The sequence below is a fragment of the Micropterus salmoides genome, unplaced genomic scaffold (genome assembly GCF_014851395.1).
Source record: "Micropterus salmoides isolate LMB-PRFRI ecotype aquatic unplaced genomic scaffold, ASM1485139v1 Ms_hic_scaffold_13, whole genome shotgun sequence".
Taxonomy (NCBI): domain Eukaryota; kingdom Metazoa; phylum Chordata; class Actinopteri; order Centrarchiformes; family Centrarchidae; genus Micropterus; species Micropterus salmoides.
The window spans coordinates 22,663,048-22,807,226 of record NW_024040374.1 but is presented as its reverse complement, the minus strand read 5'-3'; the positions used below and the strand labels follow the sequence as shown (position 1 = coordinate 22,807,226).

Below are 144,179 nucleotides of genomic sequence, written 5' to 3'. Positions count from 1 at the left end.
TAGCTTTGCTTATCACATGGCCCCCTCAAGTGGACACAAAGACTCATTGCTCAGGGTTGTAGATGGACACTTTATTGCATGGTCAGTATAACTTGAAACAACCGTAAACTTACATCTTTGAAATGCACATTAGCAGTGAAATTGCTCCTTATTCACAAGAAACTTGACAAATTTAAGTGCTATGGCATATTTAGATTTTAGTTAAAGCAATGACAGCATTTGCACCACAAAAGGTAAGCACAGTAAAACAATGAAAACTTAATATGCCCAAAATAGATTTGACCATGTATTTGATTAGCCTCCACTTATTAGATATATTAATACAAGAATCACACCCCAGTGCTGGATGGAGAGTGAGACTGTGCCGTCCTGCTGACTTGATCACCCTTGTACTGTACAATCATTCGCACTGTTAATTTCTATTCCATCTGCAATGGCACCATCACTAAACTAAAGATTTAAACAGAAAAAAATATTGCATTATAACCCATACCCCTGCACAATCAGGCTATTTGAAATGATCAAAAAGAAAACAACTTAATTAAAATGAAATTTCCCTTGTTTCTAATGAGCAATAAAACTCATTAACTCTGTTGATATGGGATCACGCTGAAAGAACATTGTAGGTCAAATAAGTGCAATCTTTTATCTCTCAACACAAACAATGTCCTCCATATCCATCTATCAAAAACAAAACAGTCTTTATTTAATGTTTATCACTTCAGCCATCTTTGATGGTGCCATTATATCAAAACAAAGTTATGTTTGCAACAATTTAAAGACACTTTATTGTTGTCTCCTCACTCTGCTTCAGAGTGAATCCTTACTGAGCATTTACCAAAGTATTAGAGGCTCCATTTCTTTGTGCACAACAGATCTCCTGTCCACTCATCCAATCCTCTGACATCCTGTATGAATGAAAGGGACCGAATGAAGAGATTTATTATTGCCATATGACAGAGTTGCCCGCCTCCCTCGTGTCTGTCTCATCTGTGCTTTTCACTGTCCCTTGGTCACCCCCCACTGATTCAGTGGGTGAAGTAGCTCATCTGATGCAATTTGAGCAGAAGGCTGTGCATGATGTCAAATGTGGTGAAGCTAATTCCCACAGCAACGGGCCCTTTAAGCCAGTTCATGCTCAGGCCTTTGTACAGTCCATGTATAACTCCCTCCTGTGTTACGATCTCACGCATGGTCCCCAGAATTGTGCCGTATGATGAGCCGGTAACGCCGGCTGTCTGCATGCGCCGGCGTACCACATCCAGAGGGTACGAGGCAGATTGTCCAATCAGGCCTGCGCAGGCACCAAAAGCCAGGCGCTCATAGGGGTACGGTTGGGGCCGCTTAGTTTTTTCTAGAACAAGTGAAAGAAAGAAATAAACAAAAAAAGTTCCAACATCTGAATGACACATTTGTTTATTGATCTGAATATTTACAATGTAAACTGAATGCAGACATAAAAAGAAAATAAAAAGTACTAATGATCAGTACCTGTGTGCAGCTTCTTCAGGGTCTCATATGTGAAAAATGTGATCCCTGCATATGGGATGACACCCAGGATAGTGGGGGTGAAGCCTCTGTAAAGCGTCTTCACACCTTCCTCTTGGGAGATCCGCACGAAGACGTGCATGATGTTGCTGTACCTGTTTGAAGGAAAAGTGTCATCATTAACCAATATATGTGGTACGTATGACATCTAGTAATTGATGTGAACTGCAGCGGTCCATTTCACTGTAATGGCAAGACCATAATAGGATTTACACATACAAGGATGAGTCTGTTCACAGAGAGGGACTCATAGGTACACAGTAGTATAGATGTTGTGGGAATGTAACAAACAGGGGATATGTGCTCACATTTCTTTGGCTGTGACTGCCATCCTGGCTCGCACCATGTCCAAAGGGTAGGTGAGCATAGCAGCAGTGGTGCCGGCCAGTGAGCCAGCCAGGAAGCGTGGGAAAGGAGGCAGAGCTCTGGAAAAAAAAAACCAATACAATAGTCTGTATTAGAGAACACCATTTCATTAAAAAACCATGACTAAAGTCAGCATGCTAATATGCTCACAATGACAGAGGTAGCATTTTGATATTTAACCGGTATAATTTTTAGGCCTGCCATGTTCACCATCTTAGTTTAGCGTGTAAGCTTGCTGATTAGCACAAAACAAAGTACAGCTGATGGGAATGTCACTAGTTTTGCAGGTGTTTGGTATAAAAAGAAAGAAAAAATATGTTTGACCTCATGATGGCGCTAGATTAAAGGTAAGGGGATTAAAGCTATTAGGAATCATCCTGTGGGGAACATGAATATCTGTTAAAAATTTCAAAACAATCTATACCAACGGTTGTTAAGAAGATTCAAGTACAATAACATTCATTTTTTAAAATTCTTTCATACTAGACCAAAGTGGTGGACCGACTGACCCGACATTGCCATCCACAGAGCTGTGCTGACGTTTCCATGATGTTTGATTTTAAAATAACTTTACAAAAACATTTCTACTGAAAGACAAACGGTCTACTCACTTTCCCTGGTAGCCGTAGTAGCCCCCCAGTCGTTTTTTGTACTGTTCATGTGAGCAGAACTGGATGGCAGCATAGGGCATGACCCTCACCATGGTGGCAGAGTTCCCCCTCCACAGACTGAGCAGCCCATCCTTCATATAAGTGCAGTAGATGATCCTAAAGGCCTCCTGGGGGTAATTTATATGTTGGGTCAGGAGAAGAGAAAGATGTCCTTCCCATTTACCATATCTAATAATCTTCATATGTTCAAGGTATACATTCACATGTAGTCTCTAGGACTAAATGAGCAAGTGTGTGAGTGTGGCTGTAAAAACAGTACTACAGCAGAGATTTGCCAGATACATTGCAGAGCTCCCACTAAGGCTGTTTTTAGTATTGATAAATATATTTTTAAAATCAACTGTATAAAATACTAAAAAGACAAGCACAAACTCACCTTAGCTGAGAATCTGTTTGAGGAGACTGTAGAACAACAAGAGACACAGTGAACCTCAGGGTTAAAAATTACACTCCCATGTAGGCTGAACATCTACTAAGAGGATTAGCACTTAAAAATAGTTGCAACATTCAGTGAAAACTCTGTTACATACACAAGAACAGTAGTTGCATTTTCCGTGGTGTGAAATACAAATAAACAGAATTTAAGGCACCTATACGTATACAGAGTAGCCTATTGTATGTCTGTAGAGTCTGTCTTTGGAAATGTTTATGTGGAGTGTTGTTCTTGCCTTGGAAAATGATCTTGGTCCGATCCAGAGGGGCAATGACTGTTTTGGCTACGGCTCCAGCAAATGCCCCACACAGCAGGGAGTCCAGCGCAGTCCATCTGGGTCTCAAGTCCTGTTTGGAAACACAGACATTGCATTACTTCAGGAAACATCTTGTCTCAATAAACTGTTACTGATAACAAAACCCTAACACTGGCCCTTAACTCCAGATAACTGTATGACCTTACGCTGGCTCCTTTTTAAAAGTGTTGACAGAGTATTTTTAAAAGTGAGTACACCCTTCACATTTTTGTAAATATTAAATTATATCTTTTCATGCGACAACACTGAAGAAATGACACTTGGCTACAATGTAGAGTAGTGAGTGTACAGCTTGTATAACAGTGTAAATTTGCTGTCTCCTCAAAATAACACATCACACAGCTATTAATGTCTAAACTGCTGGCAACAAAAGTGAGGACACCCCTAAGGGAAAATGTCACAACTACTTTACATTGTATCAAAGTGTAATTTCTTCAGTGTTGTCAGGTGAAAAGATTATCAAATATTTACAGAAATGTGAGGGGTGTACTCACTTTTGTGAGATACTGTAACACATAAACTCCCATATCTATCCCTCAGCAAAGTTACTGTGACAGAAAAACAAAATCTGCACATGGATTAGAGCCAGAGTGACTCAACTGAATCACAAGCGATAATACCAACTGGCACGACACTGAAGCAGCGCTGTTTGTGCATGTGTGTGTTTGTGTCGGTGCACAATCTCACATGAGCATTCATTCAGCTGGAAGGGACAGTTGAACACACTAAACAATCCCACTCACTGATAAGACGAGCAAGTGGCACGAATAACAAACATTTTTCACAACTCGAAGCAGAGTAGGGAAGATACAATTTTTGCATTTAATTCATTTACATGTATAATTAGGTTTTTTATGTATTGTAAATACAACAGCATCATATATATATATATATATCAATAAACTTACCTACCTAGCTATACTGTCTGGGGTCAACTGCTGCCAACCAGTGGGGGAGAGTAGCTAAATTTGGAGTTTTTTCCATTTTCGCTACTTTATACTTCTACTACATACATTTCAGAGACAAATCTTTTTTATTCCCCTACATTGATTGGATAGCTGCAAACTGTGGTGGTTACTTTGCATGTTCAGATTAAAACTACAAAATATCATCAACAAATAACTTATTATGTAATATTAGCACTGTACTTATGTATTGTAATGCATAACCATGAGTATATCTACACTGTGGTATTGCTACTATACAAGTAAGTACAATATCTACGTACCTTTTCCACCTCTGCTGCAAACATTGTTAGCAAAATTAGCTATTATTTGGTAACGTTACACTGATCATATCTTCGAATAAGCTCAGCTTTATAGAAAAGAAAGATTCTCTAAATATTGTCTTGTCTACTGGCACACCCTAAACCTGTGATACTACAGTGAACATCTGTCATGATTCCTCTTATTCAATACAACCTACTGTATTGCTTTGTAAACTAAGGCCAGCTTTAGATTAGCTGGCACCTGCCTGCTATTAACAGCAATGTACCAGTAGAGGCATGCCCCTTCTAAGTATGCATATTACCAGAGCGGCTCTTGTCACAACAACAACCACCACCACTACCCAATAATAACACTGAGCCATGCCTTAGAGTCACGCAGTACGGTTTATATTAGGGTTGATCATAATTAAATCACAGTGGGATAATGGAACAATTTCACAAATGGCGCTTTTAAAAAGGAAGTTATGTTTTTTTTTTTTTTAAATGCACACGGCCTAAAAGTACAAGTCAGTTGTGCAGAGTGCAGTAGCTCTAACGTGTCAAGAGAATAACAAGTGAAATATTTAATCATTTCTACTCAAGCAGAACATGTGACTAAGTAATAAGAAAAACAACACTCACCTTTCCTTGGCTGGACGATGGGAGAGCCAGCACAGTGGTCTGGGCCACTGGCAGACGGCTCGGATGGTTGCTCACAGTGTGGGCCATGTGTGCCCTTCACAGGCTACCAAGGCTGTCCGACACCCGAGTCGCTCATTCAGGAAATCCCACTGCAGAGGAATATTTATGAGAAAATATGTAGGGGCAACTAAAAAAGACACAAAACAACAGCCCGCCGTGTCGCACTGCCTCAGTGTGTTTATTATTAAGCGAGGCCGTGATTGCACGCACGTCCACAAACAGCCTGGTTTGTAAACAGGGCTGCATTACAACAGCTCTGCCGTTCATCTGCTGTTCCACCGTTACTTTTACACACAAAACCAAACACCGTTTTTATGTATCAATCATCGATCTGGACCACTTGTCAACGTCCTAAAACGAATCGGTACCGACAATAAGTTAATGACCACACCTCAAATAAATAAACTGCGAATTATAGTTGTGTATAAGAATGAATAAACAGGCCTAAGCATCGTTAGTGCAGTTACATCTAGACGTTCACTGAATAAATGCTGCATTTTGTTACCTTCGTTTGTGTTTAAAAGGACCCTGCGTTTACAGATATTCGATGTGTTGTATCAGTCACCAGTCTGCCCTGCAGATTCTTGCACACATTCCTTGCTTGATCGCTGGAGGCTGGTCTGTCGATCTTAAAACTTGCAACACGCTTCAGGTTGTCTGCACGTCTCTTCGCGTTGTTGTCGTTTCTGAAGATGACCGTAAAAGACAGGTGTCAAGCTGCGGCAGAGAGGGTTGTCTATTTATAGGCGGCGGCTGCAGGGGAGTTCTGCTACTGCCTGGTTCTACGCACGAGATTATTTGGGCTTTCCAAGGTCTTAAAGAAACTGGGACAGCGTATGCCAATATTTTGGACTACATTACCCATGAGCGAGTCCAAACATTCGGATGAGATCTCGCGAGTTTATGTACAACATTGGGTTGCCAGGTTTAGTGATGTGTTACATAAACTGCATTCGTGCTGTTGCAATGATTAAATACTTGGCAGACAGAACAGAGTATTTTTGACACAAACAACAACTACAAATTACATGAAATAAAAGTAAAACTAATTTATCATGATCTGCATATCAAGAGTAATCGACTAATCAGTTTATACCTAGGTCAAATATAATTATTAATTTCAAGAACGATCCCTTTTGGAGTGTTAAATAACTGACTTTACATTATCTTTAAGAAATACTTTTGATGTTGATATTAAGGGTGACCCATAGTACCCCATTTGATTAGCTCTGCATATATGTTGAATGAAGTGATGTTTTGAATATAAAACCTAATTCTGACAATTATACAAGGAAATGAAAAATTCTATAATTCTCAGTGAAACGTAATAAACTGACAGTATTATGAAAACAAGTTATAACAAGATGTTTTTCCCGTTATAACAAGCTATTTTCACAACATTACGACATAATAACTCCCCGTTAGTACAAGTGATCACATTATAATGTGAAACATTTATGTTAGAATAACAATACGTTATCACGTTATAACATGAAATATCACATTATAACATGATAAATAGTATATCATTGATGTGATACGTTCGCACATCATAATAACGCACGTATCTTGTTATGACATGATAAACATAGTAAAATTTATACGTTATAACATGATACTGATCCACTTTTCTTTTTCTGGTTTTGCAGCAATATACTGCCATAGAGTATAATGTCTCACAAAATGGAAATTTTTCAAAGCACACATGTCTCACAATAAAATAGCTGCTGCCCTTGAGAAAAGTATATAATTTATACATTGTCTTTATTTTTTAATAAATGTACTTTTAATGTAAAATTATTCTAACTGGTACAACGTATGTTAGTCTTTGTTAGTGATACATGGTTAAATGTTTTCTAAAAAGAAGAAGAGCAAACAAAAGCGATGGACTGGGGCTTTGGACGATTTGGTTGTGGGTTCTCCATGACCTAACCTGGCATCCCGGGAGCCTGGCCATAGCGCTGAAAAACTTGTTGTTGTCGGGGAAAATGGCGTCAAATGTAGAGGCCCCCGAGCGCTGGTACCTCGCCCTTCTCGGCTTTGCGGAGCATTTCCGAACCTCCAGTCCGCCCAAAATCCGTCTCTGCGTGCATTGTCTACAGGCAGTGTTTCAGTTTAAGCCCCCACAGAGGATCGAGGCCCGAACACATCTTCAGCTGGGCTCGGTTCTCTACCACCACACTAAGAACAGCGAGCTGGCCCGCAGCCACCTGGAGAAAGCGGTGAGGGACGTTCGATGTAACGTTAGGAAACAACGGGGATGCGGCGGAGAAGGGGAGGGATGTAGGCCACAGGCAGCGAAAACAGAGAACGGCGGAAATCTTTATATAGCTTTTAATTCCGGAAGCCTAACTTCGTCAAGAAGTGTTAGATATGTTCGAGGTTTGTTACATATTCGTCCCGAGTCGGCCGTTTTCATTCTTTATCTGGTGTTAGCCAAATAAGCCGCTGTATGGGGATTATTATTGGTTCATAAAGATAGCAAACACCGACAGTAGGACAACGCTTCTATTTTGTGTCTTTTGTTTTGCAGTGGTTTATATCTCAACAAGTCCCCCAGTTTGAAGATGTCAAATTTGAAGCTGCCAGCATTTTGTCCGAACTCTTCTGCCAACAGGTAAGCTAATTTTTGGGTAACAATTGAAGTAACGTTCATTATTTTCGTGAGACAGAAGTAACATTAGCTTAGCGGCTTACATTCATCACTTCTTACCACCAAATGAAATGGAGACGTTATTTGCAGTCGTGTATGTCACCGTGGTACGTGCAGGGTGGGCTGACATTGCTATTTATTATTGACTATTGATCCCTCTACTTTTTCAGAATTTGGTGGACTCTGCAAAGCCCCTACTGCGCAAAGCTATCCAGATTTCACAACAAACACCATACTGGCACTGCAGATTGTTGTTCCAGTTGGCGGTATGTATTAAATATGTATGCAATAATATGTCCCTGAATGGGTGACACAGTTTCACCCACTCAGCTCATGTTTATGTGCAGGTCCAACTGTGTTTAAGTTGAAGTGAGAAATAATTTACAACTGCCTTAATACAATCCATGTGGTTTGTCTGGGTGCTGTTTGCTCACACTTGCATTTCGTATGTTTCAGTTAGATTTTGCCATACTTTGTGTCCAAATAGTAAAAGAGTCTCCACTGATGACAGGAATGTTCTTGTCTCTATCAGCAACTTCATACTCTGGAAAAAGATTTGGTGTCAGCATGTGACCTGCTGGGGGTTGGAGCTGAGTATGCCCGAGTGGTTGGGTCAGAATATACCAGGTATATGTCACTCACTCCTCTGTTGACTGAATATTTAAGGCTTTTGGTGTTAAGTGACCAAACACTCCACTCCACTCTTCAGTTTGCGTGTTTGTATGGAGGGTTTTCCTGGCACTGTCTTTTCATTGTGTGTGCAAACAAATCACACAATATGTAGTGAATTAAAGACAAAACACCAGAATGTTCCCATTACATTAATGTTTCTCAGATGTTCATCTTAGTGAACAAATTGCACTGGTGCACCCTTGCCACCAATACAACAGTGGAACATCAGTTTATAAATAACGATTGATTGTGAGAGCTTGGTGGTGAAAAAAGCTGACTTGATATTTTTGCTTTTTAGGGCATTGTTTCTCCTCAGTAAAGGAATGGTGAGTCATCTATTCTGCTTCACTTTGTCATGCTGTTTGTGCTGTTACACTGTGGCGATATAAACAGTGATTTATGTCTATACTTCTCTTGCACCTTTTTATATGTTTTTGTGTACATCACGAAACAAATAATACATCACATTCTATATTAATGCATTTTATTTTATTTTAAATCTTGTAGTTGCTGCTAATGGAGAGGAAGCTCGGGGAGGTGCATCCCCTGCTCACACTGTGCGGAACTATTGTGGAAAACTGGCAGGGAAACCCCATCCAGAAGGAGTCCCTGAGGGTCTTCTTCCTGGTCCTACAGGTCACACACTACCTGGATGCTGGACAGGTAGGAAAACCAGTCTGGAAGGGTTAGATAAAGCTAGACAGAGTTGTTCATTGCCACAATCCTTCTTCCAGCGCATGATCATGTTTAGATTCATGTTTAGTGGACGAAGAAGAGGGGCTATTCACAGACGGGTCTATGTCAATAGCCTCTTTCATGTTATAGCCTACAACACCAGCAGAACAGGTGCATTACTCACTTCTGGAAAATATTGCAGTGTGAAAGCGGCTAGTGTGTGTGTGTGTGTGTGTGTGTGTGTGTGTGTGTGTGTGTGTGAGCGAGTGAGAGGAGGGGCTGAGCAGATATATGCGCTGCTTGCAGTGCTACAATGAATTACAATTTTACCCATTTTAAATAGAAAAATGAAATTGAAAATCAGTATGTGGCCATCCGCCACAAATAAATTAATGTATGGGAAACACTGCGGTGTTTATTAACACACATGAAAAGCAGTGTTTCCCTCGGGATTTTAAGAGACTGTGGTGGGTGGGCCTCGGACCCTCTCATCGGGGGTCTGGAGGCATGCCCACCCGGAAGAAAATTTTGTCCATTGTAAAGTTAAATTCATTAATTTGGGCAAAATTAAGATGCATCCATGAAGAACTTTGTACGCTTGTAAACAATTTTGTGCTCTAATAAACTATTTAATCACAAACCCATTGTATAGCTATAAATGATGATGAATTTAAGTCTGACCAGAGCCCGACCCAACTTGATAAATAATGTTGTATGTGGTTCTTGTATGGCGCAACATGAAGACTTAATAGCGGGTAGGACACTTGTCTTTGTAGAGAGAGACAATCAGTGACAGGATAAAGTCGCTAACCTGCCTGTCAGCTTGCTCTGGTCCGTTATAGTGGATTTACCATGAAGGCTTTAATACGTGTGCACTCCAAATGTAGGCGTGGCTAGCTTAATCGCCTTCTCACAAACAAGTGACAGAAACGGACTGTTAACGTTACGGTAGTTACCTCAAAAGAAAAGTGGTCGTCTCGAATCGGATGCCAAAGTGTGTGAGCCTGCGAGCTTACAGCAGAGCGGAGCAGTGCCCACAAAACATGACGTTACAGGATCTGAAATGTTATTATAAGATTAGTAAAAATATTTTCAGTTCATTTTAAAATGGAGCAAATTAGACTATGGTGGGCCGCCATGGTCTTGTTAATTAATGGGAAACACTGAAAAGTGTTCATCAACATGCATTCACAATTTCATAAAGTGATTAGAGATGGTAAACCCAGTTTGATGTCGGGTTGTCTCAAACTGCTTGAAACTGAGGTGCGATGTCGTGCCCATGTGTCCCCAGGTGAAGAGTGTGAAGCCGTGTCTTAAGCAGCTTCAGCAGTGCATCCAGACCATTTCTACGCTTCACGATGACGAGATTCTGCCCAGCAACCCAGCTGACCTCTTCCACTGGCTGCCCAAGGAGCACATGTGTGTCCTTGTGTATTTGGTAATACCACTTCTCGCTTCTCTCTTTTTTTACCTTAAATTCAATACTCTCCCAAAAAAACACCAGGGCTGTCACTGATTAGATGGCAAAACTCCTAAATGTTTTTAGATTAGTAGCAAACTACTGGCTTCTCCAAGTTATCACACCAACCTTTCCTTCCACACCAGAACCAAAATGTATTTTGAAAGGAGAAGAAGAGGGCACAAAGAAAAGAGTCTTTCTGACTGAAGTGTCAACATGCGGTTATTATCCATTTAGGTTGCACAGAAAATGCAACCTAATAATAATAATAATAATAATAGATATTTGGGCTGCAGCTAAGTTGATTTTAGTAATCGAGTATTCTACAGATTATTTCATCAGTTCATTGAGTAATTGTATAAGAAGCACTTTTGCTTGGCGGCGAGCGCGGGATCAACTGTGTAACTCATGACTGAGACGTTGCAACACAAACTCACGGCCCAACCAGGCGGAGAACAATAACAGCAAACGCATGTGTATATATTTACAGCTGAGAATTGTAGCTTACTTTTGCTAGCCTTCAACTCAACAATCAATCATGGCTTTAAGTTAAATGCTAAAGTTACTGCTACCTTGTTTGTGGTCCGCTCCGTGGACTTGATGATAGACCGGGTGCTTTCTGAGCAGATACTGAAGCATTTCTGTCGTGCTGTTGCGGTAGGTGACATTAGTTTTCTTTTACTGTGGACAGACTGTAAAATTACAGAGTTGTTCTTTTCTTTTAGCTTGAAATAATCCCTTACTTTGGACACTTTGTTCTTCGTCATGTTTACTTCATCACAGCGTTAGCGCGATGTGCGACAGTAATAATTGTCCATGCGAAACCGTGCGCAATATCGTTACATGGACTAAACGAAGCATTGATGCAAAGAATTTGTGTCGAAGCCTTTAAGCAATCCATAAATCATTTCAGCCTAAATGGATATTAAAAGTTAACGCAGTTGGTGAGGCTATTTGTATTATCCCCATGGATGGCTTGACACAACTGCAGTGTTGCAGAGATTTGGTTAATGTGGAACTATTTCTAATCATTTAACATGTACATTATTGGGACTCATTTTGCAGGTTACAGTCATGCACTCCATGCAAGCAGGCTATTTGGAGAAAGCCCAGAAGTACACAGACAAGGCTCTTATGCAACTAGAGAAACTAAAAAGTGAGTTACCCAATGTGTTCCTGCGCCTTTCCAAAGAAAATAATTTCATAATGCCGTGGAATTGTACTTTTCGTACTGTATTTTGCACCACCTGTTTGTGTACGCTTTTTAATATTTATCTTCATGTTCCAGTGTTGGACTGCAGCCCAATCCTCTCCACCTTTCAAGTCATTCTGCTTGAGCACATCATCATGTGTAGGCTTGTCACGGGCCACAAGGCCACTGCATTACAAGAGGTAAATTGTTTCTGTATCCATGGTCGTTTCTTGATCTTTGTTGCATGACCAGCAAAGTCCGGCAGCCTTGAGAGATCTATTTTGTAGCATGTCACAGAAATGAATTTGCATTCTTGACCGACCTTGTGGAAGTGAACACTGACTCTCCTGTCTTGTCCATTCAGATCTCACAGGTGTGTCAGCTGTGCCAACAATCCCCCCGGCTGTTCACCAACCACGCTGCTCAGCTTCACACGCTATTAGTGAGTATTTTCAACCTAAACCCTTTTTTAACAGTTGTTGTGTGTACAACTGTGTGTGTGCCTGCAATAACACTCTCAATCACACTTACACACTCTATTCCTCTTTGTCTTTTCCTATCCCAGGGTCTGTACTGCATCTCGGTGAACTGTATGGATAACGCAGAGGCACAGTTTACCACAGCCTTGCGGGTGAGTACATGGTACTTTTGCTGCCTCTCGCCAGATTCTGTCACTAGGGCTGCAACTAACGACTATTTTGAAAGTCGAATAAGCTATTTATTATTGAAATGAATAATCGACTATTCAGATTATGAATGTCAGAATTACTCAATGCCTCTTATTTAGCTATCAGCTTTTAAATTTAGCTTGAGGTTGTTTAAGGCATGTGCTAATTAACAAGACGACAAAGACAATTAAGACAATAATGATAATAATGAATACTGCATTCAAAAAAACATCTTTTAATGAACGTTTCTGCTGCAGCAACAGAATGTTTCTCTGAAATCAAGTCATGTCTAGGACCAAACAGGTCAACGGTGTGCGTTGTGCAGCTCATCTGCTGTTAACAAGTCATTTAATTCATCTATTGACAGAGTAGCTGACACGCCGGTACTGCAGCACTAACACAATATTTAGGAAAGGACTAACTTAAGGTATTGAATTTGCCAAATTTACAAGAGAGAACAAATTTGTTGTAGACGGCGTTTCACAAAGTTTAGAAAGTTTCCCCTTTTTTTTTTTCTTTTTTTTTTTTTTTTGTCTGGGGCGAATTAGCCGCCACCTCAAATTACTCACTTGCAGGTTTGGAGGACAGAGATCTGATCTCAGTGAGGATAACAAGAAAGAATTAAAAATACTAGGTGTAAACACAAGGCAAGATCGGATTGTTAATTGGATAATGTACATTTTAACGTCACATTTTTCCAAGTCATGTTCAAACCAAATCAAACCCACACATAGACAGGAGAATTGTTGGCAATTCAGTATTAAATTCTCTGGTGTAATCTAAACGTGTGCACTGGGCAGTAACACATTCCTCAGCTGTAAATATTGCGAAGAACGATGCGCCGTTCATGACTGTTAAGTCAGGGCACATTTGGAATGTGAACAGGAATTCGGTGTATAATAATTACTTGCTACTCTCATCGCCATTAGAAGTTATCGACCAAGACAAAATGTATAGAAGACCATTACAGCTCATAACGTGAAGTAACATGGCTTTTAACATTAAGCTAGCTAGCTTGCTAACTAGCTTACCAAGATGAGTCTTCATCATCCAGAGAGCCAACGTGCCTCCTCTTCAGATGCTCCAGCATAACTGGTGTGCTCCCATGCCAGGAAAGGTCAGCTTTGCAAATGCTGCAGTTCACAACCTTTTTGGCTGAGTGAAGAGATAAACGATCTCACACTTTAAAGGTTTTAGGTCATGAAAGTGTTAATACCATGAACTAATTGATAACTCAGTTTGTTGGCAACTAACCTACATCCCTTTTTTTTGTTGACTACGTTGATTATTCGTTGCACCCCTAACTGTCACCAATATCTTCTCCTCTTCTCCTCTCTTTTACTCTTTTCTCTTCTTCTACTCCATGCTGCAGCTGCTCTCTCCTCTTGTCTCAAACATGTCGGTATCGTTTCAGCTCACCACACACCAAGAACTGTGGACATACATTGTGACCAACTTGGCCAGTGTCTATATAAGAGAAGGAAACCGACACCAGGAGGTTAGTGAAGTAATAAACGAGTCACGTTTGGAAATCACAACAGTTCGATACAGTGGCACTGATGAAAGTGCAACTTCGTAAAGTCTGATCAGTACATCAGCATTGCCAATGGCTTATCACAGATATGTTGTATTGGCATGTATGTTTGTCACACAATCACAAGAAGTTGCAGCAAGAAAAGCCGAAAATGCTGTTTGTTGTTTAGAAACAGTGTTGCCATTACATAGTTTGTCCACTAGAGAGCAGTGACGAGTTACGTTTTCAACCATAAAATGTCGCACTCAGGACAGTACTTTGATAACCAAATTTAAGTAATCTGTATCCTCTTTTTCTAAGAACACAGTTGGTGGATTGAAGTTGTCTCAGATAAAAGTACACTCTTTTTTTCTTTAAATGAAGGAAACATGAGTAGAGACAAGCCTTTTAATAATAACTAACAGGTGCACTTTTAAACTTGCTTTTTAAAATCTTTTCTTCAGCTGTACAGCCTCCTAGAGAGAATAAACCCAGATCATAACTTCCCAGTAAGGTAAGATTTTTTCTTTGTGTATAAACACAGGACAGTACCTCAAAGCAGTGCATTTAAAGCTGGTTAAGATGATTAAATATACAACCACTGTTTTTGTATTTGATTCAGCTCCCATTGCCTCCGTGCTGCAGCCTTCTACATCAGGGGACTCCTGTCCTTCTTTCAAGGACGCTACAACGAGGCCAAGTATGACAAATTCAATAATTAAATAGTTTCATTCAAACACTCCCACAGATCCACCCTGGCCTATATCTCTCTCTATATCTATAGATATATATCTATCTGATAATGTATGTAATGTGTGTATTTATTGTTGTGTTGCAGACGTTTCCTAAGAGAAACCTTGAAGATGTCTAATGCTGAGGATCTGAACAGACTGACTGCCTGCTCCCTGGTTCTGCTAGGCCACATCTTCTATGTACTGGGCAACCACAGAGTAAGATGACAAATGTGCCTAATGTTTACGCAAAATCCTTACATTATCAATACATTATTTGGGCTATAAATTGGGTTGGACAGCAGGTGTTTGAACAACAACAGAACATTTCATCTGATCTGTTTTATTATGAACTCGGATAAGAATAAAATGTTGTAATTGGTCTTTGATGTGCCACGAGCAGCTCGGGCTTAATTAATAAAACCCTTTCATATATCAGGCATGCAAACTCTTCATCTTTCGGCGAACTTCGCCTTTTTGAAACCCAAATGAGTCACCTACGTGATTTGTGCAGATCCGATGAGAAAATATTTGAGGAGTTTGGGCATACCAGTTATTTCTACCGTGTCCACTCTAGCATGGGCTTTGCAACTTTACAACTGGCTCTGCGTAACCAATAGTCTCTCCTAATGCCTCAACCAAACAGCCAATCAGAGGTAGCGGAAGGTGGGTCTTTTTTCTAGTCCGCTACACTGCGGAGTCTGACAGCTGAACACGTGAGGACGGTAAAAGACTGCTGAAGGAGCTGTTGGTTGGAAAGCAAGCCTGATGTAAGACAGAAGTAAACTAGCTTACAATGTTAACTGTCTTGTCTGCTACAGTAATGTCTCCAATTTTTATATTTTAGCTCAATTTTATTAACCCATAATTTTAGCTAAGCTAATTGTTCATTTATGGAGACCAGTGGCAGCAACCTGGATGTAATGTAGTCTAACGTCAACAGGATGAAACGTGTCATTTACACTGGGGACATCACTTTTTAAAGCATTTGTTAAAAATCTTTGAAAAATAACTTGCAAAAGAAATGTTAATGACAGTGCTTTGAGAGAGGTTTATTTGAACTTGTTTATATATTTAACGTAAGACAACGTAAAACAAGCTACTGATTCTAAAATGACCCCAAAACGGGCATTCACCAGTCAGTAACTTTAACAACTTTTTGTCACAGTTTCTTTTTGGCCAGGTTTTCCGTTCTCTCCCTGTGAATATGACAAAAGAGGAGGGAAGACTCAATCATGCCTGCATGTGTGTTGCCTCAGTAGGGAAGATATTACATGAGAAAAGTTGATCTATAGGTGAAACAGATCTGAAAGCAACACAGAATAAGATCCTCACTGCATTATATTCTGTAATTAATTAAATTAGATTATTAATAAAATTACTCCTGCCATCTGAATTGCTTGACAAGATGTTTCCGTATCCAGGCCTCATATTCTGCCTTGTTAGCGTCTACAATTAACCATATATGATTGAGGCGTCTGTTGGGTTGTTATGTAGGTTGAGGCCAGATGAGCTCTAGTCTTGTTGTTGTTGTGGCATGACCAAATGGAGGGGAAAAAAATGACTGGCAGCAATAAATGAAGCCAACTCCAGGGAGCTGAATCATCTAGAAATTAAGACTTGTCCAGACATCACGGTTGAGGCAAGGAAGCTAGTGGGTACCATTTACACCCCGTGTGATTCTTGTTAGGTGTTTCGGAGAGCAAAATGCACAGCAGGTAAACTGGCCCTTGCATTCTTGAGCTCACGTTAGATGACAAAGCAAAAAGAACAAGTTCGTACATATAGGTCTAACATCAGCTGACAGAGGAACACTGAGAGTCTATAGGAATATTTTAAAAATATTGAATCAATAATTTAATACCTCCTTACCAAAACATAGCTTTTAGTCTGCTGCTAGCAGTCTTTATTGCTCCTCCCTAGCTGACCAGAGTAGCCACAACAACTCTAAACTTCACTTCCTTTTGCCTCAATAACTAATTGAAGCATGAATTAATTTGTTCACACAGATCACGTAACTTCAGGGTTCAAAATAACGTGGAAATTATTTATTATATTGTGTGCTCAAATTATTAACTGGGGAGGTAACGTGTGTCCACAAATGATCCAAAAATGGCCCCTGTTGTGTAGGATGTTCTGGTATGCACATATTTCAAAAACCTTTTTAATGCTTACAGTGTTTATAAATGCAAATGTTAATGCTCCGTATTTGTATAGTGCCTTTCTAGTCTTTTCAACCACTCAAACCGCTTGTACGCTAAATCACATTCACCAGTCACACACATTCACACACTGGTGGAATAACCACTGGAGGCAATTTGGGGTTCAGTATCTTGCCCAAGCACACTTGGATATGCAGCCTGGAGGAGCCGGGGTTTGGACCGCTGACCTTCTGATTAACAGGCAACCCTCTACCTCCTGCTCAGAAGGTAGAGCGGGTTGAGGATCGTCGTCTGATAGTTTCTACCCATTCTGTTTTATAAAACGTTGCCCTTTTCTCTTTAGGAAAGCAACAACATGGTTGTACCTGCCATGCAGCTGGCCAGCAAGATCCCTGACATGTCTGTTCAGCTCTGGTCCTCAGCACTGTTGAAAGGTAAGTAATTGCCTTTCCCCATATCTCATCTCATCATCATCATCTCAACATTGTTTATGTTCTTAGATTTGTTCGTTGTTAACACTTTTAATCAAAGCACAGGCTTTGTAGACCTTTTTGCTGTGAGAATCACATTTGAAGCACAAAATCTCTTTTCTCAAGAAACAAGCTGTGTTTGAAGGGAGATGTTGACCATGTGTTGTGCTTGCAGACTTGAACAAGGCCCTTGGGAACACCATGGATGCCCATGAAGCAGCCCAGATGCACCAGAACTTCTCCCAGCAGCTGCTGCAGGACCACATCGCTGCCTGCAGCCTCCCTGAGCATAACCTCATCAGTGTATGTGAAACAGATTAGTGTCGTTCAGTTTTATCATTGCTTTTCAGTATCACTTTTAACTCTAATGCCATATTGTAATTACATATTTACACATGTTCACTGTGGCGTATCTATTTTCTGTTTCTACGTTTTGTAGTGCTGACATTACAGTGTTTATCTCTGATTTTCAGTGGACTGATGGCCCCCCTCCTGTCCAGATTCAAGCCCAGAACGGCCCAACAACCAGCCTTGCAAGCCTGCTATGAGAAACCACCTGTCTGGCATATGACGGTAGCTGGTACTATATCACAAGCAACAGACTGATGCCTAACAACCTGCTGTCAGACTACTGTAGCTGAAATTTGAGAGATTTTTAACAGGTCACACTAGAGTTCAGGCCTTCACTTTATTAGCTTCTCAAGGTTGCTTCCTGATTGTCTGCTATCACACTTTTAATTGTTTTAAAACAATTACAACTACTGTTGTACATGTATTTCTCATAAGCGCATAAGGGCAGGGTTGGACTGTTGATTAGAGTAGTGAAGGACACATAGCGACGTATAAAAGGGCTTCTTTACCTCAGATATAGAGAAGCCTTCTGTACGTTTGCCAGGTTTCTTTTCCATTTGTTGGAAAAACCAGGGGGTAGATAGGAAGGCAGTAAAGAAATGTAGGGGAAATTAATTTATTCATGTTGATATTTTTGTACCTGTTGGTAAATATTTTACATTTTGCCTTTTTTGTATGGATCCTGTTTTTTTTTGTTTTTTTTCATGCATGGAAGTTACTGATGTAAACTTCCTGTATAATAGTTTCTGACTTGCATTGCTAATAAAAACATTCTTGGTAGATCATTTTTTTGCACAAAATCCATAATAGAAGAAAATAAACATCTTGTAATATATTTTCACAAAGTAATCAGTTGAGAAGTTTCATAATTTGGCATTAAATCGGGGCAGTGCAAAATCCACTGTATGCAGTTCCTCTTTGGACCAGAATATGCCTCTGTTAATGAGCAACATTTAAAAACTTCTGCATTTTATATCAACAACACATAATATAAAAATTCCCTGTTGATATTAATTTTTTCAGATCATGTTTAGACTTTTGGAGCTTACGTTCAGATATTCAAAAAAGTGTTATTTTTTTTGTTTTTTTTGTCTTGATAGTTCTACTAAATGGTTTCTTTACAGTATGTTTGTATAGATCTGCAACTTGTTGAACCTTTTATTGTACAGTGACATTTTATAAAGTCAATTTAGTAAAGTGTGATATGTATTTTTAGCTATCCTCTGTAGAAATCTCAATGCTTGGTATTTAAGGCACTCTGTAAGGACACAGTTTAAGCTTGAGTACTAGCCATATTCTATCCAATGCCTATGTTTTTAATGCTTACATTGTTTTCAATAATTTTCCAATAAAAATATGATTGAAATTTAATAATTTACTCATTCACACTTCTGTTTATAGACATTATTCTAATGGATTGAGTGTTTCATGCTTGTTTTTAGAGCTGGTTCAATGCGTGGGTGCATTGGGCACCTGATCGCATAATAATCATGTTTAGTGGAGCCAAACTGGGCCGCTGCTGAAGTGGTAGCAAAACAATAGGAAGGAAACTGAGTGAATATGGGCAGCTGTATGACGCACAGTACTTGGCTAATTTAACTGCTACAGTAGTAAAAGTGTGAGTTAGTGATGAGCATATTTTTTTAAGTTGCCTTTAGGTGGTGTAAGAGTTTACGTGCATGTAATTGTACATTTTAAGGCTTTTCTTATAGACAAAATATGCACAGATCTCAATTTTAGGACAAAATATTGTAATATAGTTCCATTGTGTACTTTTACGCTAAACAAAAGCCAGAATTTCTTTCTAGAAGAAAATATATTTTAAAGCCACCACTATGTAAACATCTACGTGGCTAAAATGTACCGCCTAAACAATCACATGCTGTTTTCTGGTTAATCAAATCAATCAACTGATGCTTTGGAAAAAATAATTTTTAATGTCATTCGTTTCTGTTTTTAAAAGATTTGACAATTTAGCTCACAATAGTGTAGTTCTCTTTCATTGTCTTGTGACTAATTCTCGATTCACTCTCTCTCTCAATCAAAGAACTATTCCACAAACCTTTGTCATATAGGACAAGACAGTGAGCAGGGTTGCTTCATTATCGCAACAAAAGCATGCAGAAGTGCATTTAACAAGGTATTTGTGTGTGGAACAGTAAACTAAGCACTAAAACACTGCACAGATATAAAGTGAAACCTGGACTTTGTGCTTGCAAGTGTTCAGCTATCCCAGTGGCATGGACTTTTGTGTCCACCTCCATTCCTGCACTTGTTAAATGATTAGTGTGGAGAGGTGAGACATGAGAATAGAGCTGCTGCTCCCAAGCTTCCTTTGCAACATAGAGCAGCTTGAATAAGGATAAACCCGAGAACACTTTCACCACGTTGTAGCTATGGATACCCTGATAGTCTGCACCATTATTTCCTTGGCTTGAACCTCTACAAGGCTGTCTGTCTGCAGGTGGTAAATTGAGATTCAGGGGTGATTATTGACAAGGCATTCTGAACAGATATGCAGTTAGCCAGGAAACACGGGGGGGCTCTCAGTGAGCATAACTGCAGGAATTCCCACACCAGCACCAAATCACAAGCTGTGGCTCAATGTGGTTACACGAGTTGTGTTGTCCAGCTATGCGCTTGTGTTTATGGGTAAACTTCAGGGGCACGCTGACCAGGTACAACTGTGTACCTCAGAAATGCACAGATGCTCTTGGGAAGGTGTGCAGGTGCTAGTTTAGCAAAAGTTTAGAACCCTTTCTCCGATGATCTTTGAGCTGTTACAGGGTCCTGTGTGGTCACAAGAAGAACAGGGAGTAGCAGCAGACTCGATCCACTCTAATGTCTACTCTGCAAGCAATAGTTGTGTTCTACCTCAACTGCCGTCCCATTTAATGCAGAATTATTAAACTGTTAAATATCCAACATAAACAAATGTACTAAGTCAAGCAATATAATGTTTAATAGACTCATTTACATTCAATTGATATCTGGTTATACTTTATGTTAAGTATGATTAATTAACAAAAATCTTTTTATTTACTCTTTCTGTTATGTTGTCATTGAAAACCCCAGACACTCATATACAGTATTCAGATTCAGCATAAACCTGATGGTATTTTTTCTCCCCATAAAAACAAAGGTTGTAAAACAAGGATCATATGGACTGTATAGCACCAAATGTAGGGACACACGTGACTAACTACGTGATAACAGAAAATAAAACGTCTAAAATGAAAGAGATGGATACATTGCCCATTTATTTATGTTTGCCTATTTTTCTATGTAGAAAATTGCAGTTTCTCAAGTAAAGACTGCAAGAAGTGTGTGTGGGAGAAGCTTATCAAACGTATGTATTCTTCAGCAAAAAGTGGTTCATTATTTTAGTTCATCATGTTATGTGCTTGGAGTAGCACACAAACAGAGGAACTGGGAAGTTTCTGTCTGACAAGCAGGCACACCGTTGTCACACAAGCATGTAATAAAATCAAATTTAGTCAGTGCAATAACAGGTTGCCATACATTATTTTTTAAATTCAGTTTATATACTCTTTAAATTTGGTCCACGCAGGATTTTAGGTTCCCATTCAGTATTGTCCCGTTCTTGTTTTTACTGTCCCCACATCTACTGTACTTCCGTGTAGTAGTTCCAAATGCAGCATTTTCTGTCTGTCTCAGCAGTTGGAAACTTAGCATTTCCGAGGTGTGTATGAACGCAGCATGACGCCGCCTGTGGTGGCTCATTACATTATCTGGCAACCGGAGTGGCAGCGGACAGAAGAGAGGGGATCCCCGGGATTTTTACGCCGAAGCCAGCTAAATACTAACACCAAACATCTGAAAATTACGGGGTAACTCGGTCAGGCTCCTCCTAGACTTCGTAAGTCCATGTATTTAATTATCTTATCAACTAATCCATTATTTAAATTTTTGAATTAAATTATGACGACGAAGGGAAGTTTCTCTGTCTGTGTTAGCTCAGCTAACGTAAGTTAAGCTAGCTAGCATAGCTTGATCTCAGCTAACATGCAAGGTAACAGTTTGTGTGTCGCTCTGCTACACACATACACCTACCGAGCACGGACTGCCAAGAACATACCGCCTCAAAAAGTCGAGGAATAATAAAACTAACTTCCCCGGCAAACTTGTATTAAGGTGCACCAATAGTATAATGTAATGTAAACTATTCATTTTTTCTACCCACAATGAAGCTTCAAAACTCCGAGGAAAAAACCTGCCATTTTCTGTGTGTAATTAGCGCTTGATAATTTGTGAATACATTTAGCCACTGTCTGTCTGGGCAGGCGAGTGTCCAGGGAGTTAGCGTTAGCAGGCTAACTTAGCTCGCTAGCTAGCCTTTTAACACTGGCAGCTCACCGAGATGTGGTCGGTTTCATTGTCTGTCGTGTATCGCTATTTGGACGCGTACAGACATCCAAACTAAACGCCACAATCTCTATCATTGTATTTAAAGGAGTATGTGCTACAGTGTTAAGCAACTTTGATACAGTCTCTGTAACCGCTAATAACCACAATTGGCTGTTAGCTCCCGTTAGTTAGCCGCTGGTTTTGTAGCCGGACAGATGGACAGGTTGTTATTGGCAAGCCAAGTTAACGTTAGCATGAGATAGCTTGTTGTTGTTGATGGGTTAGTTGGAAATAGGTAGCTATTCTTGTGGACAAAGTTGGGTCACTGAAGTTTCTGAACATCATAACCAGTATTGTCACCGATTATTGTTAAGCCGACTGTTCATCTTAGCCGTGGATGGGTATGATTATGGGTTTATGAGCCATTGATCTCAGAACTTTGTCAGATTAGCTCAACCGTGAAAAGCCTTTTTATGGAGGCGTAATGGTGGACGGTGGTGCCTCCGTCTGGGTGTGTGTGTCTGTCTGTCTGTCCACGACTGGTTAGTAGCTATCACCTAAGCAAGACTAAAGACAACTGTTTAGCAGAATATCAATGTTATTGTAACTGAGGTCTAATTCACCTCTTATAGGATGTCCTCCTGCTAAGTCTAAAGGCTGGCTCCATAACTGCTAATTATACTGTTCATTTCCAGCTGGAGTCAAGTATCTGAAAACATTCCTGTGATATTAATCATATTATGTTAATTGTGTGGTATCTTGTTTATGATATATATGTGTGTGTGTGTGTGTGTGTGTGTGTGTGTGTATATATATATATATGTGTGTGTGTGTATATATATATATATATATATATATATATATATATATATATATATATATATATATATATATATATATAAAAATTAAGTCTTGTGTGGGCTCTATTAGGCCTCAGCGTTATGCTTTTTAAAAAAAGGCAGTCTCTGCATCTACAGCAAGCTATGAACGATGGGTCATGTTGTTTGAGTGGACACTTCAAGTTAGTTTTGTATTCACCTGTCCTTGAGGTGTGTTTAATCTGAACAACGGTGTGTGTGTATTCCTACCTCTACTGAACAAGTGCCTTCCTTTCAGAGCAAGCAGAAAGTTGGCACCCTTGGCTGGTGATGGGGGACACATGTCTCTTTACATTTTATGATGGGACTTGGATTTGCCAGAGGAAGGGTGCCTCTTAAGAAAAACCCTCCTGAGTGATGTGACCAGACAGGCATGATTTGAGATCCACTCTTATTCTGCCGCACCAGGACTAAAATGGTTTAAAGATACATGTATTTTCCACTAACCACTAGGTTTTTTCGCTTTTTGTCTTGGGCTCAGAGGTACCTTGCTCATTTTAGCTGTTGTGTAGTTTATTATGGGTGTATTAGTTTTAGTATTTTCAAGTCCTTCTTTGAGGAATTTAATCTTGCTGTAAGTGTTTTTTGTGCTAAATTACAATTTGTGCAGTTTAATCCTGATTTTGGGCAATGGGGATGAACGTGAAGGATCGGATGGAATTGTTACACTGCACTCTTAAGTGTTTACATCTGCTTCATGGCTAAGTTGCATTCAATGTATCTAAACTAAAAAACAGATTCACTTGCACTATTGTGTTATTACTTCTTAAAACCAGTTTATTAATGTGAGACATTTTAAAATGGAAGTCACATCTGTTTCACACAACCATGACCAGACACAGTGAGTGGTGGTGTACCCCTTTTACAGGGAAATGTGAAATTCCCTGCATTATTCTTTGTTTCTTACTTGTTCTATTGAGTAACAACAGCACATAGACCTAATACTGACCTAAACATTTTGCAGAATAGTATGGCATAGCTCTTACTGTTCCTGTCCATCCACATCTGGCTGTGGTGTTATTATAATAGTATCTGTGTGGCTTACTGTAGGGTGCAGTTTAACACAGCAGTTAGTCTGGTCGAGTGTGAGCCCCGTCATTGTGAAAAGGTTAACAGGAAATGCTGGTGAAACCAGAAAGTCTCTTCAAAAATCGACTATCAGTGTCGATGTGGATGAGAGATGAGGGACCTTGTTCTAGTTTAGTTTTTAAGATCAGTATAAAGCCACCGTCATCAGGAAAAGACGGACTGTAGGATTCTTTCAGACAGTGGTAATCCCTTGTTCTTTGTCAAATAAGATGCAAAAGTGAAAGAGGCTTCTGCAAGTGAAAATTGACGACCTGTTCTGCTGTGGTAGTTCACTTTGTAGCTTTGCTTTAATGTCACATGACAGTGTCAACGCCACAGTTGTGCTACATAGTGCTTGCTACATTGAGCTAAGTACTTCACCCTGTGTGCCATTGTTAAAATACTTTTTCAAAAGGGCTGAAAGTGATTGGGTGCTTTGACTGACTTTGTTTCTGAACATGTAGTCAATTCAAATCACAAATTTGCCTCAAGGGGCTTTAGGAGAGAGAGAGTGAGAGACGACAACTCCCCCACCCCTCCCCCAGGATGTCAACATTTAAGGCATCCTCCAAGGCTGAGCTGTAATGTTCGCTAGCTTAGTGGTGCTAGGTGAGCTAGCAGTATCAAGCTGTTAGAATATATATTTTTTTTTTATTGCGCACTCTTCCTTCTGCTCTGTGATACGGTTAGCAGCACCATAAATTATATTTATGTAACCACAATAACAAAAAATCTATTTCGGCTCTAGTAGTTTGTGTCATTGCTACTTGTCACAGCCCCTGTCCTTGGCACAACTAGTGAGTGTCAGTCACACTGAACTTCTGAACTGAACTGTTGAGATTTTAGGATTAGCCTGCTGCCTACATGTATTTATGTAGCTGTAACTTTTCATTAAAAAGGTTAATTTTAATTAAAAAACAAATCTTATGAATTAATTTTTTTAGGGCGATGACGTCATAAAATATGATGAAAGCCATTTTAAAAGCCCAATAGAAGCTTTGAACAAAAAAAAATGACATTGGGGGTACAGTCCTGCACATCTACATAGTATTTTTAAGATCTGAATGTTTTCTTGTCCTTTAAGGACTGTCCTGTCCGTTCCCCTGTTTGTTTGAGAAGAAACCGCCGATGTTTGACAGACTGAAATGTTTTTCTGTTTACCCTGTTGGACTTTATATTGACTCAAGCATGTGTGTTAACAGTGTGACCAACCTGTCTTAGACAGTTGGATGCATGTGTTAAGTTATAAGTTGTGCATTGTGTTTAAAGAAGCTAACCTCAAATTCCTTTGACTTCAGACTAATTCATAGCCTCCACCTTTCTTCACCATACTTCCCAGACTTGGTACTTTACCCCGTGACAGGAAGCTTTATAGTTCTAGCTCTCACTGCTATTTGTGTGGCCACTGCCCAAAGAAATACTGCTTACTGGTTCAGACTGGACATGCATTCGTACATTTCGGTATTCCTTCAATAAATGGACACCTGTTGACCAGGTGGGCCATATGGCTTACAATAAAGTGGTGCTTAAGATTGCCCTCCATACCCATAGAGGCACTACTTTCATGAGGAGGTAGAGAAGTGAACAAATTAGTTCTTGCTCAGTTAAAAGTTTGTGTTTGGTTAGAAACATATTCCCATCCTTGACATATTTAAAACAACACTTTTTAATGCATGAAAGCTATGTAGTATATTGGAAGAGAGTGTCCACTTCTGCTTTGTATTCACTTCAGTGTGTAGCTGTATAGCGCAGCAGCATTTCCTAAACAATCTAATTCATTCAACGCATATAGTAATATGTGTTCACAGGGGCTTTCCTAAGTGCTGGATTCTGGCTGAACAGCCGTCTGCTTGCCTCTGACTGACAGGCCACTTCTGCCACTAAACGGCTTTAAAGTTTAGAAGTTCAGGGTACTGGTTACATTGATTTCTGCAGCCAAGCAAGCCCTCATATTTTCAGAGCTATAGCCAGCACTTGGTACTGTGATGGTAAGAAACTTACTGTTTACTTGAATAATGTTAATGCCAATCCTGCTTCTATTTGGTTCAACTAGCATTTTTGCTCACAAGTGACAACCCACATGACCAGTATTGCCTGAAATCACATCTGATCTGATGTAAACCAGACTAATTGTACATTCTCAGCTAGGTTATGGAATACACATTTCAAAGTTGTTTTTTCAGTCTGCCTGTAACAAGTGCTTCCATTGTGTGGCCAGTGCTGACATGGCAACTCTCGAACACTCAGTGCAGCAAACAGGCAGACAGGCAACTTGGATACATGCAGCATCAAGGCATGTGTCCAAGAGGGGACAGCCTGCCCTGCCTGACTCCCTGCCACATGGCTGTTTTGTGCAGATTGTGTGTACATGTATTTCACTACCGTGCCTGGACTAGAAGTCATCAAAACAAGGGTTAACTACACTGACGTTGGAAGCTTGAGCCCACTGGTCACTTACCCCATTTATAATTGTCAAAGTAATCTGTTTCTCTAGTAGAAAGTGTATATTAGTAGACGCAGAACAAGGCTTTAAAGTCACAGCTGTGGAAGGGGGTTTGGAAAGGGACAAGATGAAGAATCGGGTGAAATTTATAGTGTCACGCTAGATAAAAATAGGGATAAATAGTTCATATGCTAGTCTTTGTGCCAGAGTGCTGTGGGGTGTTCCACACATTGCTTTTATTCTCTTCTACCACATCATACTACATAGGAAAGAAATGACCTGATTATCATTCCTGAAGCTCACTGTCCTTCCTACTGTCCCATTTTTTTTTCTTGTATATTATCAGGCTGATATCATGTAGGCTTTGGGTAAAAATGACAGTGGTTACAAATCTTATTTCACATAACCATAATGACTCCATAACTGAATGTGGGTCTTTTTCTATTTTATTTTATTATTTTATACCTGAAGGTCCCTCCAGAAATCCTATGTATGATGGTATAGTATCATTGGAAAACAGCACTCGCAAACAGTAGCATGTGTTTAGCCGTGTGCGGGGCTCAGACTACACAATATTTTTACTGGAGTCAGATTACGTGATTAGATGTCACATTGTTGCCTACATGTTGGCGGACCAATCATAGCGTGTCACCTTCATCATCCCAACAATTGTAGTCCGCTCAAGTAACCATAAATAGAGACACAAGGCAACATGAAAAGTCCTATCTATAATGATTCGGCGGTCATAAGCTATTAGAATTTGCATCATCTGCTCATTAACACAACAGCACTGCTGCTGACACAAATTGTATTAGGGTTTTATATTCAAACACACAGCAGGCACCGCACTATGCACCCATTTTTTTCACTTCACCTCTGCTGCTACAACTCCATCCTAGGGGGAAACACTATTATGATATTTCTTTGCATCATAAAGGTGGGGTTACTTATGCGATTCTGGAGAAATCCAACACCTCGACAAATACCATGATATAGAGTGAACAACTAAACAGCAAGGCCAAGTTCGGACTTCTGTCCGTTAAAGCTCGGATTTGACAAGTTCGGCTCCGGAGTACAAACTCCCAGGAACGGGAGCACGCAGGCTGTCATTCAGCAATTGGAACAGCAGCGGACTTGATGACGGCTGGACCCGTTAGCAGGCGGGACCTCACATCTCCAAAAAACGGCACGCAATTTTTTTTAAAATAAGCTCTGTCTTGAGAAATCAACCACATATTTGGAGTTTAAACAACTATATTCCTGCTTAAAAAAAACTCTTAAAACTACTATATGAGACACAAGAACAGCAGTATCCGACATTTCCGCTTTTTGGCTGCGAAATGCATTCTGGGTTATCTGGCTATCCGAAGTCCAGACAAGTCCACCGATGCAGGCTCGGTAAAATGGGCGGAGCGAGAACACATGCGGACTTTTGAATTGGAACAGTACTTTGGCTGCGACTGATGATGTTCCACAAGTCCACAAGTACAGACAAGAACGCAGATTGAGAAACAACCCACTTAAAGTAACTAACTTAGCTAGTTAGCTAGGTTGTGGGTTAGCAGCGAACTGTTGTTCGCTAACCTGCTGCTGCAAAGCTAGCAAAGCATGAAAGGACACGACAGTCCCAGAGTAGTCCAGCATTTCCAGACTGTGGAGAAGTTTTTCTACTCACAGCTCTCTGCTGCTATAGCTAACATCACAACAACGGTAAGTCTTGGTGGACTAGACACACACATCAGTTCTGGAATTGCTGGAATAGTGTTGTGTGGCTCAACAGACTTCTCTCTTTGCTATGAACTCCTCGTTTTGGCTTGCATTGTCTGATTCCTCCTCTTCAGTATTACCCAGTTCTGAGTAAACTTCACTCTCATCTACGTTTGTTTATTCTGAATGCAAAGTTCTTCTCAGCAACGCCGGGATGTGTGGCAGGACGGACCACAGTGAAGTTACTTTCAAGTTAGATATTAGTTTTACATTGGATATTTGGCAGACTAGCTATACCGCGGTGCAAACAGTGCCTCGTGAAAATATTACGGGAAAGTGTGGCATTTGCGACACAATGAAATAAATGATAGAGCGTACCTGTAAACCATATACGTTTTGATATCGTCAAGCGATAGATTGTAACTGAGTAAATTTATCTTTTGACATCCACCTTTCAACTCTACAGAGGGGAGGTGTTTGGTAATTCAAAGATCATATTTTGGGCCGAGTATCGTTTGAAGGCGACACATTGTGTTAATGAGAATATTCATGTGGGACAATGAAAACAAATGTGAATGATGATGATACAGTTTGAGGTTCAGCCTACCCAGGTTACATCCACGTTTGGGCACTACTTTGAACTACTGGCACTACTTTTTTTTTTTTTATTATTATTATTTTTTTTACTGAAGCTGGTCATAAACACTGTTAAGGCAAAGTCAGCACCAACATTGTCTCTGCATATGAAAGCACCAAATCATACTCCAGTGCCATATTGTTCTTTTATTTAATTCTCTTTCCACCTGAAACATTGCCAAGACATAGCATAATTAAACAAGAAAGAATCTGACCAAATATTTGGGGTTAGAGAACTCAGCAACTGGATTTTTGGGGCAGACACAATCCAGTCGATGCCAGAGACTGTAGCCACCGTGATGTCACCCATTGGTTTTTGGACTACCATTTTGGATCCTCGAGTTTGGCATTTTGTCTGTCGCCATCTTGTGTTTTATTGGAACGAGATGGTCATGAGAGGGTGGAGCTAGGTAGCTTGGTGCATCTGTATTTTACTTTTAATATGATGTTATCTGGGATGCTAATTTTTGCGAGAGAAAAACTGGTTTAAAACAAAAAGTACTTACTGTGAAAAAATGAACAGCTGACTCCTTAGTGTCTTTAAGGACAACTACTACATTTTTAGGCGACCAAAATGTTTTTTCAATGGTGCTAGTTAAATGTATAAGGTCCAGTGGCTATGATTCACCTCTGTGCTGATTGACAGGTGATCATGGTAGCAACTTGTCAATCTCAAGGTAGCTATGCCCTAAAGCATACCCTGCTTTATTGTCTATTTTACTCTAGAAGATTTGAAAACTAGCAACCATTTTTATTCCTCACCTGCAGCTCACGTTAGACTACCAAGTCGGCAAAAGTCAGCCGCTGTCATCTCAAACTCACCTATTGTCATTGACTACAATGCAATCAGACATCTCTTTGCAACTGGTGTAGTTGCCCCCTGCTGCTCATTAAAAATAATACTTATTCAAGTTTCTTCCACATTGGCTTCACTTTTCAGACCCAGAGGTTGCCGCTTGGTTGATACTCAAAGTACTACCCTGTCATGACATCACTGTTGGGTGTGGTAACCAGTGTCATAGGAACCACTTATGGCCACACCCAATGGTGGTGTTGTGTGTAGCCATTAAAAACAGACCTTGTGACAGAGGTGTTGCTGTCCTTGAATAGGTGTAGCCCAACATTCAAACTTTAAGCAGGCGCAACCGAATGCTCAAATGTTCATGCCAGTTGTGATGCTGAAAAGGAAGGCATGCTGAACTGAAACTGGTAAAATGTTGACCAGTTGGTAGGCATTGATCTTCTCAAACGAACACTTGTCTACTGACTAAATACACTGACTTCACATTGTCTTGATGTGTTTTTTGTAAATTTTGATTTTGTAACTATTTTCAACATCTAATTGCTGGCTAAACTGGTGATAGCTTTTCTTGAATGAACTGTTGATTGGCCTGTAGATTCAGAACTTCAGAAGGTAAATTCCTCATTTTCATTCTTCCAGGAAAATGCTTGGTAATTAACAATCCTGCAAGGCAAGTTTTTCTGCATGCACAATTGAATGAGGTTTGTAATAACTTCTGCTGTTTGCTTATGCCAACAGGTATTTTATTTACAGTATTATCATTCAAATCACCTAATTTGCAACCACTTCATATTTATTAATACTCCAGTCTGCACATCTGAAATCTCTCTTTTTGATGATTTTTCATCTCTGGTGTCTTTTGGATGTCTGTTCTGTACTACATAATGTTTTATTTCCCATGGTCTAACCCAGATTAATCTCTACTGATAGACTGAAGGATCTCCTGAAAGTTATGATTGCCGACTTGACTCAAAAGTATGAAGCAACTGACCTACTTTACCCGGTTGTGTTCTTCAGCTATGTGCACTGGTGGCGATGTGCTCAGCTCCTAGTTGTCTTGTCTGGTATGCTGTATTTCTTTACACCCTTTAAGCTTTTTTTCCTCCTTCTCCTCTGGTCACTTCCTTCTACCATCCATTTCTGAGAAATGTAATTTGATAGTTGCCTGCGTGTGTCCTGGCCCTGCAGTCTGTATGTGGGTATGGGCTTCTGGTTTTACAGGATTATGAAGTAACCATTTGGAAGCAATTTAGCTGAAATTGGAGATGATCCGTGTCCAGGGTTTTTGAAAACATTTAGCTGTTCCTTTTTATTATAGCTAGTAAACATTTGTGGTTGATAATGTATCCAGTGATTTTGTCGTTTGAGGCTGAAGTAAACTACTGGAGAAGGTTGACTTGAGATGTTATGGTGCTTTAGAGCTTGATAATATAGATGTTCCTTACATCATTTGATGGTCAGTAAATAATGTTCTGTTAATGGTGTGAATCAGTTTCTCAAAAGACTTCATAGACTGTTTTAATGCATTGCACAAGACTTGTCTGTGCGTACGTGCCAAAATCTCAAAGCGATATGGGCTATGAGAATGATGTGTGCTTTTTATTTATGTTAGTTCTGTTATAAGTTAACGTTTTAAAGTACAGGCATTAGTGTGTGTCTGTGCTATAAAACCAACCTCGGCTATACATGTATTAATGACCCTGTATGTTGATGCAATCTTTTTGCTCATGTGCAAAAGTCTGATATGCATTTCCTTGGCTTACTGCTGTTGTCGTCACGTTGCTGAGGGAGAATCCAGGTGGAGACATGCGCACACATACATACACTCTGTGTGGCTCTGGCTCTCACTTGCGCGCACACACACACACACACACACACACACACACACACACACACACACACACACACACACACACACACACAGGCAGTCTGGCAGATTCAGGGTTAAAGGCTTCCATTTTGTTAGGTAACACCCTAATGGTCTGATCTGTCAGTGGCGTTAAAATGGCAGGGGCTTAACCCTTGGCGTTCGGGACACAACCAGTAGGGGCACACGCATACACTCTGGTCTGGCCGAGCCTACAACTGAGCAACGGAGGGGAGGGGGAGGGGGAGGGGGGGAGGAAGAGGGAAGGACGAAGAGTGAGCGAGAGAGAGAAGACAAGAGTATTTTTCACTTGGGTACAGTCAGATTATGGCACAGCTAATCACATGCGCTCTGCACCCTTCTCCCTCCACCAACCAGGGCACCACCTCAGCTGGATCCCTGCCCCCACTCCTAAGCTGGTGAGCGCAGATAGCATAGGTACCGGTAGTCCTGATCTTTTTTTCTATTTAGGTGATATCCCAAAGGAAGATTACCTAACTATGTGATGGTGCGAAATGTAAACTGAAAAGAAATTTAATAAATGGCATAAAGAAAGCAGTAGGAGTAACACTTTAAAGAGTAGTAAGCGATCAACCTGAATTTAAGATAATCATCACCTGGCCATATCTGCTAGTAAAACAATTGGCAGTTTGAGCGATTAATTCAGTATTACAAGGGCCAGGGCCCTTTAGCCACACAAGAAAGAGTCATTGCTCTGCTGTCTTTTATTGAGCAATAATAATTCATACGTGTATTGCTTTTATTGGTCAGTATAATTGTTGTTTTCCCTCTCGGTGAACCCTAAGGACACTGTTGAAAATACTTCTTTTTTTTAAAGAATGGCTGTTAATGTGTTGCCTGGCTGAGTCCAGTCCCAGTGGGGGAGATCATTACAGTGCTGGAGATGAGGGGCTAGCGCGCTACCTGAGGGGATGAGGCTTAGTTATTGAGCTGTTCTCTATGAACTACTGGACACAATAGGAGACCTATTGACAATAAAACCAGTCCAGGTCACAAGATTTCCATTTGCTTTCAGGCAAGTGCATGTTATCCTGCCGCACTCCACACAGGGATGATAGATTTTCTTCATAAACACATTATTTTAATGACAAGATGACTGTTGTTGGCCTATACAACTAACAAATGCAAATTTGTTAAATGTATTGATTTGAGCAAGCCTGCTCTGAGGTAGTTACTGTGTAGGATATCAAACAGCTCGGTACAAACCTTTTCATACGTGTGTGTGCGTTTTTGTTTTTTTCTATCAAAGATCTGCTCTGCCCTTTGGCCTTATTATTCTGAGGAAAACAAGGAACCACATTTGTGGAGAATTTTCAATTTTTGGTATAGTGTGGAAGACAAAGAAATGCAGAAGATAAAATGCATTGTAAACAGTAAAGAGTGACTCATGGGCCCTGGGTCTAGCTGTAAAAATTAAGACATGGACACTTTTTCATATAGTCGATAAGTGATCTTAAACAGCTTCTAACAACATCTTAGTATTGTTCCAACTTTGTAACAGAAGTATGAGCACATAGCGATATCTGTACTGGCCTTGAAAGTCAAGTCTCAGTAGGACTCTACTGTCAAGGTCAGGTGCAGATGACATGTATATAAGTTTATTAAATTGTATTACATTTAAATAATTTATGAATTTTTATATGTCAGTAATATGCACAACAGTTGCAGGTATGACTCGATGTTCTGCAATCACAATGGATCTCTAACCATGTTTTTTTCCCCCGTGCGTCTTTAATCCTGGTTACAAAGTGTTCTTTATCAGTGAGAGGCTTCTTTATGTGTGTGGGCAGCACAGTACATCTGATAACTCAACAGATAACGTACCTTAAACTACATAAAACTTACCATTCTTCCGTTTTTGGTATTGATGGTTCAGTTTGGCAGGTCTATTCCTGCGTCCAGCTTAGCGGACAGCAGAGAAAGGGCTGTGGTGACGTAGTAGTAAAGCGTTTGCTCAAAGTTGAACTGTATTCAACTCAATCTGCTTGAATTGCTTCTCCAAAAACGGATAAAATGTTAGGCATTTTCGAAACCTACAAAATCAACAGCAATATGATCTTGCTAGTAATTTGTTCCAAATGATTTAGTGTTTTTATCTTATACTTTGTTGTGCGTGTGTGTGTTCTTGTTTTGGGAGCAGGTCATACGAACCTGATTTTCAAAATCAGTCAGCATTTTTTAATTCCTGTTATCGAGAGCACAGGGCTACCTGTGTAGTGTAAATGGAAGAGCTGTGATATGACAGGCATATACTGTATAAAACTTATATGCCTTAATGTCTACAACTTCACCCATACGTTTCTATAGAGCCCTCGTGAAGGTCAATATGAGTCGCTCCCGGAAGCTCAGGCCGTCGCCATCTTGGCGATGCCTGACTCTGGCTAATCCGGTGGCTTAGAGATGGGATGAGGAGCTCTGAGATACGGAGGGAGCTCAGAGTAGAGCCTCTGCTTCTTCACATCGAAAGGAGACGGTTTATACTGGAGGTGGAGTTCTGAACAAGGATTGTGCCCAGTAAAAGGCAGAGCTGATCCTTGAACAGAACTGCTGTTCTGGCAGCAAGGTTTGGGGTAGCAGTTCCCTCCAGAAATCTCCTGATAGACAAGCCAGAATTGTTTTGTGAGATTGTTGTCAGTTTCATTTGGTTTTACTCTCTGGATGGATGTAGCTGTGGGAGCATCAGAACTGCCAGGAATGCTACCGGCACTGGATCTTTTCTCAGTTGATTGCCTGGCCATAGAATACAAATTCCTGATGTCTTTTTTTCAAACCAAATTATTGTTGTTTAAGCAAAGGATGCTCTAAAAAAGATATGCTCCTCTGAAATTCATTTTAAACACATACTCATTTCCAAACCTGGAGATTGACTTTTACATTGTCCTGGCTCGACTTGGACAGAGAAAGAGCTTTGTGTCATAATGATTTTTAATTTGGGTCATGTACTTGTGTTATACCCGTTTTTTCCCTGTCGTCACAAGTACTCTGAGCAGTGTCTCCTTGCAACACTATCTTAGCTTCTGGCATCTTGAAGTACTGATGCCATGTTTTTCGTTCTTCCGAACTTCTCAGGTGACACTGTGAATGGCTAGGCATAGATAGACTCTTGCATTTGATGGCAAGGCTCATATAGGCTTTCTAGATAGTTAAGATGCCTTCTCTAGATGAATGGCGATAGTTATTTTTTTGTTTTTCTTTTCAGTTCAGGTTTTCTTCTTCACATGTTTGATAGCTCATAGTGTGAGTGCTGAAAACCCGGAGGCTGTGAATGACCTCTTATCACGCAGCAGGCCCTCAGAGCTCATATAGAAATCAAGGCGCTCAATAGAAAATGGGCTCCAGTGAGAGCGTACATAACACTCATAATCACAGTATATGCATTGTTGCTTAGCAGCAGTGCATCCACTATATGAAACATTGCATTCATGATGCCATCCATCTCTACTGGGACAAAAGTAGCCATGTGTCTCTAGACCTGAAACTAGCAACCCCAGCCGTCTTGGTAACATGCAGGTCTGATACAGCACAGTCCCAAAGGGTTACAGCCATTTTGTACATGACACGGTTCACTGCAACACCGTTACTGCCAAAGCAATGTGCACCCTCCACTTCTACAGTCTTACAATATATGGTTTCTGAAGCACTGTGTGGTATATGGGTGTGTGTGCGCACACACACACAAGCAAGCTGTCATCTCTGGCAGATAGATAGCCTTTGTGTCCTGGGATGGTACAGCAGGGCACATCTGTCCTTGTTGTGTACTAGAGCAGGGTGCATTTTAGGCTCCACACACTCAACAAACACAGACCTGAATGTTTTAGCTGTATTGCAGTTGCTTTATTTTGGATGCGTTTGTTGGTTTAGTTATTTCTAGCGTCTCTTAGCTCAACATCTTACAAAGTGTCAAGGACGCATGTGTTTTCTCTCCAGTACAGACTTGGCTGAATCAAGGTTATTATAGTTTTGGATTTTTCATTAGTTTTTTTTGACTTTTTAATTAGTATTTAACGTGGGTTTTCTAGTTTTTACTATTTTTAACACGTTGTCGAAATATACAGAAAACTGAAAACCCTAAGAGCAAACTACACTAATCCTACTACCCAGTATGAACAGCAGACACGTTAACCAAGCGCAAGGGGAGCTCGCAATCAACGGATAAGGGGCAAGTTCATCACACATGCAGGATGAGCTCTAAGCCAGACCAACAGAACAAAACAAGGAAAAGAAAACCACCAAGGTGGTGTACTAACGTTACCTGCAACCCAACCTAAACAACACAACTCTATACAGTTGTTGCATTCATATTTTTTGTACACATGTAAAAGATAATATGTTCAAATCCTAACAGCTACGTAGCCGATCCCTACCTGGGTTTCCCCAACTAAAGGCCCATTTATACTCCTGCGTACCCATGCATTTAAACTTGTGCATAGGTGTGTCCGCCGTTCTGCAATTGCACCCCCAAATGCTGGTCGGCAATAGCGCTACAGCGTCCACTGTGTTGACTTTTGCCGGCCGAGCAGGCTGACTTCCGGTTTAGCGCTCCGCTAACGTAAATGGGGGTAAAATTGTATACATGCGGCTGGTGTAGCCTTTTCAAATGTTACCGACCGAATGGATCACATTTTGATAGCGAAACGAGTCATTTTGCTGGGGTTGCGACGGTCAAATATATTGATTCACTGTTGATTTACAGCCGCTGTTTTGCCTGCTAGTAAATGTTACTTCAAAGCGCAGGGTACTTCCGGTCGGCTCGGAGGCATTGCGAGGCCAGGGCCGTTGTTCAAGGCTACCCAGGCGACCAATCACAGAGCTTACGGTCCACGTCAGGCGACGGCGTAGCCTCTGTGTAGCCCTGTAGCGTGCGCCGTCGATTTGACGCAGAAGTATTAAGGTAACCTACCCCTAACATTACATGGGCTCTCCTCGTAACAGTGCTACAGTGAAGCCAGACGCCACCCTGACCCCGGGCTCTCTTGATGGATAAAGCAATTGTGGCAGGACAGCCACACAACACGCAGTGTGCCAGCTCTTGACACGGAGGACAAAAGCATAACACACCCGCAGCTCACCAACAGGTGCCTATCGGCTAATCACAGCGCGCACCGCTAAACTGCCTGTCGGGCCAGACCAACTGCCTAGCAACATCAGTCCCACTGGCTTCATATATACTCAAAATATAAGCTTAGGTCCTATAAAATAAATAAACAAAAACTAAGGACATAGTTAGTTAGTTAGTTTTAGTTAGTTTTGAAAACCAAAAATACAGTTTTAGTTATCGTTTTTTTTTTTTTTTTGTAAAGCCTCGTTTTTATTTTTATTTCAGTTTACGACAATGTTTCTTTAGATCTAGTTTTTGTTATTTCATTCGTCTTCGTTAATGATAATAACCTTGGGCTGAATTCACAGATGTGAATTGTTAAAACAAACAGCAGCCTTACCGCAGACTAGGGCTGCAAGTCAACATTATTTTCATTGTCGATTTATTTTCTCAAATAATGGATTAGTTGTTGTGGTCTGTGAAACATATATTTCCCAGATCCCAAGATGACGTCCTCAAATGTTTTGTTTTTGTCCACAACCCAAAGGTAGAATTCAGTTTTACTGTCATGCAGGAGTAAAGAAACCAGAAATATTCACATTTAAGGAGCTGGAATCAGATTGTTTTACTTATTTTTCCAAAAGAACTACTCAAACTGATTAATCGATTTATCAAAATAGTTGACAATTGATCGTTGCAGTTCTACATTGTCGACAAAACAAACCTGGAAAGAGATTCCACCCCAGTTTTTTGAGGGAAATGGTCATCTTTAAAAATTTATTGATTATACCCTTTGTTGTTGAGTCATGTACATCAACATGTACAATATTTGATTTAGCTGATATTTCCAGCTGTATAATAAAGGGGAAACCCTGAGGTGTACAGGCGTCTCTGGTCCTACTGCCAGTGTCCCAGATGCTGACCCAAATCTCACTCACTAAGATTTCTGGGAAAACCCATTACACAGCAGAAAAATAGCAACAACACTGTGCAACATTCACACCAAGTGGACCAATGTAGGCCAGGCACTCATTATGGAACAGGTATTCCCAGACTGTCTTGAATAAACATTTTATAATAATGGTTATAAAAATGCGATGCTTATAAACACAAGGATGAGCTCATGTCTATCATTGTGCATTTAAAAATTGCAATTTGATAGTCTAATTCAATATTTGGACTGATCCCAAGTGCACGTGTCCATGTACACCATTTTGCATATCTGATTCAGAAAGCTGACTTGGTGTCTTCCTAGTCCAACGTGCCATCATCACAGCTCCACATGACTCTATCCCAAGATTCCATGAGACAAAAAGCGCTTCCCTGAAAACCGGTTCAAACTGGTCTGCGACTGAGAGGAAGGCGCAGGTTTAACCCCTGGAGAGACGGGGGTGGCAGAAGGGAGGGGGAGAGGGAGATGGGGAGGCCACAGGCACGGCCCATACGGGGAAGGAAGGAGGAGGCTAATATGATGTCGTGTTTTCGGACATTCCAGAACGTGTCTACCAGACAACAGGAGGGCAGATGCATCACGGATGACTAACTTCTGTCAACAGCTGCTGACAGACATCAAAACCCACCTTTCATGATATTTGACACTCTTAAAATTATTCTTAAAACACTATTTCAATATTGTTGTGGTAACATATAAATAAAAATGTTAATGCTCTGCTACCTCCTAAGGCTTAAAGATAAAAAGCAAAGGTTATCATTGATCACAGGAAAATGTGTACAAAAACTCCCTCTATGAGCCTGTCATCTGTAAAGCAAAACACTGAAAGAACCGCAAAGTAAGGTGGGAAAATTAAATGGCTTTTCAGATATTTCAACATATCGCTGTCTGCACTTAGAGCTACAACAATAAATCAATTAGTTGTCAACTATTAAAATAATCGCCAACTATTTTCATAATTCATTAATCAATAAAGAAAATGATCTGATTCCAGCTTCTTAAATGTGAATATTTTCTGGTTTCATTCCTCCAATACAAGACATTTGAGGATGTCTTCTTGGGCTTGGGGAAACGGTGATCGACATTTCTGACAATTTTCTGACACTCTGTAGACCAAACCACTAATCAATTAATTGAGAAAATAATCCACAGATTAATCGACAATGAAGATAATTGTTTGTTGCAGCCCTAGTCGACATCTGGGTTCAGGGCGAAACACACATTTTGGGGTTCTTTGTTTTTGTTTTGTGTTGCTGCTACTTTATATTTCACATAATTACACTGGTGCAGCTTCGTTTGCACAATCTGAATCCCTTGTTTCATGTAATGGCAATGCTTGGAATAAAATGTGATTAAAAGTACTTGAAATAAGATGACACTGATATTCACAACAATAGGTGGGATTGATTGGGAGCTTTTGTTTCTAGTAGGCTGTCTGCCATTTAAACCTATTTGGTTTAACTTCCTCAGTCACTCCTGTCAGACCTGTCAGGTCAGTTATCACTAGCGCTTACACCTGCAATGCTGTCGTCCAGTTTTATTGTCTCAATTTAAATTAAATTCAGGCAGTTACAACTTTCTGTGTTCCCTCCCTGTAGTGGATGCTGCATTGTTTACTGCACACACTGATCAGACCTCAGCTAGGGTAACTCCACCAACAGTTTATTTCACAAGCTGTGAAATAAACAGCTTATAAAAGACTTCTTCTTTCTTGCTGGAGAAATAAATATACTCTTATTTCTAAATCAGATTGGACTGGGAATCCTCTGCTGGCTATAGCTGTACTGACCATTGAAGATGATGGCTTATTTTCCTAAAAAAAACAAAAAAAAACTCATCAGAGCGCTTGATATAAAAAATGTATCTCATTTAGTGCCCTCCCGTATTTTGAGATGTGGTTATGGTAACGTACTTCAGTGACAAAAGGCACTTCTACAAGGGGATAACTCAGACTCATAGGAGCCTGCAAAATAGTGTAAAGAAGAAGTGTGCAGTATAATATGATTAAATCATGAAAAGTAATATTCATTTTGAGAGTTGCTCTGATGAAACTAGCACTAACACTCATGAAAGTTAAACTTCTACTACAGTGGTGCTGTTATTCTACAGTAACAGTGCGCCTTTATCTAAATGTTCATCTACTGTCCAAACCTGTACCCTCCCGTACCCGTCTATTGTGAATCCATGCATTAGCCACAAGTTGAATTATTTTGTTTGTCTGTTATTGTTTTGTAAATGTATTTCCACTGTCACCGTTTCCAACGGTTTCAATCTTCTCTTTCTCCAGGGTGAGAGCAGCCATGTCAGAGGAGGCAGTGCGTCAAACGCGCAGCCAGAAGCGGGCTCTGGAGAGGGACCATGCAGCTCTTGTAGAGTCCCCAGGGGACATGGACAGTAAACGGGTTAAGCTGGAGAAAGGTGATGAAGCTGGAGCTCCCTTGGCCCTGCTGGGATCTGGAGCTGAGGGTGTCAAGCTGAAGAGTGAGCAGGCTGCAAAGGTAGCAGCCAGCATCCTAAAAGCTGGGGAAGTAAAGGCCACCATCAAGGTGGAGGTGCAGACCGGAGACGAGCCTGTTGACATGAGCACATCCAAAAGGTGAGACAAGGCCAAATATCACCTGCGACTAGCTGTTTGGTGTGTTGAACTCTTGAAGTAGTACTAGCAATGCTTCAGTGTTCATGCCAACATATTAGTGTTCAGGTTACATGATTGTGTCATAGTCGTTAGTCTGTGCATAACAATGAAAGGATGAATATAAACACTTTAACATTTAGATCTGTTCCTGCACACTGGGCCTCAAGATTGCATAGTCAGCCAGTCAAGATTACCCACAATAAAACCTTTAGTATTTCCAGCTGGATAAAATGCAACATAATCTCCTACAAAGCAGTTTGTGTGTGTGATGGTATGAAATGCAAAGAAAAGTTTGCTGCTATTTGGTTATGTTTATCTGATGTTGAATCACCATATGGGTTAGGGTGGAGGGGTGAATGGCAAGACTTCACACAAGCTGACGACTGAGGCACAGTATGTGTCTGCGTTTTTTGTTTAAACAATTCTAAATTAGTTTTCATATACTGTAGGCCTGAGATTTCATGCTTGCATGCACAAAGCGTGGTTGTGCGTGTGATTGTGTCTATTGGAGTTTCGGGTTTCTCTCTTAACTTTGCACTAGCTAGTGGTCTGACAGGAGTCATACAGGAAGTCGCTGTGTGGTTGTCGAGAGCCTGCCCCCATTTTGAAAAGTTTGAGGCTCCTGAGGCCCGGGCTCCATTTTCTCCCACAGCAGCACCTGAACTCTGCCTCACACTTCACACAAAATGAAGGCTATGTGTCACAAACTGGTTCCAACTGGCCGTTGCCATGGTTTCCACATTGGAAGGAGCCGTTGGAGGAAGGAGGGGCCAGCAGGGGTGGTGGGTGTGTCACATGACCACAGAGAAATGCCTGATGTCATGTGACGTGTTTGGTAGAGCGATAAATACACACACACTGATGTGATGGCAGTTCAAGTGGGACAGAAAGAGGGGATTAAGCTGGAAGTGTGTTGGCTCTGTTTGGGGTATATCACAAGTTCACAGAAGTGTCACCTTTGGCCCCGGTTTAACCCTCACCATTGGTTTGTGTGCTTACTCACTACAAGGTGATTACCCTTTAGGTACAAAAGACTTGATCTATGTAGGCCAACTTTTTAAAACTATCGCTGAAATGTAAATCGCGCCAAATTGCCCCATGCCTTTAATGGGTTCATGAATAAGAAGTGTCACTGAGAAGAAACAGTTCTCCTCTTAAGTAGTTTGCATATTGAGAATGTCAGTATTTGAACACATCTTTGCTAACTATTTCCCTTACATAAAGAGCCTTACGTAGCTTAAAATGGCATTTTGATCAGAAGCCTACTGCAATAATGACTGATTCAGCAATCCTAGTGGGGTTAGCGCAGAGCCATGATCGGAGAAGCCGAGGCATGCAGAAGCACTGGACCTTACATAACCAAGCTGCTGTGTGTTGTGATGCTTGTGTAAGCTGTTCTCAATAGAGTAGCAGCAGCCATCGCAAGCTAGTCTGTGTCATTTTGTCAGGGAGGCCAAGTCAGTCAAGGCACTGGGTCACCATTTGGATTTTGTTTGTGGAAGATGATGAAGCTCTTGATTCCTCTGTAATGCTTCTTGTGTCTGACAGTTTATCATCTTATGTGCAGAATGTAAACAGAGCTGGGGAGGACACTGCTGCCGGTTCGTTCTTCAGCTGTGCTTCAGGAGAGTAATCTTTCTCAGGCCAGCAGTTTTCTGAAAGTGTCGGGGTGTTGGGCATCTTTCTAGATTTAAATGAAACACATCACGGAAGTGCTTTCCAGGAAGTAGCAGTATAATGTATTGACAAGGTTTGATCGTGTACTAAGCAGCCGGGCGGTATGACTGATATAAATGTTTGTGGTAGCTTGTGTTGTGATTGCTTAGTCTGCTGAAATTCTCATCCTAAAATTTAAGTATAAACAACATGGTTATTTGTTATATAGTTGACCTTGTTGAACTGTGCATGCAGTGTCTGTTGAGGGGAGCTGTTAGACCGAGGTTTTGAGGAAGGAGAGGATCGCAGATAGACGTATCTGAAGACAGGAGAGTGCAAAAAGAAGAAAAAGTGTGAAGAACTGAGTCAGTGAGTTGCGAGTATAAAAGATGAACAAGTAAGGATGGGGGATGGGCATGTGAAGTAGTGACTGAGTGATTGAGTGAGAGAGAGTGTACACAATAGGTTGGCTCCTGGCCATGTATTCCCCTCCCCCTCACTGTCACCCTCACTGTCTCCAGCGGACCTCCGCTCTGCTCAGCTTGTGACTCTGGTGTCGGCAGCTGGGAGGGAGGAGAGAGCTGAGGCCCAGGCTGTGCCGATCCGGCTAGGCCACAGGCCTCGCCACGGAGGTAGGGGAGGGGTGAGGCCCTGTATGGGTGGTAAACTGGGCCTAAGCTTGAAGTCCTGAAGCCTCTGAACAAATTATATAACTTCACTCTATTTATGCATGCATAACTCCACATTATGACCCAAACCTCTACCTCTCCCACACTGTTACACAGTCCCTGCCTTACCTCACCTCCACCAGTTCTCCTTAACACTCAGACTTATTTTTTTTAACGCACGACCCTCAGGAGCTGACAGGATCCCCACTGTGACAGAAGCAGATTTTTTCTTCTACCGTGGTCCACGCGTTGTAAAAATTACAACCACCCCCCTCCAGACTGATGCATATGTAGCGTCCCATTAGTCGCCTTTGTTCTCCTTAGTCTTCAGGAAAAGCCTCTTAACATTTTATCAAAGGCTTTAGGCCTTTTCTTTCTATAAAAGCAATAATGTAGTTAATTTGCCCTTTTGCACGGTTTTTGTGACGGACTTTGCTGTTTCTGATGGAAGGGAGAGCGCAGGAGGTCTATCTGATGTAACCTTTTGCTGGAGATAATGGGTTGTTGCGATCTTCCCCTGCCGCCATTACTCCATTATTGATCTCTTGGTTCTTGTCGTCTTGTGTGTCCCAGTGCACATTTGCACTACAACAGGGAAGATGAAATTATAATTATATACTGCCATCTACTGGATGTAAGACAGAACTACAAGTTAGTTGCGGTATTTCTAGGCTGAAGGAATTGGAGTTGAATGTTGATTGAACTATGAAACACATTCTCAGTATTATTGTTTTCCGCCTTTTTGTGTTTCTCCTCAGTGACATTAAGAAAGAGCGGCAGCCACCATCGCCAGATGATGTGATTGTGTTATCGGACAATGAGCCATCCAGCCCTCTCATGAATGGCCACTGCTTCACCAAGACTGACACGGATAAACTCATGGTAGGAAAGCAGTGTTTAAACTGCATAAAACACTGCGCACTGACTTAGAAGTCTTCATTCTCACTTAGTGATGGCCGTACCAACTATTTTTGGGTTAGTCACTAGTGACAAAGCTTTAAATTGTACATTTATCTCTGCTGAGTCTTCTTTTTATCTGATTTGGTGTGTACATATAGAAGAGTTCTCCTGAGGAGAGGGAACGCATCATCAAACAGCTGAAGGAGGAGCTGCGACTCCAAGAGGCCAAGCTGGTGCTGCTTAAGAAACTACGACAGAGCCAGATTCAGAAGGAGAGCACTGTGCAGAAGGTACAAACCCCAGGAGATGAAAGAGTGTTGATTGTTAATTTGTTAGAGCTGATCGAGGCATCAGGAATGGGAATTTTTGTCAAGTTTTTTTTAAAGATTTTATGAAAACACAACTGCTCTTTATGAAAAGGGTCCTAGTTTTCCTAAAATGTTGTTGTTTTCCAATTTACATCAACAATGAAGATTTTTTTGCTTATTCATGCCTTTAGGTAAACACAACTTTATGGTCTAATACTATACCCTGTTAATTTCTAGGCGACTGGCTCTGTAGCCACCCCTCCTCCTCTGGTGAGAGGTAGCATCACATCAAGCAAAGGACCCCTCCAGGTAGTTACAACATTTTGTTAGTGCCACCTGCCACAATTTGTAGTGTAGATCCTGGATTGATGTATGATAAAGTAAATTATACGTCTTACAAAGAGGATACTGAGCAACACAAGTGTGTCATTTACTGTATATTTGCATTTTTGTGTTTACAGGTGACAGGTCGAAGCTCAGGCACAGTGATCCCTCCTCCCTTGGTGCGGGGTGGGCAACACGTCCCGTCCAAACACAACTCTCAGATTGTCATGCCACCCCTGGTCAGAGGGGCCCAGGTTAGTGTGAGGGGCGACGACACTGTTGAGATGAAATTTCTAATCACCTTGGCCCACATTTTGAAGTGTTCTCATTTAAAGAAGTTAAGATATAAAGAGCTGTTTTTTAATTTCTTTCTTTGTCTTGCTTGCTCTCTTCATGAATCTGTGATTGCTGCTTCTGCGTGTGTGCTGCTATCAGCCTATTGCAATGACTCCCCAGCAGATAGCCAGTCTACGTCAGCAACAGCAGCAGCACAGCGGTTCAGGCCCCCCTCCACTCTTACTGGCTCCCCGGGCTTCTGTGCCCAATGTCCAGGTCCAGGGCCAGAGGATCATTCAGCAGGGACTCATTCGGGTGGCTAATGTGGCCAACAGTAATGTCATGGTCAACATCCCTCAGGTGAGGACACAGTATACAAGCACACTCGTCCTTTTCATAGGAAGTGTTACGCTGCATAGCTCTCATGCATATGGTCAGCCTTAACAATGACATCCTCATGTGTAGTTGCTGAAGTGGTTTCTCTTGTGTTTGTGTCCGTGTCCAGGCCTCTCCAACCAGCCTAAAGGGCTCTTCAGCATCACCCAACTCGAGTGTCAACGATTCCCCAGCCAGCCGACAGGCGGCTGCTAAGCTTGCACTGCGTAAGCAGTTGGAGAAGACGCTGCTGGAGATCCCTCCACCTAAACCTCCTGCCCCTGAGTTCAACTTCCTGCCTTCAGCAGCCAATAATGAGTTTATCTACTTGTTGGGGTTGGAAGAGGTGGTGCAAAAACTTCTGGAGATGCACGGCAGGGGTGGGTAGATCTTTGCACTCTGCTAGCTAATTTAGGGATGTTGTTGTAAAATGGTCGATTAAATATACTTGTTGACTTGTAGTCTAAAGAAGCTTTGTTTTTTTGTTTTTTTTATATAGGTAATATGGGCCCAGCTGCTGCCATGGCCAGCACTATTCTCAAAGAGCCATACACCTGTGCGCAGTGTAAGACAGACTTTACCTCCCGCTGGAGGAAGGAGAAGGCTGGTACCATCCTCTGCGACCAATGCATGTCGTCCAATCAGAAGAAGGCTCTGAAGGCTGAGCACACCAATCGACTGAAGGCAGCCTTTGTTAAGGCACTCCAACAGGAGCAGGAGATTGAGCAGCGTATCCTCCAGCAGGCAGCCTCGTCTTCATCTTCCTCCTCTGTCTCTAAAACCACCTCGTCCTCCTCTCCCTCAATGTCGAAGAGTGAGATGCTGATGTCCCAGCAGTACAAGCAGGTCAGGGCTGCCATGCAGCACAGATCTGTGGCTGCCCACCACTCCACTGTTAAGCCGGTTAGTAGTGTGATGGACCAACACTGTTGTTTAAAATGTTTTTTTCTTAGATTAGTAGCCAAAACATTTGCGTGTTAAGTAACACCTTCGCCAACACACAGCACGCCTCCCATTGTTTTGTCTTTCTGCAGAGTCAGCTGTCACACAGCATCCAGTCTGCAATGAGCTCTCGTGGTGTGGCCCACTCGTTCACTTCTTCCTCTCAGCTGCAGAGCGCAGTGACAGCAGCAGCGCTGGGCAGCAGGCCAGGTAAGCATGCTGCTGCACGCCTGCTGCAGCAGGGGTCAAAGGTCAGCGCCGGCAGCAGCAGCAGTAACCAGGGCAACGTGGCTACCTGGAGGAAGCAGAGCAGCGGCAACACAGGTAGATAAACGTGAGACGAGGTTAGACAGGGGAACACGACTCACCCGTTCTCGCTTTCTGCTCCCCTTTGGGGTAATCACACTCTTCTAAGGTGGATTCCTCACTGGTATTGTTACTTCTCCGTCTTTTAGAATTATTTTGTAGTGTCATGATACTCAAATAAATCATCACTCATGTTTTGACATCTTGGTTAATGCCATCCTCTTACTTCATCTTTGAAAATACTGTGTAATATGCATTCATAGAATAAATGTACAAAAGTTCAGTCTCCAGTACATTGACCACTGATGTGTTTGTTTCCTGACAGGTGTGACTATGGCCTATGTGAACCCCAGCTTGTCTGCCCATAAGACCACCTCTGCTGTCGAGCGTCAGCGAGAGTACCTCCTGGACATGATTCCCTCCCGTTCTATCTCCCAAGCAGCCAACACATGGAAATAATGCAATCTTCCTCCCTACTGACATCATAACTATTACCCCTCTTAATATCAATAACAGCCATTCTCATTATCATTCTAATCCCTTCTATGGACTCTGCCTCTGGCTAAAATGGTGCAGGGGAGAATCAGCCTAGTCTGTTGGATACAGGCGTTCCTTCACCTCTTCCTCAGATATTTCTGCTACCATCTTCCTTACCTGAATCCTTCATCCCAAATTGGAGTTGTGCTGTGACAACTTGGGCTTCTGGGATACAAGGAACATGTCAAATAGAATTTGTTTTTTGTTTTTTTGAGGGTTTACATGGACGTGTACAATTTTACAAACGTCTCCAGCGGTGTTGCCTCTCCCTCCCTGTATATTGGCTGAACCTCCCAGTTTGCACCAAGAGGAAACAATCCCTGAGCTCCCCTGCTTCTGGATTAGGCAGGGAAAAAAATAATAATCACTCTTATACATAATAGAATATTCGCCTTATGTCCTACCCTACTCCATTCTGATCCAATCAGACTCAGGCCCATGTGGTGGCTGAACCGAACTTGACTGAAGACCTCATCACAGGGATTGTGGTTGAGCTTCAAGGACCATCCACGAAATGATAACTGCTTCAGCTTTGCAAAAATGAATAACAAAAAAAGACTGTAAAAAATGATCTGTATCTGCACACAGACTGCCTCTTCTCTCTAACCCACAGCAGTGTATAGTTGAGAAGTTGATGTGTGTCAGATTATTTTGTATGGCTGAATGTTAGGATTTCGTCTTTTCTTCTATAAGTCATATACTGTGTTTCGAATATTGTGCTCCCTGATACTTTGGAAGTGGCCTGTTGTCGAGGTCTGAATTTACAGGCTCATGTTACTGTTGAGGTGGTTTTACATCTGCTGGGTTCCATGTTGTGGCCTACTTTTAAATACTTTGTTTTTTCTAAGATGAAGAGGAAGAATAAAGATTAAGGTTTCACTTACTCAAGTAAAGACATGGAGCATATGTTTGGAGGACTATTCTTCTTGAATATTGTACAAAAAAAAAAACCTTCCAAAGAACTAGTGGAGCCCAAATGGAATCCCTTCTGCTAGAAGGTTTCTAGTTTATTTGAACCCTCTCTGGATATAAACATGAATTCATGCTAAACTGAGGGGGTGTAAGGAATGTCATATTTTTGACATTGTTTTGCTTTTAGTCATAGGTTGTGGTGCATTATTTTTCTTCTATAGACACACTGTCTCTGGGTTTATTTATAGGGTCATGTTAGTAAAGATATATGCTAATGCCCTACGTTTGAATGGGCCTCCACTTAAAATGATTTGTTTTCTCTTGTGTGTCCGGTGACTCCCCACTCACCTTACGATTGGTCTGTGAGAAGCTGGACAGCTTTCAGAATGTAGTTATGCAAAAACCCCTATAGCAACAAATGACATGAACTTCTTAGTCTTTAACATTAAGGGTGTGTATGATTTCTGTCAGGTCCTTAAATTGAGCTAACTATGCCTTTCACATGAGTTCTAGCGCATTTTTATCAGGTTGCAGCAGCACAGGATAAGCTAGTGAATTCCAATATGTCCTACATTAAACAGGGGAGTTCCCATTGCTCATGGCGTTGAATTTGTTTATAAACCATGTGCTGTTGTCTTTAATTTCAGTCACTGGGGTGGTCCCAATATATTTAGCCCGACCGCTCAGCAATGGCTTTACTCAGACATTTCTGTAGCCTATTGGAAAAATGTTAAAAATTAAAAAATATTTCAACAGTTGTGTTGGTTTTTAAGCAGTAAAAAATAAAATGTTCATGCATATTTCAAAGTCTGAATGTTTTACGAGCAATATGTTTAAAAACGCAAACCCAACTGTCAGGAGGCTGACCACCCCAGCAGTCATTTTCTCTGTGTAATGCATCTGTCCCATATTTGTTATAACCTTTACATTTAAGCAATAGTGATGGCTATCTCATCGCTATGCATTTACAAACCTGGAGTCTTGCTGCCCTGTTGCCTCACTTTTAATTTCACAATTCATCCATGATGTGATCATCTAATGCGACATTGTAAGGATTTGTGTCCTGTATCCAGAGTGCACTCTTCAGCTCACTGCTTATCGGGCATGCATACAGAGAGATGGTGCACTGCATTAGGTAACTGGGCATCAGTTGAAGTTTATCCCTCTCTATTGGGGTATCATCACTGTACATTTGGGTTTCATTTAGGATGGCGCAACAATGCAGTATGTGTATTGCTGATGGAAATACAAGCGTACAAAGTTTAATTTAAATTTCTCAAGGTTTTGTATTTCTGTCTCAGCGTAGCATCGGGAAATCTTCCAGGTTGTCTGTACATTCCTGAAAGGCAGAAGGTAGCAGCCCGCGTCTTGTGGATGCAAAATAAGCAATCTGGAATGAGCCCGTCATTTTGTGCCCTGCTAAGTGTAACCCTGTGCTGTCCTGACTACTGCCTGTTGCTGCTGTTTGACAACAAAATCACCATTCCGTTTGTTTGGGGTTGTAAGCTCTGCTAAACGCAGTGCAGCCCAGATGGAAAAGAAAATTATGTATGAGAAATGTTTGTTTGTTTTTTTTGGATTTTTTTCCTGCTCTATCAAATAATAAAACTAATTTTAACCCCTCTTTCATGGCTGGTTTGCCTGTTCGTTCATGACAGCAGAGTTGCAACTATGGTCAAATAGTTGATTGGGAGAAAACTAATCTGTAACTCTTAAAATAATCGATTTATCATAATGTACAGCCAAACATTGTCTTGTTCCAGCTTCTCCAAGGGTTTTTTGTTTTTCTTTGTTTTATATCATTGAGAACTGAATGTATTTGGGTTTTGGACTTGGCCCGATAGAACATTTGATAATGTCACACAGGACTTTGAATAATTAATTGTTAGTTTTAGCCCTAAATCATAGTTACATTTATTCACTTGCCTTTGGGACACTGGAGGTGAATACACACATTTAAAGTTCAGTATATCTGTTCATTTAGGCTGAAATCATGCTTTACTTGTACACAGTAAATGTAGGCTACCAGTGTAATGCAGTATGTTACAACAAGCTCAAGTTCATGTCTAAAGCTCGTAGTGTGTCATTACATAACAATAGTTACAGTGGTTTCTTTTTCTTTTGCTTACGTTGTCTACTGTATCTCAAGTCGGTGTACACAGAAAGTGGGATCCTTTCTAGTCATTACATCATCACCAGTCTGAAGCAAAAAGAAATTATGAAAGACATTGCGTTCACACTGATTCACTGTTATTCTGACAGTTATCTGAATAAAATAAAATATCTAGCTATTAAAGCTAAAGTTCAAAGTGTGCCAAATATTTTAAGTTTCACATTCTGCCGCCGGGGTTTGGATCAAGCTTCTGGATTCAAACCATTAAACCAAGTTGAAATTGCTATTCTATCTCTAAACAGCAAGAATGGACTGGAGTAACAATTAAAGCAACCAGTAGTGCTTTGAAGTTACAAAGGGTCATGTGAGTATTAAAGACAGACTTCAGAAAAAAAGGGTAAGCCTATCCTTTTATTTGATCACACATTGAGCAAGACACCATAGCCGTTGTTCTCAGCTGTTAATGGCAAAGGTACATAATTGTAGATTTAACGTGTTTGTCAAGCCTGGGTTTATACTGAGCATTTTCCACCAACAAAACCACATTCAGTTTTCTCATCATCTAGTGCAGTAGTTCTCAAACTTTTTTTTACACCTCAAGGACCCCTAAGCTGACACAAATTAGACCATGCACCCCTATTTGATAAGAATTTTGCTTTTGGATGTTACATATACATATTACAGAAAGTGTATGAATCCCACAACTCAAGCAGTCATACATTCTGTTATTGTCTTACTTATGGTTGGAAAATCAATGAAAATAAATTCTGTTTTTGCTGGGGCCTTCCCTCAAGGACCCCTCTTTCTTTTCTGCCCTTATGAGTAGTTGTCAGGCCCCTCTTTTTCTACAATGACTTATTTGCTTCAAACTGCACTCGCAGTTTAGAACCCACAGGTGGCAGAGTAAACCCACATTCCATTATTGGTATTCAGTCGTCCTTACAGAAATTTAATCTCCCTAACAGGTATATTTGTGCAATGCCACAGAAAGAACAAAGACTTGCACCCTAATCTGTAATACAAGATCTACAGACTTAACTAAGTTAACTGTTAGTTGAGCTGTAAAGTGTAGTCATGGACTCTGAAGTCCGAGCAGACTGGAGGGAGGGAGAGAAAAAGAGAGAGAGACCTTTATAGAAGAAAGTGAGCTATTGTTTATCACCATGACCCACTTATAAGCTTCATTCCTTGGCAGCCTGCAGGTTCTCCCCGTGATCCCACCATACATATCCTTCCTCTGTGTGCTTGCGCTTGTGTGTGTGTTTTTTTACTGTATATTTATATTACATTATCATTACATTTTGACTCAATGATGAGTTGTTTTTCTCCTCTCAAGTTTGCCCTAAATCCATATGATCAGTCTGCATGCATCACGGGGTCACTGTGGTACTGTTCATATCACCCATCCATTTGCACTGGAGCTACAAACTGCTGCTATGTACCCACTAAAGTGTTATTATCTCAGTTGTGGTACTGGGCTTCATTTATCTCCCACTCTCATATGAAAGGTGTTATTGTTTGTGATTCAGTGATCAGTCAAGTGCTTCCTCACTCTGATGCTTGCTCTAGATTCTACATCAAGGCATCATTTTGCCACCAAGGACTGTGATTGAAAGTGTGTATGTGTGTGTGTGTGTATGGGGGGGGTTACACCCTGGATGACTGAGCAGCTATGGTCGCGGCAGCCTGAGCCAATCGGCCAGCGAGCACCATGCCTCCTGATTCTTAATTGGCTGGCTTTCCCGGTGAGCGCAGCTGATATACAGAGCCAGCTGGTTTTATTGGGGAATGAGCCGGCTCCATAGTGGCAGACAGAGACAGAGAGGAGAGGCAGAGATACAGAGGCAAGATTCAGACTGTGTGTGTAGCAGCCAGTAATTACCTTCCAGCGTCTGAACCAATCACCAGCCGTAGAGAGAGAGACACAGAGGGAGGAAGCCCGTTTAGATTGCCAGTCTATTCCCAGGCAGAGAGGTAGACAGTGTGTATTGAATCAGAGTCACAGAGAGGGAACGGAAGTGTTTTCTTTGGAGCGGCACAGCTCATCCTTTCTCACATTTGTTGAGTCGTCCTGGGTGAAAACAGATGGAGAAGATGAACCACAGCTTAGCAGAGGGTGAAACCATAGAACCACTGCGTTACCTCAGGTAGGCATCTGCTCATATCTGTTGCATGTTGCGCTCATTCTATTCTCACTTCTATTCTATTGCCCTTCTGGTTCTTCTTTCTCTTTGTTTCTGTCCTTTTTCTGTGCCGCTGTGCCATTCTGTTTGGTTTTACTGTCTCACCAGTTTCACAGGACTGCTCTAGAAGAGATAGACAGTGGCGGGCAGACTTTAGAGAGGAGAGGCAGCGAGGAACATCCAAATCTTCTTATAAGGGCCAAGTCTTCACATGAGACTTTTAGTGTACATTCAGCTCACAGTCTGTTTAAGTCAGATCAAGCTTCTAAAAAGGAAAACGGAGGGGAGGGAATAATAAGAGATATCAATTAATTATGCTGACTTGGTTGCCAAATGCCACATGAATTCCAGTACTGATGATGATGATGATTCCTCGCAGAAATAATTTGCTCTACCCCAAGAAACTCCTACTCTGCTTTGCCAGTCTTTACTTTTCGTCGTCATTTCTCCCCCACTCCGCTGAAGCCTCAAATTGAATTACACATATGAGCTGTTATTGAATTAGGGGGCCAATGTTTAATTTGGGATTATCAGGCCACATATTACCAACCAAGCCAAGCATCTTATTATCCAGTGTCTTTGTGGATGAGATGTGTAATCAGTGTGTTATGCAACTGAAGGTTAGCGTGCTGTGTTTGTGCCCCTGGCTGGGCTGGAGCACCACTTTTACTTTCGGAGTGACAGAAAGAAGAAGAATTTACCATCTGTAATCCTTCTGGGGTGCACACTAAGTAGCAGCCCAGTAACAGCCTTTGGTCATCAAGAGTGAACATGTGACACAAAAAAATGCAGTTTAAATAAGAAAATGGAGAGAGTTACCCCGAAGCAAAAACTGCACAGACGACAACAAAAACCAACCTAATGGGAGACACAAACAATCTACTGACCATTTAGTTTTTTGTTTCAGCAATTAAGAATAAGGTTTTAATAGCTTTATACAGGTAGGTAGCTAATTTAAGGCAGAGCAGGCTCTGTCGATGAGAGATTTTCTTTTCTCACAGAATTAGAATTTATTGAAAGTCAACTGGCAAACCCATACTGTGTTTCACATCTATGACAAAAACATTGTGTAAACTTGAAAACGTCTGTTATAGTACAAAAACAAATAACATTTATCATGCCAATTTGGCCACCACAGTTAAACAGGAACCCAAAGCCTGTTTATAGGCTGAGCTAGCTCAGCTAAATGAATAAATGTAAATGTAAATGTATAGTAGTACCTTAGCTGCAGAAAGTTGCATTGTGGGTAATATAGGTTTTGACAAGGAAGAAGAATATATGGAATAAATCTGTGGTTCTGCAGCATCGATCCAAATGGTGTATCACCTACATTGGCTTTCATTTTTGGGCAACACTTGACCAAATGCCTTTGCAACACTAATGATATGAAGCCATGCGCAGGCACACACACACACGCACACACACAGACAGCGGGACATGCTGTCACAAACCATATAAAAAGCAAGGAATGGTGCTGAATTCTATAGTGTGGTGAAAATATTAGAGTGTGAATGCCTGAACAAATTGTGGCCTTGATGGTTTTGTTTCTGGTTAACCTGCTGTAAACTGTGTGTGTCACTCAAGAGGGAAACATCACTGTTGCCTTTCTTTCTTCCATGCACTTCAAATGGGATGATGCGCCTAATTTAACCTAAACAGATGGTTTATTCCACATCACTCTGTGAGTCTGTGATTCATTTTACAATGTGGGTGTGTGTACGGTGCTTAAAGATATCTTTATTTGGTATACTGTATCTCTTCTGTGACTTAATTGTGTGTATACAGTAACAATCACATCATCATTGTCATGATTCAACTGCTCCAAACTCCTGAACCATGTTTAATCACTGTCTCCATGTTATTGCCACGTCTGTCAATGCATGCACCTACATATTAAATCTATTCTAGGAGCTTTTTAAAAATTCTTCTTGATAACATATGTAATTACGCTCCTTACATTTACATTCTTCTCTGTGTATGTCAAAATATGAGCAGCACAGCCTGGCTGATTAACTATCACCCGAGAGGCTTCGCCCCAGCACTCAGCCTCTCAGATCTCTGCAGCTTGAGTGAGGATGGCTTCCAGTGATTTAGGACAGGCAATTAAAGCAACATGTAGTATTTTTATCATAAAATAACAGCTTCAAAATGGGGGTGAACGATTTTGAAACAATATCTAATAGCAATTATTTTGACTGATATTGCAATTGATGTGATGTAGGAGGGACTGATCATTTTTACATGATTATTCTCGTTTACATTGAAAAACATTATGGTGTGGTTTTTGCAAGGATCTGTACCAAACTAATATGTTTTCTTAAGTATGATTAGAATTTTGACAGACATTTTGCCTTCAACAATTACAGCACCTCCTGTCAGTTGAAAAATGCAGAAGGCCATATTGAGATTTCGATAAGATTATGATTAATTGTTCAGCCCTTCTTCAAAATCATTTTCACTGACCTGTAATGGGGATAATGGTGTCTCTGTCGTTGCCACTTGGCCTGCAGGGCCTGGTTACTATGTAACATTGATCTCCCAGGCAGGAAATATATATTGCGAGAATGGTGTAATGCTTTACGGCACCACATCACACTAACAAAATTCTTCAGCAAGCTATAAGAAGCAAAAGTACATAATTTACGATGTAAGTTCTTTGAAGGAAGCTAGCTCAGTATGGATATCATGGCAGAGGCTGTGAAGAGGCTAAAGAAGATGTTGGAAGTAACAAGGAAGAGAAAAAGAGAGAGTGACTGGCAAGAGACCAGACAAGAGTATAACGTTTACTCGCTGACATGAGCTAAAACTACTGAATAGAAGCAAGAAAGATGCCTAGCTGGCCTTCTTGCTGTTGGACTAGTAAGTAATAATTTATTAGCTCTCTTGCTACATCTTGTGTTGTTGCTCTTGCTTGATGTCTGCCATTGTTAGCAAAGTTGTCAACTCAATCGAAATCAGCCAGATGTTTCACAGACGCAATGTTAGCTAATGGCAGAGGTGAAGAGACCGAAGAGGATGCTGACAGAGGAAGCTAAGAAAAGAAAAAGAGAGTAACCAAGCAGGAGGCTCCCGGACATTGGTGAGAGCTTTGTGAAGTAAAAGGCTGCAAGACAGACGCTGAGCTGATATTCTTTCTGTTGGACTAGCAAGTAAAATATCTGGTTTGCTGTGTCTTGTGTCGTCACCCTTGCTTGATGTTGGCTGTGTTAGCAAAGTTGTTGCTAGATTTTGATCGTAATGTAAGGAGTAGGAGTGCCCAATTGCACAATTATTTTTTTTTTTTACATAATGTTGCTTTAAAACCCTCAAACTATCACATCAGGGTCGATGAATGTGCATGTGTACATATGCGCAGGCATGTAAACATACATGTGTGAACTTGTATGTCCTTCATGCTTTTAATTTATTCACTTTTTAAATTAACCTGTGGTTCATAATGCATTCTAAAATGATAATGAATATAGATATTTATTGTTGTTGCCAACTACATTAATAGCTGACTAGCAGCTGTTATAGCAACCTGTTTAAGCAAAAGCTTGGTGGGGTTAATGTGAGCAAAAAAAATTACATGGGAGACAATGACTAGTAACTGTAAGCTCTATGATTTATGTAAAAACACGCATCCACAGGAGATAATATTAGCTCAGAGACACCCTTGTGATAAAGCTGTTGTGATCTGATATGATTATATAGAAATTGTAAGTAATGTATTTGCCAGAGGCAGAAACCTATTAAGTTAATGCATGAAATTCTCGATATGTGACAACCCTGCTGCTTCAGAGCAGCCTCTGTACCCATTGGCTATTGTCTGAAGACGATTTTGTCATTTTGGAAATTCATTCCAAGCACAAATCGTCTCGTACGCCGCTGTTTTTCCAGAGAAACAGATTAAACCAACTACACACACACACACACACACACACATATTGGAATATAGAAAATGTATCACTATTTTTTAAAAATGTAAAACTAATCCACTCCTGGAATCAAAATGAATTACCACAGCCTTGCATAATCTTCGGCAGCAAGTAGGAGTAGCCCTACATTAAAGCACAGGTATCACTGGGGTGCTTCAGCTGATGAAATGCCTGAGGAGGTGGATAACCTGTAAATGTTGGCATCGGTTCTGAGCTGGTGATGACTCGGTCTTGCATCTGGCTTAGACCCTGGTTTCTGCCTATTGCTTTTGAAAGTTCAGATGGGTAAAATGCAGAGGGCAAATTGTGGGCTTGCGTGCACAACATATTTTGGCAAATAAAGTTATTCTTCTTATTTCTAAAAAGTCAGTGCTCCTTCTTGTCTGCATTATTAGTTGTTCTGTTGCGTCTATTCTTTACTGCCATACAACAGCAAATAATGTCCCCCAACCAGCAGGAGATAACTCAAAATATCGAAGTACAAAAATGTTTTTTAAGAATAACTAAACACCAACACTCGCTCACAAAGTCACTTGTTTTTCAAATCAAAGCATTTAAACTTGATTATTTCTAATGATGCTCTGTGGAGAAAAATTTGGTATTTTTCTCCCTCTGCATCTTGCTGATGTTGTTTTCTCTCTTATTCTCTCTCTACTGAGAGTGATGAATATTCTGGTTCACTGGTCCACCTTTCCCCTTTTACCTACTATACCTGAGGCCTGGGGCCAGTCGCACAGAGAAATGTCTGACTGTTCTGAGAAATGTTTGACTATCTTTCTGTTTGCTGGTCTGCCTACCTGTCTATCTGAGCTGCTGTCAGTGTGTCAAGCTGTCTGACTTTACCTGCTTTGCCTTCATTGTTTCTCCTACCTTGGCAACAATTGCTTATTGCTATTCCTTTGGCTTGCCTCCCTCCTTTCAGCTCCCTGCCACCAGTTCCCATGTTGGCAGCTCCATTTGCCTGTGTGACAGCTCAGGCATTTATTTATAGGCCAGATCTAATAATTGGGGCAGAGAGGTGGAAATGCTGAGAGGAGGAATGGGGGGTGGGGGGTGGGGGGGTGATTTGCCACCAGTGCAATGTTTGGCCATAATTTCTCTCCTCCATTAAAGTCAGATTAGCTGTAAGAGTTCTCCTTTTACCATGTCTGAAAGAAGGTCATGTGGGGAGAGTGGGTTTGAGGAGGAGACTAAGCAGGATGAGGACTGATGGTTGGTTTCAAGTGAATTATAGGATCTATAAGATCTCTGTAGCTGCCTATTTTTGATCTTTTGCTTCATAAGTAGTATTGCATGAGTGTGAGATAAAATGATTAAAGATGTAACTAGAATGCTGTAAGTGCATTTGCACAAAATGATTCCATTACTGTGAGTACCTAGATTGAGGTAAAAGTAAGATTATGGCATTTTTATGGTTTACTGCAGCCACAATTTTCTGGTAATAACAAAGAGTCTTTAGACATGCTAGCACTTCTGTGAGGCTAAATGCTAAAGTCAGTGTGCTGCTGACATGCTCCAAGTGACAATACTAATGCTGATGGTTAGCGGATATAATGTTTGACATACTCACCATCCTATTTTAGTATGTTATCATATTTGTTGCTGACATATTTCAGTCTGGACCAAAATGCTCGACCGACAGACCCACATTGCTGTTCCCTTGAGCCCAAACTTGACGTCTAGAAAAGTCTTGAAAGTCTAGAGCCATGCTAGCGGCTGTGTGAGGCTGTGCGTTGGCATTGCGGTGCTTTGAGCTAAATGCTAACGTCGCTGTACATGTTAGTGTTTAATAGGTATAATGTTTACCATGTTGCATGCATGTCGTACAAAATTTCATGGCAATCCCTTCAATATTTCAGTCTGGTACGGGGTGTTGACTGACCAACCAACCAACCAACCAACATTGCCATCTAGGGTACAGCACAGCATACACATGCTAGTGTGGCTAAAAAAAAAAAAATTTGTTGTTTGATGCAGGAGCTATGAAAGGATAGCAGTATGAAAGGATGTACAGCAGCTCACAGGCTAATGGGAATTTTGAAAATGAAAGACAAATGCAGGGACTTTGTGTTTATCGTTTTTCATGTTGATGAACCAGTTCTCTGGCGAGGTTGAGCTCTCTTTCCTTCACCTTTCTCGTTTACGTTCTTGTTCTCGTTCTTGTTTGACAGCCCTTGCTTTCATTTGCCTGACCAGCAGAAAAGCAGAAAACCCTGTTGATTCAGGTTTAAATTAGTCTCCAGGCAGCAGCCTTTGTTAATGAAGAACACAAGAGAGCCATTTGAGGACAGCTGAGCCAAGACTGTGTCCTCCTCATTAGGTCCATATTGTGAATCATTTAAGGGATTTCAGTGAGTATTGGGGGATACGAGAGTGACGACAATATTCTCCCCAAGGTGCCCTGATTTGTTTTACATAACTTTCAAAAATGACAGATTCAGAAAAAAAATAATATCTCCAAACCAATCCATAAACACAAGTTGACTTGAGGAGAGATGAGAGCAGTGTGAAAGGTCAAATACTTAACTGCAGATTGAAATGGTGGGGTGAGTTGGTTTGTTTATCTTCACTCAGGGTTTGCTCTGACAAGCTGTATTCAATAAGTTGTCCTTCAAACAGCAACGTTTGCAGATGTGGCTGTGTGCGTGTGCATATACATACATCAGGGCAAATGACAGCGACCACCTGCGATTCCTTTTTTGCAGAGGTAATTGCAAGTCATTTGTGCTTTCAATTGGCAAGGCATAATGGGGTCAGAATATGTCACCTATACATGAACTTCACACTGTGAAGATGCTGTGTGTCAGGTGTGTGCGTGTGTGTGTGTGTGTGTGTGCTACTATAATAGGGGAAGATAACAAGGACAGAACAAGAAGAGAGTGTAGTCTCTGTGGACAATTTTAATGGTTAGTGTCTCTCTCTCTTTACTAAAAAGTGGGCAGGTTAAGACACTATACCTTGTCCTTGAAAAATTTACCTTCCAAAAACTATTCCCTGCACTCCTTATCCCTCTTCTTCATGCTCTTTTTCCCCACTCCTCCTCCCACCCTCCATCTCTCCCCTCTGAAACACTGGGCTCTGTCACAAGGCTACTACTCCAATTGTATGTGCACACACAAAAAATGGAGGTGGTTAGAGTGGCTGCTCAGAGGAATCCACAGCCCTTAGAGGTAACAGAAACTCATGCTCATGTATTATTACACCGTCATGATTAAGCACACACTGCAATTAAGACAGAATGAATTACACACTATAATCCACAAAATCTTGTGTTTAAAAGGTTTCTGTAAAGGGTGCTTGTGAGCATCTGTGTGTGTTTACGCATTAATGTGTGTAAGATTGATTTGACAGAACTGAAGAGAGCAATGGTGTTTCCTTGGTGGCAGTTAGACGTACTTAAGCTTAGCGTCTGTCGAGAACCTTTAATTTAAATGCCTTGAGGTCTCTCACTGCTAAATTCTCATCAAATACACACACACAGACACACACACACACATTCAGAATGCTAGAAGAAAAGGAAACCAATGGCTGCCTGGAAGACCGGAAAACATATTTATAAATGTAAAAAAGGTATACAATGGTTTAGGCCTGCAATACCAACACACTGCTATGATTATTCAGTGGTGTTTTGTGTGTTTCACCCTGAGCTAAACAGTTTGCAAACCCACTGCTCTGTGCTGTTTGGTGTGTTAACTGAGCACCAAATGATGCTATTGTTCCCTATCTGCACTTCTTTCTGCTTTGTTGAGCGTCCACACAAAAAAGACATGATGAAAATGACAGAAATTAAACATCCTTGCTCTGCAGTGCAGGAATCTGAGTTTGCTGCCTTTCTTATATGTAGAATTGTGACTGCAATGTGTGACTGGCCCATTGTACTCCATGTGGAAGGTGATTTTAGTTCTACTTTTAGATCACTTTGCCTTTTCAAAGGTATAAAAGTACTCAAAACTTAATAATATGACAGGGGCTTTCATTTGACTCAGTGAAACAGAGCACCAGGTTATTATTAGAGACAGGTCATTATTTCATTCGACAGGTACACAGAGTGCCTCAATTAACTGCCGTTAATTAAACTATTATGCTGCTTCAATGTGATCTTTTTATATGATATTTGAGTAATTTTTCTTGATAATGAAGGTAATACACACCGCTGGCCTGTCTCTGTGCTTTTCTCTGCTCTGCATATTTTTCATCTGACTTTTATTTTTGACAACCCTTCACATCCACCACTTCCACGTACATAATTACCTTCTGTGATTCAGTAATGACTTTAGGCTACATGCATTGTTGTTACGGCTGAAATGTTGTCAAACTGCCTGATCGTCTAGCTGCTTGCATTTCGGGCTGCTCCCAAGATATAAGCAATGAAATTAGTGAAGGAAATGAACGATGATGAGCAATAGAAATGATCAATACTATAACAATAAGATCTGTGTTGAAATTTTTTTTATAAGTTCTAGAAGAATTCATCATCATCTTTAAACTGTTGTATATATTAATTTATTCCACAAAAGATCTGATTAACCAGCCTGTGTAAGTGTGTGAGCTTTTGTGGGATGATAAACTTGTGTGTTTGTTTATATGCCTGGATGATATTTATGCAGACTTTAATGTGTGTAGACAGGAAGCATTGTCATCGTGGGTGAGCATTTGTTGGATATTTTGACAGAGCGCTGAAAAGAGAGAGGGATTATGGGAGTGTGTATCCCTGTGTATGTGTGCAGGTGCGGATGCTTTAGGTAGTCTGGTTTTTAAAAAAAGAAAAAGTATTGTCGCCTGTGCTCTTGGGACAGATCTCAACAAGAACACTTGAGCTTGCTCCACTGTTATTTCTCTTCAGAGTCTCTAATACGGGCTCACATCCAAGCTAAGTCAGCCTTTTGTTTCTACTGCTGTTGTTGTTTTTCCAGCTGGTGCTATTGTCATTCTGTCACTGTGTGTGCATGTGTATGTTTGTCCTTTTGTCCCTGTGTAATAATAAAAAGAGAGCTCTGCTGCAAATAAAGAAAAAGATCTCGAACATCTAGCTGATTTATTGTGTAGCTCGAAGAAAGAATAATCTCTATTGTCATGCCTCTGACAAAGTCATTAACGCCCTATATCCAGCTCCAGTCTTGTTTTGCATTGTTGAGTTCAAGTGTGGGATGATGTGAGAAAATTGATTAGTATAATTGCCTATTGACGTTGTTGTCAAACCCTGGCTGAGCTGTGTACCCATGTGCCCAAGCATTTGTTTTTGAGTGGCTTCAGCACCCATGAATAATCCATCAAGTGAGTACGGACAAAATAGTCAATTGGAGAGACTTACAGTATGTAGCTTGAAGATTCATTTATTCAAGAGTCCCCGCAGTGGTGTCTGTATGGAATCTTAAATAATAATTTCCCCAGTGACAATTTCTTTCTTCAGGTCCTTGAAATAGGTCATGAGTAGACTTTAGGAGTTTCAGAAAATTTTAGTCTCCATCTATCTTGAGCTAACGTTTGCCACAAATCCATGATCACATGGTGTCAGGGCATCAGCCAGTTCTTATTAGTTTGCATTTCCTCCCCAGTTAATTTTGCCTGCCAGTCACTATTCATCACTTACTCATTCCTCATTCTGTCATTCCTAGACATGCTAGCAGCAGTTGCTCCCAGTCTGCCCAGTCAGTTGCAGTCACCGGATCCCCACACAAACTCATGCACCTGCTCCTTATTACCCAGTTACCCTTTGAGTAGAAAAATCTTCCGGGAAACTTTTGACGGGCCGCTCTGACCTGCAAGGCGAGGCTTTCATGACAGACGGAAACAGCTGGAAGCGTCAGTATAGGATACCTTTTCAGTAGCTGTGCTAGCTAGTGAACTTGTTCTGGAGAAGAAGGAACAGGTCACAGTGAAGACGTGTGGAACACAGCTGTGCTTGGAAAATTAGTAAAACTTTGTAGCCACACCAAAGGGAAAAACAGTAATTGACCTGCAGTGTTTCTTTATTGTTATACCACTACTTAGTTATGACAAACTGTGATTCAATCAATGCAAAAATAAAATGGTGATTATGTGAGAAACAAACTAAACTTACTAAATATGATGTTATATCCATTGTGCATATTAATAATTATAATATAATTATATTGAATAATAATAAGAATATTAATCATAACTTTAATTAGATTTTGTAAGCCATCAATATAACGTATCTGTAGGCCTATTACTAGCTCGCAAGCCAAAGCGCAGATTAGCCTGTTTGGCCTCTGAGTACAGTAAAAAAAAGTGTATGTGAATGGTAAAATCTTACTCCTCTCTCCTGTCCCTCTCCAGTGCACTTCTGAAATTGGTAAGGCGTCATTTTGTAAACACCACATCTTCACTATTGGCATGCATCTGGCTTTAAAGAATACAGTGATCTGCGTTCTGCTGAAAAATTACATATAATGAAATGTTAGCCCCACACACAAGAATCTGGCCCACTAGACTGTTGGTCAATGGTCTATTGGTGTATTGGTCACGTGACCCTTGCCTTTCAGATGATAGCAGTCCATTGACATCATCTATGGAGCCACCCAAGCCCAAGCGTTTCAGCCTGTTTACCTGTTTCTGCCGGCTTTTTAAAAAAAAAATTCTCTCCCTGTTTGTGTCCCTTCAGACTAGTCTGAGATGCTCTTTCACTGCATCTCCAGTGGAGTCTGATACTTTTTTCTTTAAATTCCACTTATCATTTTAATGCAGTGCAATCTGTTCTTCAACAATATACATCATTTTTTCTCAAACGGCACTCTTTCATCCCCTTCAGCGTTTTTTCCTCTGATCCCTGTGGGCGACTTGCTGACAGGGGTCAGGGCTATTCTGAGGAATGCGAATAGAAAGAAAAGTGTTCTCATGGTGACAGAATGGGAGCGATGCCCACTAGCAACATGCCTTATGTCGTCTCTACTGGAGAATCAATGTGGGGGAGACGGAGAAAGCTGCAGATAGACAAAAACAGAGAGAGGACACAAGGTGAGAGGAGTGGTGAGGACAGGAAGAAGAAAAGAGAGTGGGTGAGGACCAGTAAACTGATAATAAGATCCAGAGGGGGCATGGTTTCTCAGTCAGCTATTACCACTTGTCCCTCACATCGGTTTCGTGCCAGTTGCCATAGAAACCAACCCCAGCAACACCCCAGTGAGGGATGTAGCCTGGCTGATCGAGACATGCAAAGGTGGTCTGTTTGTTAAAGACCTTTGCAGGGATGCAGCACCAACGTTGAATCTGCTGGATTATTGACCAGATTTCCATCATGGGATGCAGTTGCTTTCTTTCTGTTCAGCACTTCCAGTACAGTGCATGAAATTAAATTGGCAGAAAGAGAGGGAGCGACAGAAGAGGCCGACTGTGCATGAGGTCGACCCGTTATATAAATTCTCAGTTGCTGATGTGTAATGCATTTGTGTCCCTGTGAATTTAAGAAAGGAACCTTCTGTTTTTGTCAGGTATTGTGTCTCCAACTGTGCATGGCTTCGTGTGTGTGTGTGTATATGTGAGTCTGTGCCACTGCCTGCAGCCAGGAAGGCTTTCCCAATTTTCAGTAATTGGGTTCACCGTGTTGCTCCGCTGAGTCCTGATTGTGGTTCTGTTTTTGTTTCCCATCGGAGGAACAGTCGCTGAATTCTGATTATGTAAATGACTTGTCTTGTCTTTTATATAGCTCTCTGTTGTTGTTATTGTTGTTGTTGTTTACCATACCCTCCCCATTCTCCCATCCCTGATGGATTATATAAAGAGAAATTAAAGTTGGCTTTTGAAAGTCAAAATAATACCCAGAGTGGACTCATTTAATTAGCTCCATGGGAGCTTTGCTTGTTTGTAGATTATATAAGGTAAATTAGTAGTATATCATAAAACAGAAACTTCTGGCTGCTTATCATTCACAGCAGCTCTAAAACTCACCCCAAACACTGTTTTTAAAGCATAAGAAGTAAGATGATATTGTTTGTAATGAGATAATATTTGATCATTATTTTATTCACCTGAAAACATGGCATAAACATCTTGCCTTCTTTGCCTAACAACTAACAATGCCTCTAATGAGATGTAATGAGATCTTTTTTCAGTCTTTTTCTGGTGAGGCAATCAGTGGAGGTGCAGGGGAATTCTTGCCTCCTGGATACTATTATGGACAGACTCTCTGGCGGCCTGTGAGCCAGCAGGTTAATGGTGATGCTGAGAGAGACATGCAGTGAGAAAGACAGCCACCTGGAGAGCCAGACAGAGGAATCAACAGACAATCAACTAAATGTTTACACAGAGTGAGCTGTGTCGAGGGAAGAGGAATGGGTGTGAGAGAAATTGAGAATGCAGGCATTTAAAGACGGACAGATTTTTTTAAAATCGAATTGCTGTTTGCGTTATGCGATCACTGCTGTAGTGATAGCTAGGCAGACAGAAGGGGAGGCACATGAGTTTCTATCGTTTTTTTAGGGGGGTTCTGTCAGCTCATTGTAATTATTAAATATAAAGCCCAAAGGTCTGCCATAGTTGGAAGAGACAAATGGAGGGGGTGGGACTAAATTTGTCAAAAATAATTTCTCAAGATGCTTTTTATGTAACACAGCCAAGAAGCAAATAAAGATGAAGGGATAAGAGGAATGAGAAAGTTTGTGATATTTCAACTTTCAACGTTTTCCAATTCTTCTGCTTTTTCACTCTGTTTTTTTATTTGCAAATTAAAATTATGCATAAAAACAGGTGGATGGAGACACACTCATAATAATAGTCTTATGAGATGGCAGGCAAGCAGAGCCCAGTAAAATTTATGTTTAATTTGCTTCATGCTGTTCAAGACAAGCTCTACAGCACTTTCTATATATAGTTTGTCCGTTAAGTCAGTATTTTGAAGAGCGCAACATTCAAAGTCTGGGCCTTTGCTCAGAGAACTGGAGTTACAACATGTGACTTTCTTTCTATTTCAAATCCTCTAACAGGCTCTAGTGACTTAAAGAGAGCAAAGTCAAAGATGCATCCATGCTGTGAGACCAAGTTGACACAAAGCTGTGAGTCTGTATAAAATGCAGCACTCTAGCACACTTCCAAGGGAGTTAGAGCTGGGCAAATGGCCACACTAACCAAAATCTAATGCTGCAGCGCCTCCCTTCCCGTCTCAGCAGAGCTACGCAAATACACACACAGAGCAAAGTAAGCAGAGATCACTGTAGATTAGTGATGGGAAAAGTCACTCTTTTGAAAGACTCCAGTCACCAAATCTCATTCATTAAAAAGAACTAATGTTTTTTTGTGTCATTTCGTTCATTTTGACTAGCCTGGTAATTGCGGCGCTGCAGCCCTGTAGTGGGCGATTTAAAAAAAACAAACAAACAGCGCAGTTCTCAACCACAGAAGGCTGCCTGGCTTGCTCTAATTGACAAAGTATAATGCACAAATTCACCTCTCGATCTTTCTCTATCATGGTTCTATAAAACCCCATGGAGCCACAACCAAATACAAACCATGTAAAAACCACAGAAATATGTTGTCAATATTCGATTAAGCCACTACTCCAGCTAAATCCGTCCATTTTCACAATCTTTCCTGAGTATACTAACAGACCAGCCCTATATATATAATTATAATTACTATCACTATATCTAACGCCTATCCATGAGTAAAATCTATATATTAACATCAGATTTACAGGGAATATATTGACGTAATACGCTTGACACATACACAGATGAATAAAACAGGGCTAACGCTAACGTTGCTATGTGGCTGTGTTTTAATGGTTTAATGTCCGGGTCCGTTTGTTTTGGAGAGGAGACGACCTCTGTGGTAATTCAGCTCCCGGTAGAACCCTGTCAGGGCTCTGAAGTGGACCCAGAACAACTCTCATCAGCTGTTGGCTGTAAACACTAGCAGGACTAAAGTTACATAACTGGGCTGTAATAACATTATGCTTTATTAAATGTCACAAAATTATCAAAATAGATATTAGAAATATGTCAGTCCAGTGACTGTTACCTGACTGCCGACCTGCCTCTCATTCCCCGGTGTTGGCAGTAAGTCAGCCTGCCGAGTGAAGACAGACTCCGAGGAGGACCCATGTGAGCGGTGAACCACAGTTGAGAGTCGTGAACTAATCAATTCTGTTTCCTGTGCTGACGGAGCCCATGCACCTGCTGTGTAACATGTGAACGTAAGAGTCCTAGACTATTCACGCATGCGTGAAAATGAACAAATTACTCACTGAGACAACCCGTTCCTCCTCACATACAAGATTAGGTCAAATGAACAAAACGTTCTTTGAATGACACAACACTACTGTGGATTACAGAAGCTGACCATAACTACGCCCGTTACTGTAAGTAAGTGCAGCAAAAACAGCAGAAAAAGTAAAAAGTACTAGTAAAAGGCTGATACTGCATCAGTACAACAAGCAGGAACATACACCAAGCGATATTTAATCTGCTCTGTCTCATCCACCACAGCTGTGTATTCATTTTACACAAGCACATGTGCTAGCTCGGATTATAGCTAGTTATAAACAAGCTAAATCTTTCTGGCTGTAGCCTGTTTAGCTGAGATACTACATATCTTAAAATTTAGCAACTCCTTGCAAACCCAGCTGCTTGTTAAGAGACAAGCGCTGAGTGCTTTTTTCTAGTCACCGAGAATTGAAAAATGTTCAACTTGGGGCGAAACGCAGCGCTCGTCAATGTCACTTCTTACCCAGCCGTCCAATCACAGTGCAGTACAAACACCACACCGAGCCATCTCAGCTCTTGAACCGCAAAATCTCGTGAACCCACATGCGGCGAGTCCGTCCCCTCACTCTAAATGTTTCAGCCTTCTCTTCATGCAGAGCAAGGGCCAGAGCAAGTAGGCCTACCCTACCTTGTGGTGATATTTTTACATTTAATAAAATTAAGTACCCTACTTGCAGCACATCACCTCCACGGATATTATGTATCATACCATCCAAAGCATCTCAGACGAAAAAAACGCTGAGCCTCCAAAGCACCCTAGCACTCACAGCTAGGCATTTTCAGAAGAGCAGGTGGTGTTTTCGGCTGGTAAAAAACGTTTTGGTGGACACAAACCCTTACTCAGTATTTTGATGTCAGGAATATAGTGTTCCATTTGTTTCCAGTGAGTTATTGATTTTATATTGTTACTTTGCTGCTGTAAACTTTACTTTTGTTGCTGCTCTGAAAACAGTTAGTTATAATAAAATATTAAATATGATACCAGTTCTGAATTTATTCTTTTTTAAATAACATATTTTTAAAAGGTAATTATTTAGTAATGAAAAACCAGTAAGAGTATAGATAAAGAACAGAACCAATAAATAGTAACAATAAATATTATCAATAAAATCCTAACAATATAAAACAAATACAATATAAATGGCAGCCGGTAAAGACAATCATAGTTCTATGTCTGGGATGGATCTCTTTTTAAAGATTAAACATGACAATTAACTTTAATCTTGTTATTTTCAAAAGAGTTTTGTGTTGGAGTTTGTTATTCAAAATTTTGACACCAAGATTAAAAATTTTACAGCAAATGTATATCGGTTCCACATATCGGCCTAATTGGTTACTAATAATCGCTATCGGGGTCGGCCCGAAAAAACCCATATCGTTCGATCCCTAATCTGTGTTGCTTGTTTAAGTGTCTTTGTTTTGACCAATTTAATGTTCAATCTAAGTCATTTTGGCTACTGTGTCTTCTTCATTGGCTTTGCACACGTTTGGCACAAGCTGTAATAATCCAGCTGGGTTTGTCAGCTGTTCCAAATGTAGGATCCTTTTGATGTAGACTCATTTTTCTGTTTCATTTCAACTGGCATGTTTGTGTGAATAAACACCACAAGCCTTAAACAAACCAGGTCTGTTACCTATTGCCACACTTGGTCTTAATTGTCATTCAGCTGGTAGATAAAGGCAGAATTATCTCTGTGCTTCGATGATTTATCAACTGTCATTTGTAAGTTGTGTGTCTAAATTTCCTTGTGGCCTTTGTATACAAATTCTATCCTACCTCAAACTTACATTTCACAGGGAAGTAGGAAAGAGGTAGTTCTTGAAGGACTAACAGTTAAAAATAGTTCCTCTGTCAATTTAATTTCCCTCCTCAGCACACTCAAGGACGAGGTAATGAGATTAGCCAGCGTACAGGAGATTTAATAATGATCATCCATTTAGTTTTGCATTATAATATAATAATAAAATAATAAAAATACTGCTGTTCTTGATAGCACTGAAAGGGTCAGCCACTTTAGACTGTGCCTAATTGCCTTGACCAGAAGTGAATGTTGGCAGGAGATAAAGGTTCTGTTAGTGGGGCTGTGTTATACCTGGCCTATTTTAGTCCCATAATACAACCTGCAATCAAGGTATGAAAAGATTAGTGCATTACGAATTGCATCAGTGGATGTAATGACGATATAATAACTTTGACAGCAGTAAAAGCTGTCATGGTGTTCACTTTGGTGAGCCTCCTAGTCCATGCAAGTTTCCATCTCTGCAGATGTTTGTATTATGTAGTGACATTTATGGAAGTCTATGAATAAAAAACGAATGGCAAAACTCTAATAGCTGCCAGTTGGCTTTACTGATACAAAAAGCCTGTGAAGTAAAACTGAACTGATGAAGGTGTTTGTGCAGAAGTGACAGAAGCAGGCTCTGCATGACGGCTCCTCCTCCACATCACACCTCTGCAGCGTGCGACTCACAAATCTGCATCTCCTTGCCCTGCTGCTGTTGCTCTTTCGCCTCCTAATTATTTTACAGGGAAGTGAGGAAGATTGACTGTATATGGCGCATCTACACGCTCACATACGCACCATGTGTTTGTCCCAAGACTGACACAGAAATGCACACACATGCTCACAGAAAATCCAACAATTCTCATATGCGACACCCTGCCAGGCTCCCCAGGCTGCACAGCTTGTGTGACATTCTGTTCCTAATGTATGGGAAATGCCACATGTACAGCTAAGCTTGTCAGTGCAAAAGCCGTTGGTAGCCTGAGGTTACAGCTGCACACATGGACCTTTAACAGACAAACTCCTGTCAGTGAGGGGTGACGCCAAGGGGCGAAATTTTGAGCAGCAGTGGGAATTTAAATTTCTGAAGTTGTGAGGCTTTTACATGTGTAAGGAGATTGTGTGTCAATAACACACCACCATGCCATGCTATGGGCTGGCTCCTTGACTGCAAGGAGAGTTTCATGTTGGTGTGATTGACTCACATCAGCCTCATCGTCTCAAGCTGAGCAAGAGTTCAGTCTCTCCTCTTTTGTCCAGGTTTAACGTAACGCGTAGCTGCTCTGCTCTCATTAGAGCCAACTCACTGGAGTGTGCCTCTCTTGCTCCTCAGCCTTATTTTCAAGTCTCTCATCATCATCATCATCGTCATCAACAACATCAAACATCAACATCATCATCATTGTTTTGATTCAAACCGTCTCTGAAGAATACTGAACCATCAGCCTTGGTCTCTTCGCACTTCTCACACATTTCTCACCACCACCTGCCACCCAGGCATCGTAAACACACCCACACAAGTGCCCACGCACACGCACACGCACACGCACATATGCATGCATGCATACACACATGCCAGCGTAGCCGCGAAAGGTCGGTTGAATGCCAGTTTTGGCTTTCTGGTCCCTCTCATGGTTCCCCCTACTGCTGTGCTCATCAATTATACACATCCTGCACATTGTGTTTGTGTGTATGTGTGTACGCATGCAGGTGCTTTTGTACGAGGATGTTGGGCATTTGTGTCAGAAACAAAACCTCGCTTGATGTGAAGGCTTATGACCAATCCATGAGGGTGGGAGATGCTGAGAGACAGTGGCAGTGTGGCTTTGAGGCTGTAATGTGCTCTCAGCTGCTTATGTGCTTAACATGTTCTGTATCTAATTCCATTTGGCTGACCCTCCTGCCTTTTTCTTGTGAAACAGTCTTATCTGGCCTTATATTGCCACTGCTACCAAACAAGCTTGAGGGGGGGGGGGGGGGGCACTGCTGAAAAACGTTAGATGACATTACCCTGCCAAGTTTTCATCTTGAGCATCCCCCCATGCTGCACACCAAACTGTTCATCCTCCTCACAAGCCAATTTTTGATATGTTGTTGTGGGTTTCTGGAGAACAACAGATGACCTCTTGGTGGGCCTTCTGGGCGTCCCTCATTTGACATCTGAACCTGCCCTGCTGCACCGCTGAGGGAGAATCTGGCAGGGGATAAGATGCAGAGAGGGAGAACAGGGAGCACACATGCCCTGCAGGTTCATAACAACTCCACCTCACCCCTGGTGCTCTATTTTTGCCTCAGTACAAAACAACCTTGCATGTACAGTAGATGTGATCTCTTTCTTGCTGCTGACATTGGTGTCCTGGTTTAAACTGAGCTGAGCTCTGCTTCTGATATGGCTGATCACAAGATCATCTCTCAAGTTGTTTATTTCAGATCTTTCCAAGTCTAAATCTCTAAGAATGAAAGTGACGATGCTCTTGCTGTCAGACCTTCATAACTCCCCAACAGCTTCTCTGAAGAAATCCGATTTGCCACCCCAGAGAATTCTTTTGGACCTCTACTTGTGTACAGAAAAGTTTTTTGCCACTTGGAGCCGGCGGAACAAATATTATCTGTCTTTAAGTTTATATGGTGAATTTGTTAGCAAACTGTCACCAGTTTAACACGTTTATCACAGAGCAACACTAGCAATTATTTGGAGTCATGTTAGTTGTAATGTCATGTTAGTCCAACTTATGTTAGCACTGGTTTGGTCTACACCAACTCCTTAGGGAAAGATTTGTCTCTTTAGCAGCTAAATGCTACTCTATGTTTACTGAGTCGTTTGATGCTGGGCACGTAGCATCCAACGGGTTTAGCAGAGCTTTTTTTGCAAAAAATAGCTGCTTGCTGCAGCCAAAGACTATGCTGATGAGAGCGGCGAGAGTGAACCAGAACAGTGAAGGTGTGGGCTGTAAAACCAAAACAGCTAACTGAGAGATACTTCAACCCTGTAGAGCTGAGGGAAACGGATGATGATTACCTATGAGTTCATCACTACAAGTAACTCTTTCACATGACAGTAGTCATGTGACCCCTTGTTAATGTTAGAAATACTGATTATATTAATATTTTGTCATAAAGACATTTGTGTCATAAATTATTATTCTCTTTTTTTTTAAACGGGCAGTTTCATTATGCAGGTATGTTGATTACTTATATTGTGGAGTCTATCACATGATAGCATATGTGACAGCAGATACATTTGGATAACCGGAATATATCCCCTCCAATTGATTCTTGTGGTATGTAGTTGCTGATAACAGTTAGATTGGGGATAAAATGCAATGCTAATACATTTTATGGTTCTATTAAAAACAATGATAAAATCCTCAAAATGTTCTTCCCTGGAGAAGCCATGGTTTTGGACTGATCAGCAGGATATTAAATGTTTCTACATGGCACATTTTAAAATTGCAGGACCAAGCATTTCTCCTTTTATAATGTGACCATTTTGCAGAATTATATATCTATATCTATCTATATATATATGTAAGGATTACAATTGTTGACAAATATATCCTACAGTATGTAAACAGTAAATTCATGTATATTCTGTGTCCTGCTCTTATTTTTAATGTCCATCTGATATCCCCCCCTTTCCCTGTGTCCTGTAACTAAGCAGCCATGACATCTGGAGCTAAACGGGTGTAAAAACTGTAGACAGAGGCCTCATGGGCGTATACACTGACCTGAAATACAGCAAACATCATGTCACTTCTAGCTGCATGATTTCAGTGGCCCAATGAATTCCCAATATTAGCCACATGCTGACAGATCACTGACAGTGATTAAATACTGTCTCATGCTGCCACGGCAAAACATTGTGGTCTGAGTTTACAGCCTGGGAGAAACGTATTAATTTAGCCACATACAGCGGAGAGGGCTGTAGGAAGATTGTCCTCTTCATGGCAGGGTTTTATTACTCTGACTTGTGCCTTTGTATCTCAGTATGGCCGTTGGCAGCGGTTCTAATTATGCAGTTTCACTTTCTCCTCCTCTGTTCCCCTTGTCCGCTGCCTCTTTACCTTCCCCACGTATACTTCACTTATTTTTATGTCGCCATAATAGTTTAGACCACTTTCTTACGGCTGCTTTTCTAATTTATCACTTTTATTATGGTCTATACTGCATCACTCTGTGTTCCAAAAATTCAAGACCCATTCTTCCACCATTATTTTGAATGCTTTGAGCTCCCAATTTTTTATCATGAATCCCATGGTTATGAAAAAGCAATTTTCGCAGTCAGTACTCATGATGATTGCTGCATGTTGAGGTCTCGTTTCTCCACACCATGATGCCACTCAGCTACACAACTCCAGATGGAAGATTATCCATGACTCTTTGTGATTAATGTATTAGTATTCTAACATTTGTTAGCATTTTCCAACATTTATTGTACTGTGTGCCTTGCTCATGCTATGTAAAACATTTGTCCAGTTAGTGTGGGCGTGGTAACTGACAGGCTCCTGTTTGCAAAGTGTTCATCCCCAGTGGTTAAAATGAAACAGATGTTTAATACGCGCACTTCACTTCCTACTTGTACTTTTGAGTTTTTAGTAAAGACAGTGGGTGTAACTATAAAGAGAAACAGGGAGGGGTGCAAAGGTTCAAAGGGAAGCCAGTGAGGGACTGTACCCTTGTCACTGTACTTGTATGTGGTGTTGCAGACAGAGCATGAGCCCTTCCTGTGAAACTTGTCACTATCAGGTGAAAAAGAGAGGTGCAACAGTGGATTAACATAGCGCTAACAGTGACAATGACCACTGTGCTGGAAAACTGGGTGTTAGACTGGTTTAGATTGGATTAAAAGGGGAAATTTAGAGTAAAGGGAAGGCGGCAAGTCAAAGGCCCTGTTGAGACCTGGCACTAAAATCCATCTCAGATCGATCAATCATACCCAGACAGGCACAGTGAATAAAAAATTATTCCAACCAACCAAACCTGATGCCTACATGGACTTATTTTGGGTCAGCTATAATATCAAAGTATTATTTTCTTGGCAATAAAGTGGCATAATGAACTCTTTTTCTAGCATGCTCTTTATGTTTGGTCACACAACTGTGGGAACGTTGTTGCTATGGCACCTGGGCTGTTCATAAGGTGTACACTAGAGAGGAAAATGAGGTCACGTTTTTCTTGTATAAGTTGAACCACCATCTGCTAGCTGCAAAGAAGCACAGTGGAATTTATATGAGAAGAAAAGAAACCTCTCATTATGAGTCATAATGGGTCACCTGAGGCAGACTTTGACAGTGATGCTACTGTGTGTGAATGCAGTCAGTCTCAGGTGTAATATGTATGTATCTGGATATGCAGTTCAGGTCTATACAGGGTCAGAGAGACAGATGGATTCATATATAGCCACAGCTAGGCCAAATCTATCTCCAAAGACCAGCTGTTCCTCCTAAAGCACAGGACAGCTGATACATTGTTGTTATTAAATGTAATGTCACATACAGGTCATCAGTCTGTCGTGTCCTGACCAGCGGCCTTATAAATTGCGTTAGCCATTCTGCTAGGCTTCCGGTACCCGGAGGAGCCTGCCTCAGTAGAAAAGAATCAAATGTGACAACACACGCCTCGTAATTTGTGACTCTTATGGCTCCTGGCCTTCAAACTGGGGGGGGGGGGGGGTAAGCAGAGGTTATACATGGCCATTCTGGATAACTAGGTGAAAGGATGAAAGACTGCTGGGAGGGGCATCGTATGATGTAACCTATGGGCATGTGGGTGTGCCCTCGCTCATGTGTGTCTTCTTCTTGTGTACCTAATGTGCTTTGATGTATCTGTGTGTGTGTGGGTGGGTGGCTTCTCCTCCATCTATATAAAAGTCCTTCTTCTTTTCTGATCACGACAGCTTAAAATGAGAGATAAGTAGACCTGACTCAGGGATGGACCGTTTTAGCTCACAAGAACACACACTCACAGGAAGTATAACACAGAAATGAACTCGCCAACACCTGTGGCTTTAGGAAAATATGATCCATGTTCATCTTTTGTTATCTCTGCAGGAGTTTGGTTGCTGGGGGATACAATGAGTTATGAGGGCAAAATGTAGGAGCCACTGTTTGGGATTATCTAAAGAATGTCTGTCTTGTCGTACCGGATATGAGGAACATGAGCGGACGGCTAAACTGATTAAGCTTGATTTGAAAGAATGATGCTACGGGAGGCGTTGAGGTGTATTGATGTGACTCTCCCTCTCCCTCTCTCTCTCTCTCTCTCTCTCTCTCTCTCTCACACACACACACACACACACACACACACACACACACACACACACACACACAAAAACAGTACATACAGCTAGTCCTAAATTATTGCCCAAGGAGATAAGTGAAACTAAGTGAATCATGCCATCCTGATTTGATAAGAATTGAGCAGCATGAAGGGGCTCATGCTGGGCAGTTTGAATGGTACCATATGGAGGCACAAGGCGATCTCCTATTTTCCAGCTGAGGATGTTTATCAGACACTCCCACCACTGCGGCACCTGATCCTCATGTCCATCATCGATTTATGCAGAAGGAAACACAATACTTATCTTTATGCTTCCAGCAATCTACAAATGCAAATTTTAGCGCAGTCAGACACTGTAAACATCTCGTAATGACTCATGCTCGCTCGTGCTTTTGGCTAGCTATGATATGATTATACTAATTATTTCAGGATTGTAGTAACTTCAGCTAGAAAATGTGGCTGACGCGTATCTAGCCAGGTCAAAATAACACTTCCCCCAATCTGCCCATGCTAAATATTCTGGGCAAACACTTACACACATACCCACCTACACACTCATACATTCAGACATAAACACATACACTGTGGCGCACTGTTTTTTCATTTGAGATATGCTTATGTATTGAAATCGTGCTTTGTTTTGTTTGAGTTATTGCAGCATTTTTCTTTTGAAGATCCTCTCCTTTCATGCATTTCTTAGCAGAAATGATGCGTCATTCCCCGTGTGAATTCCCATTGATGCCGTTATTTACCCAACAAAGACCTCTGTCCTCTAAACTTAGAGCAATTTGCATCTGAACCATCATGCATTTCCTCCCCCCTTGACTTTTCCCCTTTACATTGTCTCTTAGCGGGATGCTGCAGGACTTCCAGGAGGCACACTCCAGGAGTCGTGACTGATGATGAAAGGTGTCCTGAGATGACACATAAATTAGATGCACACATACACACAAACCTGGGAAAGCCCACTGATAATCTCTGTATAATGGCAGGGGAGCCATCCCTCAGAAACATAGTACAAGCTGTACGAGCTTTGTAGGACATAAGCATAGCTGTCCATCAGCATGATGACAAAATCATGACCAAACCCTTTTAGATGGAACAAGGCCATAAATGTGTAAGTTTCCATAATTATATTATCTTCAGGGTAATGATGAAAGTGAGGCCTAAAATGAGTAATGCTAGGTCTACAGCCTCACCTCCCTGCCTATGTAGTGGTGTAAAGCTACACTGACCTTCTGTTCAGTTTCCTCTAAATGCATTTCTCAGGTCAAAAACTTGCATGTTAAAAAAAAAGAAAAACACACACAACAAATTAAATCACCCAGGATGAGTCATCTCCCATGTGTTCTCTCAGTCTGTTTTCTCTCTCTCTCTCTCTCTGTGCATTTTATTGTCACCCCTCCATCTGCTATCACTCTGGTTCAGCAAAGTGCAAACCTTCATCAGAGCAGCTGTGATAGGGCGAGACGGATGGTGTCGGAGGAAGATAGAGAAAGAAAATGAAGAAGGTTAAACAGGGATGAATGATAAAGCAACATCAGTAACGTTGAAGATCTAACGACAGGGCAGTCGAGGGAAAGCACTAGAGAGGTGGGTGTTAGAATGGAGGAATAAAGCAGAGTGGAGAATGCTCTCCACTGAATGCTTGCTGCACTTTTGTGGCACAGAATGTGATGCACATGTCAAAGAGCTCAGTCGAGGTGTCACGATCTAAAAAGCTTCTTTGGATATTTATCATGGTTATATGAAAGATCCTGTTTCCTGGGTACATTTGTGGCCAGCTGCTTTTTAAAACCGTTTGATTCGTTTTAAACTGAACTGCAGAATATTAATAAAACTGACCAGAGATAATAGCAGGAAGAAAATACAGGAACCCCCCCCCCCAAAATACATTTCATTCACCCACACAGTCAAACCCTTCTCTGTCTCATTTCATAGAAACTTCACAGTACATACATCAACAGTCACATTCTATCTTATACTTTACATAATTTAACAAAATCAGAATCAAAATATTAAGAACAACAGTTGCCTCATCCTCAAGAGTGTTATTATGTATTGTATGTGCCGGTTCCTTTTATTTACATATACATCACTTACTGCATGCTGGAGGATTTTCCCCCCTGCTGTTTACAACAATGGCTACGTACTAGAGCAGCAATTTCAGCAACCACAAAAGCTTTTTACTGTATTTGATGAATCATCCCTGTGTTCTATAAACCATCATAGACTGCAAAATAGATGTTAATATGTATGGAAATGTTATAGATCAGTACAGTAAAGAGGACAGAAACGGAATTGTTTTCGTCTTATGAACATGTAAATTTAATGTAGTACTTTATTAAGGCTTAAAAGGCCTGAAGTATCATTAACAACTGTCGAGTGTTAGATAGAGCGGGACAGATAATGGTGGAGGACAGGCAGAGAGGAGGCTAGAGAAGAGAGCTGTGAACCTAATGAACACTGTGCTTTTATTCTCTCTGCCCTCTCCAAGGCTGGAATCTGACTAATTACTACCTCTTTAACAGACCAAAACAGTCCCCTTCACGAACATGGCCTTCTTCTATAGTGGAGACAGCTTAGTTTTTTTACACAACATTTAATCTGTAGCACGTAGCACAAAATTCTGTGAAAAACACAACGAGACCATAAGAAAGAGGTTTCATTGTTCATGAGAATTATTGCATTAAAATAATATGAATTTGAAACATTCTTGAAAATTTAATTTTTTTGAAATTGTTCTAATGAAAACATATAATACCAGTCAATTATAAATGCACTAATTAATGTTTCTTGAAAATGTCTGTTTAGGTTTCCTTCTTTTTGTCCTCATGAAAGTAAAAAGACTAATTCTACAGCAATGCTAGCAGCTCTGTGAGGCTGTAGCCTACTTAGACACAGTGCAGTGCTGCTATGAGCTAATGTTAATGTTAGCATGCTAACATGCTCACAATGATAATGCTAACATGCTTTTATCAGGTATAACATTAATATGTTCACCCTCTCAGTTTAGCTTAATTGTTAACTATTTGTTTTGCTTTGTATGCTGCTAGCATAGCTAAAACATGGCTGGAAGTCATTTTTATGTGCGACAGTGTCACACCACAGTGTGTTAAGATAGTTGTTAGAAATGTGGGGTTTCTTTAGTTAAAATATACTCTTAATCTTATATGTCTTATGAGTTCTTTGGTAGTTTTGTAAAACCAAACGGACAGTATTTTAATTGAATTTATTTCAGGATAACCCCTTGAGATGTATCATATCATTTTTGAGGGGGTCCTGCAGCACACGTACAAAGTTAACCACACGGTACATATACATAAACATAAACACAATACATACATATCTGTTTCTCTCTTGTTACATACATTGAGAGGTTGAAAAGATCATAATGAACAATTTTTCACTTTCAGGTATTTTAACCACACTGGAAAGGTGGAAATTAGACAAACTGAGAGGGAGGGGGTGGGAAATGTAGCTATTTCAGTCTTCCAATAATAGAAATATGGAGAACCTATTCAGCTTTCATATGATCCAAGGATGCTTCACAGCTGCAGGCTATACAGAAACACATTGTTTATGAGCGTTACAGGATTTAGCATGTTTGTGAACTACTTTACTTTCATGTATTATATTTGTTGCAAGCTGTTTCATTATTTAAGTAGCCTATATTTTGTTCACCCACTGTATCCATAATATGGTATACTGCTATATTTTCTGCATGTGAGTCAAACATGTACCTCTAAACTCTTTATGTATTGAATTATTTCTTTTAACAAATATGCTGGTGCAGTGATAATTGATGATGGAGGGCTTGTATTGCTCAAATTTTGTATACTCTGTGATTGTAAACTTATGTCCTCAGATATTTCTGTTGACATTAACATTTTAACATTTTATGAACCCAAACTTCTCCGTTATTATTTATTGTTTTTTTAATCTTTGAGGTATATGTTCCCACTATTTGCTACAGCAGTGTACCCACAGGGACCATTAAAGTTTCATTTGACCTTATCTCATGTGTAAGGTAAACAGACTCATTAAGCAGGTTGCAATCACAGTTGAGGGTGACACACTGCAGAAGCACATCATGCGCATCATGGGGAATCAGCTCATCTCTGGGGAAAGGCTGCTGCCTGGCTGTGGCTACAGGTGCAACAGAAGCTAACACTCACAGCTGCACCACACATGCTCGCACACACACACCTAAATATATTTTTGTAACTCAAGGACTACCTGCTTTCTTATAGAGGCAATTTGGTGTTGAAGCTTTCAGCAGGGTCCTTCAATTTACATTGAGTTTTTCTGATGTTCTTCAGTAGTTCAGGTAAATAAATGCTTGATTAAGAATCATAAAAAGCATTATAAGAGCTGGTAATTGAAAAGACATGCAGCATGTGGCATGAAACAGCCATCTGTCTTTGATCTGTCCTGAACGCTGTGTGCTGCTCCCTTGTGGTAGAGCCTCCTGGCTAACACTAGCAGCTGCTGAGAGCTGTACACCCACAACACTTTGTTCTGTCAGTGATTTTAAGGATCAATAGTAACTGCCTGTTCAGCAGCAGCATTGCTATTGTGATGGTATCAGTCCTGAGCTCAGAGTTCCTCACCAACCAACAACAGCACCACATATTTGGGATTTTGACACAAATAGGATGCCCCTTGTTTGAAAGGCAACAAATAAAACAGTCCCCCCTTCTGCAGAAGCAATTAGGCTCACTAAAAACTGTGGGTGATGCGAACACAGAGTGAACCCTGTGTATTGAAGTGAACTTTCCAAAGATCGACTTGTCACAGTTGCTCAGGAAACATCCCTGAGGTGAGCCGTGGGTGACAGCTGCTGCCGCTCCACTGGCACAGGTAAATGCCAGAAACCCCACTTGGATACACTGCCTTGCTGACACACACACACACACACACACACACACACACACACACACTTTTGGGGACATCACATAGACTTTCATTTCCTGGAGACTTACTCTAAGCCCAACCATAACCAGAACACCACGGCATTTGTTCCCAACTGGACAAGTTGCCCTCAACTGGTCTTTTGCCTTAAATTTGTCCCCAAAGGTACTATAAGTCATACTCACACACACACACACTCACCGTGTCTCACCCTAATAGGAACACAAGCAGGCTTAGCTATTGTCATACTGTCAGCACATAGAATAGAGATGGATGACATGCATGTGCACACTTCTTTTCAGTTAAACAAACAGAGTCTCTCTGACACACACACTGTAATTGTTCAGCATAAACAGAACAATAACAGAAGTGGTACTGATGTTTCTTCCTGGAAAATGGATAGAGCTGAAGAGAACAATTCTGCGACAGTGGCACAATACAGCATTATTACTACATAAAAGAGTAGTAAAAATGATGATTGAGTGTTTAAATATTCCAAACATGCTCTTTTATGTGGACGGTCTTATCATCTGTATGTCTGAATGTCGAATATTATGAATCCATTGTATATGATGGTCGGATATCCAGTAGATCAGATGTCAGTAATGTCTGGTTCGGTATATTTGATGTTTTTTAATGTCGACACATGATGTAACAAAAAAAAGCACAAACAATGTAGCTCAAAGAAAAGCACACATAGGCCTACACTCGCACTCGCACAAAAACATTTAAGGCATAATGCGTAATGGGTGTAATATTGATTTTGTGCAGCGATCCTTCTCTCATCTGCTCTTATTGCTCTGCAGTGGTGTGATAATCAATCTTCCCATAATTCTTAGCATGAATAACTCTTTAATCTTCATTGAGCTGCTGCATTATTCCTCCCGCTGTAGAGTTTTCTCTCATCTCTCTGAGAGGTTAGCCAGGAAATGAATAGTATGCAGTACTGAGGAGGACCACCAGGTGTCGGTAGAGTAAAAGGAATGTATTTCAAATTTTACAGAATCAGATCCCAAATGGGGAAAGCAGACTTTCCTGCTCTTCACTTGGCCTGTTCCTTTTCCTGCTTCTCATACCCTTAATGACAGGAGACAGCACTGCGCCTGTGGCCATGTCACCTGTCCTAACAATGCATTTGTCACATACACACACACACACACACACACACAGAGCAAACAGAAGAAGCGAAAAGACAATCACCTCAGAATGAATATGATTACAAATATAATAACTCATGCAGAAAACTCATCCATGTGAGGTTTACACAGGCACAACCTTGCACCTGTGAGCTGTAGAGGCCACAGGTCAATTTATCATGCACATGTTCTGCTTTGAGTTTTATGGCCGTTAAGGTTTGTTATAAGTGGACATTGACATATAGAAATTCTTAAAAACCTACCTGAGACTCACAGCAACCCTTTCCGCTTCAGCAGACATGTGACAGCCACTTAAACGTGCGCACGTAAGCAGATCAATTTAGCTGTGTTGTAAATACCTTTTTAGTATATTATGGGTCACTGTGTTGTTCATGCAACTACCCAGTTATGTGTCATTTCTGTCACTTCATCTTGTAGTGTTGGCCTGCTGTCAGCACTGTATTAGTACAGTACACTCAGAAAGAAATGACATTTTGATTCACACTGCAGATACTTTTAATTACACGACATTTCTGCTGCTGGGCTAAATTATGAGCTATGAAGGTATTTCTTGGAGCACACCATTGGAGACTCTCTCTGAACAGCTCCACTTATTATTCTGATGATGTTTTTTTTAATTGATGAGGATGATGATGATGAAAATGAACAAACATGATACCCCTCTCATTAGCCATGTGTTGTTCTCTTTCTGACAGTAAAGGGGAGGCGGCATCTATCGAGACAGAGCTACTGAGGGACTACAGGTTTGGACAACAGCAGCTGATAGAGATTTGGGGACAAGCATGCGCCCTCGCCATCACTAAGGTCTGCACGCTTTCTATTTTCCACATTTATGTTGTTGTTTGTGTGCATGTGTTAGTTTCTATCTTTCTATTATTCTTTCTTGATTGCTTACTATCCCTACCTTACAGTAATGAAGCAGAACTCTTTTTCCTGTTTTTAATAGATTCAAAATCTCCATCCATCCAACCATCTAAATGTGTGTGGTCATGCTATTAGTATAACCAAAAGCAGAGACAAATTACATCATTCCAGTATGTTTTCATGGCAGTTTTTGTTTTTATTGTGAAATGGACCTTTGTTTTAACGTGCTGTTGTGCTTTCAGAGCTCTTTTCTTTTGACCATTAAACCAATGGCACCAAATACTGAACATTGGTAACCATTTACTGTGATGTGTATGTGTGTATGTTGGGTCTGTATTTCAGTGTGTGTTTAGCAGTAAAGCTAGCTACAGTGCTTTTTCCATTTTTAATTTTTAATAAATTTACACAGATTTTAAAGAAACTTCTTTCATGTTGTCATTATGGGGTATTGTTTGTAGAATTTTGAGGAAAATAATAAATTTTATCCATGTTGGAATAAGGTTGTCGCATAACAAAATGTGGAAAAAGTGAAGTGCTGTAAATACTTTCTGGATGCACTATATATTGTAAAACAAGTATTTCTGTTTTTGAATTTTCATATATTTTGTGACGTGTTTTCAATGAATTTAATAGTTTTATCTTCTCTTCTGCTCTGTCTTTTTATTGAAAAGAAATTGAAAAGTTTAACTCTACAAACATTTAGTCATTGTTTGAAAATGTCACACAAAGCATTCTTTTCGATCAGTCCTTTCCCTAGTCATGTGGCTGTAAAGATTACCACAATTTCAGTCAACTCCTTACATTGAGAGAGCTAGCTTTTTCTTTTAAATCCACATGCTTTTGGATGGATTGGTCAAATTAAAGTCATGCAAAACCTTTAAAAATTACTGTACTTTTCTGTATAAAGGCAACCAACCCAGAACCATTCTTATAAGCTCAAGTAAAAAAAAAAAATCCACTCCTGTGCAAATCCGTTTAATAGCGCACACTGTATATCACTCATCAACCATTTCTAAAGGTCACAAATTTTATCCCCAAATTGTTTTAGAAAAGCTGTTGCACATTCTGTCACTCTGAGCCTCAGTAATCACCACAAAACCTCTGGTGTGACCGTTCGATTGTACAAGAGGGCAAGTCACAGCTGCTGCTACTTACACCTTCCTAATTTGCATTAACTTCCATACAAAAAGCCTGACTGTTATATGGAGGAAATGTAACTTTCTGTGACATTTACTTCCAAACATTAGAGCGGCTCACCTCAGGGCAGAACACCTGAGCTCACTCTGTGGCAGCACTCCGAAACCACACTGGTCCTGAACCACAGCTCTTCTTCTCTGTGATCTGGACTATGTCAAGCTGAGTGTGTGTGTGTGTGTCCATGGAGGACTGTTAGGAACACATGTGGTTCCCTTTGACCATACCACTGGCTTGGTTTAATGCCACACTGGTTTTCTCAGTGGACTCTTCAACAGTAAGTGATGAATAAGAGTCTGAGCAACAAGACACATGAAACCTTGAGTTGCTGTCAGAAGGAGGGATGAAGAGAAAGAGAAGGAAAAAAGACAAAGGCAGAAGCCGAAACACAAATGAGTGCTTTACAAGAAAAATTTACAAAAAACACATTGATAAAAGTGATAACAGCAGCGTTCAATGAGACGTCTGTGATATCTGGCACAGAGAAAGCAAAGAAGACAGATATGTAGAGACATAATAGTAAGGAAGACAACAACATTGTTTTTGACAAACAAAATGAGACAAGTGAAGCAGTAACACTACCCTAAGCATCACCCTAATTTCATAGATTCTTGATTTATCAAAAATCAGGATTAAAGGAGACCTATTATGCTTTTTCATATTTACTGGCATATCTACAATGTTACAATGTCAGATGTTCTTGTTAAACATGGCCAAATTTTCAAATAAGGGTTATAAGGTTAAATAAGTTTTAAGCTCACAGTAAGCTCACGCACTCTACGGGAGGTAGAATGTGTCCGACTTGACGGTAGTGTTTTTATTGCCCGCCCCTGCAGTCGCCTGCAGCTCACGTTTGACTATCAAGTTGGTGAAAGTCAGCCGCAGTCATCTCGAACGCAGCTATTGACATTTCATCACCTTTTAAGTTGATGTGATAAATTTGACAGTTGCCTAATTACACTTCCTGCAGTTACAGAGCAACATCATCATTTAGAGCTGTGTTTCTGGCCACCTGGCGTATGTGAATAACTCTTGTTTAACTCTCTTTTTGGTCTCTATAAACTTCTGAGGGAATATCTGCCAAATGATTTAGCTGCTGAATGCTCCACTGGGTTCACCAGCTAGTTGCTAACTTTGCCTGTCCACTGTTTGGTAGCGTACAGTGGGTGTTTAGGACTTTTGTTAGTGAAAACAGCTTCCGGGCCAAAAATGACGCTGTGAGCAGTGACAGTGAACCAAAACAGTTAAGTCTTGAGCTGAATGGCTAAACAATGAGCTGAAACTTGCTCTAATGTCCCATTTAGCTGAGGAGAGGTTAATGTTTATCCGCTCATTGATTTGGTTCAGTCTCACCGCTCTCACCAAACTAATTTCCAGCCAGGAAGCTTTCTGTGGAAAATGCTCTAAAAGCAGACTGCACACTGAAATGGCAGACATGGCTGCGTTCCATTTACCTCGGAAGTCGGAAATCGCTGCTGGAAATGCCATCACGCCCGAGTGTGTGCTTGGCCAGCCATTGTTTACAACTAGGGAGGTTAGCCATTGTTACCAACACCAGTTGATAAAAATGCATTAGATGGTATGTATGCATACCACAGCAGCAACATGTCCACAGACAGTACTTTGCTAATGCTAATAAACAGTATAAACTACAGCTTTGATACTTTTGATACACGGACTAGCCATCTTGGATCACAAAGTCGAGGGTCGAGTGATTCTCTTGGCTTTCTGAGTCAGAAATCCGACTTAAGGGGGCATTCCAGTTGAAATTTCCGACTGGGAAATTGGAATTTTGGAGTTCCCAGTCAACTGGAAAGCACAAACAGACACAGTTAGTAACTAGCTAGTGAACATTGTGAAGTGTTTAGCAGCTCAAGAGCCAGATATTTATCTCAGGAGTTGGTAGAGACCAAAAAGAGAGCTAAAAGGAAAGTCAATATTTACATTCATCAGATGGAACAAAACACTACAAACACAGACAGACACAACAGCAACAGTTTTAAAAAAGTGAAATGGAAAATGGAACATGAGAAAGAGAAAAGTAAAAGCTGAGACAGGCAGAGTGGCAGCATCAGTCAGAAGCAGAGACTTTCACTGTTCTCCCCTCAGAGTGTGTGATTAAACCGACCACATCCACTTCCCCTCTATTATTATCAGCCACCGCTGGTCCCATGCCTGGCCCTCCACCAGCAGCCCCAACAGCATAGCCTTACTAGACAAACATGGCCAGGACGCTGTGGATCACTGCTGCCCACAGCCGCCAGCAGCGTGCTACTGCTTACATGACATCACTGCTATTTAAGGAAAATTACAGTAGAAAGCGATGCAGACAGTCTGATTTCACTGATGTCAATGCTGGCCTACTGCTGTTGGCTTCCAAGTATACCACACAAACAAGCTTGTGCTCAGTCACAGTCACACACACACACGCACACACACACACACACGCACACACACACGCACACACACACACACACACACACACACACACACACACACACACACACACACACACACACACACACACACCTACGCCTCAGGTTGCCAGATAGATTATAGGTTTTCTGTAAGTAATCCCTTTACTGTTCCAACAGCAGCAGCCGCAGCCACCAGGTCCAGACTGTGTGTGTGTGTGTTTCTATATCAGTCTGAGGCTTTTCAACACCTGAGTGGAGACAGGAGAGGTTTTTGTTACCACACAGCAATAAAAGAGTCTACAGTTTACAGGAGCCCCTGGACTTTAGCTTGGCCTTCTAGTGCAAATATTGATGGCGCTGTTATTCTACACAGTGTATTTGTGTTTTTAGGACCCTGATAATGTTTTCTCAGGCTCAGTGTGTGTTCAGGTTGATTGGAGGTGAAAGAACATGTGTGTCTTTAACATTTATTTCAAAGAGGTAATCCCTTGGAGACATTATTACAATCAAGACAGACATATTTGTGTGTGTGTGTGTGTGTTTGTGAGTGTGAGGGGGTCCTAGCAGTGCTTTTAACAAACCCCTGAACTCTCCTAACCTTTCTTAATTTGGGCCCTTCCTAAAGCTCATGTCCTAAAAGTGTCTGTTATTAATAAGCGTTATTGCAAAATTACAACCTATTTTCTTCGATGTAATTTTTTTTTGCTTGCGCTACAGGTCCATATGTAAAACTTTGCTGTGGGCCTTAAATGTCATGTCCACAGCAAACTAAGAAAATGTCAAGTTCTACAGAAGAACAGAAAAACTGAAGCAACCAGGTCCCAAACCTGCCAAACAGATGCAACAAACCATCTGGCCACACTCCTACAATCAAAAATATCATAAATATCTCAAACACTGGAAAACATTTGAACAGGTTTATTAGCATAATGGAGTCATAAAACCTTGTTTTTTTCTAAAACAACAATGAGATGACATATAATTTGATGCCAAGGGAGTTTAAACTGTTTGAGAGTTTTATTGAAAAACAAGATCTTTTTGGAATAAAGTGTATCACAGACTTGTATGAAGACATTTAATCAAATCTAAGATAGAATTAAAGCTATCACCACTACCGGGTATAAATCCATACGACTTTCGTGTGTTTTGGCTTTTATTGTGTGTACAATTAATCAAATAGCTCATAAATTAGTTTATAATTGCAAGCTATTTTAATATGATTAAATTAAAGTACCTATGGAATTCATTGCCTTTGACATCCCTCTTTTTTCCCCATTACAAAACAAACACACAAACAAAAGGGCACTTCCAACACCAACACAACAAACCTATTAACAGTTCTCTCCATCTACTCTTTTGCTAATTGCTTGCACTTATTCAGTGATCCATTTGAAGGCTCAATATCAGAACAAGTGACTGGATAGGATAGATATGTGTTAGAGTGAATCAAGCTTCAAAACACATTAGAGTGCTGCCTGAATTGATCCAGCCTGCTCCCTTTATAGCTGCTTATCCTCAACAGTGTATGGCTTTAATGGTTTCTGCAGCAGCATGAAATGGCTCCAGCAATGATATCACTGACGTATTTTGTATTAGAACCATTCCTCCACCTTTAATCTGTAGATGTTTTATTTTAGTCTAGTAACACCTATATGGGTTCACAGTCGGGGTCAGGACTATCTGAGACAATAGCTGCTTTAAAAGCTGGTCGCAGTAATTATGGTTAGCATTTCCGTCTTGGGAAGTCAGTAAAGAAAGCTTGACATTAAGCCACACACACCTACGCCTCAGGTCCACAGACGGTGCCTCTGTAAATGAACTCAGTGAGATGTGTCATTAACATCAGGTCAAGCAGTGTGAAGCTGTCCTATTTTACTGTCGTCTACTTTTAGTCTCTACTATTTCATATCCACCTGCTCCTCTTTCCTCATGTAACACTTATCACATCACATCTCACTGAGCCTGGGTGATAATTTCTCAGCTGAGCCGTTATAATGGAGATAACGGCTGCTGTCTCCTCCTGGATTCATGCTCTAATGTACTCTGAGTCTTCTTATGTCCAATTATAAAAAGAGGAGAATGGCCTATTTCTGACACTGTACGCAGGATAAGCAGTTTACGATGGATGGATGGAGGGATAGATGGAAGCAATGGATTTTATGTGCAGTGAAATTTCGTCCTATTTCAAGCTCAGTTTCAAAATTTGGAGGCAAAGGATCAACAATGTATGATTTTATCTTTTTTAAACAACCAAATGGCGGACAAGTATCTTAATTTGAATTTTGGAACATTTTAAATTGCAGCCTGCATATTATAGTATAATTAGGTTGTAAGTATGGTTACCTTTTATAATAATTTTAAATAGTTACAGGACACAATAAAACATTTATGGGGGACCAAAAGTCTTGTTATAAAGGGGTAACAAATAAATTATGGTGTAACTTAGAGGATACCACCTGAAAAAACTGCTAGCTAGCAAGCTTTCTCACTGAGGTGACACGAGTGAATGAAACAGACACAAACAACAGCCCCTATGACAGTGTTAGGGCGGACCAATAGGCTAGATGGTGATATTTCCCCAGTAATAGAACTTGCTCCATTGATTTGCTGGTTCAGTCTGAGGGGAAATGAAACAAAGTTGAAGTTATTTAAAAAAACTAAAAGATACAGGGCTTTTAAGAAAGAGCCCAAAGAAGCCCTACTAGCCCGGTCCGCCGCTGGGCTAACTGGTCTTATGACTTGTGCTCGCACAGATATATCATTTATTGGGAACTAATTGGATAGGATTTGGAAGTCTGCATAAAACTGCCTCCCTCAGTTCAAGTTATTTTTCTAGTTTATACAATTACTGTAACCTTTACAATGATGAACAATCATTCTTGTTTAAGGTAATAAGGCAGAAGCTCTCAGTTTAAATGAACAAAAAATCCCTTAAAAGCAAAAACAATTTTTCTTTCTACCTTTTAGTCAGGGTGCTATGGGGAGCCAGGGGGAACTTAGCGCCCCTTAATAAGATATCAGCTCCCCTAAAAGCATGATTTGTGATATTTTGGGGGGGTCTATTGACAGCATGCTTTATTGTCGTTAATTTCTACATTTTTCTATCATGCCTAAAATCAGGAGTGTCAGAGTTCATCCAGGCAGAGGAAACGATCACCGACCGGGCCAGTCGCTCCTTGATCTCCTGTCCCTGGCCCTGTATGCTCCACTCCCTTTCCGGTGCGGATTGTGTCGCTAGTTCGACCGACACGCTGTGAACGGTTCGTGATCGTTCCCTCTGGCTGGATGAACTTTACCTATGATCCATTTAGGCCTACTACTGCAGCCCCTCAGTGCCACGCAACTTTCTAAATTCTTCCCTCTCACGGGATAAAGAAAGGTCAGGTCGGAAACATAGCCTGCTGTTGTGTGAAGCATAATTGTAGCAAAATGGCTACATATGATAATAATATAATAAGACAAACATGCCTGACACTTTCACAGTCAGCCCCCAGCCTACATATGATTCAGCAGTGAGAATCACAGTGCGTCTGCCCCCCCGGCAAAAAAAACAGTGAGCTCCCCCAAAAGTTATGGTATAGTTGGCACACTGCTTTTAGTAAGGATCGCACACAAGCACAAACACACAGCCCTTCTGTTTAGGTGGTGGAGATGGAAGATTGGGCACTCAGGTTGACGGTTCAACAGGCGAATACTTGTCTCGATTAAGAGGGTGCAGAGTGATTTACAAGGAAATGTGCGGCCAGTAAATGAGGAAGATGCCAGCAGCCCGCTGCAGCCGGCCCGAGACCGGCTGCAGCGTATACACGGAAGCATCCCATGGTGAAGACACTGGTATTTTTTTCCACTGCTGCCAGGGTTATTTTAATGAGACTGGACCACTTCTCGTGCCATTTCCACCCTCGTCCGGTATGCTTGGCATGCTGCAGTCAGGAGTATGATGACATGAAGGCAGACACAGATCGGTTGACCTGCCCTGAATAACAGATATATACTCAATACTGAGGAGCATCCATCTTTCTCTTGCTTTTGTCTCACTATTATTCTCTATCAATGCTTCTATTTTCTCATTTGTACATGTGTCTTATGCTTTTTTCCCCATCACTCATCGGCTCCTGTTTCTAACAGCCTACCTATGTCTCTCCACCAGGCCTACCCTCTCAGCTCTCTAGCAAAGAAGCAGCCAACAGTGCTGGTGATCTGTGGTCCGGATCAAAATGGCTCCATTGGCCTGGTGTGTGCCCGACACCTGCGCATGTTTGTAAGTAAACTACTGTACAATGTATGTGAGGGTAGCCAACAACACAGTGCAGTACAATAACTTTACAGAAGAGTAAATCCCTATTATTATATTCAGCAACACGAAAATGATCCATCATAAAACACAGTCTGGTGCTTACTGAGTCATTTAGATGTTATCACAATTGGATCCCTTATACAGGCCCTCTGCACTTCAGCTCCTGTAAACGGCTCAGAGCAGTTATCCCATTACCCTCCCTGCATGGGCACTCAGACAGTCATGATATCATGCTATTGTTACTCTTGTTAAAGCCGTCTGTGTCTTACACTCAGCAGCCATGATATGATGTCATGACCATGAGGTCTGCCCCTCAGGCCACATACTGACGGACATTTCAAGACTAATTGTTTTTGAGGCAGGATTTGTCCTCTCCAAACACACATCACAGATCATGACCCCCAGACTATGACTTTATTGGAAGAGAAATATTGGATTTGAATGCATCTATACACTTTACCATATGTGTCTGACACACTAGATTTACAGTGCATTGATTGTTGTTATTAAAACCATGTTGGATGGACTGTGTTTAAGCAGCCTGATGGCTCTCTGCGGAGTCTCTCTCTCTTCCCTTGCCTTACACTCTCTGTCTTGTTTTTCCTCTTAAGACCAAGGTCAGTGGTCAGCTCAGAGGGACATATATATTTTACCCTGGTATTTCCACAAATGAAAGCTTCTCCATAGAAACAATTAGGCACCAATTCCCTCTTTTAAATATATATTTTGTGTGCTATTTTAACCATTTTTTTGTCGCTTTCTTTGTAATGTTTTTACCTTTGGTTTCTGTTTTTTTTTCTGTGTAATAGTCCAATATTGTGAAAACTCTTACTGCTTCTTGAAATGTGCTATATCAATAAAGTTTTGTTATTATTATTGTCAAAGTGAGTGCACACTATCAGTATTGGGACCACACTTGCCTGAGTTTGTTCTAACTTGAGAAACTTGAGTACTTACTTTGAATTGTGAATCACCCTCCTGGTGAAAGAGTGTATGTTTTTCATGGTGCGATGTGATCCCTGTCAGCAGGAAGACATGCAAACATACACGTGAGACACACACACACAGACACACACAGCCCTGAGCTGCTGATGGAGAGCTGTGAATGTGATTAGACAGAGCATAGAAATGAATGATCAGCTGCAGGAAAACAGGCCAACTTGCTTGTCACGTCACTCAAAGGCGTCCGTGTTCACAAAAGCAGGTTTTGTGTGAGTCTGTCATGCATCTTTGATTATTTCCACTGAATGGGCAAAAGCACAATGCTGCATACCGGAAGACACACTTATTTTTTGATCAAAGCAAATGTTGGATGAGAGTAAAAAACAAGTCTTATGCCCATTAGTTCCGGTGTATTGTTCGTATTAAAATAAGTGGACATGATGTTTTGTTTGGCTCACCACTTTGTGCTGTATAGACAATCACTGCACGGAAAGTTCACATTTCTGATGTCAGTCACATTACAACTGGCAAAAATGAAATACAAAAATTCTTTGTCATAGTCATATATAATAATTAAAAAAAACTTTCAAACTTACTGGACAATACAGTTGAATAGTTGCAACAATATGTTGTTTCACGAGATAAAGATTTTGGTGTGCTGAAGACCTCAAAACATCCTAATGGGATATGTACAAAAACAAAATACTACAAGACACCATCGGACCCTCAGGGAGAGGAACTGTGTTAAATCTGAGCATTAATTGGAAACACACCTTGTCTGTACCCTCTGCTTGTTTATGTCTCACGGCTCATTTCTGTTTATGCTCAGTGACACACACACACATACACACACACACGCACACACACACGCACACACACACACTGTGGATTGTATTTGGCTCATTTGCTCGCTCTGTGCTCTGCGGAGATCAGGCTGGAGATGACGTCAGGTGATGGTTTGCTTTGGTAGTTTGATTGGTTTAGGATCCCCAAGGAAGCAGCAGTCTGTCTGACCTGACATATCACTTCCTTTGTGAAGCAGCCTCAGCTCAGCCAGATTTGAAAGTACCGTTTCTATTTATTTATTTATTCGTTCATGTCTGTGAAACAGGTCTTTGGCTTGAGCTGCTAAAGATTCGAGAAGGATTTACTGGCCAGATGTTAAGACTCAATATGCAATCTATTTTAAATCAGTGATGAAAGAGATGAATGACAACAAGAAGTACATTTATGTTGCATGTTCCAAGCGCAATAACAATAACGTAGGCTAATCAAATATACCAAAATGATCACCCTACATCTGTCAAAAATGTCACAATGGCAATGCTAACAGACTGATGTTTAGCAGGTATAAAGTTTATCATATTCACCATTTTAATGCTAAGGTTTGCTAATTAGCACAAAACACAAATCGCAGCTAAAGCAGAGGTATTTAGTCATAAACTAAAGCACTGGACAAACAAAAAAAATTACCGATATTATGGTGATGCTACATGAGATACTATGGGGTCACCTTATTTCTTTTTCATCCTATGTGGGACAGGAATGTGTGTAGCAAATTTCATGACAATCCATCAAATTGATGGTGAGATATTCCAGTCTGGACCAAAGTGGTGGATCAACCATCAAACCAAGTAAAAAATAGACCAACATTGCCACCCCTATTGCCATGCTGCTAGAATGGCTATGTTTATTTCCAGAAACGATGACCCAGTTACCCTGCACACACCTCACTGTCAACAGATTTTTTGCTACTTACTTTCTATTTAAGAAACCTGTCTGCAATGTGTTCTGTGGATTTTCCAGACTAATGGCACATTTTTCTGGATAGATCTTACTGTTGATTTTTTTTGACTGTAACTTTTAAATGCTGGTAACACTACAAATGAAATTCCTTTTACCTCCACTGTATTCAGATGGATGATATCTCATAGCCTGAGAATATAAAACAAAACTGCATGGCTTGATACCAATAGGGATAAGTGAGATCTGGCCCTTTGAAAGAAATTATGTAGATACTTATCTATAGGACTATGTTTTTTAAGAAAAATAACCTTTTACATTATCAAACATGCAAACAAGCACAAAGACTCAGTGCTGACAGTGTTTCTTAGGTTTGAAGATTTATCTTTGGGACTGTGTAAAGGTCACGGATCACAGACGCTTCCTGCTGAGCATCACAGACCTTTCAGACTGCGAGAGTCTGGATTTCTACTCCACTCAGCTTCCAGTATTCACTGAGAAAGCAGGCTGTACAAAAAACAACTTCTGATCACTTGCCAAATATACATGAATCATGTCAGTACTGGCTGAAATTTAAGGCTATAGTGTTGCAAGGACTTAACATTTTCTTTATTTTTGTGTGTTTCTCTTCTCTGTTGTTTGTCTCTGTTGCCTCATTTCACGCAGGAATATGAGCCCACTATCTACCACCCTAAACGCTCCCCACAAAGTCTACACCAAGACTTTACAGTTCAGTGTGAGAAGATGGACATCCCTTTCCTCTCCTACCTTCCCACAGAGGTCAGCAGCATTGTTGGAGCATAACACATTTGAAGAGCTTCAGTGGTGTTGTTGCTAGCTGTGCAGTTTAAATGACACTTAATTAAATATATATTAATATTATATAATAAAATCACTTAATTTAGAGTATGCATTGTTGATTCATTTTTAACAGTGAAAACTGCTTTGATTAAAAGAGTTAAATGCCACTCCCCCGTCTGTACTACAAATATGTAGCTGGATCCAACAGCTGTCTAGCTAAGCTCAGCATAAAGAATGACCAAAGGCAACAAATTCTGCCTACCAGCACCTCTAAAACTCAGCAATTAGCATGTTATATGTCATTTTTTAAATCTGTACAAAAAATAAAGAGTGTGCTATACTATTTCTTGACCGGGCGGGACGTAGAGTAAATGACATGATACAACATGTTAATTAGTGAGCTTTAGAGGTGGCAGCATTTTGTTTTGTTTTTGTTAAGCCAGCTGTTCCCACTGGTTTCCAGTCTTTAAGCTAAGTTGAGCTAATCGGTTGCTGGCTGTAGCTTGAACGGGTAGATGATAGAGTGATATCAATCACCTGATCTAACTTTTGGCAAGAGAGCATTATTGTGGCCGCGAACTCTAGTGGCTGTATAAATAGGCAGAAAGTCCACATAAGGATGTAGGATGGGGTGGTTGGACGGGTCAAACCCCAGACTTAACGCTCAGTCGAACAGTGTTCAAGTACCATGTCATGCCCTTTTCACAGCTTTTCAGATAGTTTGATTTGCTTTCCTATGCTGTTCATTCATTCATCATGCAACAATTCAAATTTGTCTTATGAACCATTGGAGGGATCCCTACGTCCCAGGTTGGGAATCACAGATTTAGGAGAATCATGTACAGGACGTTAATTCTTAATTTATTCATGCTGAGGTCTGTTCTGTTCAGGTGCAGCTCATAAACGATGCCTATAACCTAGTGATTGATGCCATGCTGGGGCCAGAGGCAGACTGTTCCAACATTAAGGAGCCCTACTCTGGTATTCTGGTCACCCTGAAGCAAGTCAAGACCCCCATTGCCAGTGTGGATGTGCCCTCAGGTAAATGTTCATACAAAGTGTAGGCATCAGGCTGGAGGCTCAGAAACACAACATGAAAAATGGGCCTCCAGGCAGCTTCCTAGGGGTCATGGCTCCCAGGCAGGAGTTTTCCACGTCTGGAGGCACACATGGAGGATAAATCTTATGCTACAGTGAGCTCAATGTGATCTCATCATACCCTGCTGCATACCTGCTCAGTGTGAGCACAACAGGCAGAAAATGATTACAATCCTGCCGTACCATAAATACCTCTTTTTCTCTCCCTCTGTTCTGTCTTCCTCAGGTTGGGACGTAGAAGAACCAAGTCAGGATGGGATTAACCCAGATGTTCTCATCTCCCTTACAGCACCAAAGAAGTGCGCCATGAGTTTCTCAGGGAAGCATTTCTTGGCCGGACGCTTCCTGCCCTATGACATCCAGAAAAAATACGAGCTTAACCTCCCAGACTACCCTGGCACAGACTGTCTCATAGAATTGTAACACATGGCAAACATAAGAGCCAGTGTGACCACACCTCATTTTCAACAATGTACGGTTAATCTTTTCTCTTGTTTTATATTTTATAGATTGTTAATGTGATTTAATGTTAACATCTCAGTTGTGTAGATCAGGCTACACCTTATAGCCATATGTGCTGTTGAGCTACAGTAGAAGGATATTTAGAAACTGTGGTTTGAGTCGTGTCTGTTTAGGGAATGGCATGAGGAGTTTTTGTGTCAGTCTACTTGTAAAAGCTGTAGCATTACACTGTTTTCTGATTACTTCGCAAAAAAATGAAATTTCTTTTTCCACAGTCAGCAAAGAGAGGTGAATTTTCTATGACACCAACCACAGGAATGTGTTTTTTTTCTTCAAATCTTTTTTGATGTTCATGACCTGATGCTCTTATGTTTGACTTTCTACTGAAGTGTGCTGCTGAGATGAGTTAGTGTAGGTTGGCAATTTTGAATTTTCTTTTTATGTGTTTTTGGTTTGTTTGGTCAGCCTGCACTTCTGCATTACTTTTATTTCAGTGACTTTATTAGCTGTTACAAAAGGCCCAGAAGGTCCTCGTCCAATAAAAAAGTTCCTTTTAAAGGATGGTTCAGTCTCTGGTGTTTTGTTTTCCTTCAACTAAAGCGGCACTGATCAATATATTTTATATCAACAATGAATAATAAATTGACTACATTTGATGATGGGAAAGGGGGTCGCTCGATGTGACAAACCCACCAAGAATTACAGACCAACTCTGCAGTTTTCATGGAGGCTTTTAGCCTGTTTTGGATCATTGTTTTGGTTTTATGGCCTGCATCTCTGCTCTCATAAACCATGTGTACAGTTGCAGCAGTCGAGTTATCGACTAGTGTGTGTATACAAAAACACGACTTCAAATGAATGCTAATGTTGCTCAGTGTCTTTTGGATGTATAATTAGGCAACTACTTGCTTACATGTTCACCAACACCTTTATTAGGTGTTAGTTATGTTTCCATCTTGTTCCACTGCCCCCAAGTTGACATTTCTCTCACATTATTTTAGCTGATATAGTGCTACCATACATGTCAACAATATTATTTTATTGTTAATTTTTTTTTATATTCAAAGCTAGAGTTAAAATCCTCTGGAGCTGGTATTGGCAGTTTTTCTTGGGTGCCCGTTTTAGCAGCAGGGTGCAGCTGCTTGCTAATTCAGGCCTTGAACACAGCTCAGTCTGTTAAATGACGGTCAGTAATCACAAGGCCGCCTTGTGTTGCACATCACATGAAATTGGCGTTGTGCTCCTTAAATGAGCACACACTGTTACTTCTGCTTATTGGTTCCCAACTGGATTTGATTTGGTAATGAGAGCCATAAACAGGTGTGATCGGGCTATAATCGGCTGTAGAGGAAGGTCTCTCATTATTGAGCTCAGGGTTTCAGGCTTCAATGAGAATGACTAAGTGAGACTGCTGTGTTTATGGATGAGGTAATGCGTATTTATATGAAGCACAGGAGCTTCTTCTGAATCCTAATGCACTAATGCCCGGTGTGGGCGCACATGTGTGAGTGGGTGTAGAAAGTCAGTGAAAAGGAATGTCGATCCGTTTTTTCACTTGGTGGTATTAAATCTGTCAGAGGCACACTGACGAGAGATGTAGAAATATGTCTGAGCGCTCAGCAGTCCTGTCTTTCATGCCTGTCTAATCCCTGTCCAATCCCTGTCAGGAAACAACGACTTGTCACCACTCTGTCGTTTGTGCTTTTCATGAGAGCAGTTGAGTAATGAGCTTTGGAGTTACGGTGGCCTGGACAATTGAACAATCATAAGTGACAGTGGTACTTGTTGTAAAATCCAGTGAGAGATAGACTTAGGAAGAAAGATTAATCCAGTGCTCACACTTACCTTTTTACTGTGATGAATATTGGTTTTAAAAATAAACAATCATTGTATGTTTAATCTTCGAGAACTGTTTTGTAAACCAAATGTTTAGGTTATCTACTTTCCATACTTAAGAGTTGACATTTGTTCATTCATCATCAACACAAGGCTGCACAATGAAATTAAAATTGTAGCCCCTTTCATGCTACACACACAGAACACACACACAAATATTTAAAATTTGAATAGAATAAAAATAAAATAATGCTATCATTTTATTTTTATAATTGATTTATTGTTTATCGGGACAAGTAAATCCTGATAGCATACCGGTGGGCCCGGGTTTGTTAGGAGTCATTCCTAAATTACCTGTTGCTAGATGGGCCTTTAAACAAGAACACACTATGGGGAAACATAGATAAACACAAAACACAAACATTAATGCAATAAAACACAGTGAAAACATCATGAACAGATAATCACACAATGTCTGAAAGCTATTTCAACATGAGTTTAAAATGATTCTATTTATAATCAGGAGTTCTGTGAGTCTGCATATTGATCCTCTTAAGAGAGAAAGAAAGTCTGTCCAAAGAAGGTTTTACCTTCTTTAGGCAGACACTAAGCACCTCACAGGAGCCTGGTTATGTAGGCATGTATGAATAAAGTATTATTAATTTTGACAGTCCTCCGCTTAAGTAAAAGTACCAGTACAACAGTCTAAAAATTCTACATTACAAGTACAAATCCTGCATTTAAGTGAAAGTACAGAAATATTATCCCCTGCTGACACATACTAAAAATTAATCAACTTTATTGGCCACATACAATTTATACACAGTACAATGCATGCAGAATTTTTTCTCTGCAATTAATCCATCTTAATTGGGAGCAGTGGGCAGCCATCATGCAGCGCCTGGGGAGCAGCTGAGCGTTCTGAGCTAATGTCGCCCACTAAATGCTGAGGTAATGTTACTGACTAAATAGTATGTGTTGTCTGTATATCTTGTCAAATAAACACAGAAAACACAACAATGCGTTGACATCATAAATGTACTTCTGAATACTTAAGTATTTTTAAAAGCACGTACCCCAGCACTTTTACTTAAGTAAAAATGTGACTGAACAACTTGTATATGAGTAATATTTGACAAGGAGTATCTATACTTTCACTCAAGTCTAGAGTTGTGTACTTCCATCTCTGTATATTATTAGATATGACATTTTTATATTTTTAATACTGATGCATTAATGTTAGAGCAGCATTTACTATTTACTGTAGCTGCTTGAGGTAGAGCTAGTTTAGTAGTTTAGTCATCAGATAAATCAGATGAGACAGGAAAAAAGAAAGAAAAGTTCTGCAACATAAATTTATATCTATATTTTTGACTTTTCACAAATATTTTTCTTCTGAAATAATGGATAATTTTATCACTTCGGGCTGGAAATGTTTTGATGTGCTGTGTAGGTATAGTAGTCAACGTTAATTGGAAAAATAACCAGTAACTATAAATTACTAATAATGTAGTGGAGTCAAAATTACAGTATTTCCCTCTGAAATGTAGTAGTAGAAGTACAACACAACATAAAATGGATATACTCAAGTACACCTTAATTAATAAGTATTAAGTAAATGTTCTTAGTTACTTTCCACCACTGAATTGTAAACTCATTGTCAGGGATTGAGTGATAAAATCCTGGACTTATTTTCATCCTTGTCCCACCAACCTTTATCAAGATGGAGACAGGCATTCAGTGTGGGACTTATGTAAATGTACTTGAATATGTGATTTTTTTTCAAGAGGGGCATTTATTTTGAAAAGAAATTCTTTCAAAATTTGTTGTACACCTTGTAAAAGAGTTAAATGAACGTTCTTAATTTTCTTTTACAAGTGTTGTTGCTGAATTGCAACAAGTGACCTGCTGCAAATGACCCAGAGTACATTGCACCTCATAAGCACGTCTCATGTCTGCGTCCTGAGGAGTTTTTCCTGAATGGCATGCTATATGACGCCACTTCCACTATTTGGCAGTGCATCACCCCGCAATCAGCAACTGTTAAAAAGTTACAAAACTGAACCAGAAGTTGAACCAGAGGCAGAGCAGCATCTGGCACTGTCCTGTATCTGGAGAGACAGATAAAAAAAGAGTGAGGCAGAGAAAAACAGACGGGGGGCAAATGAAGGACATGACATTTTACAGAACACGACTAAAACGGCTTCTCTTAATTAACACAGAATAAAACAAGAGATTTTTCCAACCAGTTTCCTACATATTACATGTTAAAAGTGCAAATGAAATATAATAAGTTTTGTTATAAGAAACAAAAATAAAATAGGTTTCTCAAGCACACCAATATGCTATTCTGTACTTGCAGGCACACACCTGCTCTGTGTATAAACTACACTGGAGAAACGGAGGTCTACAAATCAAAGAAAAATGAAAATATTGTTGCAAAAAAGTCTGAACTTATGAGATCGTGGTTAGACAAACAGGTTAACACCTTTTTATTTTTAGTAATAGCAACCTCCCCCTCCCACACACACTCCCTACCTCTCTTGTTTTCTGTGACCGTCTCTCTCTCTCTCTACCCCCACCATACCCCTCACCTTTTTTTGGAAGATGATATGGGGGACCCAGATGTTACATTTCACTGGCCAATGGTGAGCAGAGAGGGGCTGGATTGGTGTGCACTCCCAATGCCCCTTCTTTTTAAAAACGCCTGAGCTCCTGTCTCCAGCTCAGCAACTCAACTCACATGAGAGAAAGAGCAGCAGCGAGGCTCTGCTCGACCAGCGGCATCACACACACCTGAGAAACTGAAGCAGCAACTCTCAGCTGCATCTGCAAGCTGAAGAACCAAACTTTTCCCCCTATGTCTGTAGAGGATCAGAGAAAAACAAAAATCCCCTGTAACTGAAGTTGTGGTACCATGTTGGAATTAAATAAGGTGGCACTCCTGCTGTCGTTCCTGGCTTCACTGGCTCTGGGCCAAGGTAAGTGAAGACTGAAAATTCAACTGTTATTATTTCAATTGTCCAAAACAGGAAATTCATGGGATATTACTGTAGATGCAGAGTTTCCAGCTAAATGAAAGACATAGATTTTAAGATAAATTTAGTTTTGAATTGAACTATTTTTCATCTCCCTTGTCATTATTAGTAATCACATACTCTAAGAGCAGAGGGCCAGTGCATGACTACTCACACATTGCACTACAACTGACATAACTGTGGTGTTTTCTAAGTTGGCGACTTTTCCCTGAAGATGTCAGAGCAGGAGACATTTCTGGTGAAATGTCTGGTGGTGAGCTCATGTGATAAGGGTGTGTCTGTGTGTGTTATTTTATACACCACCTCAGTAGTTCTTAATCTCTAATGTTAAGTCCCCAGCATGCTTCACAACCGGGCTAATCAACAACACGTGGTGATAGAAGAGGAGGTTAAGAGGAGACGTGAACACACAGTGGAAACTCCAGTTTAATCACAGTAAAAAAGCTCTGTTGATGACTGTAAATGTGCTGCTGGTGACACAAAAGGTTCTGGTGGCACACGCTTTGTATTCATAATGACAAACTGTACTACAGTAACTGCCAATCAGAGGCCTGCTTTTGAGAAAAATGCAACGCAGCCATAGTGCTCCACTGTATTTTTATGATCTCTCAAAAAGCCAATTGAAGCATACTTTGTTAATACCAGCTGCTCAGTTGAATTCACTTTCTTTACCGTAGTGAACAGTTAGCTACATACACGTATAATGTTCTGCCTTTTCCAGATCACAAGGTTATCCCACAAAAGTCTTACTCTTATCATCCTTTGAACGCTCGCCGCTCTTTTCTGAATGACACCAGTAGCAGCGCTTTTTTCCAAAGCTGTCATTTTCTGTCCAGCTTACAGCTGCTCCCCATTAACGGGACTTGGCGTTTCATAAAAGCAAACGACACCTTAATAGTCTCCATATCTTGTTGGACTTGGAGGCCTTTAGCATTGTAAATGTCTTGCATCGGCTTTGCGCCTTTGACTGATGAGTATATCGGAGACAGTTAGGCGAGGGAAAAAGGTAAATGTATAAACGGTGATTCAGATTGACTCTCAGTGAACTGAACGCTGTGTTATAGCTGTGAGTGAATGCCGACCTTAAAACGGATTGTAAAATTTTACATTCTGTGCCACGCTCCTTTAGTAGTACATCCACATGTTGCAGTAAGGTGGGGCAGTTTTGTCCTTATTTCACCCTCAAGCGCAGTGCCAGCGCTCCCTAATGATATAAACCCAGTCACCTTGGAAACAAGAAGGAATAATCACAAACCAAGTGACCCACTTTTCCACCTGCTGGGTTGGAGCTGGGCTGCATGACAGAATGGAAAAAAAGGAGGGATAAAGAGCACAGGTAAAATGACTTTATTGTCCTATTTTCCTGTCAGATTGGCCAAACTCTCAAGCCCCCCTCGATGCGTTCAGTCCACCAATAAAGAAATTACTTTATGTCTCCATCTGTCCATTTGTCTTCATCTGCTCACCTTTTGTTTCAAACGTGTCTCCCTCAGGTATTTCTTCATAAATACTTTCCCCACCTTTCTCCCATCTGTCTCTCCCTCGCTCCATCACACTCCCTCCTTCGCCTTTCTCCACCTATTTCTCTCTGCCCTGCTCCATCAAACGCTCCCTCCTCGCCTCGCTCTCTGTCACTCTCTCCACAGGCCTTAGAGCTTACAGGTTTTATGAGCTGTTCTCCTATTTGAAGGCGTCAGCTGTTGCTGAATGCCCACTGTAACTCAGAGGGGGACACTGTGGCATTACCACCTCTAAGTCTTGCTTTCAGCTCCAAGGATTTTTTCATCTTACTGTAATCTGTCCTGTCTAACCATACCAGAGGAGTTCCAATCTTCTCCAATTGTCAGTCAAAGCTAGTTCTCATTAAAGTCAGCTGGGCAGGCTGACCACTGTCAGCATCTGGAGCTGACAGTGATTCAAATGGATGAAAGGAAAAGGCGTAAATTCCCATTAATGAAAACCTCTAAGCCATATCACATCTTTCTTTTCTTCTGTGTACATGGTCGCGTGGATGTGCCAAGATGTTATTTATTGCAGGACTAATCAGCTGCTTTCTACTGAGCTATTTCCAGCTCTTCCTGGCTCTGTACCTGTACACAGGTGCAGAGGTTCCTGCAAGCAGAAATTCTACACTGCCCAATTGTGTTTTTAATGGTATCGGGGAGAAAAGTAAATCCTAAAATCATATGTTCATGATTTATGGTTTATGTCAGGGACATAATTGCTGATTTTAATGAGCTACAGATGTTTGAGGAATCAGATGAGGATTTTTGCGAAGAAGGAACATCGGGGTAAAGAGAGAGATAGATGCAGAGACAAAAAGCAGACTCCTCTGCAGCCGCACACACCTCAGCTAGCCAAACACATAAACAGCTTCCATATGACAAACAGATCACATACACAGGCCCCCCCCCCCACACACCTACTCACACACTCACATCACTGAATTCATATACCTCTATATAAGACTAGACTTCTTCGACAAATACACTACAACCTCGTTCTCTTAGTGAGCTTAACTTTGTCCAATAGGTTACATAACGTGGGAGGTTCACGTCTTCTCCTTCTTGTAAGGATCTGGAATATTATTATTAACAGGATCCAGACCTTCTATTTAAGCCCTGTTTCTCTGCCAACATACATCTGGCACAACCACACCTCTCTAATCCGACTGAAACCATTCTGGGTGCAACATCATAAAGTCCTGCATTTTCCCCACTCTCGGACTCTTCAGCAGCTTTTTTATTAGATCCTGGCGAAGGCAGAAAGCTCCCACTCAGAGAGTGAAGCAGAGTGAGGCGGTCCTTTTCAAAGCCACTGGTGATGATTAATAGAGGATTTGCCTTTGTGTAGCCTGGCTGCAAGTACACCGGCTGTATTTCAGAACAAACCCCTGTGACGTAAATCATTAAATCCAAAGATAGTCCTCTAAAATAGGAATTGCAGTTGTCACAGCAGAGTCAGAGAGGGGAAGATGACAATGGCTGCAGCGTGAGATAAAAAATAATCCAGTAGCTATGTTTCCGACATGTTTCCGACATAGTCTGGCATTCAGGTGCTTGGCATACGGCTATATGTGGAACTGAGATGCAAAGCAACCCACAGATGCAGGTCTCCTCTAATATACTGGTCACACTATAACGTATCTTGTTACCTTGTTGAGGGTTTACAAGGGTTACGCCGAGGCTGGCTGAGGTTTATAATAACTGTCACATGGCAGGGCTCATGTCAAAGGAGAAACTGCAAGATACATCATTACTACACCATTAATTTAACGGAACACAAAACCTAGCAAACAAAGGCGAGACCATCCTGCTGCGAAACAGCATCAGTCGTGTTAGCAAGTGTCCCAAAACATCTGTTTATGTTCAAGTGACAAAGCCCTCTAGTGGCTGTAGTAATTGTGACAGAAGAAGACGAGGAAATCTTTGTTTGTCCATGCCCTCTAGAACGACACATTGAAACATTTTGTAATCTGACACCCCTGTCGGCAAGACAGCATCATATCTTTGTTCTCTCAAAAACTGTCAGTCACTGGTGCACAATAAATACATTTTGTGACGTGACGATGCCAAGTATTTATTTTAATGAATTCAAAAATCAAACAAAATAAGACCCACACAGAGCACAAGATCAAGGACAAACAAAAAAAAATTTTTTGCACTAAAGAGGAAATCATAACTTCTAACCTTGCTCCCTCTGGCTTGAAAGATGTGTGTTACTTGCTTCTTGATGAAGGCAATTCCCTCACATACCAGCCGTATGAAGCAGTGCCCCAATAAAATCTCCCGGCTTTTAAAATTCATAAAGTGTTAACATGACTCTCAAAAGCACAATAAGCTCTGTGAGTCTGCCATGGAAACCGGGCCAGTTCATACCTGCCATAACTGAGGTCGCCACACTATCATTTGGCTTCCTGCTGCTGAAGCTAATCTGTGTTTCTTCTTTTAACTTTCTAAAACCATTAGTCACCTCATAAAACTCCAAGAACTGTTTGCTATTTTGTTTTCATTATCAAACATCTTGAAATGATAATCAGGAGCCAAATGGTTCTACTGTGAATTTCCTTTGTTTTGGTGAGAGCCAGGAAGAAATGTTACGTAACAAGAGCAGGAAACCTGCTTTATAATTTATTGGAAATAAATGGATGCACTTCAGAGTGGGGAGGGTAATTAATTATCCACAAGTTTGGATGTCACTGTTAATAAAGGGGAATGAAAGGGTTGTTTGTGACCCCTCAACATATACTTTCCCAAGAAAATGTTTTAAAAGTTCTCGGACTGAACCTTAGTGTACGCTAACCAAAACACTAACAGTGATATTCTGCCCAGTGGAAGAAACACAGTCTTTTAAATGCTTTTAAAATGTAATCAGGACAGACAATGAATTCAGGAGAAAAAGGAGAAGGGTGGAAAAACTATTTGATTTACTAAACTAAACCTGTGAGCGCAACCACATCTGCCCTGCAGATCAGTGTGAAAGCATTTGCTTCTGTTTATTCAGCAGTTCCAGTGTTCAGAGAGACAAAGCCATATGGAAACCTATCAATGGTTTCTAAAGCCAGGGGGCATAAAAAATACACCAACCCTCCACATCAGCTGACTGTCTATGTTACCCTAAAACTTATGTAATACATTTCTGGACAGATGATCTTTGTTCTGTTGAGCTAATATCCGTCTTTGCTAAATGTATCAAAAAACGTTAAGGGTTGAAAAGAAATGTTCTGGCATGGCAATAAAGACTTGAAGTGAGCTGTAAAACCAGTGGGGACTGGGATCGATACTGGCCTCTGTGCTGGGAGGCTTTGCCCGTAAACTCAGCAGTGTCTCTCCCAAAGTGCTAAGTAGTTGCACATATTGCACACCCACACAGATTGTATAATTTCTTAAGCTACTTTTTGTTTCTGTCACGCACTGTGACATTTATGTTTTTTTCCGCCCAGCTGAAATGTCAAGCAAACAACTGACGTTTTTGCAAACATAAAGAATTAGTTCAGTAGGAAAATGAGGCATTACACTTCAAAGCGGAGAGGGGAAAGAGGGGAAAACGTGCCATGGTGCATGTTTAATAAATCAAAGAGCCAAATGTACAATGAATGCCAAGTTGAATATCTTTCTCTTTCTAATAAGGCAACATTTGGTTTCATCCTATCCTCACTGTTGTGCTGTTGTGAGTGTGAGCACATTTGTGAAAAATGATGATGATGTAAGAATGACTCAGTGATGCAGGCTATATGTGTCTGCATGCTATATGTTTGCATTATAATCATATATCATTAAGTTAAACAAAAAATGCTGCTTAAAAGTTGTGTGTTTGTGTGTGTGTGTGTGCGAGGTGATGAAGCAGGTTAAAGTGACGTTTTCTGGCTCGGCCACCGGTTAACAGATGACTCCGAACGCACTGATTTGTCACAGCTAGAGCTTGATTAGCATCCTTAACAGGATCGAGAGGAGTAAGGAGGACTGGAGGAGGACAAGCAGAGGAGGGGTGGGGCAACAAGCTGACAAATGAAAAGATGTATGACAAAAGAGCATGGGGGAGATGATGGATAGACAGGATGCTCCACAGTTTGGATGTCGACGAAGCAGGAGGAGCAGCAGTGACAAACATCTACAGAAAAGAGGAGGAGAGGGCAAGTAGAAAGACAAGCAGATGGAAGTACAGAAATTAGACAGACAAAAGCTTTGTAGTAGGCCCAGAAGCCTAGTCATTGTTTCAGCACATAAAAAGGACAGAAGGCCTGTGGCTCGAATGAGTGAAGTGGCAGAGGGAAGGTGTGCAATCAGAAGAGCGTGCCCAGACTGCATCACACATCAATGTGTGTGTGAGAGTGTGTGTGCACATGACTGTGTGGATGTGCACACAAATATTGGAATAATTTGCTGTGAAACATAATGCACTGTACAGCAGAGCTACATGTTTTCTAAAGTACATGTTTTCGTGACTTGATGGACTTTATTTTGCTGCATGTGCTTTTGTTTTCAGTTTTGGTGCTAACAAGAACCTCACTCACATACACACCGGACATATGTATTATTAGCATCATGTTGAACCAACCAAACCAAAAACTTCTGAGGGAAATGCATAACTATAAGTATATAAGCTGTTGCACTGAATAGTCTATGACCTTGTTGCTTTATATCCAGATGTTTTTCTCGCTGTTTGCAGGATCTGTGAGGACCAGGAGTCTGTCAGACCGAAGCAGGAGAGTGGCCCTCAACACGTTCACTGACGCACAGACAACAGGTACTGAATCCATCTGCAGTGATATTCACGGCTGATTGTATGGCAGGGGTTTTGAAGCTGTGAGTTGAAGGGGAGGCGCTAAGGGAGAGACGTGAGGCGAAGATACACTGTGTCAGATGAAAGGGACTGGTGTATGCTGGTGTTCTAAAAACAACAATAGAAAACACATAACTGCAGATCTAGTGTCAAATGGTTATACTATCACACTTACTTGGTGATATAGTATTTGTGTTACTGACACATAGCTGAAATGTGTGTGGTTGTTGTTGGTATTTTTTATTTTTTTTAGCATACTAAGTTCTGAATTCTGTCTGGCAGCATCTTGTGTGCTTTGATAGGACAACCACAGACAACGGAAATTAGAATTAAGTGTCTTGTCAACTTGAAAAGCTGAGGTTTGGATGACTTAACATCCATCTTTTAACTAAGCAAAAGAGCTCCAGTATTAGTCTGTATCCAGGGTGTTGCAACACAGATGCCTCTTATCACCTCAGTACACCCCGCAGCCAACCAAAGACCGACCAAACCATTATTTACTATAGCAGTGCTTTACTTTGGGAACGAAATAAATCATCAGTTTGTTGCTAATTCATTCTTTTGTTTTTAATCCATCATATTTCTCCTGAGGAAATGCTCAGGTTTCAGAACATGCAGCAGACTAAAAAACTAGACAATATGCCTCATCAGCCAAGCCAGGGGGCTTGGAAAGAGCCTGGACAATGCAAAGCTCCCTGGGGGGTATGAAGTCAGTTTCAAATGGCAGTAGCAGACCTCTAAAAATTATTAACCCCTCCCTGCAGATTTCCTCTTGCTTTTTCTTGGTTCTGACCCATGTCTCCCCTCCACGTAAAATCAGCTCCAACCCCCTCAACCCCCCCCCTTCCTTATTTCTGGATCATGAGCTGAATTGTTTTCTTTCTTTCTGACTTTGTTTTTCCAGTCTAACCCTCTATTCTTTTGGTTTTCTTACACTCCCCTCCATGTGCCTCCAGGCGTGACAGAGTGGACTTCTTGGTTCAATATTGACCATCCTGGAGGGAATGGAGACTATGAGCGCCTGGAAGCAATCCGTTTCTATTACAGGGAAAGAGTTTGTGCACGGCCCATGGCCATGGAGGCTCGCACTACAGACTGGGTGGCAGCGGCAGACACCGGAGAAGTTGTCCACTCCAGTCTGGAGAAGGGCTTCTGGTGCATCAACAAGGAACAGCCCCAAGGCCGCATCTGCTCCAACTACCATGTCCGCTTTCAGTGTCCCCCAGGTAGCTCAGGGCAGTACAAGCTGTCACTTCACAGATATGAACATTCACCCAAACACATAAATGAATACACATTTTCACATGCATGCATGTGAGCACTGCTTTGGGGAGGAATTATCCATGCTCTTACTCCTGTCTGCCATGTTAAATAAAGTGTTATTTCCTGTTCCTGATTCAGCTTGCCAACAGCAGCACGTAATGCCAGCTTTGCTCAGGATGTCACACTCTGTTCTTCAATGTGTGTGTTCAGTGCAGAGCTACTGGACTGACTGGAGTGAGTGGGGTCCCTGTTCCACCACGGCTTGTGATGACGTAGGCATCCAGGTCCGCCAGAGGAAATGTGTGAATACCCAGCCACTGCCTCTCCTGTTGGTGCCAGCGTGTCAGGGGCACCATTCAGAAAGGAGGGAATGTTCCACCCCTCCATGTACAGGTGAGAATCACAAGATTTACCAGCACCTAACGTGTGCTAGTACCTTAACTTAAAATAACAACCAGTTAGGTGCAATGGTGGGTAAGGTAGTCATCCTTCAAACAAAGGGCATGGTTCAAGGTCCCATGTGAGCAAGCATCTTTGCAGCTGGAGCAAATCTTCAGAGTTAACTGACTGTACTGAACCATCATTGTCACTGCTGTAATCAGTAGCTTTCAGCAGTGGAGCTCCTCAGCACCGTTGTCCGCTCAGCTGTGATACACAGTATGTTCCTTGTTTAAAGCCTATTAAAACACCACAAAACCAACAGATACATGTCACAGAAACAAAAGCGATAACTCTGGTGCAAATAGTATGCCTACTTGTGTGAAATACAGAGATGAATTTACTATGGCTGAGATTGTTCTATGACAATTTGTCTATTTGACAAAAGAGCTTTTAAACCTGTATTTTTTAAACCTGAGCCCTATTTTCACATATTTTGGGGTCGAAAAGACTTTTTGGGAGTAAATGGCTTCAGTCAGCAGCTATGAAGTGGCTGCACTGGCTGCAATATATTCCTTTGGGGCAATTGTTGACAAGACCTTATTTCTGTTACTCCAACACAACAAACTCCTATCTCCAACTCTGACAGCAACAACTCGCCTCTCACAAGATTACAGAGCGAGAACTGTCCTTGAGCAAGACTTCTCCAGGAGTCACTCGTAGGGATCCTTTAAATGACGTTGTCAGACACCTGATATAACTGTCTGAGTCTGTCGGGGGAAAAAAGAAGCACTTTTTGGGGACATCATTTGCCCCAAAAGAATATGCTGCAGCCGCTACTGCATAGATTCCAAAACTATTTGTACCTACTAGTCATTTTGATCCCAAAATATGTGAAAATAGGGCCCAGGTTTAAAAATACTGAAATGATCCTTTAACAATCTATCTCTAACTAACTCTATATAAATTTTGAATGACCAATGTAACCGAAAATATTATTATATATTACTCACATAATTCCTTCTGTCTTTCTGTGTGATCAGCCAAGTGGAGTCAATGGGGTCGGTGGGGGACTTGTTCGGTGACCTGTGGTGGAGGTCGCAGGATTAGGAGGAGGACCTGTGTGAGGACCTCTGTGACAGTTCAGTGTACTGGACGGCCTGTTGAAATACAGAAGTGTGGGAAAAGTTCATGCCCAGGTATGCTGAGTCTATGTTGCAAAAGTCATACTGTCTTTCTTTAAAGGTTAAGTGTGTAAGTTTTAGTGACATCTAGTGGTGAGGGTAACAAATTGCAACAAATTACAACAAACTCCTCACTAACCCCCACCCCCCTTTCCAAGCGCGTAGGATAGCTACAGTGGCCAACACAGGACAAAAGTTGTCGTAGTCTGAGACAGCAGAGAGTAGCCAGTTAAGAAATTAGGTTTCTTTAGATAAATATATTAAGAAATTATATTTACTTAATTATTCAGTAAAATAATATGTTATTGCAAATATTATTACTTTTCTTGTTACTTCAATAACAATATTTTAGGTGTTACATGATGTCGCATACTCCTGTAATAGATTATTTTACAGTAAACATACATTTTGTTACATCTTGGGAGGGTTGGCTCAGCTGGACTAAGATTAGTTTACAAAGGCATTGTCAGGTGAGGATCATGGCTCCTCTCCACTTTGTTCAATAAGATAGGCAATCAGCAAATCTTACCAAAAAATTTCTTTTTTCAAAATACAACAAAAACACAAAGTATATACTAATAGAAAAAAAAAAAAGGAAACTATCCATAATTTTAGCTTGTGGTAAAACAGTGCAACGTTTTTAATGGGCATTTACCCTGTGATTGATCAAATTACATCTTTGTGTGCACAGAAGCTAAGCATTGCCTACAAACAAATACGTTTTGTTTTTTTGTTGCAAATTCTGAAAGTAAGCATTATTGTCCACTTGATAGGCACACTGTCTAATTATCGTAACATTGTTAGTAGTAAAAATAAATACAGTTTTTCTACCAGGGGAGTAAAATGTGAGCCTCCATGCTGTACAGTTTTATTGCCAATTGATTGAATGATTGTCTTACAAACATAACTGACACATTTCTGTCCATGTAGCAAAGCCAAAACAGAGCGCTGGAGAATAACGTTACATGAAATTACAATCCAACTACGTATTTTACACCACTGACAAGAGAAACACGTTACTTCTCTCTGTGATTATGCCCATCTTAGCTAAAGATTTCAAACAACAGTTTTCATTTCGACTAACTTAATTGCCTGTCCAGCAGAAAACAGGCAAATTCAGCGCCACTTTGAAAACATCTGGATTACATCAGTGCCTTCTATCTGTGAAAATCCACAATGATTATATCCTTGATTTCTGCAGTCATTTGTCCACACCTGTCCCGACTTCGTCTGGCTTCATCATGTTTTCATTTCTTTGACGACAAAAATTCACGCTCCGCTCGTGCTAAATGTGGTCCTCCATTTGTCCAAATTTCACTTCACTTCTTACTTCTAATATATCAGTAAATTATTATTATTATTTTCTTCTTCTTCTTCTTCTTTGTATTCATTTAACTTAGTGACAAGCTTCTCCACTGCTGGAATAATACATGAAGAAGAAGAAAAACGTAGTGACGAAACACACTCTGTAGAGTAGTTTGTCCATTTTTGGCTACTGTAGAAACATGGCGGCGCAACATGGCGACCTCCATTCTATCTACATATGTAGATAGAAATGGCTCATTCTAAGGTAATAGAAACATTAATGGTTCATTATGTAAGGTCTTTATACACTGAAAACATAGTTATGGATCTTACTGTATATTGCATTTCTGTCAATAGATCATCTGAAATATTACATACTGAAACTTTAAATTGGTGTCTTTATTGGTATGTGCTCGTGTCTCTTTCTCCAAACAGCCAAATGCCAGCGTGTGTGCACCGAGGGTCATCCCAGTGAGGACTGCAGCCGCTGTGTGTGTGACAGCCACGTGCTGCATGGAGAAGTCCACACTGTGACTGGTGTGCCGGTGGCAGGAGCCTGGATGGCACTAGCCAGCCAGCCTAAGATGATTCGTGCCCGTACAGATGCCAAAGGTCAGTTCAGGCTCATAGGAGTCTGCTCCTCCAGCTCGACCTTGATCTCCATTAGGAAGGAGAAGTTCACCCCAATCAATGTCTCCACCTCCAGTAACACCACAGGGTTATCTTGGGTACGCGCTGTCCTCAAATCAGCCGGTGAGTGCTAATACAAAAAGTTCTTAATAAAAAAGTTCAAGCATTCAAGTGTTTGTTGCTTTCAATCCAACCAAACACAAAGCAAGTTCATGGTATAATTTAGTATTAATTGAACATATCATTGGTTATTAAAATAGCTAGTTTCATAAGTAAGAGTTTCCTGATTCTCATTATAATCATTCCACAGAGGCAGTAAATCCTCCAATCATATTCTCAGCTTTAAAAAAAATGGAAATTGACAAAACTACAACATAAACAGTTTGACCTATTGTAAGACTAAACATCGACTGGAAAAGTTACTTGGTTGCATGGAAACCAAATAAAAATAGGGCTATGCTGCTTTTGAAAGAGTAATTCCCTCAACAATAATTTTTCATAAGCACAGAGACCAATGCGATAATAAAGTGTAATGTTTGACTGAGTTTTATGAGCTCTCAAAGCTCTGAGCACCATTTACAACAGTCAGAGTAAGGTCTTGAGGGTTTGCTCCTTTCTGCTTTCCACAGAAAAGCCATACATTGTGAAACACCCGGAGGACAAAGTGCGTTATGAAGGAGGACGGGTGCTGTTTTGCTGCAAGGCAACAGGATCACCAGCACCTGACAAATACTACTGGTGAGACGACTACCAGGGCGGGAACATTACAACACACAGAAACAGCTAGCATCAGAGTGATTACTTTTACATATTAGGAAAATTATATTTGGAGGTCCCTAAATGTTAAATTTCCCTTGTACCAAGATATATACTTATTTTTATTATTAAAGCAGCATTAATCACTTACTTTTCACACTATTTTGGTTTCCAACCGGTCCTGAGAAAATATCTGTCTCTTTAGCTGCTAATTACTCCACTTTATAAACCAGTTAGTAGCTTACTTCCCTCTACTGTTTGGTGCCGGGCAGGTAGTATACAGTGGGTTTATTAGAACTTTATTTGCTGAAAACATCTGCCTGCTGCGGCTGAAAAACAACGCTGATGAGAGTGGTGAGACTGAGACAAAACTGTATAGTTGCGGCCTGGAAAACCAAATCAATGTTCGAGAATGATGCTAAAGCACTCTGTACAACTTCTTCTCAGTGGGTTCATCACTACACGCAACCCCTTTCACATTACACAGTGCTGCTTCAAAAATCAAAACTAAATTTTTAAAAGAAAGCACATAGTTATAAATAGTAAACTATTTTTTTTACCTTTCATTATACATTTTAATAAATTGTATATTGCTACCAACATTTAAAATTTTCATTTAAAAAATAATTCTATTTATTATATTATCTCTGAAACTATTTTTAAAGGTACCACAATGGGACTCTGCTGGACAGGAAGGTGTACAAGTATGAAGAGGACCTTATACTGCAGAACCTGAAACCGAAGCAGTCAGGACAGTACTATTGCAAAACCAGCAGCCCAGCAGGCAGCATCAAGTCCTCTCCAGCCTTACTCACTGTGATTGGTATGTGTAATCTCTTACTGAAAGCCACTATATATCAACATCAGTGTAAGATGTTTTCACATTCGCATAAACCCAGTCACATAAATAAAGATGCGGTTTGTATGACATTTATCTGCTGGTGCGACAGCAGCTTTGACGATACTAATGCTGTTCTCACCATCAAAAAGAAACAAAAACTCCCTTCTAGTTGATGACACAGTCATGTAAACTGTAATTCATCATCATCAGTCTGGAGAAAAAATAATTTACTATGATGATAGCAAGAGGCACACAGGGATTATAGCCCTGGATGGCTGCTATCCCAGTGCATTTGACAATGACGTATTTAGTTCTACACAGGTTTAAGAAAAACCACTGACAAAAAGCAAACAACCGCAATTCGGTTGACTGTATAAATAGCAGCTGCCTCAGAGATTGAATACACACTTTAAGAGGAATGTCAGTGCTAAGCTCCAACCAAGTCATCCATGAACCATGTCCATGCATTAACAGGATTCAAACAAAACCGCACTGTCCAATAACTGAAGGAGAGAGAAAAGTTAGACTATCTGTCATTGGAAAAAACTAATACATGAAAAGAAAATAGGAAAATAAAAATATCAGGGCTCGCACAATCTGGCTTCACTTGGAGCAGTATGTTTTTATTATGTTTACATTGGTTGAAGCTACGGTTTTTCAAAACTGGGATCCTTTATTGTGCGAGATGGCTCTGGACACTGTAAAACCTCAAACCCAATTCCTCCAGAACACCCAGTGTTGAAGTGAAATCCAACACTGTCAATAAATCCTGTCTCTTTTGTCTCTCAGACTCAACTATGTTTCCACATCCACATGGAAGAACTACACATTGCTTATATCCTTCAGGTGCTTGTTAGCTAAAACACAGATTAATGAACAGGGTTCAGGGTTTTCATGGAAGAGTGCAATAGCAGTCTGTCTCAGGCCACAGACAAATCCCCGCACTCCAAAAATAATTATGACACGAGAGACTCCTTCATCTCCTTCACCTCGACACAGTTTCTTCTCACATTTTACATTATGCAGAAGTTTAATTTAATTTCCAATTAAATGCATTCACCACAGGTCATACAAGTGACTAGAAGTAACTTAATTTATTATCAAAGGAAACTCAAAGCCCTCTTGGTAAAGCCATCAGCAGGACAGTAATGATATTTCTTATGCATCGCAGTTCTCCATGTCTCCATGTGTCTGCAATTTTCGACTTACTTGGGAGATGGGAGCTTAACAAGGACGCTTGACTTGACTATAAGCTCAACCATGATATCATGCACATTAACTATTCTGCCAATGTCTGGGTGAACAATAATTCTTTCTTTCCAACTCCCATCTGGATGGTTGGTAAATAAATGTTCTCTTCAATTCAATGTCTAATTACCCTTTCGTGCACATTTCATCGTCCAACTTGGCCACTCACATGTACTTTCAGACCATGAAAACGTGTGTGTGTGTGTGTGTGTGTGTGTGTGTGTGTGTGTGTATGAGCATAAATACGTACATTCTGTGTGTTTGTGTGCATCTATGTGTGAAAAAGGAAAGCAGAAATAATATATCTGAATACTTCACTTGCAAGTTCAAATTTATTCTCCATACACTTTGTCCTATTCCATTCATGCACTGATATACAATTACGCAGTACCTGACGTTTTTAAAATTAAAATCTAAAAGATCTGGCAGACTTTCAAGAGCAGGTAGGGTATTTTAGAGAAAGTAGAACTCCAACAGTAACGTTTTCAACATGGCAAGTCTGTGTTCATTTTAAAAACCAAAGCAGTGTCAAAATAACACTTCACAGCAGTCATTTTTGTACTTAATATTTTATGCACTATTTTTTGCACTGAGAAAAAGCCTTTCATGTGTCATGTACATAAGGTACCTTAATGTATCTTTTAAATGTGTCATATCACCACTAGTTTAATGTAATGTGTCATCTAATTCACAGCAAAAGGAACACCAGCATGCAATTCCACCCCTGAGGCGCACCTCATCAGACTGCCGATGGACTGTGTTCAACCCGGGACTGACTCCAAGTACTACAATGCTGGCCGCTGCACTCAAAATAAATGTGCTGGCTCCCTAGACTTTGATATGCGCTGCAGAGATGGAGCTGGGTTCTGCTGTGGTGTCCAAAATATGGAAAGTCGAATCATTGACTGTGGGACCTACAGTCTCCCTATCCGGGCTGTGACGCAGTGCAGCTGTCAGAGGTGTGTGCAGCCTACTGTGCTGGTTCGTGGCAGAGTGGTCACAGCTGACAATAATGAGCCTCTGCGTTTTGGGCACATCTACATTGGGAAAGAGAGAGTGGGCACCACTGGATACCAAGGAAGTTTCACATTACAAATTGCTCCTGATACACAGAGATTGGTGGTAAATTTTGTTGACCCCACTCAGAAGTTTCTTGACACTCCAAAGGTGTTCATCTTTGATAAGAAAAGTGGCTCCATCTACCATGATGTGAAGGTGATGAGAAAGCAGAAACCAATCGATATCAACGCAGGAGAGACCAATTCTATTAACCTAGGGGAGATTAAAGGGGAAGATCCCATTGGTCAGTTGGTTATTCCTCCCAACTCTTTCCACAAGGACAATGGAGAAATCTACGAGGGAACTGTGAAAGCCAGCGTCACATTTATTGACCCAAGAAATATCACCATGGCGGCTGCAACCCCAGGTGATCTCAACTTTGTAGACGATGAGGGTGACATGCTCCCTTTGAGGACCTATGGCATGTTCTCTGTGGACTTCAGAGATGAGACAAACAAGGAGGTACTTGGAGCTGGAGCTGTTCAAGTCCTTCTTGACACACAGCATGTCAAAATGCAAGAGCACATTCCCAAAATGAAACTGTGGTCTTTAAACCCAGACACAGGAGTTTGGGAAGAGGAGAGTGACTTCTCCTACACCACAACTACTGGTGGTCATGGGCGGAGCAAACGAGAGGAGCGCACATTCCTCATAGGCAACATGGAGATTAGAGAACGTAGGCTCTTCAATTTAGACGTGCCTGAAAACAGACGCTGCTACGTCAAGGTCCGTGCCTACATGAGTGACAAGTTCCTACCTAGTGAACAGCTGGAGGGTGTTGTGATCAGCTTGATAAACTTGGAACCCAAACCTGGTTATTCCTCTAATCCTAGGGCATGGGGGCGCTTTGACAGTGTCATAACTGGACCCAACGGAGCTTGTTTACCAGCTTTCTGTGATGCCCAAAGGCCTGATGCTTACACAGCTTATGTCACAGCAATGATGGGTGGGGAAGAACTGGAGGCAGCTCCCTCCTCCCCCAAAATGAATCCAAATATTATTGGAGTGTCTCAGCCATATCTAGATAAAATAGACTACCAGCGCTCAGACCATGAGGATCCAGCTCTGAAGAAAACAGCCTTCAGAATCAACTTGGCAAAGCCTAACCAAAATAATCTTGATGAGACCAATGGGCCGATATATCCGTATCAAAGTTTAATAGGTTGTGAAAATGCCCCTATCGATGCAAATCATTTTAGATTCTTCAGAGTAGAAAAAGACAAGTATGAATACAATGTTGTTCCCTTTGAGGAAAACGATTTGACCACCTGGACAGGAGACTACCTCTCCTGGTGGCCTAATCCCCAGGAGTTCAGAGCATGCTTTATTAAGGTCAAGATCCATGGACAGAAGGAAGTGATGGTCAGGTCAAGGAATCTGGGAGGAACACACAGAGAAACAAAAGGCAAATTATATGGCATAAGAGACATTCGCAGTACCCGGGACATGCGAGAGGCCAACACCTCAGCAGCCTGTGTAGAGTTCAAATGCAGTGGCATGTTGTTTGATCAAGCCGAGGTGGACAGATCCCTCATATCAGTCCTTCCACAGGGAAACTGTCGCAGGATTGGCACCAACAGTCTTCTACACGAGTATCTCATTAAACATCCACCAGTCGCTCAAAACAACGAGTCCTTTGCATTCACCATGCTAGCCCCTGTTGATCCTTTGGGACACAACTACGGCATCTATACAGTCACAGACCAGAATCCCAGGGTCGCCAAGGAAATTGCTATAGGGCGCTGCTTTGATGGCACCTCAGATGGTTTCTCCAGGGAGATGAAGTCAGACTCTGGAGTGGCGCTGACCTTCAGCTGTCCAGAGAGGAAAATTAACAGAGAAAGCCTGTTCCAGCGTCTACAGACCAACCCGGGTCAGGCTCTGTCTCAGATGGCGAGGGACATGAGAGAGTCGGAAGGTCTGCAGGTGCAGAGATTATCCACAGAGATAGTGGCCTATCCTTCAGAGCAGCGGGGCAGGCCCCAGAGTCGCAGAGTCAGCTCTACAACCAGGAGGAGAATGTCCACACGCACAGAGAAACGCCAATAGATGTGCCAAGAAGTAGGTTAAGATCAGATCATTTGAGGCGTCTTTACATTGATAGTAATATCAGAATTATTCAGATGTTCTCTGCTTTTCATTTCTAGATCTTCGGTCAAGACCGATATGATGGCCTCAAGGCGAGGAAGTAAAAATGGCCCGTCTGTTGTTGAGTATTAACTCCCTCCTGACTATGGCAACCACAAAACGAGGCAGACAGCAATTCATCAAAATCAGTGTGATTGAAGATATTCATTAGACTTATACTTACTTGAAGGGTTTGGTATATAAATGTCTTCCTTCCCTCCTTGAAAGGCATCATTTGTCTATATGTAACGCAGTGGCTTGCATTTATTTAATTAGCTTTGGTCTAATTGTATGTATGAATAGACTAAACTGACGTTTAAGAATGTAACTTTTATAATTTGTGGCATTCCACATGTGGATGTTTTTGCTGATGTCACTCAATGCTTGAGTTGACACCAAACCTTCAAAAGCTGTAAATACTATGCCAGGCCTCCAACACTTCATAATTTGCCGTTGCTTTCCACTGAACTTCTTTTCGAGATCAGAAAGAAACCAACTTGAGACCTTGTTGTCTGCCACAGACCCTGAGACATTTTTCTACAATCTTGGGAACTCACTCCACCAAGGCAAGGCACACTCTGAAGAGACCTGTTGGATGCAGTGGGGTGAGGCATGCCACCCAGGGAGGATGTTTTCAGTCATGCTTCTTAATGTTTTTCCTTAGCATGCCACATTGCCAACTGTGTCTCAGCCAAATGTCCTTCCACACTTACTTAGAACGTGTAAGACCAAGGCCTTCGCCAAGACAAGCATGGATCTCACTAGTGGCAGGCAGTCTAAAATGAGATAAGTTGACTGTGAGGTGTGCCATAATTTCTTTTTGTCCTCTGCACATTCCAAATTAGCATCACCAAACAAAACGTTACTGAAAACTTTATATTCACAAATATCTCACTTTCTCAGAAACCATTACAGAGACTCATTCAGGGTCTAAATTGACTTTGTTTTTATTGTTGGGTAATGTGATTGTCAGCTGCCTTTATATCTTGAAGTGCAATAACTATATGAAGCAAATAATTTAACAGCTATGCGTAGAATCTATTAACCTTTTCATACTTTGCTGCATGACTGAGTTGAATTTACAATTTGTACAACACAGTAATCTTTTCAGCTTCAGAGAGCAACCTGGGTAGCAGAGGTTAAAACTCTACAGGGAGCCCTCTCTTCATTAACAGTACCCACTGTATAATTATTACACATGGGAGTAATAATTAAAAAGTGACACAAAAATTAATTTACTGGCAAGGTTCTACCATTCTGACAGTATGTGTGGCAAAATAAGTCATCAATCGATTTAAAGTATCCATCTTGATATGTCTTAAGACGAATAGAAAATAGATGTAAATTCAAATGTTAAGGCTATTTTAGTTGAGGTTGATATGAGAAAGAAGCTTCACTTAGTGATAAAAGCTCCAAACTTGTTTATCTCCAAAATGGGCACTTGCAGACTCATGGGAGAAGCTCCTCAAGCTGAACTAATCCAACAGCAAATAAAAGTTGGCATGGAGAAAGCTGACAAGCAAATAAGCCTTCTGTTAATTAGAAAATAAATAGCTCACTCTCTTGAGAGCTATTAAAACAGTTTGACCCTGACTTCCACAACAGCCAAACAAGTTAATTTACAGGAAAGAAAGGATGATGTTAAATAATCAACAATATACTGGGCTCAAGAGGATCATGGTCAAGCATATTTACCATCAAAATGGTACCCTCCCCACTGTACAGTTAACTTGAAGTTTTCAGCTCGATCCATTTAAGCCTGATTACATTTTTATTGCTATTGTGCAACAGATTCATTGTTTAATGTGTGCTAAAAATGTACCAATGGGAAGTTGAATGTATCCATGAAAATCCAATATTTTAACCCTATACTTGTACTTGGACCCACATTGAACAACAATCTCTTTACATTATGCACAATGAGTGGCACACTCCAGAAAAACACTCAAAACAAAGTAATATAGGGTGACAACATGTGGTACCTTTGCCATTATTGCTGAACTCTTTAATCACAGGCCTGTGGGTCTATGACTGTAAAGTTCAGATCTCCAGATGACAACAAACATCTCCCTGCAGCAGATGTAGCATCCACCAGAAAGATGATTGAGTCCAGGTGTGGGAAGAGATAAGTCCTATAAAATGCAATGGTGTGTGAGGTTAGCTGAGGAGGCCCAACAGCTGTAGAGCAACTGGAGGAAATGTTAGACCAAAGACATCAATAGAAATTGGAGCAAGATTATCCAGTGATGGATTTAATCATTTTGGGGTACTGTTTGGTAAATGGAAAAAAGAAAGGGAAAATATTAGTGGTCTTTGGCCTTACAGTCTATCACTTACAGAATATCAGACCTCGGAAGTGGTTGCACATGGAAGAATGCAGGATTTTGGAGGAGAATGCCTTGACAGGAGAATTGGCTTATTCATGAGGAGAACTTATCAGGGGAGTTTGAAGGACAAGGTAACGATAATAGACTGAGTAAACCATTATGTAAGGCTTTGCATGGGAAAGTAAGCTGGCTTCTCCAAACAGTTGCTTTGTCTTCTGGGGAACTTCAAAGGAGATTAAAGAACCTCAGCAATGTTTGGTTTGATAACTTAAGAAAAAGTTTCCAAAGACTTTAGAATCAAATAATGGGAGTTTGAGCCTGAATCCAACAGATATAGCACATAGCAAAGGAAATGTTTATCTTACTGAATCTCAACGGGAATGGCTGTTGTAGCAACCTTTTCATTTTACAGGGATTCAATGTTAATTTCATAAATATGATTTAATGGAGATTTATGTATTTTTGTTTAACCCCTTTAGAGGAATAGTTCAACATTTCTGTCTGTTCAATATGAGGCTTGTGTTGTGGCCTGTTATCTTAGCTTAGCATAACTGGAAACAGGAAAAAAACATCTAGCCTGGGTATCCTTGAAACCCCAATGGTAGCATGGCAACTGTACGATAAAGTGAGGACTCCAGGACATTTGTCACATAACCCCCAACCACATGTCTTTTTACACTTCCCTGTTCACATAGATAAAACAAACAAGATATTACTTATTCATTAGTGAGCTATAAAGGTGCTGGTAGGCGACCTGTACCTTTGGACAGAGCAAGGTTTGCTGTTTTCAACTGTCTTTACTAAGCTAAGCTAACTGGCTGCTAGCTGTGGCTTCATAAATGGGCTACAGTACAGACATGAGAGTGGTATCGATCTTTTCATCTAAATTTCTGCAAGACAACAAAAAAAGTACATTTCCAAAAATGCCTAACTAATCCTTTAATAAATACTCCACACTATTTTATACTGAAGAATTGAATGCTTGACAATTGGCATTTTCATCCCCTTAGACTTACTGCCTAAACTTGGCATGTTACTGTTACAATTAAAATTTGAAAGAAGAATATGTGAAGTTAACTGCTTTGGAAATACTTGACCTGATTGACCTGATTTTGCCTCTTTGTCACAGAATTTCTGTGGGTGCATGTAATGCTAAGCCACACTATTTAAAGCAACATTATGTAAGATTGTTTTTTTGTGAGATTTGGTACCCCTACCATTTCTGAATGTAATTCATCTGTCATAAATAAGGAGAGCTGTACATGTGTATCACTTACTTACTAGCCTAACTGTGTACACAGAAGGAAAGCATCTGCATCTTGCAGCCTTTTCATAAAACTCTCTCCAACGTGCAGGAGCATCTTGCTGGGTCACTCTCCTTTTCTCCTTTTCTCTTTGTTTCCTTCATCAACGTCCTCTTTGGTCTCTTCAGCTCTGCCATTAGCTAACGATATGTCCATAGAGGCTGCTGAGCCCGTATCGCCCGACTACAGCGCGACACCTGCAACACCCTAGTGGCAAGCTAGCCAACAAAGCTAGACGCGAAACGTTGTTTATGCACAGGACTCCAATGTTACATAGTGCCAATAACCAGCGCTACCCGGCAGGGAGCGGCAATGACAGATAATGCCATTCACCCTTTCACAAGTCAGTGTAACATGAAAATAATTTTGAAGCTGTTATATTAAGATACAATTACTACATAATGTTGCTTTAACTTTGTGATATTCCACTTTTGTGCAGAAAAGCACAAGACTCTCAGTGAATTCTCGGACTCTCTCTTCTGTACAGTCCAGCTGATCTTAAGGAGATCATCATTCATTCAGGAGGTCATCTTTGAACCTTTCCAACACTTTCTGGCATATATGAAGAGAGTTGTATATTTTTCAGTGCTCCAGGAAGCCACCCTGAGCTCAAGTAAAATAATTACATAAATGAACTCCTGATAATACTCTGTAAATGCATAACTATTGCATGGTGATGCCAATCTCGTTTCTCTCTGATTTAAGTTTTTATGTGTAAATTGTGTATTGTATGAAATCTACTATAATTGTAAGACCAAGAAACTGTAAATAAATGATTTTTTGTTAGTGTTTCATTAACATTATTGTGTATTTTTTTATTAAGGACACATGAAAAAACATAAACGTTCAACAATTTCATATTTCTGAAGGAAAATGGGTTTTGGTCTATTTTCTATCAAATATATAACATTGATGCTAATATTTAATTTGTCAAATACACTATACGGAGCCCTGCGATGGACTGGCGACCTGTCCAGGGTGTACCCCGCCTTTTGCCCGATGGCAGCTGGGATTGGCTCCAGCCCCAATCAACCCTGTATGCAGGACGATGGATGGATGGATGGACACTATACAGATACAATTGTACGCTTTGCATAATAACAACAATAAATACAGTACAAAAAACACAACAGTGGAAGCCTACAACAAATAGGTAGTAAATTAAATATGCCTAAAATTACAGTGTATGCAGATATTTCATACAGGCGTGATGCATAATTCACATAACAACAAATAAAATGCATTACAATTAGCTATATATAGTATATGCAATATATTTAAAGAAACAGAGCAAAAGGCTGACATGAATGCTGGATGTAATGTAAAGAAACAGCTCCTGACCTGTGCAGAATCCTGAATAATGTTTACTTTTGACTTTTCCACCAACACAAATAGCTGCATCTCCATTGTGTACGCCCATTACCCTCCAGGTGATGAGTTATAATGCACAAAGCGATACTTCTGGTGCACATAAACAGACAGTTTTAGCCAGTGGAATTATTATTGTAATAAAGTTGCACAACAGGGAGCACAGCAGGGAGGAAAATGAGAGTGTTGAGCCACACTGTCACTGACACCTTCATGACTGGGCTCTCTGTGTCTTCCAGAAAATGGAGCTGACCGAAAATATAGTGAGTGTCTGCTCTCACCGCTAAGGAATAAAGAAAACACACTCAGTGCACACACACATAAAGCTAGAAAAACACATTTTTCTTGAGTCAGTGGCGGTCAGGTCGTGAACCTTCCTCCGGCGCCTTACTAACAGTTTCTTTTTAGTCCCATTGCGTCAGTAACAGACAAACCTGTCTGTGCACAGGCCAGAAATGGAGAAAAATGGTGATGGAGACGTCTTAATGCCGGGACTGCCACCAATCTTAATTGCAGTGCCCTTCATGTGTGTTCTACTTGCTGGAACTCTATTTGGGTAAAAAAAAACAAAACAAGGACAGAACTACAAAATCTGACAGAAAGTTTCTGTTGTGTTGACATCACTGGATTATGTGTCTAAATATATCCAAAGCCACAACTCAGCAAGTGTGACTGCTTGCCTGTGGGTTGAACCGTGCCTTTGGTAACACTTGGAAAGACATGAAAGAGGATTATTGGTAGTAATGAACTTGAGGTTGTTTAGTTTAGTTAGATATCAGCCTCTGAAAGAAACTGACAAAAAACTTCCACAATTACATGATTACAGATTCTTCCACTGAAAATGACTGGAAGCTTTATGCTCATAAAAGGTGGCCTGTACTGCTCAGTCCAATACAGTTGCTGTCGGCTGGCACCTTAAAAGTATAAACTTATCACAACTGATAATTTGTTTTAATAATACATGTTTTATAAAAAAAAATCATTTGTACTTTTCATTCTGAGCATGTTGTCCATTTGAACTAGATTAGCACTGCATTTTGAGTATATTGTAATGACTCCTGTTACCTCTCACATGACTGTGAAACACAAAGGCTCTAGCTGTGTGTGAATTCATTCCCTCATACCAATTATGGTTAGAGTTTTTGCAAATGATCGTGTTGTATTTAAATTTGAAATAACATAGTATAACAAGACTTGTAATAGTTTGGGCAGGTAGAGAGATCCACTTTGCATATTTGACTGATAAAAAAGTAAAGAAAAAACATATTCCACTCTGTAGTTTTATAAATAATATTGCCTTCTTCAGGAATTCACTTTTATACTGCCAATAATAAAATATGCTGCTTAGTTGTTTAATATCTGAGTTAAATTTTGTGTTTTTATATTATATATTCACTACTGTCTGGTGTGTAAGCAGTGAGCTTACAGCTCTCCATATTCAGTTCTGTGATGAGTCTCTAACTGGAATGCCAGCAAGAAACAATTTAATGATGTCATGTCCTCTTCAGACAATCCTCTTGATATCATCCTGAGTTTGCAGCAATCAAAGGAGAAATGGTCTGTGAAAGTGACAGATAAGGCTTAGGAATGTTTCAGATGGCTTGGGTTTGTGGAACAAGTCCTAAAAAAAGCCCAGGCTCGCTGCAGCGGTCGATCGAAGGGAGGAAGCAGCCGCATGCGGTGGATCAACTCTTCTGATCTGCAGGAAAAGGCTGCAAGGAGAGACGACTGGCGTGTTTCACGTACACGTTGCCATCCTCCAGCTTGACCTCATACACTTGTTGCTGTAAAAATCAAAACAAAGGATGCAAAGACATGAGATCTGGAAGCAACACATCATCATGACCCACTGTGGAAGCAGCAAGAAGTCACACAGGACATTAAAATGCCAAGTAATCTTATTTAATGTCACTTTTCACAAGTAAAAAATCTCCTGTGAAAACTTCAAAGACATCCGAATATTTGTTATGTTTCTTCTATTGCCTGACATCATAGGTCTTTACAAGAGAAACAACAGATCATAAAAATGATTAATGGAAAAGCGAACGAGATGTTTATGGAAAGTGAAGCTCTTGTTAGGGCTGTTCATTGACGCATGAATTCCAAATAACAAAAAATGTTTGACACAAAACGCTTAAACCCTGATTTCTCATGCCGTGTCAATCAGTGGAGCATTCCTACATGTTATAGAAGAGGATGATTTCTCTGCATATTACTGCAAATGTTCACGTCAACTTCCAGGTGCAGTCAGCAAGTGAGGCTCCTGATATACTGGGCATCTTCTGAGGTGCAATTTGTAGCTCTTAGTAATATTTTTCATTACTGTATATTACAAATATGTTATGTGTATGCTGAGCATTTAGCAGTTTATGTGGGAAAAGCAATAAACTATCTTACAGGAAGGACGTATTTAAACACTGACCTGTAAGGAGGAGCCTGACTTCCCAGTTCTGAGGTCGAAGTCATAGTCGTGCCAGGGGCAAAAGACTTGCAGAACCCCATCAGCCTCCTCAATGTCCCCCTCACACAGAGGGCCGCCTGGGAGACAGGAAATTGTTAATCACATATTTTCCCACTCTAAACAAATGACTTTTGCTTGTCTTCCTTAGAGGAAAATGTGATTGTGAGGCTTGCACAACATGGTGTGAAACTGATAAACTCCTCTGTGGTTTTTTTTTTTAAAGCAAGACGGCATTATGGTGTCCGAACAATAATGCTGCGATGATGTGTTGAGAAGAAATCCGCTTGACACTGTTCTTGATCATAAAAGTTTATTACATCAAGGAGTTCAGCATCAATTACAAGCCCTGCAGCAGCTTGGAGAGTGACCCAGCCCGATGACCACTCTGTCTCTCTGTACATCAAACACAGCTTATATAGGACATGTTTAGGTATCTGTTAGACACCATATAAGGGTCTGAGTCTCCACATAACCACTGACCTCTACTCTCCCCTTAAAAGGTCACTAATCCTCTATCCAGCTGCTACAGTGCTATGTTAAACTGTTATGCTCAAATGCACATATGTTATACACAACAGCATAAATAAACCAGATCCTCTTATTTTGTTGTACCTACAGCTAAAGTCTAGCCCGCATTTAGTAGTCCACATCCAGCTTCGTATTACGGTGAACACGCATTATAAGGCTATAATTTTACATTTTTAAAATAGGATGTATCGCCTTTAGAGATCGCGATAATACATTTGGGTATTGAGGCTTTACCGGAATGTGAACAGCGAGCATCCATGGCAAAAAACTCCCCCTTCACGTAGAATAGGCAGACGTCAGACTCGTAGCCGTGGGAGGAGTACATTAAACGGCAGCGCTTGTTGGAAAGCCCCGATACCGGGCCTATGAGTCTCCATGAAACGCCATCCGCGCTTCCCTCTTCATCTCCGGAGCCAGAGGCCATAAAGAGCGGCGAAATGTGCTGGTTTTCTAATTTGCGCTACTACAGAGCTCCTATTATCCGTCAGTGCAAGAGGATTTGGCAGTCCGCTCTGTGAAAATATTCCATATTAACCACCAGGCCGACTAGTGCGACGGTCAGCCCTGCGGATTGAGCTGCAGCCAGCCAGCCGGGACACCGTCACACCGAGGCACGCAGTGCGCTCTCCAGCACGGCTGCTCTTCATTTGAACTACATGTGAATGAAATTTGTTACAGGTAATACATGAGCTGCGCAGATATTCTTCACAAAGCCACAGATTCAGTAATGCTACTAGTGTATCACTTCCAAATACACAGCTGCACTAATATAAAATAGGCTCTAAAATACTTAATCCCCAAAGTCCAGGACAAACTTGAACACAATGGTCCTTACATGTTAAATCATAGCAAAGAGCTTAATATGGGGAAGGCTGCCCATCAGAAATACATGTTTCATTATATACTGACCCAGACAAAACCTTCCTGTTCTTTGATTAGGATCAGTCTGTGACAAACTCACTGTTTTATGTTCAAACAATGCAATTCTGCAAATATACATATTCTGCGTTCTTGGTGGCCCTGTTGAGTTTATTGGGAACACTTAAATATACAGTGTTGGACTTGTTCCCAAAGAGTGTGGTAAATGTGGAACATTACTTTTTATGTACTGTGCAAATAGTTCAAAACCATTTCTCAATTATCAGTTATAAAGCTTGTTATTGTTCTTTCATGGTAGACTCCATAATGTACTGTGCTCCAGACAGGTATTTGGCTGGATTTCTTCATGTTTTTCCACAGTGCAGTTTCTTAGTATTATCGCAGATTGTTTGTGAACTCCATGTGTCTGCCAGTCTAATAGTTGTTGACCTTTTTTTGTGTCAACTGTGTGGTGTTGTCCCATTGAAAAAAATGTAATTTCTGTCAGCAGTGCTTTATCAAGTAACAGTTTATAGAACATATAACCTTAATCTTAAAACAGGATGTTAATAAATCTTAAAACAGGATGTCCATCTTCCGTTAGTCAGTTTAACCTTAATCAGACCATTTATATTTGCCAATAAGCCAGCCATCAGTCTATGATCAAAGAAGATTAATGATTCATCATCACCAGTGTTTAAAACCTACCTTTCCAGTAGAATTGATGTCAATTGGCAAATTGCAAAAAACAAAAATACATACATGATGATCTGTATTTCTTCAACTTTGATTCACTTTGTCTCCGTCGCTTTATTGTGCCAGTAATAATGCTGCTGGCAGTTTAGCTTATAAGTAATGTGAGTTACTGTCTAGACTGGAGTGATACATAACAGAGGCCACTTGTTCGGATTCCTGACTTTGAGAAATTGACTCATGTAAGCTTGCAGCATGAGCGCAGAGGAGTGTAGTAATGCCATGAAGACGTGTCATGGGCAGGAAGAAGGAATGCTACTGCGTCTTGTCAGAAGTTGGATCTCAGAAAATGTTAATGTGAAGTAAAATCACTTAAGAATAAGGAAAGCCAGTGTAAAGAAAACTGAGCTGAGTGTGACTGAATTCTCAAATATGTTCTGGGCTAACAGACGTGGCAGATTGACAGGAAGGTTATCATCATTATAACTCTTTCTACATGTGTCTCCACCTGTGACCTTGATATGTAAATGTATTAGGTGTGAATGCTGAAGCCACAAAAGACTCCTACATGCCAACAGTTAAAGTTCTAAATGTTATGGAATAGCTAGCATGTCATATAATCGTATTGTGGTAATCTTTGTGTTGTTTTTGCAGAGATTTCCTATTGTCAGCAATTAAATCATTAAGACCATATACAGTATGCTTTCAGTGTGTCTTAATCTTTCAGTGTATCTTAAAACAGCGTCCTTAGGAAAAAGAAAATCACAGCAATGATGATTTTTTCATTCACTCTTTATATGTACTTACCAAATGGTAATTTTCGAACAGGTAGAGGACCAAATGACCTTAGCACTGCCAAATAACAGCTACTAAACCTGAAAAATTAAATAATTCAAGACTGTCAGTTTACTTCAGCAAAGGGTTTAACAGCATATCATTATAGCATTTCTGCGGAGATACCTGGAATAAAGCCCAAATAACTAGCAGTAAAGCACAGCTGGTGATATTTTGGCATGCAGATTAGCACAGGTAGGCTTGTATCATGCAACATACAGCAGGGTTTGATTGGAAAATCACCAAAGGTGTTTATTTTCAACAATGCTGCCAAGTGTTACTTATTAGAGGGTGGGGCCCTGAGGTTAGGAAATGAGCCCAAGAGGATTTCAGCCAAAAAGCTGTACAGTAAAGTGGACAGTCTGCTGGTTTGAGGTGACACTGACAAACTGACAGTCATTACCAACAGCTCTGCTTTGGCACGCTGAAAGGTGAGAAGACTGTAAGGCACAGACTGTGAATCAAATTAAATGAGCTCCAAAATATGTGACTTTTTAGAGTGAAAAAAAAATAATTACACAAATCAAAATGATGTATTGTGGAAAATTTGAGTCAGTAGGCTGGATGGGATTAATAAACAAAAGGTGCAGACAGGCCAGAAACACACCAAAATGATGACAGGAGGATAGTGCTGTCCATAAATTTCTTCACCTTCTTGTTGCAGCACTCTGACCACTGGACAGTGTACCTATTTGCATGAGGCAAAATTTGGTGTAGAGAAAGTCTGGCTCAGAACAGATATTAGACTGTGAGTGGAGCCCAAACTCATTCATCATTAGCCTTGTATTGTCAACAACCCAGCAACCACCTTCAAAATTCTCTTAACTCATCTGCCAAGGAAGGATGGAAGACCAACTCCACAGCCAACGTGGTTTTCATTAGCTAAGCAAGTGCTCCAGCCAAGCTCAAAACCCCACTACCTGCTTGCTTTGCTCCTTTTTCAAATAGGTCTTATTCAAGTGCTTGTTGTTTAATGTACCAGTATCAGGACAGTGCAATTTTATAACACTACTGTTAAGTATAACAGTATACTTAAGTATAACACTACTGTTTGCCTGGTACTTGATATCCTCTATAACTTTGGAACAAGAGTAGCCACAATGTCGTTATGTCACTTCAAATGCAAATCCAGACTCAACTTTGATTTTTAGTAGACAGGAAACTGAACCCACAACTGACTCCTCAGCCGAGTCCCAGTGTCTGCTCTCACAGACCTGCATTCCCAATAAGCTCAGAGGCTCTGCTCAGTCCCACTGTGAAAACGATAAGTGGTTGAGTGCTTTCATAAATGTTTGAGCTCTTTATGCACACTTGTGTGCAATGCTGCTGACTGTGCTTAAGGGTATTACAGTTTATAGCTTTCTAATGTTAAATTGTGGCGCTGGTGCAATGGGGTGGCGATGGCGCAATGGATAAGATTATGCTTTTGATGTGAGAGACCCAGGTTCAATCCCCCACTGTGACCCACCATTGTGTCCCTGAGCAAGACACTTAACCCCTAGTTGCTCCAGAGGTGTGTGACCTCTGACATGTATAGCAATTGTAAGTTGCAAATCTTGATGCTAAAGGCTCCCTTGTGATGAATATGTGTCCTGGGAGTGAGAACGGGCTGGTACTATTCCTTTAATCAAAGTTGATAAAGTTTCCGTGCTTTTGGCTTAGGTTGATGTTAGGACTGGGCGTTCTGTTCTGCAGCAGAAATCCCCCCTCCAAAGAAACCCCAAAAACAAATCAGATCCTAAGAGAGAGATTACGGTCAACCACAGTCCATACCCAGTCTTAGGTCCAGGGGGTGGACAATACAATAAAAACACCAAACAATAAGAAACAGCTTAAATCCTGAAAAAAGTGTAGTGGGATATTGGATCATTTGTCAAGAAGGAAATTTAGTTCTGTGAGGAATGGGACGGAGGTAACTCCACACTCCCAATCTCATAAAGGTTCTATAATATTTTAATCTGCTTACCGGGGAGGTCATGGGAGGATCTTGTTCTTAATAGTGTGCATGAGACCACTCTTTGATTTGTTTAGCAGTGTTTATGGGTGCATCAGGGTCTTGGAAAGCAGGATCATGCTTAGGGAACAGTATTAGCACCACCTGGACCTATAAAATAGTCTCATTCTTTGACTGTCATATTACCATGAAGAGCAATAATCAGATCTAATGACACGACACGGCTGCTCATACCATTACAGATCCACAATATTAAACTGTTGGCAGCAGTCAGTGCACACTGAAGGCATCCTTTGGCTTTTTCCTAACATAAAGCTGCCTGACTGAAGGAAAAAGGGTGAAAACCAAGATGACTCATCAGAGAAAATTATGGTCTGAATTATGGAAACTTGCAGAAAACAGGACAATGAGCAGACCTCTTGCTGCTAATTGGCAATCAACTTAATATGTGAAAGCTGTGTAGCCTGATTTATTGTAGTGATTTAGACACTTCAAGGTCAATCATTTCTTATGCGTTGATATTCTTCATGCCGCTATTATTCTTCATGCCGCTATTATTCAAGATTATTTGTGTAACAAACAGAAATGAAGAACGTCAAGTTTGAAATGTTGATTAATGGCTTTGTTTGCTTCTCTTGTGATTGGACTTTGCGAGTTCAATCATATTAGCGTGATCGATGGTGCTGAAATGTAAGTGAATGCAGACACTTCCTTCCTTTCTTAGCTTGTCAACATACTTCTCTTTGCAAACTTACTTTGACATCGTTAATGTTCCTTAACAATGCTATTTCTCATATAATGGATAGTGCTGACATTTAGATACAGTTTGCTGTTTTGCTGGAGATGTAGGCTGACAGGATAAATGTGATCCAATGTGATGTTATACAGCATGATTTCCTTTGGCATACTACGAAGCAGCATTCAACATGGGGTACAGAGAGCAAGATTCAGAGCAGTTTTCCAAAAGGCATTACTCAGTAAAGGGCACCTTGTTTGACCTGCAAGCATCTTAAACCATAGAATGTTTTTCTCCGACCAATTTGTATAGGAAAGACATCCTTTAATTGTGTCTGTGAGACCGCAAGGGCATGACATTGAGCCGCTGAGTCACTCTTTGTAAAATCTGCCCCCCTCCACTGCATACATGTCTGCAGGAGAGATCAGACTATGCTACATTCCTTCCTTCTTGTCCTCAGTCTTGATTATATCCAGACACAATATGTCTTGTTCTTCAAGGATCCCAGCTTAGCAGACAGGCTGTTGGGAGAGGTAGCGTCTGAAGAGTGAGGAGGAGGCAGAAGTTCACCATTTGAAAATTCAGACATGCAGTTTTCATGACGTGACTATGATGCTATGATACAGTGTGCCATATGCTTTATGTTGGATTGTACTGATATACTGTGTTGACTGGAGGAACTAGGATCAGGTATATATTGTTGGTTTTGAGGAAGCCCTAATGACCTAGTTTATCGTATGTGACCAAATGGGCAAAATGCAAAATTATACCACATTATACCCAATGATTTTCAGTAAATGCAGCTTGCAGACTGTTTTTGAGATTATTAAAACTTTATACTGTGAGATGCAAAAAACATATATGATACACACACACACACACACACACACACACACACATACATACATACATACATACATACATACATATATATACATACATATATATATATATATATATATATATATATATATATATACGGTATATATATATATACCCCCACCACCTGAAGCCTAAATGAACTACTCCCATTGAAATGAATGAGCGGACTGACTGCCTAAGAGTCTACCGCCATCCTAGTGGCTCTCTGAGGTTGTACTTGGGCACAGAGGTGCTTACAGCTAAATGCTTATGTCATGTTGACAATGATAAGTCTACGATGCAGGTTTATAAGAGTGAAATATTTACCCACCATTTTAGTATAGCGCTTTCTAGCATGCTAATGTTTGCTAATTAGCCCTAAACAGATATAATGGGCTGATGGTAATGAGATTTGTTTTGCAGGCATTTGGTCATAAATAACAACGTCAAACTTGGACCATTTGGTCACACTATATGATCACCAGTGTTATTAGCATTCATTCTCTGAGCACCATGGATATTTGTACCAAAGTTTGTGGAAATCTAGCAAATAATTGTGGAGATATTTCACTCAAAAGAACAAGTGTCATGCTTGTGGTAGAGCTAGTGGAAAAGTCAGTCATTAGGATTCATCCACTGGGAAAATTTCATGGAAATCCATCTACTAGTTGTTGAGAATCTAGGGGTTTTGGGTTATTACAGTGAGCTGCAATGTCACTGAGATGGAGACAGACAGAGAATAAATATAGAGAGCAATAAACATTCCTGTTTTCACTTTATCTACACTGTCAGACTGTTTATATGTTTTGCCAATATCTTTTTGAACAAAATGTCATATCAATAAAGATGCATTGAAGTGAGGGATAGAGAATTTTGAATTTAAAAATGACTTCACCAAACTATATTAAAAAAATAATAATACATAGAGGGAGTAGAGAGAGCGGCACAAAACCTGTGCATGACGCTATTAAATATAAAAAAGAACGCACACATTGCAACATTACAAAATACAGTGTTCTACTCAGAGGCCTATAGCCGCTTGACCCTCCCTCAGTCTACTGACATCTACTCACCAGACCTTCTCAAATACATCAAGCTCCTCAACATCAAAACATTATTCATATTCAGCCCTGAGGCAAACAGAGACCAGTAACTTAAATAATACTTTTGGCTCCACCAGGCCAACAACCCACAATTTGGTATGGCTTTTGAACTGCTGTATAAGGCCAATTGCAAATTTAACATGATGAATGATGAAATGCATTTTTTTTTTTTACCACAATCTGTGTGTTTTTGTCTGCACAGAAAAAATCCAATAGAGGAAACATGAATCTACTGCAATCTTACCAGAGATAGCAGACTGTGGAGGTGGCATGAAATACTGGTGTGTTATAACAAAACAAACACATTTGGATCAAAATATGTATAAAAATATTGGTAGCTAGAGAGAGGAAAAGTGTAGGAACATTGCATTTGAAAGTGACCCATGGAGAAAAAGTGTGTTCCCCTCTATTGCCATCAACAGGACTGACAGCTGCTGCTGCAAATTCCATCCCTCACTCAAACTAAGTCCCCTCATGGATACTTCAAGCCTCACTGGTATATATGTGTCCCATAACAGCACTCTTAAAGGGACATACTGTGCTTCCTGGAGGACATTTTATGAAAGAATATTACAGTCTGGAACAACATAGATCAGAGACTGGATAATGGAGGCCAATAGCTTTCTTACAAAGTAAACATAAAACTTGTGTGCGCGCGTGTGTGTGTGTGTGTCTTTGTTTTATAATCTGTCTCTAATAAAACAGTCTATTTTGTAAGAGACAGGCTTTTAGCTTGTGAGACATATGCCTTTCCAGTTATTTTGCTCAAGAGATCAACAGAAGCAATTCAGAATAAATTTGGCCACAATGACATTCCAGCATCAACAGATCTAACATGTTCACCAGTTTCCATTTCCATCAGAAAGGATGGTGTAATGGCCAGAGGAGATGTAAAAGATCACTAAAACAACACCAAACTGGACATCAATCGTATGTATAAGCTGGTCACATTGAACGTAAAGATTTAGGAAAAGAATGCCCAACTCTATAAAAGACCATTTGATAGACCATGAAAGGCAAGATGAAATCTGCGTTGGCCAGCAGCTTCTAACCACATCACAGCACTCGGTCAAACAGCCTCTCCAGCTGGGCCGCCTCAATGGGGCTGAGAGCAGACAGGACTGATGGAGGAGGGATCGATTTGTAGGGGGGACCCGTCCATCTGGGAAAATGATCACTCAGAAACAAAGGTCTCATGGAGTGAAACTCAGCATGTTAACGTTTTTTTTTTTTTTACCATCTTCAGGGAGACTCACGCAATGTTTGCACAAGTGGGGATAAATTGTCTTGTGAGGGAATTTTCTGAATGTGGACTGATGTGCGTAACAGGTGAGGAATGGGTCATATTTATGTCGTGCTCAGGATCAGTGGCAGATCTAGAAGTTGAGTGAACTCTGCCTTCCTGGCAGTACTACTACTCTACTCTCTCTCTCTATCTGGAAACCAGACAGTTGCGCTGATAGCAATGGCTGTAACCTAGGAGCCAAGGCTAACAGAAATGAGACGTTTGGGGTAAGCTTTCATTCTTAGATGTTTAAAAACTGACTTTCTTCATTTTGAAAGCAATACATGGGACCTCCAGATCCCAACATGACTTAGATAAAGCATTTTAGTCTAACATCTAGTAGGGTGGCTGTACATTTTAAGGTATAGAATCAATTTGTATGGGTTGCTTCGTAGACTCTATTATGGAGGACCGATCCTGACACAGACAGAAATAAATACAGAAATAAATAAATGCTCAATAAATAAATAAGCATCCAATTAAATACACACAAAAAAATAAAGTAAATAAATAAATGTAGGTAGTAATTAAATTATACAAGGAGACATAAATGTATATATTTACTTTACTTATTCACCTTTGTAATAATTACCTTATTTATTTATTCTCCGTTATAATCTTCAACTTTATTTATTAATTACTTATTTTTTAAATGTATTTATTTATGTGTGTGTTTTAATATTTTTGTCTGTTTTATTCTTCCTTTGTATTTTGTTACCTTATTTATTTTCATCCATGGTATTTATTTCTGCCTGTCCTTTTTACATTTCTGTATGCATTTCTGCCTCATTATGCAAATGAGGAGGGGCTGTGTCTCAAGGGGTCAACTTCTGCCCATTGGTGGACCAGTCAGACGGGAGAGCTCTAGGCCTTCTCTGCCTGCAGACATCAAGGAGCTGCTCTTCACACAGTCAGATGGCTTCCTTCAGTGCGCTGAGGTGTTTAGCAGCTCTGTTTGAGCCATGTCTTCCTTCTCTTTTCATGTGGACACTCTGACCTACAGAGTTTTCAATTAGCGACTTATACGTACATAGTACGGAAAGTGAGCTGTTGTTTCTGAGAGCCACATCAGTTAGCCGCAGCTAAATCTGGAGTGCACTCCTATTCGAGTATTTACGGTAAATGCTCCCACACGGAGCAGCTCGTTGCTCTGCTGTTTTCAGCTGCCGTTTCAACAAAAACGCCATTCAGCGAGAAAATTCAACCGTGGTGTTGTGTCGGGAGATGCAGTGACTTCACCAGCGGTGAGTATTATGAATAATACATGTAATCTGTTAAACTATGAGGAGAGTAAAAGTTCGTTAGCTGCTAGGCTAATTTATGTAGCGCTAACATCATATAGGCTAAAGCTCTTGAGCTAGTGGTGGTGACTAACAAATAAACTAATCTTAACAGTTACCATTAAGAAGAATTTTATGCTTCTGTTAAATGTGATTGCTATTAAGCCGTGTTTTATGTGTGGTGGTGAAGTCAATTTAAAGTTAACTTTACTGCACTTAACCTGTCAATGATTTAATGAAGGCTCACGTTAGTTACTGTACTTCTATGTCTCACACAGAAAACACAGGAGGAGGCATGCGGAGAACATAACCATATTCTTCAGAGGAAAAGAAGAAGGAGGAGAAGGAGAGCAACAAATAACCCCCAAACAATAAAATAAATTCCTTTTATATTTCCCTGCCTTGTTGTTTATGTGTACATGCAGAGGAAGAATGAGAGAACAGCACACATTTCATCGTTACTGTTTGTTAGAGCATGGGAGAACAGTGGATACTTTTAATACAGCCCACACCCCTAATACTGTGTAACTATAACAAGTAGAGAACAGAAGAAAAAGATGTTCTTTCTTTACAACTGTCTGCATAGCTTATTCATATTGTGTAATGAATGAAAATAAATAGGCCTACTAGGCTCCTCTCTACTTTGACATTTAAGATTAGCTTGTTTGATCCACCTTCATACACATGTGACATTACTGTACAACTTGAGAAAGGTGAGTTGTTTTCTGCTCCAGCCTGCCTAAAAGAAAAGCGTTTTTGGGATTAAATGGACTTTATTAGCTGCTGCAGTGCAGGATGAACTCAGAATAGACCCATTTCTCACCTTATTATTCTAAATCATGCAACGAAGAAGAAGAAATGCATAATAAATCCTGGGACAAAATCTGTCCACAAATACTGTACAGCATGTAGTCTAATGAACAAGACTCAAATCATAATTTAAGAAGAAATGTTTTATACCACCTCAAGAAGGCTTCCTATCAGAAAGGTAGGAAGGTATTTCAAATGTACAACTGCAGCACTTAAATCTAAGTAAAGTAATTTCCCCGACATTTATGCGTTACTTTACTTTTAATAGACGCATGTAACAGGTTTTATACTTCCTGTGAGTATAATCCAATCAATCTTATTTTCATACTGTATATCCGTTGTGCAGTGGTCGCCTCACAGCAAGAAGGTTGTGGGTTCAAACCCTGGTTGCCCCGTGTCTGTGTCTATGCCGGGTGCTCCGGCTTTCTCCCATCCAAAGACATGCAGGAGCTCTGCTCTGTGAAAATTAAAATAAACAAAAAAATTTGTTAAAAAGTAGAATTGAACACGAGTGCACTCCAGATTTAGCTGCAGCTAGCTTACCCCTATACCGCAGTTCTGTGTCCATGCATGCAGCAGCAAACTGAAAGCACTGCCTGTCGGAGCGTCTACATGAAAAGAGAAGGAAGACATGGCTGGTAGTATTTTCTTCAGAGTTGTTAAACACCTCAGCGCACTGAAGAAAGCCATGTGACACTGCAAGCAGAGATGGCCTAGAAACTCTGTGAAGCAGACCCCTTGAGACACAGCCCCTCCTCATTTGCATAATGAGGCAGAAATGTAAAAAGGACAGGCAGAAATAAATACCAGGTAAATAAGGTTAAAAAAATATTAAAATATTAAAACATAAATAAATACATAAAAAAAATTAGTAATTAATAAATAAAGTTGAAGATAATAAATAAGGTAATTGTAACAAAGGTGAATAAGTAAAGGCAGTAATTAAAATATATACATTTATGTCTCCTTGTATAATTTAATTACTACCTACATTTATTTGTTTACTTTATTTTTTTGTGTATTTAATTGGATGCTTATTTATTTATTGAGCATTTATTTATTTCTGTATTTATTTCTGCCTGTGTCAGGATTGGTCCTCCATACTCTATGACATAGCAAAGGGATCAATATTGTGGACCAAGAGGTAATCTTCATATATGATTTGGTGCTACACTGTGTTCACACTTTGACATTGATACCATGGGCTCCTCAACTGAGCTTCATTAAACAATGCTGTGTAAAACATACTGAGTTTCCTGAGACCTTCTTCAAGTAAGAGTTGGCTCACTCACCAGAAATTCCATGTCAGCACTTTTCAAAATCCTATTTTTTGTCCTGCTCATTTTTAAAGTTTCAGTCTGACTCATTTGCTAAAAAAAACACTAAACCGTGTTCTCTTACTGTCTAACCACAACCATGTAGATGGGAGAAGCTCTGATTAAATATATTAAAATACTCATCTAAGTCGCCTGCAGTTGTTTCTGTGCTACACAGCATTTAAGCTTTACAAGTAGTAGTGAGTGATTTGAGGGCATTTTTTGCCCCACATTTGGCCTCTGAGGCAACATACAAGCTGCCCTACTTTCTTAGTGGTGGTTCTTTGCAGACACTGGAAATGGTAGTTTGAATTTTTTGTCAAAAACTTTGTAACATAATAACAATATTTATCAAAATGTATCAGGTCTCTATCAATGGACTCATAGGTGGTTATTGGGTTTGTGCATTATAATTCAGCAATTTATGTGGCTTTTTTGGCATATTATTACAAAAAACATGACAACCAGTTTAATAATTTATTACTTGCTAGATGTTATAAATTCATTATATATATATTATTTTGTGTGGAGAACCTCTGACTTTATTGTGCCCCCATTTGTGATTACTTATTTGTTTTTCAGTAATGGAAAACACATGCAGTGCAGGGGTTGCCACTGACATATAGTTCAGTTTTGTCAGATATCTGCATTCACATTAAACAGTGATTTTTCAAGGGTCCTACAAAAGAAGCTCAGTCTAAGTGCAAACAGGACACTCTTCTTGCTTTTCTTAATCAACTGATAAACAACGCCCTGTTGCATCTACTCTTTCAGTTAACCAACCAGAATTTGCCACAATCTTTCATTGGCCAATCATAGAGCTGCTGTCAAACTTATACCTATTCTCCTCTCTGCTCGCTGTCAGCTGTCATTTCAGTGCAGAATCCTTGTGACCGTCCTTCACATTCAGTGCAGGAGTCCACTCCTCATCACATCCAGATCTTCTGCATCCCTCCACCACCACCAACATCAGTGGTCAGACTCCATCAGAGGGGATATCCCATACTTTACTATGGCTTCACTACTACTTTGTTAAAATCATTTTATGCATGTATACCCATCTGACAGCATACACATACTCAGTGTAAATGGCAGCATGTGTATTGTGCGATCAGGTACCTTGAGTAGTTAAATATATTATAAAATATGTCCGCTTAAGTGTGAACACTGTGTGACAACACTGTGTCACTGCAAATATCACAGACGCATCTAAATGATCCTTCGGGTGTTAGAAAGACATACAGTATGCCCCAGATAACTCACTGTTGCCGACAAATCCTCACTCTGTCCATTGGGTCCAATTGGTTATACTATTTGAATAAATACTTTTTAATCCAATGACAAAAAATACCACATGTATTTAGCTGGATTAACCCACTAGAGGGAGTCCTGGCACAATGATGAGTTTTGGACACCTTTATTGACAAGATTGCACTTGATACTCTGTTTAAGTGCTACATGTACTTTCAGTTGACACAAAGAAACTGATACACGATGAATGTGGGGTTTTGGGGGACACCTCAAAATCCAGGAGCCTCAAAGCAGCAGCATTGCTGCTCTTGCTCACAGGAACAATGGCTACTTAAACAGATGCAAACCCATATCTCTCAGGAAACAAACCTGAATCGTCAGTGACTTGCTTAGTGAGATGCTGCACCTTTGTTTTACCACATTTGACTAACATCTGGGGCAAAATCTGCCTCAGACACAGTTACAAAGTTGCACTCACTAAAAACTAGGTCAGGGCAGGAGCTACCTGGTTGGAATAACCTTCATATTGCCCAGGAAATCCTCCATGTCTTCCTGACTTTCCTTTCAGTGTGAGGTCGGAGCATAAGAGTCACAGTGGAACATTTAACAAGGTGCTGAGTGTCTTTCCAGTCTAAGATCTAGAAGGCCAAAGAGCCAGTGATTGTACAATTCAATACTGAAACTGAAGGAAATAGGATCCAGGCATTCTGGCCACAGAACATCTATCATTGAAAGCCCTCAATAAATGAGAGATAACCAAGACGTGTTATTCTGCTGCTTCACAATTCAGGCACAGGATGTGGTTAATGATGTTAATCTGTACAAAAGTACAAAGAATATGCAAGAACATTTCAAACATAGGCTTGCAATCTTTGGTTATTATGAACTGGTTTATGATGTTGCTGAGGTCTCAGATTACACTGATAATTTCACAGTAGTTTCTCTGACTTTCTTTTATTTGTTTTAACTTTTTTTTAAGTTTTACTTGTCATAGGGGTTAGGGAGGGAAAAATGTAGAAGAATGGAAAAGAAGAACAAATGAGCAAAACACTGAAATGACTTCAACAAATGGGGATAATGTGAAATTTCCACTTCCTCCAAGTTAAAAACGATTGTATGGGTTTGCTGAATATGTACTTATTGCACATAGTCATTTTGCAATTGCAGTTATGAATTTTTTTAAAGAGGTGAATTCAAGCCGTCTCTCCTGCTCCAAATACCATCCCTCAATCCTGACTGCATACTGTTCTTTTCCACAGGTTATACTGCTTGTGCAACTAAAACACTTCTGCAGAAGTGGTTGGAAGTTAACCTCTTTAGTCAACAATGTGACCTTGTTATTTGTTTCATAATATGCAAGAACTTCATGAGTCACAAACATCCTACAGTATAATATTCTTGTGTTGCAGTTGTGTGCGCTGGTATGGCAATAACCTCTCACAGTGACACATTATCACCGCCATGATTCTTATATCACATCTATTGCAATCGACCCCAGCAATATCCTGTGGCCTGTGATATGAAAACATAGAGGCCTTGAATGTTTATTTGCACAGGTATGTGCTGTATTTAGATTGAATACATGCATATAAATCTCATCACACAATGTGTCATTCTATGAATAATTTCTTTATACTTTTGTAGCTAAACCTAATAGGTCATGAACAATGTAGCCAAATGGTCTAAGCACATACCTAATAAGCTTTGTTGCACGTTATACCTCTTTTTCTCATCCTTGTTTCCTGTCTGCCTCTACACTATCTGCAATCAGACGAAAAAGAGGTCATGAAGACTAGGGCCCAAAATTCAGCATAAAGGGAAATTTATTACAACATCAGCTGAGCAAAATATCAGTAAAGACTAACTTATACAGTCAACAAGATAACTTACAGACACTCTGTGGTGAATGTGTGTATCTATAGACAGACTCAGCAATCTTGAAAATCATTTGCTGGCAGCAAAATGTGATCTGGTCTTTACGTTGTGCAGTCTATTTAGAGTTTAGAGAGAGAAATGTATAGAGGCCACTGTTTTGCTCCTACAGTGATCCATAATCATCAATATGTGTTTAAATACATGCTGTGAGAGAACACAAACAGCCTCCTCGACTAGGGAATAATGGGATAAGATACTGGAACAGTCATCCTCAAGTATCCCATCCCATCATCTGCATCAGCTCGAGGTTCTTCTTCACCATCTCATCATCCTCCCTCCTGTTTATTCCTCTTCATCTTTCCTTATTTCTCTTTGAACAGTTGTTCTGCTTTACTGAGCCAAATGGAGTCAGAGCTAGGTCAGTGAACAGCAGGTGTGACAGTTAATAATAGCAGCTATTAAGTGAGTGACTGAACTGTTGATGTCATGTTACTGAACTACTAAATCATACAGAAAAAGTGCACGCTGCCTTTGGCGTCGAGCAGCTCAACAAAGCAGAACAAAAAATTTAAGCTATCCTGGCATGTGGCCAGAAAAATTAATCACAGCTCAGCAATTAAATCACTCTAAGTATTGTAAGTTTCGGCAGTAGATTATAAAGGTGAGTATTATAGTTGTAACTGACCTTTAGTGACCTTTAGTCAAACATAGAAGAAATCATAGAGCACATTTCTGGTGGCGCGGGTGGTCTTTGGGAGAAAATGAGCCGTGTCCGAATCTCCCTGCAACAACAAAACATAAAAGAACACTCAAAGCATGTACCTACACAACTCATACAGTATTGGCACAAATGCGCACACATAAACACTCATCCCCCCTCCTGTCTGAGCTGTCAGGAATCATCAGATAAGAAGTGCTCATCTGTTTTCTCCATTGAAAAATCTCATTTAATGACAAACACAGACTGTCTGACTCTTCTTCCACCCCTGGGCAGGCCACTCTAAAGATACATACTCTATTGTTCTCTCTCTCATCCGCTTTATCCACCTCCTGTCCACTATGTATCCAAATACCTCCAAATACCTGCCTTTTCTTCCCCCACTGACTGCCAAATACCCAGAATACCAGTGTCCTTTTCCATGTGATGGGACCAATCTATTCAAGGTTTCCTGTGTAAAAGTGAACTCTGGGGAATTGAGGAGTTTGGCCCCAATAAAAGGCATACGCACTGCACTGCATAAATTCCTGCTGTGCACAAACAGTCAATGGTCGATAGTTCTCACAAATCATAAATAGCTTTTTTAAATTACCACATTACGAAACACAGTGAAGGCGCCTTAATTAGAGGAAGAGTTCAAGTTTGTGGTCTGATTCATATCTCCTCTAAGAAAAATAAAAACAACTCATTTTAATATGGTGGGAACTTTTCTAATCTCAAGTTTCAACTAAATTTGGGTGTGTTACATTTGTGCACACACACAGCCCTGGTCCTGAAATAGATGGACCCCACAAGTATAATGGGCTCCACAAATATAGGTAGGTAGGCAGGTAGGTTTACTTGCACAATATAACAAGTTACAGAGTGAAAGTGAAAGTTTTGTAACTCCTTTCTGCTACATAGCAGACAATATATATTAATAAAGAAGAATCAATTATTAAAAATGGTAAACAGACAATAAACTATCATCACTGGAGCAGTGCTGAGGACGAATTAGAGTTTAAGAGTCTGATAGCTTGGGGGAAAAAGCTGCTCTCAGACTCTTAAACTTACTGCTTAGTAAAATAAGCCAACCAAATATGGAGCAGCCATATAAAAACAGATGCAAAATTACATCTTGTGAAATCCACTTTAGTTCCCTAGAGCAGATAAGGCAGGGATAGGTATGAGGATGAAGCTAAAAATCAAAGAGGCTACCTGTGACCCTTTTTCTCTGGGAACCTGTCCTTCTTAGAGTAACAATTACTTTTTGCCAATTACTTTCGAATTCCTTTCTCACTTCACTGCTAGACACAGAAAAATATCTGCTCATGACCCATCACAGAAATAGATATGGATCCTGAGCTGAACAGACTATATGGTGGTTATCATGACCCAATATGACATTGTCAGACCAAACTAGTTCTTAACTCCACATCTGGCATTTCGCTCATTTACCTCGGCTACACCGGGGCTAAGGGGAATGTCTAAATATCAGCTTACCATTCCTATCTGACCCCTAGTTTGTCCTCCATGAAAAGGGCTGATGTATCAGTCTTATGTTGCCTACTTATAGACCTCTTTTGCACCACAGTGAAAACCTATACAGCACCATTTCAAAGGTCTGTTTTTGTTTCCATACTGTTTGACAGACACATTTTTCTTTCCCGAGACGCTCTCTGCGGTCAGAACAGTGGATCTGTATGCTCAGACATACAAACTTATGAGGAGACACTGCACACTGCAAAGAGGTTCTGTATGTCTCAGTGAGGATTTAAATAGTGTAGAAAAAAAATGGAATAGAGCACCAGCAGAACTGAAATTAACAATTGACCATTTGCTAACCTCATCCCCTGAATGGTGATTTTCCAATTGTAGTTTAACACCTTTGTATTAATCAGCATTTGGGATTGGTATCTTTTTAAAAATCTAAAACCAAAAATATAGGAGCAAAAGTGCATTGATTAAACAGTTTGCTTATCTGCTCTGATGCCAATGTTAGCATGGCTAGAAATCAGAAGACTGAATGTTAATAACCTGTGTCTGAAAACATTGTTTCAAAAATAAATAAAAGACATTAGCCACTGTTATCATTGTAAACTACCGTATGTCTTGTGAAATGGAAAGCTTGATAGGCATAGTGACAGTAATTATCGGGGGGCATGGCTTAGAGAAAGGTTAATTCTCTTTTGGAGAGGGTAATTCATGGCTGGGCAACAGTGCCTGTGAGCAGCTCATGTCCGTCATTGCTTTTCATTTCAGCGCCCATGTTAACAGGTTAGAGCAGCCACACAGCCCGCGCAACCAGCTAGTGTCATACAGGCCTGCAGCAATGCTTTGCCTATTTTCAGCAACAGTAGACAATGAAAATAATCTGTTCCTAGTCATATCCGCATCATACCTGCAAAACATACACATTTCATTACAGTTTCAATGTGTTATCTATAGAATATGTCACGGACATCACTCAACTCTATCTGTTTAAGATTAAAAGCTCTCTCAGAATTTGTTAACAAGGCTTTTACTGTATTGTGTTTATCAAATTCAAAGTCAATGTAGAAAGATAGAGCTAGCAAAAGCAGTGCCACAGCAGCAACGCTGTCTGTGTGGGCACCACATGCATGCAAATTGCATGAGTTCATTGCGGGTACCGTCACATACAGGTAGAGATAGGCAGTTTGTCCGAAGTGTTAGATCCTCTACATTCTCACTTGAGGGGGAAAGTGTAAGAATTGAGACTACTCTCCACCTGTCAAATTTTAACTCTTTAAAATGGGGCCCATCATATATCAGGTCATAACTGCTGCTAACTACAGTTAGCTAGTTAACTCAGTTAGCCGTGCAGCTAACCTATGCTGTGTTCAGAGTGCTGGCCAAAGTGACCCAAATCAGATTTTTTTTGCTCATCTGTGACTCAGATCAGATTTTCTTTATAACACTGAGAACAGCCCATCCCAAAGTGGTATTATGAGACAGGACGAGAGGGGGCTAGCTGTTTAGCATGTTAACTTCAGTAGATCTCAGCAACACAATACATAAATGTATTTGATGTAATATCAGAACTGTTACTTCGTCACAATCTGTTGATAAGGTAACATCTTAAATCTCTTAAATTCTTAAACATTGTACTTTAAAGAGCCTGTGACTAGACTAATATAGTCCAACACGCATGTCTGAGAACATGCTGTTTAGTAATCATGAGTTGTTTACCATTTCCTAATTTTTGACAGGTCCCCTTTAAAGGCCTGATGAATTTCACACCTAAAGATACAAAAGCTTTTAGCTACTGGGATCGCTTTTCTCACAAAAAATTAACTGTTTTGTTGGGAAAATGTTCATTCTTCAAAAAAAATGAAAAGGGGGGAAAAGAATCAAATTTCCATCCTCTTATTATTCTGGTTTAAATCTGATACATCTAAATATGAATCCCATGTCGAAAGCGGATAGACGCCATATGTTTTTTGGATTTAAGTGGTTCAAGCAGAACAGAAAAACACCCATAGAGCTTACATAATTTATGTCGTTCAAGGCTCAAATGATTCAACTCTTTTCTCTCTCCTTTTTGCTGGCCTTGTTACTTTTTTCACTGTTTAGGTCAATTTTGTGACTGGGAGCTTACACAACTACATTGGGCAAAACTGCAGACAGGAAAGTAAGGATGTACCTCGATGCAGTTTGTTTGTGGCCAAGACCCACAAGAGGCCTCACTGTATGAGATTACAACAAATAGATCATGCCTGCATAGTGGTGGTGCAAAGAATCAGGTCATGTGCTGCAGATCTGCTGTTTAAGAATACTTGCACACTCTTTTCAGAAAGCTGTCAAATAAGCACAAGCAACATACATCAAAATAAGAACATAGAGGTTTGAATCACAAGATCAGGGCCTGTAGTTATCAAGCTTCTCAGAATTACTCATAAGAACACTGCTAAGAACTGAGTTAAGAGTAACAAAATTCTTGGCTCAAAGCTGTGCTTAAAAGTTAGTTATCAAGCATCATAGCCCTAATTTGAGTGAAGCATAGGACTAAATCTGAAGTGTCAGTCTTGGTGCTGATTTACGACACTTTGCTGTGCCACAAACAGGGTTTTGGATGACGATGTAGCCAAGGACCAATCACTGAATAGATGTCCTTCTCTAAGAATATTCTCAGATAAATTCACATTGAATGGTGAAATTCCTAAGAGGAGTTTATATTCAACACACATTTAGCAATAAAGAATTTTCAAGAGAATACATTATGATATAGGCCTACACATTAATAAATTTAAAAAAAAAGTTTATGTTTATATGAGCCCCATCAAATGCGCCTACTACTCCTGTGAAGCCGGCCATTTGCTGTTGTTTGTTGTTGGGAAGTAAATGAAATGCATGAAAAGTGCCATAATTGTTTCCATGACTATTCGGCTTATTGATGGTTGTGACGGCCAAAATCATCAGCATTGCTGCGTTTTTCCTGTGGCAAATGAAGGAAGCGTCATCACCACCTTCAGTTTAGCTGAAAACACATTACTGCGTAAAGTCAGTCGTGAGATGACGTACCTCCTCAACTCGCTCACAAAGTTTATGCCTGCGCTGTCCGACCCCATCTTATTAACTGCGCGTTGTCAAATAATTCCGAATTTCTTCCTCTCCAGAAATATTTGCTCATGTCTCTGTCTCCACAGTGCCATCACAAGCCCTACTGGCAACTCCTAACTTGAGAGAACTCTGGAGCTGTCTTAAATAACTGGGAGAGTAAGACTGATTCTTAGCTTTAAGAAATTTGATAACTTTTATTCGTAAGTTTAAAAGTAGTAAATTTCATGAATTCTCAGCACTTAAGACTAAAATGGCACTTTGAGAAGCTTGATAAATACGGGCCCTGATCTCCTGAAGCTTTGGTCCGTCCTACCGCA

The 144,179-nt window shown here is 40.5% G+C and overlaps 6 protein-coding genes across 7 annotated transcripts; 4 read left to right on the top strand and 2 right to left on the bottom strand.

Annotated features, from left to right (window-relative positions):
* Positions 1-50: 50 nt before the first annotated feature.
* LOC119900929 (mitochondrial coenzyme A transporter SLC25A42-like) lies at positions 51-6,083 on the bottom strand. Its single transcript, XM_038716254.1, has 8 exons — positions 5,749-6,083; positions 5,184-5,332; positions 3,254-3,365; positions 2,962-2,987; positions 2,526-2,692; positions 1,857-1,973; positions 1,492-1,643; positions 51-1,354 (listed from the first exon to the last, which is right to left on the bottom strand). Exons 2-8 carry the CDS (start codon positions 5,268-5,270, stop codon positions 1,029-1,031), a joined length of 987 nt encoding a protein of 328 aa, XP_038572182.1. The 5' UTR covers positions 5,271-5,332; positions 5,749-6,083; the 3' UTR covers positions 51-1,028.
* Positions 6,084-7,200: 1,117 nt separating this feature from the next.
* On the top strand, positions 7,201-19,160 carry LOC119900928 (MAU2 chromatid cohesion factor homolog). Of its 2 annotated transcripts, none has more exons than XM_038716252.1 (18): positions 7,201-7,465; positions 7,777-7,860; positions 8,067-8,162; positions 8,429-8,523; positions 8,867-8,894; positions 9,076-9,231; positions 10,535-10,681; positions 11,768-11,858; positions 11,991-12,094; positions 12,259-12,336; positions 12,460-12,525; positions 13,935-14,060; positions 14,540-14,589; positions 14,698-14,775; positions 14,914-15,025; positions 17,312-17,402; positions 17,614-17,741; positions 17,912-19,160. In XM_038716252.1, the coding sequence occupies exons 1-18, from the start codon at positions 7,232-7,234 to the stop codon at positions 17,984-17,986; spliced, it is 1,839 nt and encodes a 612-aa protein (XP_038572180.1). In that variant the 5' UTR covers positions 7,201-7,231; the 3' UTR covers positions 17,987-19,160. The 2 variants fall into 2 exon arrangements, with proteins under 2 accessions (XP_038572180.1, XP_038572181.1); XM_038716253.1 differs by having other exon boundaries at positions 7,202-7,465; positions 13,977-14,060.
* Positions 19,161-21,512: 2,352 nt separating this feature from the next.
* On the top strand, positions 21,513-49,032 carry gatad2ab (GATA zinc finger domain containing 2Ab). Its single transcript, XM_038716251.1, has 11 exons — positions 21,513-21,669; positions 39,857-40,165; positions 43,287-43,410; positions 43,587-43,718; positions 43,974-44,045; positions 44,198-44,314; positions 44,496-44,696; positions 44,842-45,091; positions 45,211-45,614; positions 45,746-45,977; positions 46,285-49,032. Exons 2-11 carry the CDS (start codon positions 39,870-39,872, stop codon positions 46,416-46,418), a joined length of 1,962 nt encoding a protein of 653 aa, XP_038572179.1. The 5' UTR covers positions 21,513-21,669; positions 39,857-39,869; the 3' UTR covers positions 46,419-49,032.
* A 2,253-nt stretch (positions 49,033-51,285) lies between these two features.
* On the top strand, positions 51,286-94,354 carry yjefn3 (YjeF N-terminal domain containing 3). The gene is made up of 6 exons (XM_038716249.1): positions 51,286-51,668; positions 80,671-80,779; positions 88,601-88,711; positions 92,099-92,212; positions 93,124-93,274; positions 93,558-94,354. The coding sequence occupies exons 1-6, from the start codon at positions 51,607-51,609 to the stop codon at positions 93,752-93,754; spliced, it is 744 nt and encodes a 247-aa protein (XP_038572177.1). The 5' UTR covers positions 51,286-51,606; the 3' UTR covers positions 93,755-94,354.
* Positions 94,355-98,358: 4,004 nt separating this feature from the next.
* On the top strand, positions 98,359-120,169 carry cilp2 (cartilage intermediate layer protein 2). The gene is made up of 10 exons (XM_038716247.1): positions 98,359-98,610; positions 104,836-104,913; positions 105,906-106,175; positions 106,423-106,605; positions 107,634-107,789; positions 109,515-109,832; positions 110,339-110,447; positions 111,131-111,288; positions 113,249-115,674; positions 115,761-120,169. Exons 1-9 carry the CDS (start codon positions 98,547-98,549, stop codon positions 115,660-115,662), a joined length of 3,750 nt encoding a protein of 1,249 aa, XP_038572175.1. The 5' UTR covers positions 98,359-98,546; the 3' UTR covers positions 115,663-115,674; positions 115,761-120,169.
* Positions 120,170-122,005: 1,836 nt separating this feature from the next.
* Positions 122,006-125,470, bottom strand: si:ch211-212d10.2 (uncharacterized protein LOC557710 homolog). The gene is made up of 3 exons (XM_038716248.1): positions 123,963-125,470; positions 123,162-123,277; positions 122,006-122,523 (listed from the first exon to the last, which is right to left on the bottom strand). Exons 1-3 carry the CDS (start codon positions 124,150-124,152, stop codon positions 122,425-122,427), a joined length of 405 nt encoding a protein of 134 aa, XP_038572176.1. The 5' UTR covers positions 124,153-125,470; the 3' UTR covers positions 122,006-122,424.
* Between the last annotated feature and the right edge of the window lie 18,709 nt (positions 125,471-144,179).

What these genes read in the sequence shown, in the direction of transcription:
- yjefn3 (XM_038716249.1), top strand. Translation starts at nt 51,607, where the DNA reads ATGGAGAAGATGAACCACAGCTTAGCAGAGGGTGAAACCATAGAACCA. An exon ending in TCTCCTACCTTCCCACAGAG is followed by an intron (nt 92,213 to 93,123) that starts GTCAGCAGCATT and finishes TGTTCTGTTCAG; the next exon opens with GTGCAGCTCATAAACGATGC. An exon ending in CAGTGTGGATGTGCCCTCAG is followed by an intron (nt 93,275 to 93,557) that starts GTAAATGTTCAT and finishes TGTCTTCCTCAG; the next exon opens with GTTGGGACGTAGAAGAACCA.
- LOC119900929 (XM_038716254.1), bottom strand. Translation starts at nt 5,270, where the DNA reads ATGGCCCACACTGTGAGCAACCATCCGAGCCGTCTGCCAGTGGCCCAG. An exon ending in CATCGTCCAGCCAAGGAAAG is followed by an intron (nt 3,366 to 5,183) that starts GTGAGTGTTGTT and finishes GTTTCCAAACAG; the next exon opens with GACTTGAGACCCAGATGGAC. An exon ending in CAAACAGATTCTCAGCTAAG is followed by an intron (nt 2,693 to 2,961) that starts GTGAGTTTGTGC and finishes AATTACCCCCAG; the next exon opens with GAGGCCTTTAGGATCATCTA.
- LOC119900928 (XM_038716252.1), top strand. Translation starts at nt 7,232, where the DNA reads ATGGCGTCAAATGTAGAGGCCCCCGAGCGCTGGTACCTCGCCCTTCTC. An exon ending in GATTGTTGTTCCAGTTGGCG is followed by an intron (nt 8,163 to 8,428) that starts GTATGTATTAAA and finishes TGTCTCTATCAG; the next exon opens with CAACTTCATACTCTGGAAAA. An exon ending in AGTTTACCACAGCCTTGCGG is followed by an intron (nt 12,526 to 13,934) that starts GTGAGTACATGG and finishes TCCATGCTGCAG; the next exon opens with CTGCTCTCTCCTCTTGTCTC.
- cilp2 (XM_038716247.1), top strand. Translation starts at nt 98,547, where the DNA reads ATGTTGGAATTAAATAAGGTGGCACTCCTGCTGTCGTTCCTGGCTTCA. An exon ending in TGGGAAAAGTTCATGCCCAG is followed by an intron (nt 107,790 to 109,514) that starts GTATGCTGAGTC and finishes TTCTCCAAACAG; the next exon opens with CCAAATGCCAGCGTGTGTGC. An exon ending in AGCCTTACTCACTGTGATTG is followed by an intron (nt 111,289 to 113,248) that starts GTATGTGTAATC and finishes TCTAATTCACAG; the next exon opens with CAAAAGGAACACCAGCATGC.
- si:ch211-212d10.2 (XM_038716248.1), bottom strand. Translation starts at nt 124,152, where the DNA reads ATGGCCTCTGGCTCCGGAGATGAAGAGGGAAGCGCGGATGGCGTTTCA. An exon ending in TGCTCGCTGTTCACATTCCG is followed by an intron (nt 123,278 to 123,962) that starts GTAAAGCCTCAA and finishes CCTGTCTCCCAG; the next exon opens with GCGGCCCTCTGTGTGAGGGG. An exon ending in AGTCAGGCTCCTCCTTACAG is followed by an intron (nt 122,524 to 123,161) that starts GTCAGTGTTTAA and finishes TGATTTTTACAG; the next exon opens with CAACAAGTGTATGAGGTCAA.
- gatad2ab (XM_038716251.1), top strand. Translation starts at nt 39,870, where the DNA reads ATGTCAGAGGAGGCAGTGCGTCAAACGCGCAGCCAGAAGCGGGCTCTG. An exon ending in GACATGAGCACATCCAAAAG is followed by an intron (nt 40,166 to 43,286) that starts GTGAGACAAGGC and finishes GTTTCTCCTCAG; the next exon opens with TGACATTAAGAAAGAGCGGC. An exon ending in TCTGGAGATGCACGGCAGGG is followed by an intron (nt 45,092 to 45,210) that starts GTGGGTAGATCT and finishes TTTTTTATATAG; the next exon opens with GTAATATGGGCCCAGCTGCT.